Genomic DNA, 144,179 nt, shown 5'->3' on the forward strand with positions numbered 1-144,179 from the left:
AGGCGGCCAGGCGTGGTGCTGGCCACCCACCCCTTCGTGTGCCATGCCAGCCTTCAAAGGTGCTCCTCGCTAACGGCACTTGCCCCAACAGTCTCTTAAGGCTACACGGGGGGGGGGGGGGGGGGGTTCTTTGCCATCTCTCGCTGTGGCTGTGCGTGCACACAAAGACACGTGGCCCGTTGCGGTCTGCGCGCTCGTCACTTGGTATAAGCAAGCGCTGCTGTGCTGCAGCCGTGCTATTTGATAGGATTTGCATAAAAGCACTCGCTCTCTCTGCAAGGCGGGGCTTTCTGAGATCACAACCCTGGCGCGCGTGTGACCTTGTTTAAACGGGAGCGGCGGCGGGGTGCACGACGGTCAATGTTAAATGTCAAAAAAATGTTGAATGGGGAAAAAAAAGATTGCTTACGCCCGGGGAAACTCTGTGGTGCCCATTGCTTAAATGTGCCCATTTTTTGCACCGACGTTTTTGTTGACGACTATAAGGAGTTCTGCAGCAGGGAGCAGTCGGCCCTTCTTTGGCCTCCCCGATGCCGCTCGGTTGTGTTTTCGTCGCCATCGTCGCCATCGGTCGCCATCGTTGCCGTCGTCATTTGGAATGAGTCCTGTGCGTCTCCCGGGGAAGGTTGCCGTGCGCCGTCCACCGATGGTACCGAACCGCCGCTGCGGTGTCGTAACTGGCGCCGTCATCGTGAAAAGCGATCAGCCGAACACGTAGGGCGCTTCCTGAGTGGGTGCGCGACATTCGGTGCTGTGGATTATGTCAATGCCGCGCCGAGTGCTGGACCCAGTCGATGAACGTTACGGGAGCAGTATTTTGTTCTTGGAAAGTAAAGGTGAAGCCTTGCAATGCCCGATCGTGCCACCACGGTGACCGATCGCACCACTGCCGGCAGGGAAGGTCCTGTACGAGAGGGAGCTCGAGTGAGCCCCTGCAGCGGTGCATGTGGCCTACTCTTACAAACTGGCCACACACCTTGACCCCCACCACACGAGACCTGCCGTTGGATAAACTGCCGTGTGCCCATTTACACCGCTGGCTGGTCAGAGGTGGTGGAGAGTTCAGAAACGTTGCCGTCGTTTCGACTGCCGCACCAGAAGAACAAAGCGACGACCTTTTGATTGTCCAGTGTGCCAACCGTGGCATTAAAAAAAAATCATAATCTTACGCCTTGGGGCTTTGTCCACCAAAGTTTAGTGTTGTCCTTCCGCCGCACCTCCGATTAGCACAGTTGGCTACGTACGGTGCTAAGGAAGTTCAACATTCCTCTATACAGAATCCGGATATTTATTTATACTGGAGGAATTCGATGAGCTAAAAAGCTAGATTTTAAGCTTTCGTGACTGCTCTTTTTCACAAATGTCCAGTAGGGACGGATAAGAACGTTACAACGACAAACAATACAGAAACACGATAGGCGTGCAAAGTACAATAAAATTAAACAAATCACATAAACACACATACAAATACAAAACTACACCATCCACACCCTTCCAGGCAAAGCTCACCGAGGTGTTAACTTATTTTTCTAAAGCGACCTGGCTACAAATGATAGCTCAACAAAGTGTCTTTTAATTGGGACATTTATAGCAGCAAAATAATCTCAATAGTCGAAGGCCATCAGCATAATTCTCAGTTTGTCTCCGTGGCACACATTTTGCACAGGGGCGTGGGAGGGGGGGGAGGGGCTTGCACCTCGTGACCGTCAGACGAGTCGACGTCACACAGAGGTCGCCTTGCGCGTGACGCTGGGTGCGCAGCCAATGGAAGGCCACGAGCGAGCCGGCGTGGAGGGCCCGAGGTTGAAGGCAGCGGGGAGAGAAGCGGGTGTGGCCGGAGCTGCGCCCGTGTCGGCAGAATCGCACGCACAATGTGGACCGCTACATGGACTGCTTGCTTGCCAGTAACCCCCCCCCCCCCCCCCCAAGGCGTTTGCGAGCGGTGCCCGCACGGCGTTCGAAGCGACGTCTCGCGTTCAGCTCGTTGCGGCCTGCGTACATTGAACTTCTTTCGCACTGCCGTACGTAGCCGACCGTGCTAATCAGAAGTGCGTTGGACGGACAACAACCTAAATGCACGAAAGGCAGTTCTAAAGCAGCAGTGAGTTATCAATCTTGATGATTTCAAAGTGCACAGCTCCCAGTGGCCGCAGAAGTGCACCTGGAAGGGCTGCGATGCGGTGACCCTCTTTTTGCATACACCTGGAGCGAAGTGTCCGACGTGAGAGTGAAACCTAAAAAACTGTACAGCACAACCTGGAACACCGTCGCCGACACACCACTTATGTCCTTGCGGTGAAGCTCGCCGATGGGAAACTTGGTCGACGTGAATGGGAACCCACAGAGGTGTTTTGAGAAAAGTGCATGGAGTTTAGAAAACTTAAATAAGCTTTTATTAACCGGTGCTTTGGCGTTTGTTCACGTGTTTTTTTGCCCTTACTAATTTAACAAGGTTACAGGATGAGCTTAGCTGTGTGTCGTCGCGTATAAAATACAACGATAACTGTACATTTTAACTTTTTGAAAATGCGTTGGTTTTTGCCGGCATTCTGAATGCATTGTAAACCATACGAAATTATATTGTACATAGAACAACAAAGATTTACTATCCTATGAATAACAGTTTGCTTTCGAACACATTGCACACACACACGCAACATCCTACCCTTTATGATAGTACGTTTCAAATGGAGTTTTTGTAATTGTAAAAGTTTATCAATTCTGCACGAACTAACACATTGAAAAGTACAAACGGTGATTGAAAGTGTGTAAAACAACCCCTAAAAAAATATTATAAATATGTTGGATCGCTGGAGCTGGTCGAACGATCTTGTTCATGAGGCAATCGGCGTGACACGGAGTGGAAGTCGATTTATTTACCATTCTTGCTGATGATAACAGAGCATTTACATTGTGATATTTATCATAGATTTTGTATTATTAATATAATATTGCTCTGTTTTTTTTTTCAAATACAGTATGTGTCTGACTTAAGTTGAAATGTTGATAATATAAATGAGATAGTTGTTTTTTTCCTGAGGATCCTTCTGGGTACATTTGAGCCCAGGGTTAAACATAATGCGAGACTTTTGGTGTCCGCAGTGTCAATGTCGGTTAAACTCGTGACATTTACTATTGGTCGTGTTGCTCAGACAATTGGAGTGGCTTTCCTGACGAGTCGTTACGTTTTAAAACTCATTTTTTTAAGGCCAGACAATTAAACTGGCTCAAGTTATTAAATTTTAATGGTTTTATTTTGCCGACATTTTTTTCTCTCCCATTTTATACATTTTATTAATTGCATTTTGTGTCTAAGAAAGCGTGCGTGTCAAAATAGTGGTGTAAATTGACATGTGGATTTTCTCTAATTGTTAATGTGAATTTCGTTGTTTCTACCAATTAAAGAAAGAAATATATATCGTAATGGAGCCATAAGTTTTGCCTCAGGTGAGAGTTGTAAAGATTAATCACAGATGGTTTGTTGTTGGTGGTGTATCCAGTGATGGTGATGTGTTTTTTTTGGTGGACCTCCCCATTCGCTGTTATTGACTGGCAGTACAATTTTGCCCATTTTCCACTGACATATTCGAGCCAAGCCAGCCCGGAGCACCTCACAGTTCGGGTGATTTCTCAACTGTTTGCTGAGCCGAACCGAACCAGGACCAAACCACGAGGCTCTGGTCTCACGAGACATCTGAATATGACTTGGGGCCAAGCAGTGCCAGGGGCAACCTGGTTTCATCATCTTTGTCGTTACGTTGCGCCGGTCACATAGTCGACGCGCGTTCGACGTATCAGCGGCACGGCTCGGGTTGTGGAGTGGAAAAGAGCTATTTTGATAAGCAATACGAGCATAATACAGATCGGAGATTCTTAATTATCCCCCCACCACACTTTTCATTTTCAAACACGTGGGACCGACCTGTGATCAACTTAATGGCCAAAGTGAGCAAATCGCGTTGAATGTGTTGTTGACTTTCCGCACATTCATGGCTCCAGCAAGTTGCATCTGGTGCCAAGAGCACCACCATAACATAGGGCACTCGGCATTCACCGATGCGTGTTACGGTTTACGACGTACCATCAAATATGACTGTCAAAACAAGCGCGGTGTGCATGCAGTGCATTCGTCCACTTCCTTTCCAAGGCGGTGATGCATCTCGTATGTCACCTGCGAAATCGTATATGGGTGGACACCTGCAAGGAATTTAGTCGTGCCGAGTGCTATGGATCGGCACCAGGGATACATAGTATTTTTGTAACCGTTAAATTGTAATGAGCAAAATATTTAAACAGTCATATGATGAATGTCTATCATGACTGAAAGCTTTTTGACTGCAGGAGTTCATACTCTTTGGGTCTTTCGGTAAAGTCACGTAGATAGAAACAAAAATCACGACGTTTCAATCGCAACACAAGCAATCATCTTCAGGTGAAAAAATACAGCTGTTTTTTATTGTTCTATCTACGTGACTTTACCGAAAGACCCAAAGAGAATGTCTATCATGTCAGCCACGAGAGGTTAGTGGATTGGCGTAGCAGCTATTCGAACGCTGGGGAGGCTTCCCATGGGGGGCGAATGTGTATTTGCGTTAACTGTGGCAATGAAGATTATGTAATATTTGTGTTCTCGGTTTGTTGAAAAGCTGTTTCAAGATGGCCGCTCGGTTGTGTTTTGACTGTCGATAAAGGCTTAAGTTGCATTGTGTATCTTTAAGGGGTTAAGGTTTTTTTTTAAGCTTTTACGTAGTTATTCATAATCTACCACATATGCATTGCCCGTTGTGTAATACTGTTGTTGTTGGTTTTGTGGGGGAAAAAACGACGGTTTCCGTTTTTAAAGCGTTTGCGCCGGGTGATTTTTTTGTTGTTGCTGTAAAAATGCAAAGTATTTAATTAATAAATAGCTCAAAACTATGTCAACTCCGCGTGTATATTTCTTATTCACCTGCCCACCATGCATCGTTTTTTATTTGTTTTACCCGACACCCCAAGGACATGTTTAGTCAATTAATTGATTTTGTTGGCATTTAATTGACTAGGCAGTGCAATTAGCTCTGACTTTTGACCATGAGTTAGTCAAAGCTCCTCCAAAAAAAGGAATACAAAAATATATGTGCATATATTCTGTTGTGTCTCTATCCAGCATGTTTGTCCTTGGAAAGTATTTCAATAGCAACGATAGCAAGACACGTGACATCACATGGCACATTTCGAGAATTACCTGCTAAACTACTTAATTGGCATTACACACGGCAATCATCGCCCCCCCTTCCGGCAGGCTAATGCCCCCAGGACACTTTTGTAAAATTAAGACGAACCTGGTCTCTCGAGTTCTCACCTGGTTAAACAAAATAAACTTGAAACGTGATCATCGATCGAGGGGAAAAGAAGTGGCACACTTGCTATAAACTTTTTTTTTGTGCGAATTATTTTAGTGCTAGGTTTTGTCTCCCAAGTTTTGGGCAACTCTTCGAACGATTTGACCGGTTTTCTTTCCGCTAAGTCGCTAAGAGCAATACTTTCTCGATAGTAAAGTTGAATTCATATTGGACCATCTTTACAAGAGAGTTGCCATTCCCCCCCGCCCCCTATTGCAGACAGATGGATAGAGCTTATGCGTTAATTGAACTTCTGCAGCGCAGTAGTACCAATTCTATTACTATTGTGATCCATAAGGAAGTCGTCCAACATTGCTTCGAATAACAAGCAATACATATCTGACCTCTCCTCTCAAAAGCATCTACCAGCATCGCCCATTATTGTCGTTATGCATGTGTAATGGCAGGGTGCCACCTGTCGGCCTGGAGGGGTGATCGCGGTTATGGGAAACATCTTCTTGGTTCTTTCGGTAAAGTCACGTAGAAGGGAAGTAATAAAATAATAAAAATAAAACATAATAAAACAATTCTCACGACGTTTCGGCCACAACGCAAGCAGCCGTCCTCAGGTGAAAACCAGGTCCGTCGAGGCGACAGAGTCTGAATGAAACAGCACACGAGCTTGGAGCATATATATAAGCTGGGCGCATTGACAAAGGAATTTGCATATCAAAATGAATTTAGCATATTTATGGGAAATGCAGGAATGTGATTAGTACTGCATATGCATGTGCATTATGCAGGATTAACAGCATCAAAGGGAGCTGCAGTTACTGCTGCTGCAGCAGTTGCTGCTGCTGCTGCAGTTTCTGCTGCTGCTGCAGTTGCTACTGCTGCTGCAGTTGCTGCTGCTGCTGCACTTGCTGCTGCTGCACTTGCTGCTGCTGCTGCACTTGCTGCTGCTGCTGCACTTGCTGCTGCTGCTGCAGTTGCTGCCTTATCCATTTTATGGGAAAGTTATGTAATTGTAGTGACATCACGGATGTCACTGTGTGGTGCTGGCCCTATAGAGGCACAGCGTGCTATGTACTCATATCACGGGCATCACGTATGTAGCAACATCGTGAATATCACTGAGTAATGCCGGCTCTAGCGAGGCACGGCGTGCGATGCATCGTCATCGCGGACACCCCATAGGTGGGTGTAGTACCAGCCCTAGAGGGGGCTCAGTGAGCGCTGGGATAGCGCTCAGTGGCACCACGCGTGGCGTGCAGTGCCGACTCCTACAGGAGGGAGTGTGAGAGTGTCAGCCATGGGATGAGGTTATCCCAGTCCATGGCACTCTGGTTGACCCTGGAAGGCACGTGACAAGTACGATCTACACAGGGGCCCCAGGTGGGGGCTAGGGGGTGGTCACGTGTCAGGGTGAGATCCTACGGGAAGGGTCGAGAAACGACGAGAGGTTTCTCGAAGGTGTCGTGGCCAAGGGCGGGGCCAGCCACGACCCGGGAGCATATAAACCACGTCCGCACAGGGACCGGGACTCAGCGTTGCTGTTGTCATCTGAAGATCTACGATCTACGTCCAAGAAGAAGTCACCAACACGTGGACGAAGACTGTCCGTTGTAGCTACTCCCAGTAACTAGCTTAGTTAGCCTGGTGGTCCTCCACCTTAGGTTATCTGGTAAAGGGGCAGTAACCCCTTTGTGTTAATGAGTTGGTGTTACTAAATATGTGTTGCCTGTAAGAAGTACGTCTGAGACTCAGTTGAATCCACTACATAATGACCAATTATAAGGGGGCGTATCTGGGGTAAGGGTGAAAGGCGGAGTCAGTTGGGAAGCTCTGGGAACCTGCTCGAAGGTTCTGGAAGGGGGTGTGGCCGTAGGCGGGGCTTGTCCGGAGGTATATAAGGGGGACCAAACCAGAGGTCCTGGCTGCGTCGCTCATCGCCGGCATCTCTCTTCATGATCCGGCCACGTGGCCAATCTTCTGCAAGGTTCTCATCGTCGTCGTCGCTGCGCTAGTCAGACAGCTGTGCAGTTGGACGCCGACGATGGGGTTGTGTAGAAGGGTCGGCTATGTGTAGATATTTAGAGACATTTACATATATGTATCGCCCAGTGTTGTGCTCAGTGTGAGAATAAATAAGGCCTCTACACGACGTGTCTCGGAAGTCGCTCACTGCACATGTAACAAGTTGATGGCGCATCGATTACACTTGATTATGGCAATAAGGTGATGATGTAGGTGCAGCCTTTGTCAATACACTGTTGGGTGAGGGCATTCTCACACCGTTTGGGACACGGGGCTTATGCGACTTGCTGGTCACTACGGGTTGAAGGCGAGGAGACCGTGGGAGTATAGTCAGTGCCGGATTAAACTAGTGCGGGGCCTGTAGCCTTTGTTATGAAGGGGCACTAAATAAAAAAAACTTAAATATGAAAACACAATTGTTTAACTTGCATAGTAAAGTAATTGTATTTTTTATTTGCTATACAGCCAGATAATATGACAAATCGCTCACACAAAGGCACAAAGACAAAGGCTCCCCCCGTGTAGCCTTTAACAGACTGTTGGTGCAAGTGTTGTTAGCGAGCACATATGAAGGCCGGCACGGCACACACGTGGGTAGCGTGGCCAGCACCACGCTCGGCCGCCTTTATCTCCCCAGCGGCGACGTTTACACACCGCTCCCAGGTACTCATTGAGGCGAGGAGAAGCCCGGGACCAGTTCAGACCACCGTCACTGATGTTGGCCGTGAGCGGTAAATTGTACTCGGGTCGCCGGATTCGTGAACGCAATGTAATGCTAATCACTGCACCACTGCTCCCCATGGTATAAATACACATCCTGCTCACGGTTACTTCATTCATGACTTTCCGACAGGATGCAGCACTCTCACGGCACCCCTTTTCGATGCAGAGATGAATAATCTTTAGCAGCGTCCAACCGCGAACTAGCCGAAACATCACTCCCTTGTCACTGGAAAAAAAATACCTCATTTTGGTAAAACCGCATAGAGCCAAAGACGCGTTCGGTAAAGTCGCCGCGTTGATCAAGGTTCCCCTGTACAATGTCACTGCAAATGTTGTGAATGAAATGGGCGATACAAGGACAAAGAACGTAAGCGACAATACAAATGAGACAGATTGTTTTTGTTTATTAAATCAGGACCCCAATGTACCAACAAAGTGCCTGCTTTAATGCTAGTGTTAATGTATTTCACGTGTGTGTAAAATTACACACCTTATTCACCATATTTTCTGCAACTGCTGATTGCCAATAAGGGACTACTGGTATGATGGGTATTGTTGCTGAGCAATGTAGTAGTGGTCCGGTGCAGTCTACGGTGAATGTGGGGGCCGATGTCCACCCCACCAGTCCTCGCTAGGCAGGTGGGGCAGGACGTCCGCCCCTTCCGCTCCCTCCTGCTGGGCCCCCGCCGACCGAGTGATCAGGCCCCCCTCGCTAGCGCCCTCTCTGAGGGACATACTCGTGCTGCTGGCTCACAGCAGCAAGGAGTTAACCCACACACCCGCGGACGCCACAGCTAACGCTAACACGGCGAACAGCGGTATGCCCACACCTGCGAGTGATTACCTCACTGACCGCCCGTGCCGTGGCTCCCGCGTCCACTCTCGCAGTGCGTTTTCCCACGCAGTTGCTCCACACACAAATCACAGACACCACACCGATGCTCTGTGCTAACTTTTATTCGCGGCGCAAATATTTTGCGAGAAGAGCCTAGCCTACTGCTGCCTAAGTGCCCAGCCACTCAAACGTCCTACCACATACCTCGAAGCTGTACTCACAGCATCGCACGGATGCTGTGAAGGTCAGAGGGAGGACGAGAGAAAACTTTACCTATCACTGCCTCGTAGCAGCACTCGCTGGCATCACATGGATGCTGCGAGCAGCTCGAGGAGGCAGGACGACAGGTCTTGGCGGTCCAGAGGTTGAAGACAACAGTCGGTGAATTGTCCCAGGCTCCCCTTTTTATCCCCCTAACTTCAAAATCCCGGGGCCGCGCCGCACCGCGCGGGCCAATTGTGTGCCTACAAGCGACCACCGCCCGCTTCCATTCCCTTACATGGAGTGCTGCACTGGCGGCCCCTGCTACCCTTTGTCCATCCAGCCATATTCCTTCTTGTGTGATGCACCCTGGGTAATCGGGACAGCCGCCCGGCTGGCGAATCACACACCTCATTATCGTCGATTTGTGTTGGGACCGCGTCGATTGCACCCCTAATTGGGCCACTCTCTAGGGGACCTTGGCGTTTAACCCCGATGCTTGTCTAGCACAGGCAATCTGGGGACAGTCTCTTACGAGATGCCCCCATCGGTTGCATAGATAGCACGCCCCAGGGAAGGGTGGTGGCTCGTTAGGAGGCCCCTTGCCCACTCCCCCTTCCCCTCCCGAGGCGCATTTGTCCGAACTCTGCTTCTAATTGAGACACCCGCCCGGTTAGCCCCCCTACCGTAGAACATCGCCCTCCCACCTCGGCCTAGACTACCTCCACTGTGGATTGCAGTTTGTTCACATTGTCGTGTACTTGGGTCACCTCCCCCGCGTAAATAGGTCACATGGCCCGCGATATCTCCTATGCCAGTCTGTATCCCTGCCACTCATCCTGGGGTTGTCTCACTGGGTCCCGGAGGCTCCCTCGTCCTCCCCCCCCCCCCCTTACCGTCCTGGTGAGCTCCTCCTCCTCCTCTGGAAGAAGGCTTGCAATGGTGCACTCCCGTCCCAGCCCTCGAAACTGCACGCGCTCATGAGCAATTCTCTGACACACGCGCGTGTGCTCGACAAGGGTGTTAAATGGGGGACGCGGGTAATTCGCATCTGGCTGCCACCACGATGTGCAAGTCTGATATCGCTGGACTTTCTTGGTGGCGAGGTCATCAATGATCTCGGCATCGTACCCCGGGCGTGCGCTCTGTGTGATCGAGCGCACGTCCTCGGCGTAGCTGCAAAGGTCCTCGCTGAGGTGGCGGCGACGCATGTTTAACGCTGCCTTTGCCTCCTCCTGGTCGCATGCACCAAAGCGTTGGCCGAGTCGGTGCATTAGCTTCCCCAATGCGCTTGCGCACTTATGGGTAGTGTTTACACAAAATCAGCTGCCCATTCCATCCAAATGCATGTTTAGCTGCTGCAGCAGTTTGCGTGTCCGTCCAGCCATTAATATCTCTCACGTACGTGAGGTTCCGGGCAAACGATTTCCATGACTGGTATCCCTTGCCCGATGAACACATACCTTAATGCTGCTTGGGGTGGGGCGCCTCTCTTCCTTGGAGGCGTGGGGAGTCGTACCACGTCTGACACCATTCTATGGGGGCCGACGTCCACCCTACGGCCCTCGCTAGGCAGGTGGGGCGCGACGTCCGCCCCTTCCGCTCCCTCCTCCACGGCGTCGGTCGGCTCCTGCCGGGCCCCCGCCGACCGAGTGATCGGCCCCCCGCGCTAGTGCCCTCTCTGAGGGACATACTCATGCTGCTGGCTCACAGCCGCACGGTGTTAACCAAAACACCGGCGGATGCCACAGCTAATGCCGATGCAGCAGACAGTGGCACGCTAGCGCCCACACCTGCGAGCGATTACCTCAACAAGCGTCCATGGACACTGCAGCTATCGTTAACACAGGGGCGCAAATGCTTTCACACCTGCGGGCAATTATTTCCTAACACGCTCGCACACCACAGCCAACGCTAACGCGGCGCACAGCGGTACGCCCACACCTGCGAGCAATTACCTCACCTGCATTGGTATAAACATGGGCATTTTCGTTCTTTTCTACCATGTGTATCAGGCCTCCCCCCCCCCTCTCTGTCCAATGCGTTGGCGTGTGCAGCAGTTAGTCGCTTGCGCACAATCGCTTCCACGCCGTCGCCCACCCTTTTGGCCCCGCCCCCCTCCCTCCCTCCCGATACGTTCCATTCATTGGCTACCACATTCTGATGAGCTCCCCCCCCTCTCCTCCCCCCTCAACTCGCTTTTAAGGGATTACATCTTGAATCATTGCCTCACTTGATGCAGCTAATCTGGCTGTGACGGTCCCACCTGATGACGGAGACTTGTGTTGCCTACGAAACGTCGTGATCTTTATTTTATTTTATTTTTTATTAATTTTGATGTTTTACCTACGTGACTTTACCGAAAAAACCTAAGAATATGAATCCTTGCAGTCACGAAAGCTTCAAATCTAGAATTAATTACCTCACCGTGCGCTCGTGCTACGGCTCCACGTCCACTCTCGCAGCGCGTTTTCCCACGCAGTCGTTGCACACACAAATCACGGACACCACACCGATGCTCTGTGCTAACTTTTTTTCGCGGCGCAAATATATTCTACCTGGGGGAATATTTCGCGAGAAGAGCCTAGCCGACTGCTACCTAAGTGCCCAGTCACTCAAACGTCCTACCACGTACCTCGAAGCTGTACTCACAGCGTAATCGGGATGGCCGCCCGGCTGGCAAATCACACACCTGCGAGTGTGCATTCGGTATGGGGGTCGTGGGCGGGTCGTGGCGCTGCGATCCCCCGATTTTGTTGTCTGTGCTTCTCGCTTTCTATTCCCCCCAGCCCCTCCCGATGTCGTGTATGCAGCTGGCCCGGTGAACCTTTTTGCACCCATACAATTTGAAGCCAACTCAGGGGCACCGCAATGTGATCTGTCCTGCGAGGGTCGGCCAATCTCCTGGCACCGGGAAACCGTGGGACTTTCCTCCTAGGGACCCTTCGGATGAAAACCCATTGCGCCAGGCGATCCCCCGCCAGGACACTACGTGTGTGCGCTGCGTGTGTGTGCTCAGGGTGGGCACCAGGGGGGAGTCGCGGCGCTTGCAGAGTTGCTCCGAGGCCGTGGCACCACATGAACATCAGTGCTGATGAGCCTCAGAAAATTTAAACCTGTCCATTATTTTTCATTTCATGCTTGAAAACTGCTGGCGGGAGAGAATGAATATGAAGGAAGAAGCAACAACCGAGAGAAGAAAATGTTACTTGACATTACTTTTTATTTATCTGAATCGATTCAGAACTCCTCTGATCGATGGCGATGTGGGGCGGATGAACATTGCCATATCCTGTTATTGAGGATTTTCTTTTTACGGATAATAGGATTACTTTTTCACGCAATATACCTGTATCCACTGTAAAAACTATGTAAGGACAACAGAAATCCGGTTATATAATGCGGGGCAGAGGGGAAATGCGTTTTAATCGGAGGTGCAGGACAGTAAGAATGGGGGTGCGGAAAAGTAGTTATAATAATTATTCAGAGTTCTAAGAATATATCTCTCTCAAAGTTGTCAACCCATACGGTTTACCCGTATTCTTGTACAGTGAAATTGAGTTTTCAGGTCCATACGGCGTACAACTGTTTCAATACGGGCAAAAAAAATGTATATTTGTTTGTGTTTCTCCCTTGTGATGAGATTTTGTTTGATGAATGTTGAGATTTATAAGGGCACGGGGTGACCAATAAGGTCTGAATTGGTCTGTAATAAGATAGGGCTCTGATAAGGGGTTGACAGATACGTTAATCGGGGCTTGAGGTACAAATATAATGAGGTTGCGGATAATGGGAGTTATCCTCTTATCTCCAAAGTATAATTCTAATAATTATTCGAAGTTCTCCGACTGTATCACTCTTATCCGAACCCGTACCTGTCAGCCCCTTATCAGTGCCTACCTTATTCTTTACCGAAAGAACCAAAGAATATGAATTCCTGCAGTCATGAAAGTTTGAAGTCAGACCAATTCAGACCTTATTGGTCACCCCGTGCCCTTACAAATCTCAATTTCAATTTACAAAATTCCATCACAAGGAGAGAAACACAAACAAAGCGACATTTTATAAATGTGCCCGTAACGAAACAGCAGTACGTCGCATGGACATGAACACTCAGACCTAAACACTCAATTTCCCTGTACAAAGAATACGGGGTTAAAGCTTTCGTGACTGCAGGGATTCATCTTCTTGGTTCTTTCGGTAAAGTCACGTAGAAGGGAAGTAATTAAAATAATCCCTCCCCGTAGAGGTGGTTAAATTTCGATTTAAAGCTTTCGTGACTGCAGGGATTCATCTTCTTGGTTCTTTCTACGGGGAGGGATTATATTTATTATTTTATTATTTCCCTTCTGCGTGATTTGCAATTCAGTGGCCTAAAATACAATGTTTCGCTCCGGATGATCACTGCAAAGTATGATCTGTGTTTTGATTTAGTGTGCTGATCTTAAAGGTGCATTGAAAAATGTTGATATTCTGACTGATGCTCATGCTGTTGTGGAGTGACTCATGCAGCCAGCTATGGCTGCAGAGTTTGGTAGTACATGTTGTCTATGTCGTTTATTGTGAAAATTCGGTCACAGTTCCTATGATCACTGTTTCATTGCTTTTATGGCTTTATTTTGGTGATTTTCGAAAAGTTTTTTGATTTGGCCATGTTTGTTTGTTGTAGTACAGAGTTAAACTGATGGCCTTAATCAAAGTTGTCTTGTGGTTGTTGTTGTTTGACTTGCATCCCAATGGGATTTTTGCACACAGTGTTGGTGTACGGTGCTTTTTCTGCAATATTTTGCTGTCTTTTCTTGGATTTTCTGTTTGCACAGGGTCACTTTAAGATGTTTTCTTGTTCATGTTTTTGTTTTTTGTTTGTTGCGGTTGCACCCGATTCAAGAGCCGAATTGCTCACAGGGCTATACCTAATAAATGAACTTGACTTCACCGAAAGAACCAAGAAGAAGAAGAAAAAGAATACGGGGTTAAACCGTGTGTGTGAACACAGTTATGTTAATCGGAATGGACGGGACAATAATAACGGGGATGCGGATAATCGGAGTTATCCTCTTATCTCCCAAGTACTTCTAAGAATTATTCAGACATATAAACAACAACAAAATAAATTTATCTCTCTTCCTGTTATCCCCAATTGTCCACGACGAGAAACGAATTGGTTGCGTTTCTTAGGCTTCAAACCCCTTGAGCTCCCACGTGGACTTAAAGGGCCGCGGCCGCGTACAAAAGACGGTCTCCGTCTATGATCATTCCGCTCGCAAACCCCTCGTTACAAACCCCCCAATATCCCTGACGACGCGAACAAAGAGGCGAACGCGCAGTCATCGATTCTATCGCGGTGCAAAGCGACGAGAGCCGGGATTGGAAGAGAAATCGGGAAGAGGCACGGGACCGAGGAGATCGCCGGTGGCTTGGGGGGTGCCTCCCCGGGCCGAGGTGCGCCGCGCCCGGTAGGGAATCTAGGAAAGTGGCGTGGTGGTTTTAATGGTAGGCCCTGGCGAGTGTCATTACATTTTTTTGGTTTTTTTAATTTGTGGTTGTTTTGTAGCGTAGTTGCGTTGTGCCATTGCCGTCGTGCAAGCTCAGTGGTGTCGAGGGATCTTTTAAATGTTGGAACATGGGCAGTGTTCTCGTTAGAGGGATGACAGTGGAGTGAGTGGTTGGGCCAGGTGAGTGTTTTTGTGTTGAAATTCACGTGGGAAACGATATTCGACGATTGCTCATGGGTGCAAGCAAAAGGCACCATTCCAACAGTTGTTTGTTATGGTTATGCCATGTCAGCGTTGTCGGTAGTAGGATCAGTGGGGCTTGGTTTTGTTATACTCAGTAATGGTAATTAAAATCAAATCTCAAAGTTGTCACTTGCGTAATTCTCGTCCTGCACGTGCTAATATGTTCAGGAGCTGCATGCCAATGTTGATGTCTGCTGGCCACGAGATCGTCGTTTTGACATTCCTCGTTGAAGAGGAGGAGACTGCAGCGATTTGCAATCTAGTTCCGTTTTGGTTGCATGGACACAATCGCACCGTGGCTTGGCTTTAATATACCTCTGTGTATCTCAATGAGTCTCCATGTATCTCTTTGCGTCACCGTATCTCTGTGGGTTTAGTATATGAGCCATAGTTTGGGTTGTATGGCAACAATCGTACTCCTGTAGGGGGCCACGGTGGCGACATATCAACCACCTCGCCTGATATACAGGAGGTGGTGGGTTCGATCTTGATCCTGTTGTATATTTGGAGTTTGCATTGCTATTCCCCGTGGTCGAGTGGATTTTTTGTTCTCTCAATATTTAGAATGAACATGCGTTTAGAGTATTTGGCTGCTATACATTGCCACATGATTAAGCCACTTCGTTGTTGAGCTATCAGCCGTTGTGAGGTTTACTTCTAAAGATAGAGCTACGTAACTCAGTGGGTCTTACCTGGTAAAATTATTAAACAGATTTTTATAGTTTAGTTTCAAACAGTTCGGTTTGTCTTGAATTTTCCCATTCATGGAGGAGATCTTAATGTTCTGATTGTGATGTATGGTTCCACCAGGGTCTGTGATGCATTCACACTTCACGTCTTCCCTGCCGCACTGGCATCGTTGCAGCTGAGTTCATTCTAATTCTTTCATTCAAATATTTAACCGGGTTATTCCTTGGGATGGGACTGTTTTGCCAGGGGGGGGGGGGGGGGGTGTAGGGAATGATTGATTGCACGCACATTGAAAATGAGGATGTGTAAAGGAGTCGGCTGAGTTTCTCCAAGTTACGCACCTAGATTGCATTGCGGGCCTGTTTCCTGGATGCATTCTGTCACGAAAGGAATCGCACCACTTAAAAATGTGTTTTGCACAAGTAAATACCGGTGTAGAGAATGGTCACTGGTGTGCACGCTTATAAGAATAGATTTACCGTAAACCAGTGTGTAGAGTAACACGATACAATAAGTGCATTCTGAACTCGGTTTTACAGCTTGCGAAAATTTTTCCAATTTGGTGGCTTTTCTCGTCATTTGCATATTGGATTTTTTTTCTGAACTGCTGTACTATTTGCCAACTACAAACATTTCCCAGTGAGGTTGTGTTTTCTTGTTTTTATGCTTCTTAATAATTTGAAAACATCATGCAAACAGCACTTATGTAGATACTGCAGTAAACTCACCAGTAATGTTGTTTGCTTTGTTATATTTGTATCTATTAATGCTAATTAGTCTTTTGGTAGGTGAAGGTTCAGCCCTGCCTATACTTGTTCATGCCACTGCTGGTAGAATGGGCTCCACTAGATAAGGAGCTCAATAGATCCCCTCAATTGAATATTTGGCCTCCTCTTCAACGCTGGCCACATGTCTCTGAAGAGATGGGGGAGTACCCACACTTTACCACACCACACATTACCTTCTGATTGGCCAACTGTGGTGTAGACATTTACTTTGCTGGGTAGATATAGGCCGCATGGATGAAATAAGTGTCTGTTTTGATTTGAAGCTTTCGTGACTGCAGGAATCCATACTCTTTGGTTCTTTCGGTAAAGTCACATAGGTAGAAAATAAAACAAATCACGACGTTTCGGGCGCAACACATGATGGACGCTTGTGTTGCGCTCGAAACGTCGTGATTTATTTTATTTTATACCTACGTGACTTTACCGAAAGAACCAAAGAGTAAGTGTCTGTTGTTTAAACTCCTTGTCGGGAGATCGAACCGACTACCCCTGATTTGCAAGTCCATTGTGCTAACCATTAACATCCCCTTTGCTACAGGAGAAGCTGATATGTCTGGTGTGAAGAGGTTATTTGAGGGGAAGGACCCCGACTATGAAGATGTGTCCACGGTTGTTCAGAATAAACGGCAGCGTGTCATGGAGCAGTCAGGTATGATTGCCTCGCGTACACCAATTGTTCCATCTGCCAAACGCAGGGCTCATTTCAAATGCTGCATGTAAATACGGTGCAGTACAAACTTGCATATCTGACTCGTTGAGAACTGAGGTATAGGCAGATGTGTGAAGCAGTTGGATTTATGATCATCTGTAGGAAATTACAGTTACACCATGCATAGATACTGCACTGGGTGGGGCAGTTAATTGGTCAGGGTGGATATGTGATGGTCATTTATGTAATGTACTGCACTGCACAATAATCATGCTATCACAAAAGTAATGTAGCTTTACAGCAGGACCTGTGGAAGTGGTGCGAATGTGATTGGGGCCTTTCTCCAGAAAAAGAGTGCTGATGATGTTGATGACATTGGTACTGGTGACACGCCTGACTTAAAAACTAAGTGCCCACATTTCATCAACAGACTGTTGGCCCAAAACTTAGATTTGGTATTGTCTATCATGCATTCCACTTAATATGTTCATTGCCTCATTGGCCGTCTAGCAGCAGAGTTTAGGAATGCACAAAAACTGAAAATGAGGAAGTTGTGCAGCATAATGAGTCAACGGAGTTCCTCTGGGTTACTAACCCATCCGTTTCGTTGTAGTTTTGGTTTTACCTTGCTGTCAATGTTATGTATGTTGAACTTCTTCTGCACCATGTCTAGCCAACCATGCCAACCGGAGGTGCGGGTGAAGGACGACGGAGGAAAGACATCTTGGGGCTGTTTTCGAGAAAGACATTTAATATTTCCTCTCTGTGCATTCGTGCATTTCTATAATGTAGTGTTTGCATCACTTTTCGCTGTCGACCTAAGTAAACATTTGTATTGTCACGTTCCACTGAGTTTCGGGAAATGTAGTCTTAATTCTGTAATGCGTACTGGGGTTGTGTGCATGAATGGTCTTGTTCCGTGCCTTTGCAGCACGTGACGCCACTGTCCAGCGCATTGAAGCCATCATCCGAGAACAGTTTGCCCAGGAGGTGAAGAATAAGGAGCATGAGATTGAGATAATAGACTTGGTATGTGAACCTGTGACTGTCAACCCATTTTATGAGCACTGCGTGTCTTTTTAGTGGTTGTGCTGTATTGGATATTTCCCAAGCCAAACCAGGACCAAACCGTGATACGCTGACCACACAAGGCACCTGAATCTGGCTTATGACCAAACAGTGCAATGAGATAATAGACTTGGTATGTGAACCTGCGACTTTCAATGAATTCGATTTTATTAACACTGCGTGACTTTTAGCGGTTGTGCTGGATTGGCTATTTGCCAAGCCAAACCAGAACCAAATCGTGATACGCTGGCCTCACAAGGCACCTGAATTTGGCTCATGACCAAACAGGGCCAGGGGCCTATGTTGCATCAGTCACTACACTTGAACATTTGATGCTGACGTTACATGTCAATTGCGTGTGACATCAGTGGCACGACTCGTGTTCTTGCAGTGAAAAAACAACCTCGCACCTCCTCAGCCACGCTGAGGTGGTTCGTTATTGCCCCAACGGCATCTTGGTTTTTTAGTGGGAAAGAAATAATTGAATGGAATGGATGTGGATCCCCGCCGCTCCCCTCCCCTCCCCCCGTAAAGGCTTTAACAGACTTGCGTAAAGTGCTGTTAGCGAGCACCTATTAAGACCGGCATGGCACATGAAGCGGTGGGTGGCCTGCACCATGCCTGGTGGCCTTAGTGAGAAATAATACATACCTATACACACATTTATAAATAAACTTTCATTTCCAGCATAGGCTCAATGTCATTGTGCATTCTCCCACCACATCCTGCTGCCCACCCCGTGCTGATGCAGCGGCTGGCCGAAGCGCGGAGAATGATGGACAAGCTTCGTGCCTGCATCGTGGCGAGCTACTATGCTTCAGCTGCACAGCCCAGAGCTTCAGAGGTCAGAACTGTTTAGTTTTTTCAATGAATTTTTCTCGGTTCCCCAAAGGCGTTTGATGTTACACACCGCGTTTGTTTGTATAAGCTTTAGCACGTGCACTGGTAGGTGCCGCATTGGTGACATTTGTAAACAGGGTGATCCATTTACATGTACTTCACTGATTTTAATTGGCTTTGGCAAGACGTGTTCTAAGAAGGAGATGATGAATAATGATCAAGAATAGTGACAGAATGGCAGCCAAGGAGTAGAACGCATCTGGCACATCCATCATGCGGCGATGAAATCAGCTCCTGTGCAGGTGCTAGGTGAATTGTTACTTTGCAGAAACCATCTGACATGGCGGTGGCTTGGGAACACCTTCGTTCTGCAGTGGATTCATCATGGCTGATGATGATTATCGTTTGTGTACCCGATGCACATGTCACACTGATTGGTGGCACAGCTGTTAGCGCACTGCGCTACAAACCCGGAGACTCGAGTTCGATTCTCACTGATGGCCAACACGAGTGGCGATTATCTAAACCGGTCCGGGGCCTCCTCTAGGTCGACTCAGCCTCACATGAGTACCTGGTGCAATGTGTAAATCTCGCCACTAGTGAAATAAAGGCAGCCGGATGTGGTTCGGGCCACCCACCCCCTCGTGTGCCAAGCTGGCCTTCATAGGTGCTCGCTAACAGCACTTTGCCCCAACAGTCATTTAAGACTATACAGGGGATCTTTGTCTTTCTACTTCACCACGAGATGTACCTGTCTTTAGACGCTATGTACATCCACACTGTAAATTACTGTTATTGTATTCGGTTCTCTCCAGGGTGGCGAGCGCAAAAAGTCCGTGGAATCGACGGCGTTCAACCACCCGGCCATCCGCAAGTTCATGGACCCTCCCTCCAGGTCGTCCTCGCCTGCCAACCAGAGGTCGGACTGCTCGTCCCAGGGCCAGTCGGAGACAGAGTCGATTTTCCAGCCAAGTGATGAGCGCGATGGGTACCGGGACGAGAGGGAGAGGGCAACAGAAGAGGATCCAGACTTGGCCAGGGAGGAGAGACGCCCCTGTAGGAACACTCCCAAGGTGTGGCTTTGTTACTCGTTTTGAATGTGCTTTGTTCGTCCCTTAGGCTCACGAGGGCACACATCGACTTCGGTCAGTTAAGTAGCAAGAGAGATTTATTATGACATGACCGAGTGGTAGTGGGAAGCAACCATCTAGCATTGTATTGATTAATGGCTATAGATAATCACATGCCTCCCACCACATTAAGCTGCCTAGTTAAAATAATCCTTTACCATTATAATAGCAATGAAAAATAGCATTGAAACCTAACATTCACACCTACATTTCACTGTGGTTGCTCTTCACGTTCAATTCTCGATTGTGTTCGGCCATACAGGACACGTTTGGAGTTCCGAGTGTTGCAGAGGTGGAAAAGAGAAGGACCTACCTCCAATCGGGGGATGATCCATCCCGTCTATATTTCAAGAAAACGATCGTCGTTGGAAATGTTTCAAAGTAAGTCACTAGTTTTGCGCGCTGTGAACTTGTCCCGTTTGCATCGCGCACTTTCAGATGCACTTTTGCGGCCGTCTGGAATGCTCTTTCTTATTAGGAAGTCACTGGAGTAATGCATTTTTTATTTCTAGACTTGAAGCTTTCGTGACTGCAAGGAATCATATTTTTAGGTGTTTTCGGTAAAGTCACGTAGGTAAAACATCAAAATTAATAAAAATAATAAAATAAAAATAAAGATCACGACGTTTCGGAGGCAACACAAGTCTCCGTCATCAGGTGGGACAGTCACAGCCAGATCAGCTGCATCAAGTGAGGCAATGATTCAAGATGTAATCCCTTAAAAGCGAGTTGAGGGGGGGAGGAGAGGGGGGGGGGCTCATCAGAATGTGGTAGCCAATGAATGGAAAGTATCGGGAGAGAAGGGCCAACAAAAAGGTGGGCGACGGCGTGGAAGCTATTGTGCGCAAGCGACACACTGCTGCCCACGCCAACGCATTGGGCAGAGAGGGGGGAGGGGGGAGGTCTGATACACATGATGGAAAAGAAAAGAAAATGCGTATGTTTATACCAATGCTGGCTAAACAATGAAGAGATTACTGTTGAACACTGGGGATGTTAACACTCGGTAAAGTAAAGTAAACTAGTGCCTGTCAGATAAGATGGTCAAAAAAGTGTAATTAAGTCTTTTTTGCGTGGTTAATAACATCTTTCCAATGATTACTAAGTTTGTACCCATCATCACGGTTGAAATTATGTCTGTGTTTGTATATTTGTATGGCTTCGTGTACAAACCTTTGATGGTAGCCAGGAGGTTTGCAGAGAACCTTGGTCTTGGAAAAGACAATTTCATGAGAGCCCACTGAGTTGTAGCAATGATCGGCAACGGCCGAAGAATCAGTTCTGCCGTGTTTCAGATCTGACTTGTGCTCGCGGACACGATCAGCAACATGGCGTTTCGTTTCTCCAATGTAGCAATCACCACAAATGCAACTCAATTTGTAGACTCCAGGATACTGTAAGTCAGGAACAGCATCTTTCACAGATGGAATCAGATCACGGATTTTATGCACTGTACTGAATCGGAGATCCAAGTCCGATTCAGTACAGTGCATAAAATCCGTGATCTGATTCCATCTGTGAAAGATGCTGTTCCTGACTTACAGTATCCTGGAGTCTACAAATTGAGTTGCATTTGTGGTGATTGCTACATTGGAGAAACGAAACGCCATGTTGCTGATCGTGTCCGCGAGCACAAGTCAGATCTGAAACACGGCAGAACTGATTCTTCGGCCGTTGCCGATCATTGCTACAACTCAGTGGGCTCTCATGAAATTGTCTTTTCCAAGACCAAGGTTCTCTGCAAACCTCCTGGCTACCATCAAAGGTTTGTACACGAAGCCATACAAATATACAAACACAGACATAATTTCAACCGTGATGATGGGTACAAACTTAGTAATCATTGGAAAGATGTTATTAACCACGCAAAAAAGACTTAATTACACTTTTTTGACCATCTTATCTGACAGGCACTAGTTTACTTTACTTTACCGAGTGTTAACATCCCCAGTGTTCAACAGTAATCTCTTCATTGTTTAGCCAGCATTGGTATAAACATACGCATTTTCTTTTCTTTTCCATCATGTGTATCAGACCTCCCCCCTCCCCCCTCTCTGCCCAATGCGTTGGCGTGGGCAGCAGTGTGTCGCTTGCGCACAATAGCTTCCACGCCGTCGCCCACCTTTTTGTTGGCCCTTCTCTCCCGATACTTTCCATTCATTGGCTACCACATTCTGATGAGCCCCCCCCCCTCTCCTCCCCCCCTCAACTCGCTTTTAAGGGATTACATCTTGAATCATTGCCTCACTTGATGCAGCTGATCTGGCTGTGACTGTCCCACCTGATGACGGAGACTTGTGTTGCCTCCGAAACGTCGTGATCTTTATTTTTATTTTATTATTTTTATTAATTTTGATGTTTTACCTACGTGACTTTACCGAAAACACCTAAGAATATCATTTTTTATTTATCTAGATTGAAAAGTAATTTGTGTTTAGTTTGTTGTCCTTCCCCCACACCTCCGATTAGCACGGTTGGCTACGTACGGTGGAAAAGAAGTGCAGCATACTTACATACATAGTGACTGAATGTCACTGTGTGGTGCCCGGCTTGCGAAGCCACGGCGGATAATGTGTTGTCATTATGTGCAGCCCGGTTACTGAGCGTAGTACCAGCACTAGCGGGTGAGTGCTGGTCAGCGTGGAGGCATCACGTACAGTGTGCGGTGCGGGCTCCCGGTGAGGGAGCGAGAGGAAGCGTCAACCAGCCAGGGTTACGTTGGGGCATGATACGCCGGTTGACCTGCCGACACGTGATTGGATGATATTGTAGGGGGGCCACCGGTGGACGGGGGCCGCTGGGCGGTCACATGGTATAAAGGAGCAATCGGGAGCCTTCGGGAAAGAGCTCGAGAGATCTAGAAGGTGGGCGGGGCAGGGGGCGGAGCCAGCCCCAGCCCAGGCCGATATAACAGGGAACCCGTGAGGGGCTCGGGGTTTTTTGGGTTGTTGGTGAAGAAGATCCACGTCGGGTTGAAGAAGCCTCTAGCCACGTGGTCCGGAACCCAGCTCGTGGTCCGGGCCAGGATAGCGAACCGTGTCTAGTTCTGCCGTAGCGTGGTTAGATGGGCGTTCATCACCCAAGTGTAGGTTCCGTTATGTTGTGTTGAGTTGGTGAAATAAATAGTGTTGCTCCCAAGATGGCGTCTGCGACTCGGTTGGACTCACTACACATACATTATCCCAGAAAAGACCAAGGCAGTAAGTACAACAATGAAGCGATTAGAAATATGAACAAAAATCGAGAAATACAAATTAAAGCCAAAACAACTACGTAACAGAAGAAATTGAAAATGGTGCACAAACATACATTTATATTAAATACATTAAATAATCTTCTCGTTATGAAAATTGTCTCCGAGTATTTTACTTTTAAAAACCATTCTGAGGAAACTAAAGTTACAGAAATCTACAAATGGATTTTCGGGTGTGATCATTGCACTAGCATGTCAAAAGATGAAGGATATCTGGCAATGTCACCCTCTCCCGCGCAGATACATTGCGCCGGAGAAGCGCGAAGAGAACGACCAGTCGACACACAAGTGGATGATTTATGTGCGCGGGTCGCGACGGGAGCCACGCATCGACTACTTCGTCAAGAAGGTCTGGTTCTTCCTGCACCCGAGCTACAAGCCCAACGACCTGGTGGAAGTCAGGTACGAAATGACTAAAAACGTCTCTCTCTCAATTAAACCTTGCCATCGTGCTTGAATTCGGGCATGGGGAACAGTTCCTTAATGAGGGCTAGCTTCCAAATAGCTTTGGCGGGCCGCACATTATCACAAATCTCAGTCGCTTGTGTTGTTAACACGGAAAGGCTCTCGCAGCGACAGAAGTGGCTGCGATTGCGTTGACGGGTTGGAAATGTTCCCCCGCCAATACATGACGAGCGCTGCTCCGATGCTTATAAGTGACGGTTTGCGGCATCGGTAAATCTCACGTGGCTGCGGGCCGTATGAAATCAAGCCTGGTCATCGTCATCATCATCACGCTCCATGGGCAGATCGCCTGTAGGTGTCCACTGCACATTTTGTCACTTGTTTCCAGTTTCCTCTGTCTTGTGGCAATATGTTGAAGTCGTGCTGCATCTTTCTGTCACCAAACTCTTATGTCGTCGTCAAGCTGGTCACTGTTAAGTCTTTCTCTCTTTCCGGTTCCTTCCATTTTATACGCTTTTATTTAACTCTATCTGTTGCCGTATCCTCAAAAAATCTTGTAACTCATTTTTTACCCACTTCCCAAGGTGCTATCAACTGCAAACTTGGTATACTTATGTCATACTGATGACAAGACTATATTCTATCATATAAAAAAATTAAAAACATATGTTAAAACATTCTTTTACACGCTTTTGATAAACTCACTCAGTCATCATATCCTCCACTCTGTCTGTTCTCGTATCCTCAAATCTTGTAACTAAATTTTTACCCACTTCGCAAGGTGCTATCGACTGCAAACTTGGTATACTTATGTCATACTGATGACAATACTATATTCTATCATTAAAAAAATTATATATATTTTTAAACAATTTTTTTTACATGTTATGTCTTGGGTCTAATTGTCCACGCTCAACTCACGTTGGCTGTAAATCACCACGGTCCCTTACGTTATGGCAAGCCTCGGGGCCACTTCCTGGAGTCGTGGAGTTCTGCCATTACTCGTACATTTACCTGTTGTCTATCCTACTTATGTGTCCAAATAGTGCCAGTTTCTTCCTCATCACTGCGTGCATCATCAGATCTTCTTCTATGTGCAATCTTTTTCTTCTACGTTGGTCATTCTTTGGGACCAGTCTAGATGCAGTATCCTTCTATAGCAATACATTTTTAATACCAATATTTTATCTCTGTCAGTCATGTAGATTCTTAAACTCTGCTGAAACATCTTACTTGTTTTGTAACTGCACACAGTGTACACCAGGGCCATCGTTGACATCCGTAGCACTGGAGCCGATGCTCCCCAGCACGTTTTTCGGCCCTGGAAAGTGCCGTTGGCGTGGCTTGTGTTGTTGCTCTGGAGATCAGGGAGATTGATGATCGATGTTCGGTCGCCGGATTGGTGGCATTCATCGTGATTTCTTACCTAACAGTGGGCCGCATGAAGGCTGCCATCTTACGCTCCGTTTTGTAACTTTTACGTTGCGTCACTAATCCACGATCTTTTCTCCTGGGTTCGTCACCGCCTTGTCGCATGTTGCGCGCTTACCGACGCCGAACAAATGTTTTGCAGCGAGCCCCCGTTTCACCTGACGCGACGCGGCTGGGGCGAGTTTCCCGTGCGAGTTCAACTCCACTTCAAGGACCTGCGCAACAAGCGTGTCGACATCATCCACCAGCTGAAGGTGCAGCCATGGGGCCCGATGGTGGCGAGATGTTAACTACCTCGCCTGGTATACAGCAGTTCGTGGGTTCGATCCCGACCCTGATGCCTGTATGTTTGGAGTTTGCATCTTCTCCCCCTGGTTGTGTGGATTTTTCTTCACATTTAGAAACATGCCTTTAGAGTGTTTGGCTGCTTTAAATGTCCACATGATAATCCACTTAGTTGAGATGTCATCTGTGGGCAGATCGCTTCTGAAAAATAGCTATACAGGCAGTCCCTGGGTTACGGAAAGCTTAGGTTCCCGAGAATGATCCGTAACCCGAATTTTCCGTATTTCGGAAACTGAACAATTTTCCCCCAAAAATCAACGATAAAATCCCATAAATGTTGTTCCTTCTTGACCGTTTTCTCTCGGTAGCGTATCGCGCTGTCCATCTTATATCGTTATCTGTATGGTATCACTGTACATACGCTGTGCACCTTCATATCATTCTTTCATTCATCGAATATCTACCCTAACACTACCCATAATTAATCTGATGGAACATATACTGTATCCAGAAAACAAACAATTACGTTACGAACAAATCCATTTACCTAGTGAAGCTCGGGCTCGGTGAAGGCGGCGTTTTGACGGAGCGAGGCGTAAGGCGGGGCTTACGCCTCGCTCCGCGGTTTTCATCCGCAGACCTCACCGCGCCGCACTATTTGCGATTACGTAACAAACGCAAAGTTTCGCATATTGAAATTATTAACGTGATTTATGGGAGCATTTCCATAAAGTCGGATTTCCGTAAGTTGGGACTTCCGCAACCCGGGGACTTATTGGATAGCTCAGTGGCCCTTAAAATAAAAAGTCTAGTATAAAATAAAAAATAGTTTAGTTAAAACGGTAGGTGATGTAACTTTCAAGATAAAAGGTAAAAGTGCAGCCCTGCAATTGCTTGCTCTACACCAATGCTCCCACGAGGCCCTCCACTAGGGGGATCTCTAGAGAGCCCCTCTGGAGTGCATTTGACCAATTCTTACACACTGGCCAAGATGCCTCAAATGTCGTGAAAGAGGTGGTACTACTCTCATTTTACCCCACCACACACGACCTTCCAATTGCATAACTGCGGGATACCCATTTGTACCGCTGCGTGGATCGAGGCGGCGAGCGGGATTTAAGAAACGTTCCAATTGTTTCTCAGCTGCCTCGCCGAGAGATTCAACAGGAGACCTCTACATTGGCGCCGTTCATTAAACCGCGGCGGCAGATTCCCAACGCTTCTTTACATGGTGTTTTATAACAATTGTGCGTTTTGCCGTGTTGCCATGTAATTTACGTGGGTTTGTACATTGCGTTTGCAGTTGGATCGCACCTACACAGGACTGCAGACCCTCGGGGCCGAAACTGTGAGTACATCAAGTTCTGTTTGCATAGCCCGTTTGTGGCAGAAGTCACGTTTCCTTTACGTAATTCTCATTGCACGTGTAATTGTAATGTGAATAAAAGATACAAATTTAATATTATAATTTCACTTAATTTTTATAACCCTTTGTCAATTTACTGATTGATGTAGGCCGACACCGTGATGGTCATGGGGGTAATTTGACCATATTCCACCACACTGTTCAGTAAAGGTTGGTAAATGGGTGACCCCGGACTGATTCATATATCACTCACCACTGATATTTAGCCATAACCAGGAATCTAACTCAGGTCGCTGGGCTCCTAGTGTGATGTGTGAACCACTGCAGCATGTCGTAAAGGCTGCCACGATAACAATGAAAGCCTTGCCTAGCCACCGCCAGCTCGGTCCTCTAATTCAGAAATCTACCCAGCACCTGCTCACGCGTTGATTTCATTGCTCCATCGCCACGGTTGAAGTGTTGTCACCCGCTCCTTGACTATCACTGTCATTAATCCAACCACAGGCCATCATTCCTGCAAGCCCTGACATGTCCTGCCCAAGCCCACTTACTTTTCTGAATGGTCTCGTGGATTTATGTAATCTCCTAAATATATACGTGTTCCACTTATTCCCAATGTCTTGCATCCTTTTCAGTTTTGTCCCACTTTCTTTTTAAATGTCTCATGTTTCTGATCCATTTCACAAAGCAGTAAGTACGCTTTTAATAATAATAAAAAATAATAAATGTAATTCCGCGTAAAACACTGGACAGTGGATTGTGTTGCTCTATTTCAGTGAGAGGGTGAGTTGTTTGCATGTCAGAGGAGTGCCGTACTGCATGACACAACACATATCCATGACCATAGATGCTGCAGTCTTGTTATATCCGCTTTGCAGCAAAGCTGTATGCCCCCTAACTGCCCTTCACGTGATAATTATGAATGCCTCACTGAATAAAATGGCATTTGGTAATCCTAACAATACAGCTGACACTTAACTCCGACGGGTTTTATATAATGGGTTTGTTTTGTCTGCAGATTAATTTGCCTTGAGAGAATGACAGTATTCTGTGTGCTTATGCTTAATGTGCAGTGTGTACTTTGCTAAAAATGTGACCAGACGCATTGTAGAATGGCATGTTGATTTGAAAGAACACGCCACAGGCCAGTCTTCAGGTATCTACTTGCTGTAATCCTCAAGCAAACCGAATTAACAACAAGTCTAAAGTCAAGTCATAGCACATCTATTAAAAAAAACAATGTGATGGTGATCGTCCTGAGCCAGAGACACACGGAGTCTCAAGGCATTCTAAGGATTGTCTCGCATTTTGTTATTGGGCCAATGGAAGTATTTGTCAATTTGGAAAAAAGGAAGCAGGAGTACACAGGGAAGACCCATGAATGTGATGGGATCCTCATCAGCACTGCTGTTTCCAGGCTACCTCACAAGCCCAGAACGACATCAACTGGAAAGCCGTAGTAGTCACCTATCCAAGTACAAACCAGGCCTTATCGCTTTGAATTTGCGATAAGGCCTGGTAGATGTCTCTCCATGGAACCTACCATGAATCATGAAGCATGGAGAAATGCATGCTTGGCTAACATACTCTTAGTGCAGGGGTGGGGAACGTCCGGCCCACGGGCCGTATAAGGCCCGCGAAATTATTTGATCTGGCCCTGCCAAGGCAACCGCAGGCTGGACTCGAAATTCAATAAATCTAGGAGCAAACCTGGAAAAGCAGTTGCGAGTAGCAACGTCATCAATACCAGCTAACATCACACGCCTCACCAAAGAGAAGCAGTTCCAGCCATCGCATTAGGGGCGAGTTAATAAAATGTTTGACCAAATATCACAGACAAATTTTTAAGTTGATAATTTTGTATGGCCCGCGAATGATGTTATAAATATCCAAATGGCCGTTGGCAGAAAAAAGGTTCCCCACCCCTGCCTTAGATTCGAGAACAATTAAAGTTCAAGACATTGTATTTACTGTTCAGAAAAGTAAGTATTAAATCTAGATTAAAAGTAAGTAGGCTTGGGCAGGACATGCAGTACAGTACTAAACTGGGACTGGCATGTGTTCGTTTCTGCTTAGCGTTGGGAAGCAGTTAACAACGAGTTGGCAATGCTACACGTTCAGTTTTTGAGCTTCAGAAGTGGAATTAAAAAAAAAATCTTTTTTTTTACTCTTTAGGTAGTCTCCCCCAAAACAACCCCATTATATGGAGAACTCGGTATGTCCTTCCACGTTTTTTCGAGGACACGCTGTGTTTCATACGCAGACAAAAAAATCGAGGCTATTAAAGTCAGGTCAAGCACAGAAAACTGTGGTATGTCAGACATGTGGGCAAAAAGAATGGTGACCGGCTGCCGAGGATTGTGATGGAGGAAACATTGGAAGGTGCTCGGGGAAGACCACTATCTGACTGGATGTCAAACACCGAACGGGATGGTAGCTCTCTCAGGTGAAAGATGCAGCGACAGACAGAGAGAGAGAGAGACTCTGCAAGGCGATATCAGCGAAGGGCGTGGGTTGGCACTGAATCGCACGTGTGGCCTACGGCAACAGGTGGTGGACGTGGAGTTGGACCGGCGCTCGCTGAGCGACGAGCCCGTTTCTGCGTCGCTGCCGCCTCCCGCTCCGGTGCTGCGCCAGCACCTCACGGCGTGTGTGTCGGCGCTCGCCTCTCCTTTCCCGTCGTCTCCGCCTCCCGCCGTCACAACCATTGCCGTGGCCGTCGCCGGAACGGGCGGCCGAAACTTGCCGAGCGGTGGCGCTTTCTCCTCCTCTTCCTCGTCGTCGCTAGACACGACGCCGGCGCTGTCCCCCTCGCCCAGGGCCCAGGCCGTTGCCGCCACCACCACCATCGCCGGCAGTTCGGGTGAGCCGGATTTAAAGGCAAACTTGCTGATTTTATCCCATGACGTGAAGGTAATATTGCTTTGCTGATTGGATATATGGGGGTGGTGGAGTGGCGGTGCAGTGATTGATACACTACGCTATGAACTTGCCGACCGGAGTTCGATTCCCAGCTAACAGCAGTGGCAAGTGACATCTGAACCAGGTTTGAATTCTGCCATTTCATCAACCCGCATTGACCAGCGTGGTAACAACCTAAGTGGCTGACAGGGTGTGGAGAGGCCTTATTTTTGTGATCACCTGACAAAAGGATATGTATAATCATTACATGTTCTCCAATCTGGCCAGATGATGCTTTGGTAATTAGTGCTGTACTCATAATCTGAAAAATAAATAGACAAAATAAGTACCACTTAAAAAAAAACATGGGAATGTTTAATTTCCGCCACCATTGGAGGTGAGTACCACCCCAATCTCGCTTGGACATTGAGACATTTTTACCTTTGAATGGGCTATTACACAGGATATCACTCAACTGATGACGCACACGCGTGATATCGCCCCACGGGTATCTCTGGTAACGAGGCGCCGTGTGTGCAGGGAGCAGAGGCGGCACCACGAGTAGCAGCGGTGGCAGTGCTGATCACTCGGTGTCGCCCGTGCCGCACATGGCCAGCTCTAGCGCATCGCTCACGCCGTCCACCCCACCTCACTCGCTCTCCTCCTCCTCCCTCGCGTCCTCGCCTGCCGTCACCCCCGGGGCGCCACCCGCACCCGACACTCCCGACGCCGCCAGCTCAGGCATGGCCCCACGCACTCGCTGGTTCTGGGGCGGGTCATGGCACGGGTCAGGTGTCGGGGGATGCTGCCGTGGTGTGACGGTTCGTGCGATGGACTTGCCGTCCAGAAGCTTCCTCTTAATTCTCCCAGAGCAGCAGTTGAATTAATGGCGCAAGTCTTTTTGAAATCCCTCTGTTCACCCAGCAATTTAAATATTAAACTAAACTGCTATTTGACCAGGTAAGGCCCACTGAGCTATGTAGCTCTTTTTCAGAAGTGACTTGTCTGTCACAAGTGATAGCTCAACGAAGTGGCTTATCATGTGGACATTTATAGCAGCCAATACTCTCATATGCATGTTTCTAAATGTGGAGGGAAAACCCGGAGGAGTTGGAGAAAAATGCATGCGACCACGGGGAGGGGTCGACAATTTTCGGAAACCTTTTAGATCAACTATTTACCCCCCACTTTGGACTTCTGCAAGCCTCTTATAATTTTGTTGACGGACAAATGGACAGACAAACGGCACGCCGGGCTTTCATAATAGCTTAGTATTTGTGTATGTATTGGTGATGTTTTTAAGGGAAGTTTTGAAATATAATTTTCCGCCGGGCAACGCCGGGTACTTTCCGCTAGTAGGAACTACACGTTAAAGGGTTAATTCGTTCTGATAGCATCGAACGTTACCTTTTTTCTGCCAAAAAAAGTACTTTATAATTTTGAAGCAATTGATATTAACACAAAGTTACTGACAGCATTACACACACTTCATTAAAATAAACGTTATTTATTAATCACGTTTCATTTATTATAATCAATGCATTAATTAACATTTACTGTACCTACAACATCCCGTCATTAACAAGGAAATGGTCGGTAAGCGAACACTTTGGGCTCTGTGGAGGACCTACACTACTATACACTACATTATACACTACACTACTATACACTACACATTGGGCTCTATGGAGGCCCGTCGTTAAGCGATTAGTCGTTAACAGGGGTGGTCGTTAAGAGGGGTTCTATTGTTCCTTATTTCATCGGGCCCATGGCCACACGGGGCCTACCACTTCGAAATGGCCTGCAAGTAATATTTATCCATCGCTGCAAACATTTTAACCGTACTGATCAGATATTGTCGCTGAATCTTTTTTATACTTAACATTGCTGTTCCTAACTTTAGCGCACTCGGTCACTGCTGTCACTGCAAGGGCCTCTTACAGTGACAGAAGTGCTTTGAGCCGCGAGTGTCAATGTGTGGGTTGCCCACCAAAGGATATATTTGAAGGGTTCCCAAAGCCCTGCTTTACATTTTGACGAAACCACTCGATGCCGGTTGTCTCCCTGAGCAGGTGCGAAGCTCGTGGAGGTGAAGAAGGAGTGCGTGGACAGGTTCTCGACCGTCTTGGGTGGCGGGTCCCGGGTGGAGGGGCCCAACGGCGAGCCGGGCACCACAAAGGAACCCGCGGGACAGCGTCCCACCTTCAGCCCCCACTGCAACTCGGCCTTCCAGCCCATCACCGCGAGCTGCAAGATCGTGCCGCAGGGAAAGCTGTCGACGCTTGGAGAGTCGCCCGGGCGCTCCTTCCAGCCGCTCACCGTCAGCTGCAAAATCGTCTCAGGTTGTTCGCGCTCACTCACTCTCTCGCCCACACGTGCATGTGTTTGTGTAGTGTACCGGTTAGCGCCCTGCGCTATGAACAAGGACCCGAGTTTGATTCCCGCTCACGACCACCAACACCAGTGACGATTACACTGTGTAACAATTTTATTTTTTTATTCCTGGGTAGTAAGTATTATTTCCTCATTGTTTATGCCTCAAAAGTACAGAAAATGGATATTATTCCCCACAAACTTTGTTTTTGTGATCAAGATAATTATCTTAACCGGTCCTGGGCATCCCCTAGGTCGACGCCGCCTCAAATGATTACCTGGTGCGGTGTGTAAACATCGCCACTTGGGCGACAAAGGCGGCCGGGCGTGGTGCTGGCCACCCACCCCCTCGTGTGCTGTGCCGGCCTTCATAGGTGCTCGCTAACAGCACTTGCCCCAACAGTCTGTTAAGGCTATATTGCGGACCTTTGTCTTGTGTTTACGGGAGAAGCGGCGCTACACGACTTGGTGTGTTGCGCTACGAACCCAGCAACTAGAGTTTGATTCCCAGCCACGGCTGAGATCGGTGACCTGGGGAGTTGAACTCGGCTTTAAAGGAGTACCAAGAGCCAATCTCTAAACATTGGCACTCTGTGGTCAGATGAGACAGGTGCCGGCCACACTGGCCAGGAAAACGAATCTTCTAACAGATGTTTGGACAGTGTCAACATAGCCTTAGGCATAAGTCTGTGAAATAAAGAGCTATTCAATATGTTGGGCTGCACCATTAATGTGTTCCTTGCCACTTATCTCACCGCTTCTGCTCCAGGTTCTCCCGTGTCGACTCCGAGTGCGTCCCCGCTGTCTCGCACGTCCTCGCTCTCCCCCGTGTCTGGCAAGCAGAGCCCGGCCGTGCTCTCAGTGGGGACCCCGTACATCATTGGCAGTCCCTGTGCGTCAACCCTACTACCTCCTCCCCAACCCCCCCCCCCCCAAACCTGCCAACACCATCGTTCAATTCCCTTCCATTGTCATGCATAATGTTTAAGCTATTGGGGGGAACCGACGGCCTGACATTTCATATCATATGGGCCGCAGCCACATGATGCTTGCCACTGGTGTGAAACGGCCCGCAAAGCAACGTTTATCCGTTCCTGCAAGCGTGTTAGCTGCACTGAGTAATTTTGGCAAGCTCAGTCTCCTGTTGTCTTTGACGTCATGCACCTCGGGGGGGGGGGGGGTCAGACATTTGTGACGATGTGTGACGAGGGGGGGGGGTTGAGAAATGTGACGTCACATCAAATGCGCAACTTTAAATAAATATACACAACAGGTTCTACTTAGTTAAATAGACTTTTTAATCAATGTTTTCTCCTACAACATCAGAGTGCAGCGCCACATTAAATACGCACTACAATGACAATAGTTTAAAGCGATTTTAAACATGTTTTATCTTTTTTTTGGGGGGGGGGGGGGCAGAGCTTTGTGACGTCATATTTGAGGGGGGGGTTTGACTTTTTGTGACGCCGTGTGACGAAGGGGGGGGGGGGGGGTCAAAAATCGTCCAAAATCACGTGACGTCATTTATGGACGGCCCCTAAGTGTCAACTAATGTGTGGCTCGCCCAAAGATATATTGGAAAATACTATTCGCCTCTCAGTAAGGAAATGGTTCCCTGCTCCTGGCTTAAGCCAATCGTGTTATATCCTTGTGTAAGTGTGTAGTCCTACAGTTTAAGCATTTATCCTGAGTTTCGTGAGTTTGTAATCTGGAATAGGTATATTTGAGCACACACATGTGTTGTCTGTCTCTGTGAGAGAATGTTTGTCTTTTTTGAAAATTGAGGAGCAGTGACGTAGTGGTGAGCACTAAGCACTCGCAACGAACCCGGCGACCTGCGCTTAATTCCTGCTCATGGCCAACATCCTTGGCGATTATCTGAATCATCTGTTTGGGGTCTCCTTTAGGTTGACCCGGCCTTAAAAAATAAAGTACTTGGTGTGATACGAACACATCACTATTGGAAAGACAAAGGCGTGATGCTGGCCGCGCTACTACCCCATTGCGTGCCGTGCCTGCCTTCCCAGGTGCTCGTTTTTCAGCATTTGCCCCCAACGGCCCGTGTCGACTACACTGGCCATCTTCGTCTTTGTCGTCCACTGCCATTCATTTGTGCCGTGTGTGTGTTTGTTTTTTTTTTGCATTCGTTGGCACAGCTCCGAGCCCGGTGCCGAAGGTGGGCACGGCCGTGGGTGTGGACGCTCGCTCGCCAGTCTCCAAACTGCACATTCATGGCGGCAGCTTCGTCAGCATGTCCGCCGTCAAGGTACAGCCCACACAGACATGGCTGTCGTTGGGCGTCTGTGAAAAATGGGCTTTATAGCTCATCGGATTACTCCGGTATCAATAAATATTCTGATTTTGACTAAAGATGCGGTGGTTAGCACAGCGAATAGCGAATTACGCTGCTGATCTGAGTTTGGTTCCCAGCCAGGGCTGACATCGGTGGAAAGTGATCCGATCCTATACCCCACTCCTCCACTTCACCAATGCCCACTAACCAACTTGGTGAAGTGTGGATAAACAACCCTCATGGCTGCACAACGTGAAGAGGCCTCCATCCAGAATTGTGTTGACATTGACAGATTACACGGACACCCTCGCTGAGCGTGCAAACAGCAAGAACACAGTCACGCTATTTCACCTAAAATAAAAATATGTCTGACCTGGTGGTCTTAGTCCTAGGCATCTGGGAATCTGTTAAATGTTTTATCTGTGTGTGTATGCGTATGTATGGGGAGCGGTGGTGTAGTGGTTAGCGTGCTTAGCTTTGAACCCGGCGACCCGAGTTCGATTTCCACTCACGGCCAACGCCAGTGACGATTATCTGAACCGGTCGTGGCCTCCCCTAGGTCGACTGAGCCTCAAATGAGTACCTGGTGAGGTGTATATACATCGCCACTGGGGAGACAAAGGCGGCCAGGCGTGGTGCTGACCACCCACCCCCTCGTGTGCCATACTGGCTTCCATAGGTACTACTCGCTAACAGCACTTGCCCCGACAGTCTCTCAAGGCCGTACGGGGATCTTTGTTTTTTGTCTGTGGAGCGGTGGTCATTCTACTGAGTGTTGAAAGGCAACCGACTACAATTTCTGGCCGTGGATTACTCTACAGTGGTTACTCAGAACCTGTCCTGGGCTTTCTTTTGCTTGACTCGCTCTTAAATGATTACCCGGTGCGTTGTACAAATGTAAAGGAAGGTCTTTGGAGGCATCCATCTCAACAGGGGTAAGTCTTTATTTTCACTTGGAGAATCGGTTACAGCTCCGTTGAACCTGGCCCAGTTGCACTCCACCTTGGTCGTCTTCTATCACCCTCTTAAATACCCTCCTAAAGGCCCTGAGCTCAGTCAGCCAGTGTCCCCACGTGGACCTGCCCTTAATTCACTCAACGTGTGCATTCCCGAATATTCTCCCTAACAGTTTCCCATGCCTACGCGTCCACTCTTACTCAACGTGTACCCCAACCATAACTCTGATGTGCAGTCCCCTACATAAATATCAGCACTGGGGAGACAATGGGGGCTGAAAGTATTGCCCGCCAAGCGGACTTTAGCTTGTGTTATGCCAGACTGAATGTGAGTGTTTACTGACGTCACTTGACACAGTTATAATTATTACTTATTTACCCAAGAAGCCAATACTCTTTTTATACACTTTTATTTAACTCACTCCGTCTGTTGTATCCTTAAAAAATATTGTAACTCAATTTTTACCCACTTCCCAATGTGCTATCGACTGCAAAATTGGTATACTTGTGTCATACTGATAACAAGACTATATTCTATCATAAAAAATAAAAATATATATATATTTTTAAACATTTTGCACGCTTTTATTTTTAACTCACTCTGTCTGTTGTATCCTCAAATCTTCTTACTCTATTTCAACCGTCTTCCCAATGTCGTATCGACTGCAAACTTGGTACAGGTATATCATAATGATGACAATACATTAGAACTATATATTTTTAAACAATCTTTTTTTACGGGTCTAATTATCCATGCTCCACTCACGTTGCCTGTAAATCACTACGGTCCCTTACGTTATGGCAAGTTGCGGCGCCACTTCCTGAAGTCGTGGAGTTCTGCCATTACGAGTACGGTACATTTCATTAAAGCGTGTTTTTTAAAAAAGTATTTTAAAATATTTTTTTGAGGATGGTCCTGCATTGTATGTATGTACGTATATTGAACGTCTTTCGCATCTTACGTCGCCAACTGTGCTAACCAGAGGTATGGGGGGGGGGGGGCAAGAAACTAAATACAAAAAGCAGTTTTAAAGAAATGAGTTTTCAGTCTGGATTTTAAAGTGCAAAGCTCCGGTGGCTTCCTAATATCGAAAGGATGAACCTTCCAGATGGCCACAGAAGCGCATCTGAAAGCGCGCGATGCAGTCACCGTCTTTGTTCGATGGTTAGCCAAAAGGCCGCTGCGAGGATGAACGGAGTATATCGAGGTGTTTTCGGCCAATTAATGGGTGTGTAAGCATGTGGGAGGACACGGGAGCACATGGAGGAAACCCACGCGTGTCAGGGGGTATCATTATCCCATACAGATGGAGCGGACGACACGAGTCCACGCTTGTTGCGCTACATTCTCCTGGCAAGCCAGATTATGGTTACCTCAACACCCAATGGGAAGGAGTTCCGGAACATTTGTCTGATCCACCAACCCTCACCTCCACAGTGCTGGTTCACCGGAGTGCGACGCCAGTGCCCGGCTGAATACTATCCCGTACAGCTAACCGGAGGATTTGTCTTTTTGTGTGCCTGGCGACTTAGGAGGAGGCTCTCTTTGCAACCATGCCACCTCTGGGCCCCATTGGCAGCCAGGCAAAGCTGCAGACCCCCAAGGCTATCCCAGCTACCATGGCTACACAGACCACCCTGCCCAAGGTACATAACGCAACGTCTCCAGTCTGTGCTCTGTCGCATGCTTTGCCAACATTTTGACGTCACCTTACAAGTCCACTAAGAACCGCGGGACAGGTGTTATTGCACAACATCTCCCAGATGGTGATCAAGCAGGAGCCGATGGACGTCCAGTCGTCGCCCTCCGCCGGGCCTTCCCAGCAGCCACTGCAGCAGTTTGTGACGATGAAAGGAGGCCCGGTGATCACGGTGCCCTCCCAGAAGACAGCCTCGCTCTCCACTACGACGCACACGCCCAGCAAGGTGCTCAGGTTTTCTGCGGCCCGCACGTCGCGTGTTTGTTGAATGCCGCCCCGTTTGCCTCACAATTCGAACGAGAAATGCAGGACAAGCGCTGGTGCACGAATTCAACCTGTTGTGTTTTTTTCACGATTTAGGTCATGAGTGTGGAGGGCCAAACTGGACTTTTGGAATATATCTCTCATTTTTAAATGCCTTTTGGGCGGGCCACACATTAACGTGCATCAGAGCGTTATCCGCAATAAGTCTTGTGCATATTATCCAATACCAATGAACGTTTAGTACAGAGTTGAGTTTCTATTCCCCACTAACCCTGTGGAAAACCAGTCCATTTTATGCTGGTTGCTTCACAGTTGGCAGCAAAACCTAGAGTTAAATAAATAAATAAATCCCGAGTTAAAATACATGCTTAAAAGCATAGAATAAATGCATGTGCATGATTTTTCTTCCTTGTGTTTTTTTCCCTCTTTCTAAACAATTTTTTTAATTCTACCAGGTAAGGCCAACTGAGCTATGTAGTTCTTTTTCAGAAGCGACCTGGCCATAAATGACAGCTCAACGAAAGTGGCTTTTCACGTGGAAATGTATAGCAGCCAAATACTCTAAATGTATGTTGATTCTAAATGTGGAGGGAAAAACCAGATCACCCGGAGAAAAATCCACACGACCACGGGGAGAACACACAATCTCCATATATACAGCAGGCGTCGGGGTCTGGATCGAACACACGACGTCCTGCGTACCAGGCGAGGTCGTTAACATCGCTCCACGCGGTGCTCTCCTTCCACCGCAGGTGCTGGGGATCCAGGCGGGCTGCTCCGTGTCGCCCGCCAAGCAGACCCTGACGCTCTCCAGCGGTCAGATCCTGCTCGCAAAGCCGCTACCTCAGACGGCCAAGCTCCTCCCGCAGAAGGCAGCCGCTGCATCGACCTCGGGGCCGGCCGGCCAAAAGGGCATCACCGTGGTTACAACCTCGGCTGGCGGTGTTCAGAAACCCATGTTAATGGGGACAGGTAAGACCCGCCCATCGTCGTGGAGGTTACCATAGTCCATGATGTATGTTTGTGGATAATAATTACACTGGTCAACAACAAAAAACACACGTTTTTCTGGCCTGGACTTTTGCAGCTGTTTTAGACTAATTTCAGGGTGCTGATTCCAAATCTGATCTCAGATTTGCTCTATCACATCTCATTTTTATGCTATCGGCATACCCCATTTTCATTGATTTTACCCGAAATTAACTCCGTCACTTATGATTGCAAGTTGTTGCGAGTCAGTGACTGCTTTAGTGTTATAATATGGTGCTGTATTTTTAGGATAGTGTGTTTATAATAAAATTTTATGTAGATATCCACATTTATTTAATATTTTTCTTTTCTTTTATTGAAAATGCAATATTTGATATCTTAAAAACCTGATGTGATAGACAAAAACTGATGCCAGATTTGGAATCAGCACCCCAAAATTACCTTAAAACCGTTGGAATACCTTATGCCAGAAAAAGTGTGTTGACCAGTGTTATTTACATGGCATTAGCGCAAGGCTATCATGAAGGCGCTATCTATCACAGATGGGTATGGCTTGCTCATAGTTGGCAATATTGCCATGTGGTTGTATCCAGTTTCGTAATGAAGTAATATGCGGGTAATATTAAAATTATAACAACATCACAGGATCTTTCAAGTCCACTGTGAAGCAGATGCTGAAGTATTTTTGTTTTCTGCACCTGCAGTCTTAACCAGGGTGGCCGCTTGTGTTCAACCACGAACCTCTGCAAATAAGCGGGAAACGCACTGCAGCTCGGCTACGTCCATCGTGCCTTGCAATGAACCTGGAGACCTTAAATTGATTTCCGGTTATGGCTAACATCATTGGCGAGTGGTATCAGAACTGATCCTTTTAGGGAACCAAAAAACATTTTATCCAACAATTTTAAAGTTTTCAACCACACAGAGCAATGTTAAGCCATATTACGGGATCATGATTTTTCAGCCAATATGTCATAAATGTATTGTTAACTCTCGATTATCCTTTGGATGGATTATCCAGATTGCGGGTTAAACGTTCCCATTCACACATTTTGGCCTGCGCGCTGATTTAATCATCCACTGCCCGTCACTGTCAAGGGCCAGTGATCGACTGGCTGCCCATGTGACCACAAATATTTTGACACGTAATGGGATCACTTTAAGAAATACTAAAAACGGGTGACGCTTTTCAAATCCTCACCCACATTCTCTATAAGTAAACAACAAATATGCTTTCTTACCCTAAATGTAGACGTTTTTGCATTTCTCTCCGATGTGCCTTTGGGGTCTACCGCGTGTCGTTAAGTGTCATTTTAGACGTTTCTCTCCACATTCTCGGAGCTTCTTCAGAAATTAATCCGAGCTATACTAAACTATTAAACTAAACTTTTTTTATTTTACCAGGTAAGGCCCACGGAGCTGTATACCCCTTTTTTGAAGTGACCTGGCCACAGTTGATAGCTCAACATAGTGGCATGTCACGTGGACCTTTCTAGCAGCCAAATACTCGAAACACGTGTTTCTAAATGTGGAGAGAAAAACCGGAGAAACTGGAGAAAAATCGACGCGACCACGTGGAGAACATGCAAACTCCAAATATACAAGCGTCAGGGTCAGGATCGAGCGCACGACCTCCTGTCTACCAAGCGAGGTAGTTAACATCTCACCACCGCTGCAGCCAAACCTACGCAAGTCGGGTTTTTTGTTGTTTATCTGGGTCATCTGTTTTTTTCTTTTTATCCCGGCCATCTCCTTCACCCCATGACCCAAGATAATCGAGAGCTGATTGCGAATCTATGATTTGTACTTGAAGGAACGATTGTAGACGGACTGGGCTTGCACAAACCGCCGCACTAACGTTTGCCCGGCGCGTCAGCGACAGTGGCGGCTGGCAAGGCGGTCATGGTGAGCAGCGTCGGGGCATCCATCCTCTCCCAGTCTTCGGCGACGACCGGAGGGGTCAAACATCCCCCGGGAGTGGCCACGGCATCGTCGGGCACGACCAAACCCACCCAGGGCCAAGGTAAGAAAGGTGTCATTGGGCGGTGCGGCTGCCGATGATGATTATGTTGACGTAGTATGGAGGAACAGTAACATTTTACAGTTTGATCTTAGGCTTTAACATCCAGTCAACAGCTTTGGGAGATGCGGAGTACCATTACAGAGTGAGTAACAGTGAACAGTTGGGCACGACATGTCCAGTTGTTTGAGCATGTCTTACTTGGACATCTTTGAAAAAGAGCTTCGCAGTTCATCGGATTCCTCCAGTCTAAATAAAGATTCTGATTGTGAAGTTATGCCCCACGCTCGCACTGCAGTGGCCTGGAGTGCATTTGTGCATATGGTCTCTACGTAGCGTCCGTGTGATATACTCATACGAGTTGGCATTGTGCCACCGCTTCACCCCAGCTATTCTTGAGAAATGTGATTACATTGATGTTATATCCACTTGCTTTTCCATGGTCTTATGATGATACGGATTTGCTCGAGCAAGCTTTGAAGTCTGAAACCGGAGCTTGTGCCAGAAAGAAAATATGCGAAATTTTAAATACAGTTTATATCTTTGTATACATCATCACTGAAGAACATAGGGAGATGCTAGATTATAGATATGGAGGTTATATCAAATATGGGGAGGAGCATTGTTTTCCGTTTGGAATAACTGTGCGGAGAAGAGATTACATTTGAAGTAAACAGATTAGAGGTGGAGAGGTATTTATATCCGACTTCTTTTTTCTCTCTAGTGGTACTTACATTGCACAGTTGTATTGAGCGTCATTGTTTTGCATTCATGAGCATGGTTGGCTACGTACGGTGAGAAATAAGTTATACATACATACATACAAGGAAGGGGAGGGCTTCCTGAGATTCACTCTGGGACTGCTGGTGAATCCGGGCCCATTATTCGTTATTGTGCTAGATTGTGGGCAATAAATAAAAAATAAACAAACTCGAGTTTGGTTTATCACATGAAACATAACGTAAAGTAACAGTTCAGCCGCCTATTGGAGTTCAGAACCAATGTTGCTTTCGGTTCATTTGTTTAGGGAGAGACATTCTGGACCATTTTTCACAGTCTCGTCAGCAGAGTCAAGCTTATATTAAATCAACGCTACTGGAAAACAATGGTCAAGATTTCCCATAGGGCTGAAAGAGGTTAAGGTGCAGCCCTGCAATGGTTTGCTCACACCACTGCTGGCAGAAGGGCCTCCACCAGAGCAGTGTTTAGAGAGTCCCCTCTCTGAAGTATTTTGCCAGCTCTTCCACGCTGGCGAGACGTCTTGGAAGCGGTGGCGGTTACCCGCACTTTACTTCACCACGTGTGACCTGCCGATCGACTAAAATGTAAATTTGCATTCTACTTTTACGTGTCGAGGCAGGCGAACGTGTTGCTATTCGCAAATCCACATCGAGCAGCAGTGATCCCAAACCGCATCCCAGCGGAGGTTTCAAATATGGATTTTTCCTCTGGCAGAACCGAATTGGGATTATGGGAAGTGCAAGTGAGCTGCCAATGTTGACAACACAGCTTATGTGGATGGTTGGTGAACTCTGGTGACCGTACCACTGATAAACACGCACGTGGCCTTGGGAAGCACAGGGGAGAGGGGGGGAGCCAGAGTTTATGGTGTTCCTAGGGTTTTTTTCTCTCTCTCTCTCCCTCGCCAAATAAATAGCACAGGGGCCACGCGAAATCCTCCCCCCCCCCCCCCCGCGTTTTTTGGGTGCCAGGGAGGCAGTGCCTTATTGTAAGCGCCGGCAAATGATGGCGGCAGCGGCTGGCGAGATGGCAGCTGCCAGAGATGGGCATTGCTAGGAGTGGCTGTGTCATTTCTCACAAAGTTGTGGAAAAACAATGGGCAAAATGGGAAGGGAGTTGAACGCGGGGCCACGGCCCTTTGCGATCGAATACACAGAGGTGCAATGTGTGCCCGTGCGTCTGCCAAGGACAAACGGAAACTACGTTTTTATAAACAGTTTCCATTCTGCCTCCCTGCCCCAAGAGTTGGGTGTACAGTGTAAAACAACACACGCCACAACCATACGTGTTTTTTTGCGTATTAAATATCGCATGCCCCAACATGTGCGGGGTGATGTATTATGCAACTTGACTTTTAACTACATTTTCTATCTGGCTGCAAAAGTATTAATGTTTTTTTTACCAAAGTAAAACCCTCGTGTTATATCGCCGCATGTGCTTTCAATGAAATAAGTAAATACTCTGGATAAGTAAACAAACCACAGGATACAGTGGTGTTTTATTTGGGAACGAGATGTTGTCTTATGCATTGCTTGTATCATTGAAGTATTTTTTGAACTTAGAATGTTTTGGTAAAAGACAGTTAATCTGTGGGCATTCAGCGGGATATTTTAATGGTTTTGACTGTTAATATTCATAAGAACAGATCTAGCTCCACTGATTAGCCCTACAGACTGCTATTGTAAGTGCTGCAAGGGAGGGATTTCTTTCAGAGGAGGATTTCTCCACAACTCTGGCTGTCGCCTCATGAGGCTCATTGTCATTACTGGCGACACGTCACGGTACTCGAATTAAATCAGCCAAACGAAAGAAGCCTGCCAGCCCTCACCGTCTCCCCTCTGTATGAAAAGAACCTCAAATCACAACAACCATACCATTTATGTTGTCGTCTATGTCCATCTCTTTGTACATTCCGAGATGCGATGATATGGCCCAATAGTGGCGCATTCGCCGCGTATTTCACCTGGTTCGCAGTTTGCATCCAGCAGGCCACCCTGGTTATTACTGCAGGTGTATTGACCATAAAATACACTCTGATCCAAAGTGGACAGTTAAAGATCCCCCCATGTCATTCGAAATGAGGCCATTATTGGGAATCAAAGCAAAATCGCCCCCTACTGTGAAACTACCGCAGACTGTGTGAAACGTAGCACCCATCTTCGTGAGAGCCTGGTACTATAACAATGTTGTTTTGTGGGTTTACTCTCCAACACACAACCGGTGTGCTTTACTCGTAACAAATGGGCACGTTTTGTTTACGTGACAAACCTTACTAATTGGCCGTGTCGGGTGGTGGTGGGTTTAACGGCACGTTTATATTTACGCGATCTAACCAAAAACTTCTTATGGATAATATTGGTTACGAAAGCCTACGTGTTAATACTGATAGGGAGTGCCCTATTATGGCTATTCAGTCTTAATGTAATATGGCACAGACAGGGATGGTGAGACCAGTATCATGCAAACCTGACCGCCTTTGTCTCCCCTCTGGTGATGTCTACTACTCTGCACAAGGAGTAATCATCATCATCATAATCGGCGTGAATCTATCCTTTGTTGGGTGAAGGCCTATAACATTACATTTGTAACACTGGTAATAATGATTACTAGGAAACATATAATTCAACCATTTAGTACATTTGGTATTTACAACATTGTGATAGTGCCAGGCTCTCACGAAGATGGGTGCTACGTTTCACACAGTCTGCGGTAGTTTCATAGTAGGGGGCGATTTTGCCTTGATTCCCAATAATGGCCTCATTTCGAATGCCATGGGGGGATCTTTAACTGTCCACTTTGGATCAGAGTGCATTTTATGGTCAATACACCTGCAGTAATAACCAGGGTGGCCTGCTGGATGCAAACTTCGAACCAGGTGCAATACACGGCGAATGCGCCACTGCTGGGCCATATCATAGCATCTCAGAATGTACAAAGAGTCGGACATAGACGACAACATAATGGTATGGTTGATGTGATTTGAGGTTATTTTCATACAGAGGGGAGACGGTGAGGGCTGGCAGGCTTCTTTCGTTTGGCTGATTTAGATGCAGAGCAACAGCTACAATTTCACATTAACGTGGTCAAGCTAGAAAAGTGCATCAGGAGTGTTTGTCTGCGATATATTCTTCGTATTTTTGTGGATCGGGCATTGCGTCGTTATACATTGTGTATGGCCTGTTCTGGATGACCACAGTTGCACACTGGCGAGTTTTTAATTTTCCATTTGTTCATCAGGCTAAAGGGCATAGAGGTAAAGGGGGTGAGTCAGTCCACATGATGCACACCTCCGATTAGCAAGGTTGGCTACGTGCGGGGTGAAACAAGTTCATACACACACACATAAATGTGCGAATGAAGACGCTTCACAATCGTAGGCGCAGCACGTTAAGAAAGTCTCGAGCGCTTTAGCAGTAGAATCGGTGCCACGCGCGCGGGCGGTGATGTTGTGCGTGCCCGTGCAGTGCTGGCAACTCTGCAGCTCCCCGCCACAAATCTGGCGAACTTGGCGTCACTGCCGCCCGGGACCAAGCTGTACCTGAGCACGCACGGCAAGCACGCGTCTGGCCGCGGCAAGCTGCTGCTCATCCCGCAGGGAGCAGTGCTGCGCACCAGCGGTAATGTACCCCGTCATGCAAAACGCCTTCGTTGGCGCCCCTCCGGACGGGCTGGCGCACGGCCGGTCCCTTCCGCGTCCGGCTCGCGGAGTCTCGATCATCCTCTCGAAAGCCTGTGTCCGGGCTCGCGAATGTGTCCGTCATGCGCCCACTGGAAGCATGGATGGACATGTCTGCGTTGTGTCAATTTATTATGTTTTTTTTCCCAGAGTAGTCTGCAACACTACCGGAGGGTTTACCCCCACAACACCTCCGAGATTTTCCCCTATGAAATCTTTCCGGCTGTCTGGCTTTTCTCTCTCACGATCATCAACATGACTAAAGGGGGGAGGGGCTACACTCAGCCAGATCACGTGACGAGGAGGTGTCTCCAATCCACGCCCACTGGGCGTGGCCAAACGCACGTATTAACAACCATGACATAAACCCGCAGTTTAAGTTTTTAACTCCTATCTACCCTCAGTCAATTGTCAACCCTTAAACCGCAGTAAATTGATGGAATTCACCTACTCTTTATAGCGCTGGGTGGCCCAGTCGGCCTCACAGGGTGTCCCCTCATATTGCAATGCGGGCACATGACACTACCTGCTTGTCACATACAGCTCTCTCTGCCCACTACAGTAAATAAACATTTTTGCTGTGGTTGACGGAAGCTTGTGTTGCCTCCGAAACTTCGTGATTTAGTTATTATTATTTTTCACCTACGTGACTTTACCGAAAGTTACAGAACTGCTTTTTGTGTTTAGTTTTTTGTCTTTCCCCTGCACCTCCGGTTAGCACTGTTGGCTGCAATTTGATGCGAAAGAAATTCAAAATATATACATACGTGTTTTATTTAACGCCACTTGATTTCGACGCTACTTTATACCGCGCCTATAAATCAATCAAAATCAATGATATTAGTTGAAAAACGAACCATGCGCTTAAACAACCGAGCACGTTGAGAGGCCGACGTTAATGAATGCCGGTGTGCGTTCCGAGTGTGAGCGTTGATGCCACGTGTCTCGTGCAGCTGGCCAGACGCTGCAGGGCTCAGCTGGAGGTGCCGGCAGCGGCGTCACCTTCCTCCTCCAGCGCCGTCTTGGGCTCCCTGCAGCAGCACGGGAAGCAGCCGCCCTCCCTGCCCTACACCTCCTACATCCTGAAACAGACCCCGCAGGTAACCCCGCTCACACGCTGACGCCACAGCTGCCTGCTGCGGCTGTCCTCAGGCTGCAGCGTGTATGAAATTGTTTGGCGCGTATCATGATGGTACTGCAAGATGCCCGTCCGGTGCTCGCCGAGCCGCATTGGAATCCGATTGCCGAAGGAACACATTATAAGGCCGCGCTCATTGCACACAAAGTGCTTGCCGCAAATGAACCCACAATACCTTGTTGATCTCGTCAAGGACCATAAACCATCACGTAAACTCTGGTCGTCCTCGCAGCGGCTTTTGGCGAGTCATCGAACAAGGATGGGCACCATATCTCCTACTTCCACATGCGCTTCTGCACCCATCTGGAATGCTCTTCCTACTGATATTAGGAAGCCATTGGAACTATGCACTTTTAAATCATCCATATTCATTTCTTTCGAACTGCTTTTTAGTGTTTAGTTTGTTGTCCTTCCCTGGCACCTCCGATTAGCACGGTTGGCTACGTACAGTGCGAAAGAAGTTAAACATACGTACATACGTTTTAATCGAGTCGGCATTTTTTGTTATATTTACAGTCTTAGTCTCCTATTCTTAATCACGGCTCGGCTCAGGCTTTGGCCCTGACTCAAGCGAGCTATGGCTCACAGCAACGGTTGTGGCAGCACTGGCCTAGTTTGGAAATATATACGTTTGGCTAGCGTTCCTCAGAAGCCCCAGGCAACAGCATCGAAAGAGGAACTAGGCATCCCCGACAGCCTAAACGGGTGACATTTTACTCGCCCCAACGCTCGGATATTTCAGCGGTCATCGGCGGCATTCGGTGATGAAACAGTTGTGACACGTTCCGGGTTGGATATCTTCACTTGGATCTTCCCCGAGTTGAATGTATGTTTGTTAATGTTTTGTATTTCTATTATCTGACGGTGTTTTTTGTTTAACTGTTTCCCTGTCAAGTGTGTTTGGTCATGTTACAGGAAACCAGCACACCAGATTTGACACGATAAGCAAATGACCGCCATACTCCCCCTCATTTCTGGTAACCCCTACTCTGCTATCCGTAGGCATGCTTTCATTACGTATTTGGTTTGGCGTACACATTAACACGAGCTCAAAATAACTTCATAGGCAAAATAACGGAGCCAAGATACTCGTCTAAATACCAGCCAAGTGCGGTAAGACGAATCGTGTCATAACATTTCATCAATTGAAATGTATCTCACGCTCGGCAATCATGTGTTGTTTTGTACACTCTATGCAAATAAATGCACATTATATGCAAATGTTGGTATTCCAGTGCGAATTGTGGGAATGCATCGAGCCGGGGGGGGGGTGTGGGCGCATTTTCAGATGCCCTTTCGTGCGGCCGTCTGGAAACGCTCTTCCCTACAATATTAGGAAGCTACTGGGAGCTATGTACTGTTAAATCTAGGAACCCAATTCTTTAGGACTGCTATTTGTGTGTTAGTGTGTCCTCTTCCCCACACCTCCAATTAGCAGGGTTCACTACGTACGTTGCGAAAGACGTTAAGCATACATACTATTCTCGTTCCTAGGTTGTACATGAGTAACATGACCAAAGCAGAGTTGAAGCGATAAAACCAGATTGCAAGTTCTGATTTCATCGCTTCTACAAATTTTCCATGGGCACATCTGAGCCGAGCCACCACAAGGCCCTCACGGTGTGGGTGTTTTTTGTTGGATACTTTCCATGCCGAGCTGTAACCAAACCACTATATACTGACCTCACAAGACATTTGAATGAGACTCGGGGGTTAGGCAAGGCCAGGGGTGTTGATAATGATGCATTTGTTGCGTGCGATGTCAGTTAGTACACTGTGAGAACACAGCCTCGCCGCTTAAATCTACAAAATTGTTCAGAATCGGCATCTTAATTTCGACTGAAGGAATCTAATGAGCTAAGAAGCTCTTTTTCACAGATTTCCAGTAGGTTAGGACATCTGTCCACCTCATTGCGTTTGACATCAGTCAGTATCCAATGAAAACACAGCATGACCGCATGCACATGTTTATTGTCCTTCCCCCGCATCTTCGATTAGCACAGTTGGTTATGTGTCCACTCGTTCATGGCATAGTGACATCAGCGGCACGGTTAGGCTTCGGCGAATGCGCCGCTGCTGGGCCATGTCATCGCATCTCAAGATGTACAAAGAGGTGGACACAGATTGTAAGATAATAGTATGGTTCATTATATTTGTTCAGGTTTCTGCAGTGGAAAAACAAGCTGGAGCCTCCTGAGCCGCGCCGGGCTGACTCGGCATGGCCCCGGCACGGCTCGGTATTACAGTGGGGAAAAAAATAAGATTCGCGGATGGGTGTCTTGCGGCAGCCTCGCCTGGTGTCGTGTTCAACGTGTTGACCTACGTCTCCCTCTCCCCCCCCCACCCACTCTCTGCCGTAGGGAACATTCCTTGTGGGGCAACCGGCATCGTCGTCATCGTCATCGCAGCCATCCCCAGTGAAGGCAGCCGGCTCCCCCGTGCAGCCCCACCCCCCCGGGAGCCCCTCCCCTGGCCCCGCCCGTGTGCCCACCCCAAGCCAGCAGGCGGCTGTCATCACACAGGTATCGCCCATTCCTAACGGTATCGCATGGTATGCAGGAGGCTGTAGCTTCGATCCCAACCCTGACGCCTGTATATTGGGAGTTTGCGTGTCTCTCTCTCTCTCTCTCCTCGTGGTTGCGTGGTTTTTCTCCGGGTCCTCCGGTGTTTCCCTCCACATTTAGAATCATGTGTATCGAGTATTTGGCTGCAATAAATTTGCACGTGATAATCCACTTGGCTGGGCTATCATTTGTGGCCAGGTCGCTGCTGAAAATAGCTGTATAGCTCAGTGGACCTTACCTGGAAAATAAAACAAATTCTAGTCAGTAATCTCAACTGTAATTAAAATTACGTATCATTTTACTGCTTGTTAAAGGACTCCGCAAGCCGTCACCAATACTGCGACGCAAGAATTCACCAAGCACACGAGCAGATTTCATCGCTCCCCCCTACGGGGAGGACACGATCTGGGGCGCGTTCCCTCCCTCGGCTGCCACTCTGTCGAGGTGTAGAGGGTGGGCACCAACAAAATTGGAAGACTGCGCCAAAGAAGACATGGGAATTAATGTAATGGCAGTTGGAAAAGTGGCACAGGCCGAAGGAAATGTAAGCTGCTGATCGTGAACGACACAGACTCTCATAGGGCTTCGCTAAATAAAGAACGGTACGGTATGTATGCCTGTCATGTGTGCAGTAGCAGTCCACTTCCAGACCAAGTTAGGAAGTAAGCAAAGGGAGGTACTTCACTCGTACTTGTATGCTGACGGAGATAACGGGAGACGCACAAACACAGAGGCAGACCCGTACAGAGTGCAGACACAAGTGCTGTTTGCGAGCACCTATTGCGGCCGGCATGGCAAGCGTGGGTGATGTGGCCACCATCACACACGTGGCTACCTTTGTATTCACAGTGCTAAAACGAAACTTACCACCACTCTCCCAGCAAGTGTGGAAATTTCAGTTTGTCTGTGTACGTCCGTCACCACATTATTATTATTTGCGCATTCCTCCGTTGTTGAGAAAGCTGTACAAATGATTTATAACTGATTTACAGAAATCCTAATTGCTTTACGAAACTATGGCTCAGTAAATAGCCACTTGGTGATCATACAAATGTGTCCGATGTTATACGTCTGCGTCTGAAAAGTGTCTGTAACGTACGTCGAGAAATGTCGGGGATGGCCATGTATTGGCGCTGTTGCGGGCGTGCTTACGTTAGGAATTTATTTTCTTTAACACCCTTAGACAAGGCCTGAGTGGTTATGACTCATTGTTGGGGGATGGGGTGCGGGAGGAAACCTTCTGCCACGTAATTGATCTGAGCTTGAATTTAGCTCGAGGCTCGGGAAGCCTTCTGCTCGGGTCTGGGCTGACGGGCAATGTCCGAGCACAACAGTCGTAATAATAATGCCCCAATATTTACCTGGGTATGCCTCACTGGGTCTCGAAGACTTATTTTCAGGAGGGTTCTGCGTGGGATAGATGGCCACTGCAATGACCCCTTTCCCATTCCGAGGACGTATGTGTACATAATTTTATTCTACACGATCCCATTCTGATGACGTACACGTATGAATTGAGTAAAAGGCCTTACGGGAGAACCTGTGGCACAGTTTGGCGCCGGCTATTGTAGAGTGCGGTCGTGTTTTTGCAGTTCTGTGCGGTGATTACAATGTCTTTAACAACAAGGGCGCTATGCCTCTCTAAAAAAATGATGCTGAACCATTTGCGCTTTCCAAGATTCAGCAGTAAACGGGACCCACCCTGCAACTTACAGGCGACTCGGAACTGGAAAGGATTAAACTTTAAGTCAAGATTAATGAGTGTTTCATATGTGGCAAGAAACAGCATTTAGATTCCTTTCGAGGCCAGATTTTCACCGTTTGATTCTGGCTCGGCAAATAGCCAGCGGATAACCACCCAGACCACGCTGAGAGCATTGACCTGGCTCAGCTCAGGTGTACCAATGTAAAAGGGGTATACATTGCCATCCTTGCGTAGGTCGTGACAGCATTCTCACCAGCCCATCTGTGTGTCTAGAGTGTTCTCTTCCGTGCGCGGTGTGCCTGTGGTGCCAGACGGTGTCTTTAGTTGCTGGCTCCAGCGGTTGATTGATTGGAGGTGTCTGTGACTGCACGCCACAGATCATGCAGCCCCCGGGAAGCCCGTCGGTGCACCCCACGCCCTCCTCCAGCCCCGCGGGCCCCGAGGCAAGCCCGGCCAGGACCACCACGCCAGCTGCTCTGCCCAGCATGCCAGTGCCGGCCGCTGTGAGCATCTTGCACCTTGGCGTTTTCACCTCGCACCGCTTCCTATCCCTTCCGTGTGTCTCTAAGCGCTTGTAAAGCCAGCTCTTAGTTATCCATCGGTAGTGGAGAGAGTGGGTGCATTTCCCGGGCGATTTGTACGCATGTATGTATGGTGAACGTCGTTCGCAACGTACGTAGCCAACCCCGCTAATCGGAGGCGTGGGAGAAGGACAACAATCTAAACACAAAAAGCAGTTCTAAAAAAACTACGTTTTCAATCTAGATTTAAAAGTGCATAGCTTCAGTGGCTTCCTAATATCGGAAGGAAGAGCCGGTGACCGTCTTTGTTCGATGGTCAGCCAAAAGCCGCTTCTGCGAGGAATGGACCGGAGTTCGTGTAAGCATGTGTTTGAATTACACCTCGTTAATAGTACAAGTGAAGCTCGTTAAATATTTATACATTATGTTGATTTACAGTAACAGCACCCCTAGTGATGTGGTGTCATTGATCTCAACTCTTGGTGTGTTTTTTATTTTTTCACCAATCCGTGTATTTTTTTTTACCTCCAGTGTAAAGCTTTTGCCTTTGGACAAAAATCACCCAGAGTGTGCCCCATCTCAACATATCTCGGAAACCAAGCAGGACTGAGCCTAGATATATTTTGGATGAGTTACCACTATGCACAGCAGGTTCATCTTCTTCTTCAGGTTGTTATACATAATAGAGGTTTGTTGGGTTAGATAATGTAAATATATAAATGTGTCGTTAAACCAGCTACCACCCGACACTGATTGTAAATGTTGTGGCTTTGCTCTCCAACACACCGGTGTGCTGCACTAATGACGAATTGGCACGTTCTGTTTACGTGACAACCCTTACTAGTCGGCTGTGTCGGGTGGTGGCGGGTTTAACGACACATTTATATATTTACGCGATCTCACCTCTTACGTATGATAAAGCCTATGTGTTAAACAGGTTGTTATAGGCTGCGGGGATGAATGGCGGGCAACCGAGGGAGGTGCAGAAACATTTATTGTTTTACTCTTACGCTCCCCATTGCCTTCACCAACCCATGCCGAGTAGCGTGGTGAAGTATGATCTAATAACCCCCACGACGCGCACAGCAGTGGACAGACCAAAGAGCGCTGTACATGTACGCGTGTGGCTCAGCTAGTAAAATGGTCGCGCTCGTTACACACAAAGTGATTGCCACAAATGGACCACAATACCTGGCGGATCTTGTTTAGGCAGCATAAACGATCACGCGAACTCCGGTCATCCTCGCCCTGGCAGCTTTTGGCTGCTGGCCATGGAACAAAGACGGTCACCGCATCGCGCGCTTTCAGATGCGCTTCTGCGGCCATCTGGAACGTTCTTCCTTCCGATATTAGGACGCCACTGGAGCAATGCACTTTAAAATCTAGATTTAAAACTAATTTCTCTAGAATGGCTTTTTTTGTTTAGTTTGTTGTCCTTCCCCCTCGCCTCCGATTAGCTCTGTTGGCTACGTACGGTGCAAAAGAAGTTCAACGTACATTCACAAACAAAAGAGCAGCAGTGTTGCCTGCCCTCCTGCCAGTCCCTGTTACGATGTTTAGCTTCCTCTGCGTTGTTGAAGGGAGCAGATGGCTCTTCCTTCCTGACCCCCGTTGGTTGAAGCGATCTCACCAGCCATGAGCGTCTACACAGAGAAAGCACACCTTTGTCATTAAAAATGCTTCACAGCAGATAATTTATATTTTGTTAACCTCCCTTTTCCTCCCTTTCCTAATATTGTTCAACTAAACACGTCCAACCGTAGAGACGCAGCAATACAGTCGGCCCAGGAGCTATGTGGGTTAGATTCGCATGGCTGGTCGTTACATCGTAGGAACGTAGAGGTGGCCATGGGTTTGGGGAAGTCTTCATCCAGCAGATGATTGATCATGCCTGATGATGATGATGAGACAAACATTTGTCTAACTGAAGACGGTGTGTTTTTGAAATTGTCTATGTGCATCACATGTTCATTTGTTTCAGTTTTTGTCCAGACTGTCCTGATTTTAAAGCTCAGATTGTGGGGGTTTATCATGTCAGTGTGTTTATATTAATGTGTCTACTATATGCATAGCGCTGCTGAAATATTCATTCACGTGCTACGACTATTTTTAAGAGGACTCGGTCTACAGTTATTTTTTGGTGGTGTCAGATTTATCACCAGGCAGAGGTGAGTAATTTTGCCGCACAGCAAGCACACGATGACCCGTCTAATTAAATTCTGACGTCTTGACGTTGCAACGACTTCCAGCCATTATCAAAGAGATTTTCTTTTTGCGTTTACATGCTTATTAAGCGGCATATTTCACAGGCAGAAGCGGATAGTCGTAAATCGCAGCCGTCTAATATAATGTGGACGGCAGTTGGCGTTTCTGAGCGACAATTGTCGGTTGAGAATGTCCACCGCCGACGGGGGGCCATCCATAAATGACGTCACGCACATGGGGGGGGTCAGACATTTGTGACGATGTGTGACGAAGGGGGGGGGGGGGGTTTGAGAAATGTGACGTCACATCAAATGCGCGACTTTAAATGAATATAGACAACACGTTCTACTTAATTAAATATGCTTTTTAATCAATGTTTTCTCCTACAACATCAGAGTGCAGCGCCACATTGAATACGCACTACAATGACAATAGTTTAAAGGGATTTGAAGCATGTTTTAATTATTTTGGGGGGGGGGGGGCAGAGCTTTGTGACGTCATTTGAGGGGGGGGGTCTGACTTTTTGTGACGTCGTGTGACGAAGAGGAGGGGGTAGGGGTCAAAAATCGTCCAAAATCGCGTGACGTCATTTATGGACGGCCCCTAAGGTCACCAGTGTCTCCGTTTCATTCTCACGGCGCGGCAGTCGAAACGAGAAACGGCAAAATCCCCCGCTCCACCGCCGCTGTCCCACCCAGCAATGTAAAGGACGTCCACTACAATGAGTTGCTCGGCAGCTGAGTCGCGTAGTGCTGGGGTAAAGTGTGGGGGTACTGCCATCTCTTCGAACGTGTCTGACCAGTGTGGACGTGGAGGCTACATATCCTCTTAGAGTGGGGGGGGGGGCGGGGTGGCGGCTCTTCCGTCATCGGTGGTGTGAACAAGTAATTACAAGGCCGCACCAATTGTATATTTCTAGGTATATTTGTCTCTGTGGATATCCATAATCAATATCGGTTGGCTGCTAAAATGCATTCTAGACTGCATTCTGAGTTGGCAAGCGCTCGGTAGAAATATATCCGCCTCTGCATCGCACCTTTTACCTGTCCGTTCGCGTAGCGTGCACCGCGATGACCTGCAACACGACAGTCTCACGACATGCCACGCACCGCAAAAACACGGAACGGTAACTTCCACGTATCCCGAACGCCATCCGTGAAAAAGAGCTTGATAGCTCGTCGGATTCCTCCAGTCTAAATAAAGAACGTGATTGCTACGATCTTCAAACTCCACTGTCACGAAGTAGGGCAGCCAAGGAAATTAAGTGAGCCGTGTGCTCACTATTCCAGCTATACAGCAGCAGCGGTTAATTTAACGTATAATTTACACTTTTCACGCCCATCGAGTTGGTGTTGGCACAGTCACACGCGCACACTCCCCCCCCCCCCCCGCCAGTGTAGCAGCCTCGCTAATGCGACAACGTTTTCAGTTTTCCTTTACAGTGTCAGCTGGAAAGTGCCCGGGGCGGGGGGGCACAACAGCACCTCTTATGCAGCTAAGACTTTTATAAATAGCCCCGGGGTGTGTGTGTTTTAAAGCAAAGTCTGGCCCCGTCAAGTCGCTTTGGGCTGGCAACTGGGGTCACCACAACGCCACCCTGCTACTTCACACACGTGTGACCACGTGGGGCTTTCTCCGGGCCGCTTGGGCCATGTGCGGCAGCGGTGTGAGAATGCGCTGGTGTTTGTGAGCCTTGCAGATACCACGACTGCTGCCGATACTAACTACTACTACTCACCCCCTTAGTGACGTTTTAATACAAGTTTGGGTGGCTCTGAATAATTGGTCAGCTCTCTCGATTGTCCAGGGTTATGGAAGGGAGTGATGGCAAGGATAAAACAAAAAACCGAGATAATGCCAACACCTATCTCAACTGGGAAATAATAACATTTTGTATTGCATAGCTGCAGAGAGCGAAGGTGAAATATTGCGTCATTCGTTTTTTAACGTTTACCAAAGTATGCGGACAAGAGTTGGGAGCAGATAACAATAGAAGCAGCCGCGTCTAAAAGAAACACATCAGCAAATAAAGCAAAACGTGCATTCTATTTTTTTAAACTGCACGGTGGTGAGATGTTAACCACATCGCCCGATATACAGGAGGTGGTGGGTTCAATTCCAACCCAAACGCCTGTATATTTGGAGTTTGCATGTTCTCCCCGTGGTCGCATGGATTTTTCTCCGGGTCCTCTGGTTTTCCCTCCGCATTTAGAATCAACATCACGCGTTTAGAGTATTTGACTGCTGTAAAAGTTCCACTCGATAAGCCGCTTTGTTGAGCTATCAATTGTGGCCAGGTCGCTTCTGAAAAAGAGCTAAATAGTTCAGTGGGCCTTACCTGGTAAAATAAAAAAAAATTGTTTAGTTTGATATGATTTGCTTTCAAATCAACATGCAGTACAAGGATTTAAATATTGGCAGCCTTCCGCTTGGGTCTGTAGGCTCCGCAAGTAGGATTGTGATGTGCCTTCCTTGTAATTAGGGGCGCCTTCAGATGGCAATACTACAGTCATGATAATCATCTCGTCAATTTTGGCTAAATATCATTGTCACATTGAACGTTTGAACTGAATTAAATTTTTTATAAATATTTATTTTCTGACAAAATATTTTTGAAACAAGCACAACCATTAAATTAGCACTTTGCAAAAAAAATGTTTTGAAACTGGCGGCATGGTTGTTAAATTGCGTCATTGTTGCCGTGCATTTCATTGCCTAATCATTACAGTCATGTGCGTTATAAGCGTTACGGTTTGTAACGTTGCATTGATTACACTGGTGGCAAGCTGAAGTTCAGCGAATTGCAGATGATGAACGATTTAGTAATCCTCATTCCAACCGGAGGTACGCAAGAGCTCACAAACGATACCATCGAAAAAAAATGTGCGCAATCGCAAAGGTACGGGTAACGATTCGCGATAATCATCACATCGAAGGATTGCATACCGTATCTTATTGTGGGAAACCATTTTGCGACAGCGCTTACCTACCACACATCTATTGCTGTCCTCGCTATTACGGCCGAAGCACGGGTGGCGTTTTGGTGAAGCAATTGGGGTGGTTTTTTTCCCTCCGAGGCAGATTGTGGCCAGACAGGTCGAGCACAGACGTGACTGTGCCCGGGTAAACAAACGTAAAGCCCAGTCTTTCCTAGAAAGGGCTTGGGTTTCTATAATAAGCCGTGCCAACATCTGTTACCTAACCCCCTGTCCGTGTTGCACGCTGCCTTCTGCCTTGACCAATGTGCTGTTTACGGTTTGATGTAATCCTTTTTAGCGATGTTCTGCCGTGTGTGTGTGTGATGTACGTAAAACTTATTTTTTTTAGAACAATTGAGAGTCTGGTGTGACACGTTTCAGTTCCACCGTGTGTGTTTAATTGAGATGGTTTGGCAAGGCGCGTGTTTAATGTCGAATTGACGTTCCTGTTTGCTGGTGTTCGCTGAACCAAACAGCTCGCTCAGCTGTGAGTTGATTTTTTTTTTATCGAGTTACAAAAATAAACTAAATGTACTCGACACGGACAAATTGGTAAACAAGTCTGCGTGTAACCTGGATAGATGGCTGTGATCATTTAAGGCCCTTTGTCATTCCACTGCTAGATGAAAGACTGCTCTACGCTGTGTCGGTAATGAGGGCTGTGCTACCATTCTGCACCACGCTGGTCAGTGCGTGGGTCGGTGAAGGTGGGATGCCCCAGGACTGATTCCGATATCACTTGCCACTGATGTTAGCCACGGTCGGGAATTGAACTTAGCTTGCCGGGTTCGTATCGCAGTGTGCTAACCTCTGCGCCACCGCTCCAACCATTATTTGCGATCCAATGACCTACCTATTCATTGGCAGGATATCAAAAAATAACCACTCGTACAAAAATGTACACTATTTTTAAACAAAAATATTTTTTACGTAAACAAATCCAGGAAATACTCGGAAAGCTTAAAACAGACGAACAGAAGTGAACGAATCTGGAGACCTCCATATCCTCTAGAAACAATCACGACAGCTCACCCTGTCACCACTGTGGGGGGGGGGGGGGGGTGATGGTTATGACGCTAGCGGCCAGCCAGCGGTGACGCACGCAGACGTAGGGCCGTGCTTCTGCGGGACGCCATGTGCCCCCACCTTCCTCTCTGCCGCCATCAAGTCAGCCGGGCACACCGCGTGCTCCGTCTACGGCACAGCCGCCATCACCGTCGCCCCAGGGCCCCGATCTCCGCTTCACAAACAAATCGGGACGGGGGGGGGGCCCTCTCTCTCTCTCTCTCCGCCTGCTGCTGTCGTTACAGCGGTAGCCTGGCAGATGCTGCCTGGCAGATGCTGCCACCCAGTGGCCGTGAGGCTGCAAAGCAACGTTGTGTTCTATAAACTAATGCGCCTTCACACGAGAGCACTTTCTGACGTGTCGGTTGTAAATAGCACTGATGACTGAGGTTATAGGCTATTGGCCATGACCTGGGCTTTGTGACCAGGTTACTGCGAGGAGTCTCATCATGTGGGCTATGTCGTGGGTGGCTTGACACCTCCACGTGTTTTTAGACATGCCTAGGAGACACCCGCAACATTTTGGACAACTAAATAAAGGTGCCCTAAATGCCGATAATGCCGATAACTTAACCTGTAAATACACATGATTTTCCGTAGAACTTATTTCGCATCGTACTTGGCCAACCGTGCTAATCGGAGGTGCGGTGGAAGGACAACATACGAAACAAACTACACGGTAGCGCACAAAGCAGTAGCCTCCGTACCGAGTTAGCAGCCAGCAGTCGAGTCCATTTAACATAATGAGAGCGTGGTGTATCTCCGCCTTTTCTCCGACGACAGAGTGGGTTGGCGAACTTGCGAGCGCCACCTTTCATCTCGCCGATAACCACCGGGAACAGCCCTCGCTCGCAGGGACGGTCCCCCCCCCCCCCCCGCAGCTTCCAGCAACACGTGGCTGTGTGCGCGTGCTCCGCAGGGCGCGACGATGTCGGGTCTGGGCGCCGGCACGATGACGCTGCCCCTCAGCAGGCCGCCCTCAGCGCACATCCTCCTCTCTCCTGGGCAGCAGCTCGTGGCCACGCCAGAGAGCGGCTGCTCCCCGGCGCATCAGGTGAGAGGGCAAAGAGCAGTTGAACACGTTCGTAGGCTTTCGCGAACAAATATTAACCATAATCAAGGATTTTTTGGGGGGGATTCGATCGCGTGAATATAAATGTGTCGTTAAAACCCGCAACCACCCGACACAGACAATTAGTATGGTTTGTGACGTCAACAAAATGTTCCAATTACTTCAGCACAACGGTGTGTTGGAGAGTAAACCCCAAACGTCGTACTCACATTGTAAATGCTGAGTTTACTTTCCAACACTCCGGTGTGCTGAAGTAGTAACTAATTGGCACATTTTCTTGTGGGTCCTTTGAAATACTGTAGGTGCATGCTAAACTGAATTATTCCACAAAACTGAAATTCAGTTGTCAGCACAAAAAGGGAAAATTGGGCAACAAAACGACTGTCCGCTGTCCCAGGTCGTCCTCCCCCCCGGCGTCTCCCTCGGCAACAAGCCGGTGTCCACGACAACGGCTGGGATGGCTTCCCTCCATGCGGCCGGATTCCCCGGAAAGGCCGTCGCCACCAAGTCAGGTAGCAGCCCTTCCACGTGGCTTTGGACGGCCTTGCCGCCGCGCCTGGAGCCTCCTCCACGCGCCTTGCACTCACGCACGTACACAAGTGTGCCCGCGCGGCAGGGCAGCTCGTGGTTTGTACGCCAGAGCAATGCATACTTATCATCTTCATTTACTCATTCAGCGAGAGCGTAATTGCCTAAGGCGTGCGATAGCATCCTCGGTGACCATGGGCAGTTCTCGTAGCACTCCGCCGAACTTGGCGGACAGTCATCAACAACACGCGATGTGGTGGTTTTGTACGGTGCCACAGCGGCAGGTTGTGGGTTTTCATGAAGGGGGACCCCCCCCCCCCCAACGGTGGAGATTGGCTTCACAGATATCTTGCCCTCTCCAGAACCTGTTCAGCAAGGCCCACTGATGGATGTGTATTTAAGCAATCAATAATCAAACATGGTCCTGCAATATATCAATCTGCCTAGCACAGGCAACCAAAATAATCAAGAAGAGGCATTTTTTCGAATTCGGTAAAAAATACGAAATATCTCAAGGTCCACGATGCACGTGAATTCGAGACGGTGGTGGTCCTTGATAAATAACGTCATGCAGCAGTCCTCCTCCTAGAGCCGCGTGCAGCTTCGGAGCCACGGGTTGCCGGCCCCTGGCCTAGCCCGTACACAGGAGCTGATGCCATTGCTCAGTGGGTGCTTCTCGCGTGCGTTCCATTCCTTGGCTGCCACTCCATCGTGAGTCTTGACCAACCGGCCGCCAATCTTTCCAGCGACGTGTCCTGCTGCAGTCCGCTTAAACACTCGACCTGGAACAATCTACCGCGTCCACCCACCGTTGGACGATTTTTGTTTCACGATTGGGTGGCGCGACTCGGTACACACACGAGGGGGGCTGCTGGAGTTGCAGACCGTGGGGGCAGGCAGTGTAGAGTGAGCAACATCCCACTGAGCCAAGGGTGACTGGGGTCTTCAACAGAAGGCCTTGGTTGCTCGGGCGAAAAGTGTGTGGAGAGGAGCAGAGTGAGCTGAGAGGGGAGAGGTACACAGGGACGACTTCGTGAAAGATCTTGTGGACGATGAGCGCAATCGTGAAATTGATTCGAGATTCAAATTGGGGAGCCAGCTGAGCGAACGGAGGGTTGCGCTGATGTGGTCTCATTTGCAGATGCGGGCGAGGACTCTGGCAGCCACGTTTTGTAAACTAATCGACAGTCACGCGCACGGTTTGATGCCGTATGGTGAACGTACCTCCGATTAGCACGGTTGGCTACATACGGTGCAAAATAAATTCTAAATGCGTACGTACATAATCGCTGAATCGCTGCACGGTGCACACGCCTAACGCGTACGCTCCCCTCGCGTCGCTTCCGCGCGCGGTCTGCGCCAGCAGGCACCCTGAAGCTCCAGGCGAGCGGCTCCCCGGCGGGGCCTCAACAGACGGTGCTCACCATCCCCGCCAGCCAGCTCAAGCAGCTGGCCGTTCCCAGCGCCAGCTCTGGGGTTCACACCGTGCTGCTGCCGCTGCAGACGCTTGCCAAAGGTGCCAGGCTACACGGGGGCGTGCGTGCGAGCGTGTGTATGGGAGCGGTAGTGTAGCGGTTTGTGCACTGCGCTCTGAACCCAGCCACCCGAGTTTGATTCCCGCTCAAGACCAACATCAGTGACGGTTATCTGAACCAGTACTGGGCTTCCCCGAGGTCAACTCGGCCTCACGTAACTACCTGGTGTGGTGTGTACTAAACATCGTCACTGGGGAGACAAAGGCGGTCGGGCGTGGTGCTGGCCGCCCACCCCCTCATGTGCCGTCCCGGCCTTCATAGGTAATCCCTAACTACACTTGCCCCAACAGTCTGTGAAGGCTATACAGGGAATCTTTGTCTTTGTATGTATATACATTGAACGTCTTTTGCACCGTATGTAGCCAACTGTACTAATCGGAGGTGCGGGGGAAGGACAACCAACTTAACACAAAAACAAGACGAGTCTGAGAGCGTGAGTGCATGCGTCCGGTGAGTTCGGTTCGTTGAGGTGTGACCGACGTTTGTGTGGACATTGCGTTGGCTCGCACCTTAACCGAGCTTCAGGTTAAACGTGAAGGGGTCATGTCTCAGAGGGCTCCAGTGATGGCGTGAGTGTGCCATCTCCCACTCGCTCTACCCACCGCATGGCTCCACCTTTTGAGTTTATTGTTTATTTTTGTGGTTTTCAACTGAGCGCTGCAATCCCTTTGCTCTAACACCCTGAACCACACGCACGCTGCCTCCCGTTGCTGAACATTTTCCTGCAAAATTACCCAGTTGGGATTAAGCAGAGTAGCAACATCGCTCCCTGCTACTGCGAACACTTGGGCAGGACCCGCCTGAAAAAAAGAGTCGTGAGGCTTTCCTGGATTAACAAGCGTCAACAATAATTATAATAATTTGTTCAGAATGGATCTTGGCCCCCTTACCCCTTCATCGACATACTTACACCAGCGTGGTGAAATATGGTCAAACAAACCCCCACGGTTAACACGGCCGGTGGATTGACAATGGCCTGTAAACTATTGTAAATACAGTACAACAACAACTGCCATTCGCTATTTAGTGGCGGTGACGTCACCACGGCGCTTGTGCCAGGCTATGTGCACGTTAAGGCCACGTGAAAGTGTCGAACGCCCGCTGACAGGAGGTCACGGGGCAGACCCAGGTGCCATGGGTCGACTGTCTGAGATGACTGGCCGATGCACCACTTGTACCCCTTACTGTGCCAACTTAATTACAGTATAGGCACTCTTTGATGTGTGCGATAGATGCGCTCCTGGAAAAGCGCGCATATCTCAAAATCGTGTTACGTCAAAAGCAATTTTCCCCTAAGAAATAATGGTAAAGGAGGGGGTTATGGGATTTCATTCACAGACATAATCGCCTATATTATCCTAACCTATATCAGTCCAATACATCCATAATACAAGTACATGCAATAACATACTTTCAATTAAAAAAAAAATCACATCAACTCTAATTTACTTCCTATAAATTAAAATAAAATAGTAAATAAATCCAGCATTACTTACCTGTAACTACGCCGGAGTTGCGTAGTGGATGGATGGAGACGGTGCACACGCGGCGAGATGCTGTACGGCGTAGCACGCTCGTCATCCTGCCGCACTGGCTGCTGGCAACGCCATTGGGTCAAGGTGCCAGGCTAGGGTGGCGTATGTCGCGTTGCAGACGACGTTATTCCGAAAATGGCCTCGCGTGTGTCGATTTGAAGTTCTAAATACAAAGCGCGCGTTATTCCAAAATGGCGTACCGCAAACGCACGTAAACCTAGGATCGCCTGCCTTATTATCATGACAGTCGACGATGCATTACAGGACTCGGCTACTCAAAGGAGTGCGTAAATGTATCATACGTGTCGAGTCCCTGTTTGTTCATTGGCTGCTGAATGAGGGCCTCTTCACACGCCTCGCGGGCCGTGAGGGATTTTTTGACCATACTTCCCCACAGTGCATGTCGGTGAAGGAAGCAAAGTGCAGAACAACCATTTTAATAAAAAAACATACCTTCGTTGTTTAAATAAATAACTCTGCTGAGTCTATATATGATGGACACCATTTTAGGAGCTTTACGTTTCTGATATTACATTGCGTTTTTTTCCCTTTTGTTTTAATTTTCAAAAGTGATTTATTTATTCTCATTTTCTGTTTACGTTTTTATAATTTCACCACACGTGCTTGTGTGTCCTTTATTAATTTCCCGTGTGTGTCTGTTGCGTCCGGTAGCTCAGGCCCAGTCTAGTTCGGTGCCTGTCATGAGCCCGAGCACCGAGGCTTTGCCTCCCAACTCCCCCGGCCCCACTTCTCTGCAAGGTAAATGTCCTCATCCTGCCCACCACGTAGGGTTCACAGCCTCAGTCGTCCAGAGCTGGGCCCTACCCGTTGTTAAAGTCATCTCTTGCTCTACCGATTATCGGCTTCAATATCAGAGACCTGCTGAAACCTTATGCCCCTGTCCGGCAACTTGGATCTGCCGATTCCCGGCACATTGAGTGTACCAAGGACAAATCGGCGTTCGATGGGGGATCGAGCTTTCAGTAGTCACCAGAGGTCGCAAACGGGTTTTGATTCCTTACCCGTACCCGGCCGCACCAGGGTCGCAAACGGGTACCTGTACCCATACCCGGCCGGGTACGGGTAGCCGGGTATCGGGTAGGGTACGGGTATCGGGTACCCGGTTGCGACCTCTGGTAGTCAGGCACCTCGTTTGTGGAACGTCTTGCCCCAGACTGTTAGGAACTCTCCGTGAGTCGAGGTTTTGGGGCTCGTTTGAAAAGACATTTAATTTCTCTCGTGTATCCGTCTGTGTGGGGTTGTTTTCCTCTCAGTTTTAATGTTCAGGATTTTTACTGGGATTGTGTTGTAAAGCGCTGCGGAGGCCTTGCGTGAAGGGCACTATAATAAAACTTTTTTCTTGCTAATTTTACTCGACACCCGTCGGATAACACAGAAATATATGGGTGGGGGGAAAAAGTAGCACGTCCGTTCTCACGTGTGCTGCTGTATGGGAGGTGTTGTGCGCGGCTTGGTGATGCAATCGGCATCAGCCGCGTCACGCTGGGCGTGGCGGAGGTTTCCTGCCTTCAGGAGGCAGGATGTTGGGGCGGCTGCCGTTTTTAAGGGGGGCCCGAGTATTTGACTTCAGATAAAATCGAATCAAATTGAGTCAATTAATCGACTAAGTTGACTCATCATCTCAGCTCTGCTTTCGTCTTGGGAGTCTCAAGACATGATCTTCATACCACTATCGGTTCTATAAATGTATACTCCTGCAGGTTTTCTTTTCTTACCACGATAGATCCTTTATGCGCCGAAAAGTATCAACAAGGAATAGATATGTATGTTGAACTTCTTTCACGCCATACCTTAGCCAAGCATGCTAATCTGAGGTTTAGGAGAAAGGACAGCAAACTAAATACAAAAAGCAGTTTTAAAGAAACGAGTTTTCAATTAAAGTGCATAGCTCGAGTAGCTTCCGAATATCAGACGGAAGAGCGTTCCAGATGGCTGCAGAAGCGCATGTGAAAGCGCGCAATGCAGTGACCATCTTTGAAGCCTAGCGAAAAGCCACTGCGACGATGACCGTAGTTCTCCTGCAAATCATATCGTGACCCAGAATCTTGCTATTTCATTAAATCGTGGATGGGATGCATCGTCGCCTTCCGCATTATGCACCTTTTGTATTGGTACGTGTGCATGCTGTATGTGTGTGTGCGAATGCATGAACGCACGTGCAGTGAAAACGGAGCCTGGCACTGCCCCTCTGCCCGTGGAGCTGCCCGGAGCCTCGGGGCCTCTGCTCGAGGTCAAGCCGGAGCTGCCCTCCCCCGGCGTGCAGGAGAGCACCTCCGCGAGCATCCTCGTTGAGTGAGCTTCTCTCGCGCCGCCAGACGGCGCCGACTTTGACGATGACCGTGCCTCGGTCATCAGCCGTGGTCTGTATACAACGAGATGCTGGGGTGGGGAACTTAAGGCCCACGGACCAGATACGACCCCACGACTTAAATTTGTATACGGCACGCAACCCTGTTATTTACAGCCCACAACTTTATTTCACACGGCTCTACCACTTTGCAACGGCCCACAAAAGACATTTATCTGTCGGTGCAAGCATCTCAGACCCGCTAAGGGGGAATATTTTTTACTTGGTAATTTTAGCGCTGTGTGTGGTGATGTGTGGCTGGCAAGAGGTATTTGACAGTGCCACTTGGCCCTCGGTAAAGAAAAGTTTCTCCCACCTTTGTGGTTGCCTAGTTAATTATGTATAAGATTCGATGGACATTTTAACTAAAGTGCATCGCCCCTTGCATCAAACCAAGCTTATGAGATATTTTTTTGTAGTTTTCTCAGTTACACTCCGATACTGTGTAAGTTCACATGGGCACGTGTCCACTTTGTCAGAATTCGCTGTTCCATCACCCATGTTCGAGGAGGGCCTCTTAACTGAGATTATCACAGAGCTACCGCTCAGTCTCCCTAATTTGCCTCTTCTCCGCACTTGGAAGTGCTGCGCTTTCCCATTTGCTTTGCTGTAGGGATGCTCATCCCATGCCAGTCATATGGAAATGTACCTCTGTATGTATGTTGAACTTTTTTCGCAGCTTACATAGCCAACCGTGCTAATCGGAGGTGCGGGAAATGTTTAATTTTCTGCGCTGGTATTTGCCAAATTAAGTGAAAAATAAAAACCTTTTAATAGCAGCACGCGGGAATCCTTTTAATCGCTGTTGGTTGCGAGGATTCGTACCCAGGGTCACGGCGGAGGTGCCGGCCGATTGCTGCGACCTCTGGGCCGATGTGCCACCTCCTTTGCAACCTTTTTTAGTTGACAGCCATTAGACCACAGTTCCCCTTTGGCCGGCTGTGAAAACGTCGATTCAGCGGTGCAGTCAATGTACACAGACACCCTTGACCTTTGAGCTTGCTGTTCTGCTCTGTGATTTTGCTCCCAGCGTTTATTCTACGCTCCGTTGTTATTTCAGTTATATGTTCATTGTAAACCTCTTCTGACCTTGCCCGTCCCATCACATCCAAGTCTGCAACGTTTAACTCATTTTCTAATGCTGTCAACATTTTTTTTTCCAAGCGATCTTCCAGTGAATGCTTTTCATTTCATTGGGGTGCCCTGGTGGCGAGACGTTAACTACCTCGCCCGGTATGCAGGAGGTCGTGGGTTCGATCCCGATCCTGACGCCTGCTGTATATTTAGAGTTTGCGTGTCTCTCCCTGTGGCCACGTGGATTTTTTTCCGGGCCCTCCGGTTTTTCCCTCCACAGTTAGAATCAACGTCACGCGTTTAAAGTGTTTGTTTGCTGTAAATTTACCCATGATAAGCCACCTCTTGATGGCACGGTCGCTTCTGAAAAAGAGCTATATAGCTCAGTGAGCCTTACCTGCTAAAATAAAAAGTTTATACTCTTTGGTTCTTTCGGTAAAGTCACGTAAGTATAAAATAAAATAAATTTAATAGCGACGTTTCGGGCGCAACACAAGCGTCCGTCATCAGGTGGGACAACCACAGCAAGAAACAATTGGGCTGCTGTAACAACTTCAAATCTAGATAAAAACTTGAGTTTAGCTTTTATATAGCGTGATAATTTATTTAGGAATAGTGTTGCCCGGGGCATCGTCACTCCGTACACCAGATGTGCTCAGGTCTCCTGGCATTTTTAGCCGATTCGATGCAGGATACTGCAGACGCAACAACAACTGCTGTTATTGTTTCTGTTTCTCTCAGTGTTGATCACATTGAGAACATAGACCAGCTTCTGACCGCCATCGTGAAGAAGGTCCCACTGCTGGTGAGCGAGAAAGGTACGTAACACCATCCGCGTATGGGGGTTTTCCCCCCACCTTCGCTTGAATTTTCCTGGATTAACAAGGTCAACAAATTGGATTAAAAGACATTCCCAAAAGCGCATGCAAGCATTAGTGCGTACATGCATGTGCACTAACACGTATGCCAATCCACTGCTGGATGAAGGCCTTCCCATGCCGTGCGAGTCATGGAAGGATATTTGACCGTACTTCGCGCTGGTCAGGGTGGGTTAGGTGTAATGTGGAGAACATAGATGTAGGAGCATAGAAGTATAGTACAACAATAGCTTTTGCCGTGCTGCCCTCTGCTTCCCACCACGTAGCCGCAAAATCCGCCTGTTACAATCTGTTGCAAAATAACTTTGTAGCTCATCAGATTTGTCCAGTATTCGTAAAGATTCTGATTCTTATGGGGGTCTGTGATGAACGCTGCATTTTACGTCATTTTCATGCAGGGGGCAGTGCAAACCTCCAGCGCCCCCTGCATGAACGACAGAGGCACAGGGACAGACGCTCGATTACGTTGGAATCGATCTGCAGACGGCAGTCTTCTCGCACGGCCAGCTCTATGTCGCCTTATCTCGATCCTGCGATCTCCAAACGGGTGAAAGTCCGCATCGAACCGAACCCCCCAGCAAGGCCGTCTACTTAACGACGAGAGAAAATTCACACGAAATGTCCTTTTCAATGAAGTCTTCCCGATGCAAAATTACATAAGCTTTTAATGAAGATTTTTTAAAATCTAATTCAAAACATAATACAATTCAACGAAGTTTCATTTTAAAACTTTAAAACGGAGCATCAGGTGCTTGTGTGAATGCGTCGTTTGTGTGCAATTTTTTTGTGACTTTCCTGACCGAAGGCTGTAAATGGTTGTGTGGGGGCTCCGCTGGCGCTCCCCGAACAACCCCTAGTCCAACATAACAACTTAAGATTGTCTGTGATGTGTCTCCGAGTTGTACCGCGTGTCGTTGTGAAAGACGTCCGACGCTTCTCTCCATGCACTTCGGAGCCTCTTCGAGAACAATTCCTAAACGACGCGCAAAAAATGCTGCAATGTGAAAATGCAATCGCGGAGGCCTTGCAGCTTAGCCTGCCAAAAACTTACACAGTGTGTACTTATCGTTGCCTTTGCAATGGTATGATCGTCATGTTTCTTGATTGATATTGATTATGGTAATGGCGATTTTTAAAGAGCGTTTGGGGATAGCCAGCTAATTGTGTGTGTGGGTGCCAACAGGAGAATCGACGCACCCGTTCTGCGCCACGTCGCTGGAGCAGTACTACAGCTGGAATATCGGCAAACGGAGAGCCGCAGAGGTACAGCCTCCCCACTGATACCCAACAAACCTGTGGCCCCGTGTCGGCTTTGTCAAAGTAAAAACGTAAACTTTTATTTTATTCAAAAACAAAGGTGCAGCCGAGCAACTTGCTCATTCACGCCACTGCTGGCAGAAGGATCTCTCCCCCCCCCCCCGCACCACTAGAGGGAGCTCTAGAGGGGGGGAGAGACCCTCTTGAGCAGGGATCGGCAAGCGTGCTAATCGGAGGTGCGGGGGAAGGACAACAAATTAAACACAAAAAGCAGCTTTAAAGAAATTAATTGAGTCAAGTGAAATGAGTCGTCGTCATCGTTGTCAGCCAGCCTGTGTCTCCTGGGCCGCATGCGGCTCTTTAAGGGCTGCAGTGCAGCTCTTGAAACATTGAGGGTTTTTTTCTAAACCAAATTCGAAAAAATATGGCTCTCGTTATTTTGGTTGCCAACCCATATCTATGGGAGTCCAGTTGACCATGGAAGTCCAGTTCACCCTGAAAGTCCAGTTGACCATGGGAGTCCAGTTTACCATGGGAGTCCAGTTTCCCATGGGAGTCCAGTTTACCATGGTAGTCCAGTTTACCACGGGAGTCCAGTTTACCATGGTAGTGCAGTTTACCACGGGCAGGAGTTGGCGACCTGTGGCTCCGGAGCCACATGCAGCTCTTAGCGGACTGCTTCGCGGCAGTTATTTACTAAAGACCTCCTATTCACGTGCATTACGGCTCTGGAAATATCGTGAGTTTTTATTTTATCGAATTCGAAAAAAACACGGCTGTAATTTTGGTTTGCCGGCCCCCTCCCTCTAGTGGGTCACTTAGTCGACTCTTGCATGCTTGGAAGAGGTGGGGCCGCCCACACTTTACCCCACCACGTGCCACCTGCCCATCGACTGTGCAGTGCCCATTCGTACCTCTGGTTGGGTGGACAGGGGCGGAGGATATTCAAGAGACTTTCCTCAATGTTGCCACGCCACGAGATGGAATCAAACCGGCGACCTCAGGATATGAAACCCATTGTGCTCACCGTTGGACCGCCGTGGCAGCATTGCTGTCTAAATAAATCGGATATAACGGTGCAGCCCGTCAGCTTCGGGGCGCCACGGTGGCGAGATGTCAATGACCTCGCTTAGTATACAGGGAGTCGTGAATTCGTGAATTCCTGACCCAGCCAGCATTTTGAGTTTGTATGTTCTCCCCGTGGTCGCATGTCTTTTTCTCCGAGTCCTCCGGTTTTTCCCTCCACATTTATAAACATGCATTGAGAGTATTTGGCTTGATAAATTTCCACATGATAAGCCACTTCGTTGAGCTATCATTTGTGGCCAGGTTGCTTCTGAAATAGAGCTATGTAGCTCAGTGGACTTTTCCAAGTGACATGAAAAATAGTTTTAGTTTAGTATTTTGAGAAGACACTAAAATGTTGTACTAATGCTGCAGTCAGTGCTAATGGAGGTGTGTCTGTGTGTGTGTGTGTCTATTGAGCGGTAGTGTAGCGGTTAGCACGCTGCGCTACCAACCCGGTGACCCGAGTTCAATTCCCCTTCACGGCCAACACCAGTGACGATTATCTGAACCTGTTAATGGGCCTCCTCTAGGTCGATTCAGCCTCAAATGAGTACCCGGTACGGTGTGTAAACATCGCCACTGGGTGGTGCCAGACCAACCGTCGTAGGTGCTTGCTTAACAGTTGTGCATTTGCTCCTACAGCTGTCTGCTAAAGGCTATACAGGGGATCATTGTGTGTGTGCGTGCGTGCCCGTGTGTAAACATCGCTACTATGGAGTCAAAGGCGGTCGGGCTTGGTGCTAGCCACCCCACCCTCTCATGTGCCGGGGTGTTCCGGCCTTCATAGGTGTTACTCGCGCAACAGCACTTGCCCCAAACAGTCTTTGTGTTTGTGTGTTGCGCCACGCTTGCGCCGGGCGGCTGGCGAACCGCGCAGTGGCAGCGCGCAGCGTGCGTGCGTAGGCTGGCGGCCGAGATCCTGGACAGCTGCCACCCGCGACTCGCAGCGCCTACCCACCCCACGGAGCCGCTCGGCACGCGGCGCGTCATGGCGTGGTGCCGCCAACGCGGTTACACGCCGCCCGACCCGGCCACGGCCGGAGAGAGCCAAGGAGAGCCTGCTCGAGGAGATCCTCACTCAGATCGACTCCGAGCCAGGTTAGTGGCTGTCACATCGTCAACCGTCGTACATGTCCGTTGAACTTCTTTTGCACCGTACGTACGTGGCCAACCGTGCTAACCGGAGGTGCGGGGGAAGGACAACAAACTAAACACAAATGGCAGTTTTAAAGAAATGAGTTGGGAGTGAAATGAAATGAGTCGTCGTCGTCGTCAGCCGTGGTCAGCGGTCGTCAAACCTGCAGTTCCGGAGCCGCATGCAGCTCTTTGAGGACTGCATTGCGGCTCTTGAAATATTGAGGGTTTTTTTTATACGAATTCGACAAAAATGGCTCCTTATTTTGGTTGCCGACGCTCTAACCATGGGAGTCCAGTTGACCAACGAAGACCATTTTACCATGGGAGTCCAGTTTACCATAGACAGGAGTCCGAAACCTGTGGCTTTTTAAGGACTGCTTCTTGACGTTATTTATTAAGGACCATTGAGGGGTTTTTCTTACAGAATTTGGAAAAAAAATGCCTTATTATTTTGGTTGCCAACCAGTGGCCATAATCAATCCACTGCTGGTTGAAGGCGTCTCCTCCCAAGTCCCTGTCGTCTCTCACGGTGCTGCGATGCAGCAAATTGACCCGAGCACCCACACGCCAGCTGATTTCATCGCTCCATCTCCCTGGTGGACGCTCTTTCAGACACGTTACATTCCTTGGCCACCACTGCCACTATTCTAGACCACCGGCTATCATCGTTTCTCACCATGACAAGCCCACTTTTTATTTTGAACCGCATCTTGAATCTTCTCAAACCTACGCGTTCCCTGTCATGCAGGTGAATTTTGTGGTTTTGTCTTAGAAAACGCATAACGTGATTCTCGAGGGAATCGGCAGTATGGATGGCTGGAGGAAGGGAGTTACGGCATGCTCCGCCGGCATGTTCCGTCGATGGAACCTAACCCCCCCCCCCCCTCCCTCCGTATATCGTTTGTAATCTCACTGCCGCTGCATGTGTTTTTCCGCCGTCAATTGGCGTCGCTCAGAGGTGCCGAGCTCCCTGTCGTGCGCCTCGGACCTGCACCACCGCCTGGAGGAGCTGGAGGCTCAGCTAAGCGGCGCAGAGGCACTGGCGGAAGACGATGAGGAAGACACAGAGGTGCAGAGTTCGTCACGGGCGAAAGAGCAACGCGTCCGTGCGTGCGAGGGGCCAACGCTCTCTCCGCCATACAGAAGGGACAGATAAACTATTAAACTAAAAATGTTTTGTTTGAACAGAAACGACCTGGCCACAAACGATAGCTCAACGCAGTGGCTTATCGTGTGGAAAGCTATCGCAGCCAAGTACTCTAAACGCACGATTCTGAATGTGGAGGGAAATACCGGAAGACCCGGAGATTAATCCACACGACCACGGGAGGAGAGAGACACACAAACTCTAAATATACAGCAGGCGTCAGGGATCTGCATCAAACCCACGACCTCCTGCATACCAGGCGAGGTCGTTAACATTTCGCCACCGCGGCGGCGCCAGCATATCAATCCTCACTTTGCTGTTACTGCCTTTTGACGAAACGCTCTCCTGCGCCGGTGCGGCGGCGTGTGGGCAGGTGGATGTGGTGGAGGTGACGGGCGACGAGTCGCGGGCGGCGGTGCGGGTCAAGCGAGAGGTGAAGCAGGAACCGGGGGCGCCCGCCGGCCACCCTCACGACGGTGACGCGAGGATATTTCTGGGCTCCGGGCCAGCCGAGGAGTTTGTCCGGGAGAGTGCGCGAGAGGTGAGCGTAGGCATTCTTCCACCCCTAAGGCCATCTGGCGCTCTTCCTCCTCGTTTCGTCCGACGCGGCTTTTTGAGTAGCCAATCGTTGCTTGGCCCTGGCGATGTGTAATTGTTGGCGCGCTGGGCTCTGATGGCACTGCCAATGGACTGGCAAATCAGAGTTCGCCAGTTTGATCTCCCGGCGTTGCAGCTGAAACAATGGGTAGATTTTTTTTTATATTCTCCCGCCTCTGTCCACCCAGCTATTGGTGGGTCGTGTGCGGTGGGCTAAAGTGTGGGTAGCTCTTCCAAGACGTCTCGGTAGCACAGAATCGGACAAAATATTCCCGAAAGGAGCTCTCTAGGGCTCCCTCCAGTGGAGGCCCTTCCAGCCGTGTCATGGGCGAGACATCGCAGGGCTGTGCACTATCACCCTGACCCTTGACCCATTTGACAGATGTACATCCTGTTCACGTGGGCGATTCTTGCGTTCCACGTTACCCCCGTGTGATCTGCAGATCGGGATCAACTTGGCTCCAACGGAGGTGGACAAAAACGTGTTCGCCCCTCTGGTGGAGACGATGATCATGAAGGTGCGGTGCCAACACGCTGCCCGCGGCACCCACCACCGCCGCTTACGATCACACGCGCACACACCGCCGTGCAACATGCGCGTGTGTGCTTGGCTGGTGGCTAACCGGGCCCCGTGTCTTCGCTAGGCTACGGAGCAGTTCATGAGTGACGTCATGAGAGAAGCTCTGCGCTGCGCGTACGACAGCTCTCCTCGCAACAGGTAAAAACAAAGACAACGATTCCCCGTATAGCCTTAACGGACTGTTGAGGCAAGTGCTGTTAGCGAGCACCTATGAAGGCCGGAGCGGCACACAAGGGGGCTGGGTGTCCAACACCAAGCCCGGCCGCCTTTGTTACCCCCGGTGGCGATGTTTACGACGCACCACACCAGGTACTCACTTAAGGCTGAGTCGACCTAGGGGAGGCCCAGGACCAGTTCAGATAATCGTCACTGGTGTTGACCGTGAGCGGGAATTGAACTCGTGCCGCTGGGTTCGTAGCACAGCACGCTAACCGCTCCCAACAAACACACACACTCGTGTTTCGTACCACACTGCCCTCTTTTATATGGGTTCGTTACAGGGCTGTTATATTTATGCGTACACGTTCCTTCGGAGTGGGCAGGTAGGAACTTGGTTGGACAGCGCATTCGTGCACGACAGACAGACAAATAATCCCTGGTGGGCAGTGTGGAACCTGTTGTTCCTACCTGTATGTATACAAGATAACTTGACTTTAGGTAGCCAGGCAGACAGCCCCCTGAACTATCACCCCCTCCCTCCCTTAGGCCCCTCCCCCCTTAGGCCCCTCCCCCCTTAGGCCCCTCCCCTGACCCCCTTTCCCTTAGGCCCCTCCCCTGACCACCCCCCCCCCCCCATATCCTCAGGCCCCTCCCCTGACCCCCCTTCCCTTAGGCCCCTCCCCTAACCCCCCTTCTGTTAGGCCCCTCCCCTGAGCACCCCCCCCCCATATCCTTATGCCCCTCCCCTGACCCCCCCTCCCTCAGGCCCCTCTGCTGACCCCCCCCCTCAGGCCCCTCCCCTGACCCCCCCTCCCCCTCAGGCCCCTCCCCTGACTCCCCCCTTCCTGAGGCCCCTCCCCTGACCCTCCTCCCTTAGGCACCTCCCCTCTCCGTACCCGGCAGTAGGTCTCCACCAATCAAAGAGCTGTTTGTAAGGTCTCCACCAATCAAAAAGCTGTGTGTATTATATATTATGTACGACAGACAAACAGACAGTCAGACAGACAGACAGCTAAATAATCCCTGGTGGGCAGTGTGGAACATTGTTCCTCCCTGTATTAGGTACAATATATAGGGTGGAACGAGAGCACAGTGGTTTGTACATTCCCGTGTGAATTGGCTGACCTGAGTTTGATTCCCGGCCTCGGCAACGTCGGTGGCGAGTGATATCTGAGCTTTTGTTTAACGTCAACACGAGAAAGACAAAGGTGGCCAGGCATGGTGCTGACCCCTCCACCCGCTCGAGTGCCGTACCAATCTTCTTAGGTGCTCGCTAATGGTGCACTTGCCCCTACAGCTGCCTGTTAAAGGTTATACGGGGGATCCGTGTTGTGTGTGTGTGTGTGCGTGCGTGCGCGTGTATAGACGGTGTGTAAACATCGCCACTAGGGAGACAAAGGTGGTCGCGCGTCGTGCTGGCCCACCCGACCCCTCGTTTTTCCGTGCCGGCCTTGACCTTGACCCTACTGGACATGTGTGAAAAAGAGCTTGACAGCTCATCGGATTCCTCCAGTATTAATACCATATTCTGATTCCGATAGACGCTCGCCAACGGCACTCGTTCCTACGGGGGACCTCTGTCTTTGCTGTGCCCGTGTGTGTGCAGGCCTCCGAGAGAGATGTGTGTTCAGCACCTACAGCAAGCACTCTGCTCGCTTCCCACTTGCGACTTCGTCACCAACAAGAACCTGGGCGTCATGCTGCAGCCCAAGCAGCAGGAGCCGTAGGTGCAAACAATCGGCACCGGTGTGAGGAGGCCTTCGTCCAGCAGTGGATGTATCTTAACTGGTGACGGTGATGCGCAGTCTCGGCTTGTGCACGTTCGCTTCCTTCTCGACCTCACAACCGACTGCTGTTAGCAGTTGAATGCAGACTCTGGGCACTGAACACTCTCCATATGTCTCCATGTGTCTTTGTACGTTGAACTTCACTCGCACCGTCCGTAGCCAACCGTGCTAATCGGAGGTGCGGGTGTAATCGGCGGTGCATCACCCAGTCCCCTCCTTTCATTTGTAAAGAAAGTAATTAGCATTACACATGTGCGTGTGTCGATTGAAGGATGTAGACTGTGCAGTCGTGTTCCCAACCACGGATAAACATGATGTGGAATTTCAGAAGCATTTCAAAATTTGCATCCTTGGCAGCAAACGCTTGGCCCGGTCAGTCAAGCCGTCGCCAGGCAGTCATTTCAGGGCCAGTTGACCTCAGCAGGGCTGGCAATAAAGGATTGCAACAACACCAGTGCAGTCAAACCAGTGAGCTTCCTGCCCATCTCTGCGCAGCGTCATCGGGGTTAGAGAAAGCCACGTGTCCACGACATCACGAGATCGGTGCCAGAACGGTGTGACTCGAGCATATTGGCACAAGACAGCAAAGCGGAAAACAAAAGACGAAATATGCAGTGGGGACACCTACGTAGACCGTGACGATGACGTGTCCGTGATGCTCAGCGAGATGATGGTTTCCATACAACGAGGGAGTCTACAGCCCGCGTCCTTGCCACGCGGCGTACTTCGGAAGCATTCTAGAGTCGCCAGCCTTCGTCGTCACCTTTGGGATGATCGCCGCTGAACGCAGCATTCCCAAGGATGGCGACGATAACAACGCCGGCCGTGTTACACGATGCAACCATCGGGGGGTTTTTCTCGTTCTTGTTTGTATCGGATGTGTTTAGCAGTTCGTTTAAAAGAAGGTTGAGAAAGTACGTTATAAGTCTGTTTAACACGTAGGCTTTCGCGACCAATATCATCCATAATACATGTTTTTGTGGAGAAATTCCAAATTAAACCGATCTAACTTAAAATAAACTTGTATGATGGACGTTATAGGTCGTCGTGGTCACCGCCACCGTGGCGAAAGCGTCGGTTGAAGCGCCCACCCTTCTTCGGTGGCGTTTGATGACCCCCCCCCCCCCCCCCAGCTACCATTTGATGTGGCCCCTTGGAGCATGCGTGCTGACGTTCGCGATTTCAGTAGAGAGGAACACATTGCCACCCTCCGGGGTCAGTGGTGAGTTGTGCTGGTTAGGCTTTCCCATAGCCGTCATGGCAACCTCACATTTTTGTATAATTTTGTATGAAAATAAAGTTATTCGGAAGCAAACGTTCATGATCATGAGTTTAATGTGTTTCTGGTGTAATGTTTTTTGTTTGTTGCATTCAAACGTTTTCGCTTTGTATAAAAACTCGAGAGAGTCCAGTTTTTATGGGTTAGCGCGTTGCGCCACGAACCCAGTGACCCGAGTTCGATTCCTGCTCACGGCCAACACCGGTGACGTATCTCCACTGGTCCTGGGCCTCCCCTAGGTCGAACCGGCCTCAATTGAGTACCTACTGCGATGTGGTGCTGACCACCTACCCCCTCGTGTGCCATGCCGGCCTTCATAGATGCTCGCTAACAGCACTTGCCCCAACAGTCTGTGAAGGCTCTGCTGGGAGGGTCTTTGTGTGTGTGTGTGGAGCGGTAGTGTAGTGGTCAACGGGATACGCTATGAACCCGGCCACCCAAATTCAATTCCTGCTCACGGTCAACACCAGTGACGATTATGTGAACCGGTCATGGGCCTCCTCTAGGTCGATTCGGCCTTAAATGAGTACCTGGTCCGGTGTGTTAACATTGGCACTGAGGAATGCCATACCAACCTAAATCAATTGCGCACGTGGTTTCGTGCAGTTTTTTTTCTTCTAATGTGGCATAAACAACATGCGAGCCCTACATTCCGACACACATCTCGTCAAACTGATGTGAACACATTTGTCACAATCACACTGCGGACTTAAAAGTAAAAAATACACAACGAGGCGACGCTTCTGGCAATGGCTCTGTATCGTCATTTGTGCTTGTACACCACTGTCAACACCGCAGCAGCAGCATCCCAGAATGATGAGGTTTCATGAGACGTAATAGACGCATGACCATGCCCCAAAAGTCCCATGTTATGATATATATATATTTTTTATTCTCGTTAAAATGCCGCAAATGTGTACACTTCGAAACAATGCAGGCACGGTCGATGCAGAAACGCCGCGTCTCGACGATTCCCAAGTGCTCCAGACATCGTTGGACTTTGCGATTGATTCCTTGAGCGCAGCAACGTCAAATGCACCCATCGAGCCCAGCGTTCTGCGTTGAAATGCCACCACGGGGCCGCTGGGGGGGGGGGGGGCGCCTGGGAGACCTATAACACGGCCCCCCGACAATACACAATGAGTGAAAAGACCACCCACCCCCCATCATCATCGTGCTGCTGTCAAACCCACGGTGGTTTCAAATCTTTGGTGGCGGCGGCGGCTCGCGCACCGATGATGTCTCGTCGGGGAACGCCGCTATAATGCGCATTACTTCGCTGTTTCTTTGAAAATTAGTAAAGAACACAGAAACTACTTCTCACCTACATGGGCATTTGCCAGGCACTCTTTGGCATTTCGATTAGTTTCTAAACACACCACGTCACTCGGCTCTCGCCAAATCACCCGGGGGGGTGCGCCCGGTTATCGCCAGGATCTCGCAAGCTAAGCGGGGGGTGGTGGTAGAGCCTGGCTAGCGCTCGGGGATTGCTGGCCGACACGCGCCGTTGTCAAGAGTGCAGCCGCGGTGGGCTACGTGGCGAGCAGCCGTTGTATGCTACCTCTATGCTCCCGCGTCTATGCACAATAGCTTAGCCAAGCCGCACGGACCAGCGAGGCGAAGTGTGGCCAAACGACCGCCACAGCCTGCACGGTTGTGCGGGGGAGGTCCGTCGGTCAGCAGTGGACAAACAGAACGGGCTCCACGTGGACAGTGCCGGATTATCCTGGTAGCAAAAGTAGCTGCACATGCTACGGGCCCCGCACTTCCAAGGGCCCCGCGCTAAATGCTTTCAAGCTAAAAAACCAAAGAGTATGAATCCTTGCAGTCACGAAAACTTCAAATCGAGAACTAGCAATTCCGGTTCAGCGATTCTGCACTTGCTCTATTACTATAGTACTATACCGCCTTCGACTTTTATGAACGACTGGGTGTTTAAGGTTAGTGATTTGTCGTATTATTTGGCTGTATAGCAAATGAAAAAATACAATTACTTTATTATGCAAGTACAAATTTTGCGTCTTTTAATACTTACGTGTTTTTAAAATTTATTTTAGGGCCCCTTCATAACATATGCTACAGGCCCCGCACGAGCTTCATCCGGCACTGGGCGCACCGTTCAAAACGTGCATCACGTCGCCGTGTCTCTGAGGATTCCACTGCCGGTTGCCGCACGCCGGAGGGAGAAGCTCGACGAATGAAGGCAATTCTGGAAAGGGGTTTGGGGGATGTTTTGGAAAGAGGCCAAGAATTCGCTGTGAAACCTTCCACTTGACAACTTAATCATCAAGGCGGTGGGGTGGTGGGGGCGGGAGGGGGGCGCACGAATGAAAGAAAGAAGAAAGCTGAAGCTCGAACACGGCAGCTTGCGAGCTTGAGTCTGGCCGCACTGACATTGTGCCGAGGAGGACCAAACGGAGATGGCGAGCGACGGGGCCGACAGCGGCGAAACATTCCCCATACCGCCCTCCACTCCCCCCCCTCTCAAATCCCCAGCAGCTGTCTGAGAGCCGCGAGGGCGCGAGTGGACAGGGCGCCGAGCCGCTCGGCCGCGGCGCCCAGGAGCGCGCCGAGCGCGGCGCAGCCTCCGCCGAGGGGCAGCGACCTCCCCGCGAGCTCCGCGACGTGCGACAGGAGGACGCACGCCTCCTCCCACAGGTAGCAGGTCGAGTTGCGCGCCTCCTCCCACAGGTAGAGGCACGCGCCGTTCAGCGGCTCGCAGACGCAGCGGCGGGCCTGTGCCAGCGCCGACGCCGACGCCGACACCGGAGGGTCGGGAGCGCAACCGCACAGGAGCACCGAGGCGGCGAGCGCCAGCAGCAGGGGCGCCAGCAGCAGCAGCGGAGCGGCGAAGGGGGACGGCGGAAGGGCGAACCGCGGCCGCTCGGCGGCGCGCCAGATCTTCGGGATCCCGCCGGGGAGGTCGAGCGCGAAATCCCTCGTCGCGTTGCCAGCCCCGGCCAGGGCTGCCCCGCAGCGCGAAACGACGGCGGCAGCGGCGACGGCGAATCCCGCGGGGCGGCTCGGGGCCGCTTCCTCCGGCGCTGCCGGCAGCCGCGGCACGGGGGCGTCCGCCAGGCCGCGCAGGGCCACGTCGGCCCAGTCCCTGAGCAGGTAGTCCTGGGCCCTGGGCAGCTCGGGAAGGTCCAGCGTCGCCGACGGGAGGGCCTCGCCCTGCAGGGAGGCCACCTTCTCGCGGAAGCTGCCCATCTGCTGGACGAACGTCAGCGGGTCCGTCACCTCCACGAGAGCCGCCGCCAGAGCCAGGGCCTCCTGGCGGTCCAGGATCATCTGCCGGAGGCGGCGGATCCGCGGCGCCGTCTCGTTGTCCAGCGACGCGCCGAGCTCCCCGAGGTAATCGAGCACGGAGATCCGCTTCTCGCTCAGCGTCCGCTGCAGGCCGTCGAAGTAGGCGGACACAAGGAGCGCGTCGCACGCGATGGCCTCCTGCACCGTGGCCTGCACCTTCTCCAACCTCTCGAGGCGAGAGCGAGCCAGCTGCCACCGGTCCTCCTCCTGCACGGACGGCGAGGACACGCGGACATCGCGTCAACGTCGTTACCCCCCCCCACCTACCCGATCGCTGTCCAGGCTCCAAAGCTGCTTGGCTTGCCAAATCGGGCACATCTCTGGGCCGGTCGGTCGTTGGCGTGCGTCTGGATTGCTCCTCGTTGTTTGGCCGGGCAGCGCTCGTCAGGGTTCGAAAAATCTCACGCAGAAGCACCCGAGATGTGCTTCTGTGTTTTTGACAGTTCGGTAGGGCCACGTGGGTCGTGTCGCAAACACTGCGTCACTGCAGCTCACAAATCTTCCTTGGCGTGTGCCTGGCCCCCAGTTCGAATGTGAGTGCGCGTTTACTTGGAAGGGAGTGGAGGAGGGAGGGGGGTGCGAGGATGGCAAATTGTGTCTCGCCACGGCTCTGCAATTGAACCCCAACCACCCGAGTTCAATTCCCCGTCGTGGCTGACATCAGCGGCTCAGCCCCACGCGTCCCGGCTCGAGCCTCCACAGAAGCACGCCGAGGCTCTCACCCTCAAAGACGTTTGTGGCGAGCAACCTCTGCCCCCCACCACCTGCCCCTCCACCTGCTCCCCCCACCTGTCCCCCCACCTGCCCCCCCCACCTGCCCCCCACCTGCCCCCCTCACCTGCCCCCCCACCTTCCCCCCCCACCTTCCCCCCCCACCTGCCCCACCTTCCCCCCCACCTTCCCCCCCCACCTGCCCCCCCCACCTGCCCCCCCACCTGCCCCCCCCACCTGCCCCCCCACCTGCCCCCCCACCACCTGCCCCCCCACCTTTCCCCCCCACCTTCCCCCCAACCTTCCCCCCCCACCTGCCCCCCCCACCTTCCCCCCCCACCTGTCCCCCCCACCTATCCCCCCACCTGCCCCACACCTGCCCCCCCACCTGCCCCCCCCACCTGCAGGGCAAGCTGCAGGTTGTGCAGCAGCCCCCGCTGGCGCTCGGCCTCCGAGTCGAGGGCGTCGATGCGGTGGCCGCGGTGGGATCCCCGCGTGAGGCAGCGGCCGCACGCGAGGGCGCAGCAGTCGACGCACAGCACGTTGAGCGGCTCGCCCGCGTGCTCCGGGCACGGCGGCGCGGCGCCGTCTCGCTCCGTCTGGCCAACGCACGGGGGCACCCGGGGGGGGGCGGGGGGCGAAGATAGGGGGCATAACATTTTTTTTGGGGGGGAGGGCAGCGCTTTGTCCCTCACATTAGTAATCGTGGGTGCTTATAATTAAAAAATAAAATTAATAGAAACTAAATAAAATAATAAATCAATGTTTCTATTAATTTTATTTTTTACCAACGTGACTTTACCGAATCCTTGCAGTCACCAAAGCTTCAAATCCAGAATGCTTATGATTAATTTATTTTTAAGCTTCATCGTCCCGTTTGGGTTGGGGCGTTGCTCCCCCACCCCGTACCCCGCCCCCCCCCCAAAGTCCGCCCATGGGGGGCCCCCTGTTGCCCCCCCCCCCCCCCGAGTTCCTAAACAACCCTGGGACTCCGTGGACGGCACTGGCTCGTGAATGTCTCCACCGTTGTGCGCAGGACGGTGGCGACATCGCCGGCCCGGATCGTCGCCATTCTGGAACCCGCGAATTCTGCTCGCCGCGAATTGAGCCGCGGATGCCGCTCTCACCTCGTCGAGGAGCGCGAACCATCAGGCGGGCTACGGTCATCCTCGCAGCGACGGCTTGTGGCTGGCCGTCGAACGAAGACGGTCACCGCACCGCGCGCTTTCAGACGCGCTTTCGCGGCCGTCTGGAACGCTCCTCCTTCCGATATTAGGAAGCCACTGGAGCTATGCACTTTTAAGTTATATCGATTCAAAATTCATTACTTTAGAAGTTATTTTTGTCTTCAGTTGGTGGTCCTTCCTCCGCACCGAGGATTAGCACGGTTGGCTACGTACGGTGCGAAAAAAGTTCAACACATACATAGATATACATGGTAAATCGCCTGACGAAGCTGGTTGTAATCACCAGCAGAACGTCGCACTCAAATTTTAAATGTTGTGACGGGTTTGCTCTCCAGTACACCGGTGTGCTGAGAGCGGTAGCTAATCGTCACGTTTTGTTTACGTGACAAACCTTTACTCATTGCCCTTTGGTTCTTTCGGTAAAGTCACGTAGGTATAAAATAAAATAAATCACGACGTTTCGGGCGCAACACAAGCGTCCGTCATCAGGTGGGAAAGCCCCTTTTATTTTCTACCTACGTGACTTTACCGAAAGAACCAAATAGTATGGATTCATGCATTCATGAAAGTTTCCAATCAAGATTAAACCTTTACTCATTGCCCTGTGTCGCGTGGTGACGGGTTACGCGATCTAACCGCCCACCTAACAACAAAAAAACTAAACGTTTTATTCTGAGTACATGTGACGGACGTGCGGCCACGTCTCTCACGGAGCCCGCCCGCCCGCTCGCTCGCTCCGAGTGTGTCTGCGGTCATCCGGGGAGACCGAACGGATCTCTCCGGCGATCGTCGCGAGCGCGTCGTGCTCGGGGCACACCGAGGTACGGTACTTGTCGACGATGTTGCGCAGGGAGAAGTTGACGGGCAGCGAGGTGAAGCCCGTCAGGGGCAGCTCGCACACGTGCCGGCACGACGGGCACTTGAAGGGAGTCCGCAGTGGACGCCACGGGGACAGGTGCAAGGACCCCTGCCAAGGTGGCAAATGTTCCAGTGAGCGGCGACAATTATGATTAAACCTCAATGATAAAAAAAAATGTTTATTAAACTATTTATTATTATTTTACCAGGTACAGTAAGTTCCATTGAGCTACATGGTAGACAACAAATTAAATTGTTGTGCTGCACTTCTATGCTCCCACGTCTAAGCTCCCCGCACTGAGCAACGTAGTGAAACATTTTACCCTTTCTATTGTTATTTTACCAGGTAAGGGGCACTGGACTACATGGTGGACAGCAAATTAAATTGTTGTGCTGCACTTCTATGCTCCCACGTCGAAGCTCCCCGCACTGAGCAACGTGGTGAAACATTTTACCCTTACTATTGTTATTTTACCAGGTAATGGCCACTGGGCTCTGCAGCTCTTGTTCAGAAACAGCCTGGCCAGAAGTGATGGCTCAACGAAGTGGCTTATCACGTGGAGAATTAATCGCAGCCAAATATTTAAATATCCCAGACGCGTGTTTCTAAATGTGAAAGGTCAGCCCCTGGGAGGCGGTGAGTAGGGGGAGGGGGTCAGGCAGCAAGCGGCTTCTCGAATCGCCAATCGGATCCCGGCACCTGCAGGATGTCCTCCAGGCAGCCGCGGCAGAACGTGTGCGAACATGGCAACACCCGCGGGTCTTCGAACAGCGAGTAGCACACAGGGCACGTCAGCTCCTCCTCCAAGAAGTTCATGTCCGTCTGCCGCAGGGCGTGGGGGGGGGGTCGAGCAAAGGTCGAGGGTGCGCGAGCACGCCTGCTGAGGACCAATCCACACGAAGACAAACGACACGATGGGGTGACCCCCCTCCCTCGTACGGCCTTCACAAGACCGGAGTTGTAGTTGGGGCCACGTGGCGGTGTTGTCCGTGCCACCGCAGCACGCACGGGGACCGGGAGTTCAAGGGTCGGCTGCTTCGAAGGGCAATCGTGGAAATACAAACCAAGGCTATGATCCACATTAAAGATTCACGAATTCCGCGACTGGTGAAGCCCAAACCGTCAAGGTATCGCCGACGAGTGCGCCATCCACGCACACCCTGGAGATATCGCTGCCATCCGTACAGCATCTACTGCCGCCTTGGATTGGTTGAAGGGCCTTATCATTCAACTATGACATCATCAATACAATCCGTACAGCATCTACTGTCGCCTTGGATTGGTTGAAGAGCCTTATCATTCACCTATGACATTATCTATACAAACTGTTGCTTACATGCCATACGAAAAAATTAGAAGACGACTACAATCGACGGATGATGCCGATGGTGTCCCCAAGCTCGGCCCATCACCTCCCGTCCAGCGGCACACGTGGAAACAGAGCCGGCAATTTCCCCTATTCATACGATCAGTCGCGTAATCCAACTGATGAATTAATCAATTCAATAACCGGATGGTGGGTTGGTGACTATGAACTTTTTTTATTTGACCAGGTAAGGCGTACTGAGCTATGTAACTTGTTTTAAAGAAGCGACCTGGCTATGACAAACGATAGCTCAACGGAGTTGGCTCATCATCTTGTGGAAATTCATAGCGGGCCCAATTCTCCGGACGCGTGTTTTTAAATGTGGAGGGGAAAACTCCAGAGGACGTGGAGAAAAATCCACCCGTACCACGGGGGAGGGAAAGAGAGAGAGAGAGCGAGACGCCGCAAACTCCAAATATACAGCAGGCGCGGCCAAATATAACGAGGAGAGGGAAGGGAGGCTGGGACGTATGTCCCCGAGACGGAGAAAGAGGAGGGCAAGGGCCCAGGATGAGCAGCAGGGAGAGAGGAGGAGGAGGAGGCGGAGGACTGAGCGCCGGACAGGAAAGGGGAGAAGGGATGACCGGGTCAAGATGTCAGGGATGAGAGGGGGATGATGATGATGATGGAGGGAGACGAGAGAAGGGCGGGAGCGAACTGCACGCAGCAGTGGCGTCTGTTTTCACAGGGAGCGGCGGGGGAGAGGGGAGGGGGTTCACGGTGGGGGTGGCGACATCGAAGTCACGTCATTTACGGAATACTTTAGCTGATTTAGATTCTGTTTAGAGCAGTGGTTCTTAACATTTACTGCAGAATGCACCCACCCCTTTGGTTCTCAATCGTAATTGTTTTTTTTACAATGTTAACAAATACATAGGGTTTGATGAAACTATGTAATGCCCGTGCTTAATTTGTGTTTTCGATTATTTACCTCCTAAAAAGCGTTGGCACGTCTCGCACCCACAGAAATGGCATCTCGCACCCCCAGGTTAAGAGCCACTGGTCTAGAGAGATATCGGTGAGAGGGATTCAGAGTTGGGGGTGGAAACACAGAAGTCACGTGATGTACTGGAGGCTTGCCCAGATGTGCCGAGAAGTTACGCTGAAGTGTTCATGTTGGCAGCATTGAAATGCACGTACGCTGGACTTCTTTCGCACCGTGCGTAGCCAACCGTGCTGACCGGAGGTGCGATTATCACGGTAGCTTCACAATAAACTCAACTCCCAACGTCACCATCATCGTCATCTTCATTGCGACACGACAAGCAGCTGGTACCGCAGGGCAGCCGCTTGGAATCTGCGGCCGCGCCGCCTGCGCGCACATCACCCGTTGCGCAATTCTCTCTCGCGATCTGACCAACCGCAGCCCTCGCTGTTCCTCAAGAGCGCAGCAGCTGCAGTGATGATGATGATGATGGAGATGCGTGTGTGTTGAACTTCTTCCGCACCGTACGTAGCCAACCGTGCTAATCGGAGGTGCTGGGGGAAGGACAAGCTAAACACAACAAACGCAGTTCTAAAGAAATTAGTTTTCAACCTAGATTATTTAATAGTGCAGAGCTCCCAGTGACTTCCTAACTTCGGAAGGGAAGAGCGTTCCAGACGGCCGCAGAAGCTCATCTGAAAGCGTGCGATGCGGTGACCGCTGCGAGGATGACCCAAGTTCGGGTGATGGTTTCTACTCCTGGACGAGATCATCGAGGCATCGTGGTTCAATTGTGGCAATCACTTTGTGTGCGACCTTATAACGCTGCATTCGTTCGGCAACCGGGAGTCAAACCGAGTGGAGCGAGAAAGCAGAATGGGACGGAACCTGTGGCCGACGAACCTGGGCACACATCGATCGCCACACCGCCCGGTAAAGCCAGACTCACACCACCGCCAAGCCAGCACAGCAGCGCCTTGCGTCCCACCAAGACACCGAGACGGAGTCACTGTGGGCCGCATTCTCTCTCTCTCTCTGATATTGGGAAGCCACTGGCAGCTATGCGCTTTGAGATCTCGATTGAAAACTCATTCCTTTAGAGCTGCTTTTGGTGTGTTTAGATTGTTCTCCTTCCCCCGCAACTCCGATTAGCGCCGTTGGCAACGTACGGCGCGAAATAAGTTCAACATACTGTACATACATTAGCTCTCTGATCTGTTTTCTGGCTGCACCGCGTGTCGTTCGGAGTTATGTCCGACGTTTTGCTCCGCGGAGTGGAAGCTTGTTCAGCAACGGGACGTGGAAGCTCATAAGCACAAATTGTAACGTCACCATGATCTGGAGCTCTCACAGTATCGATAGCTGAATCGGGTTCCTGACGAAGGCTCCCACCCAGCACGTGCAGCGAAACGTCGGACACCACGCCGAAGCACACGCGGTAGCAACCCGAGAGAGATAAAACGTCGGTCGGTGGACCTATACAGAATCGGAATATTTATTTGTACTCGAGAAACCCGATGAGCTATGAAGCTCTTTGTTCACAGACGTCCAGGAGGGGCAGGTCGTCACGTTTCAACAACAAGCAACACGAACACCAGACATGAGTGCAAAGTATGGGACAGGTAATTAAATCACGTACCAAAAAATATACAAATAAAACTAAGCGCCTTTTGGCGTCCTCTGGTCTAACGCCGTTTTGAGATGAGGCTCAAAAGAAAGCTGTCTCTGGTGTGGAGCAATCAGTTTCAAAGACAATGCATATGCTATCAGAGCATTTTTAGTTTGCATTCTAACCACAAGTATTGTGGTTAATGCAGACATGATTCCTTGTAAAAGGTTTCAGTTTGCTGTTTTAACATCTTAACACCTGTTTTGTTGCCAGAAAAAAGGGGAAAATCTATTCTCAAAACGAAGTGATGTATTTTTTTTACTTATCAGATAAAGTCCACTTGAGCGATTTGCTTATTTTTCAGAAGCGTTCCTGCCCACAAACGATAGCTCAACAAAGGTGGCTGGTCATCATCACGCGGACATTTGTAGCGGGGAAAAACCCCAATCCAAAACGCGCAACCCCGCGATCCGCGAGCCGACGTGGCCAAAAACCAAACAAAACTGACGATTGTTTAATTCTTCACGACTGAAATTCGGTGACAAATTTGTATTTTCACACCATCACAGCCCGCAACGGCAAATCACCACCCCCAGAGGGGGCCAGGTTAGGGGATCTCGGCAAGACCACAGCCCTGTCGCTCTGCGCTGCTGCATCCAAGTCACCGTCCGTGCAGGCCCCATCACTGAACTCACCCTGCCGATGTGTCCTCCTCTCTGGCAGTCGCAGCAGAGCAGCCGGCCCGGGTACTGCGAGACGGGGAATGTAATCGGCGCAGCTGTCTCATGAATCTCATAACAGACAGCGCGCAAAAGGCAAAGATGCCCCGTATAGCTTTGAACAGACTGTTGGGGCAAGTGCTGTTAGCGAGCGCCTATGAAGGCCGGCACGTGGCACACGAGGGGGTGGGTGGCCAACACCGCGCACATGCACACACACGCACGCGTGCGTGAGTTCGTCCAGCGAAGAAGTAGAGGGGGTGGCTCCTAGCTGGACCGCGGCACGTCGGTGGGACATGTCACAGCAAGTGACGCTTTCGCGACACGCTATAAATTATGGGCCGCGGTATTTTATTAAGTCTTCAGCACTCGCGGCGCGCTGCGAGAAGCACGTGGATTTGCCTCGGCCCCTTTGACTGACACACGGCGACGCGAGATCGCGGAGGCTCTTGCACGACGCGCGTGCACTACCGACAAAGACAAAGACTCCCCGTGTAGCCTCAAACAGACTGTTGGGGCAAGTGGTGTCAGCGAGCAACCGTGAAGGCTGGCACGGTGCACACATAAAAGGGTGGGTGGCCAGCACCGCGCCTGGCCGCCTTTGTCTCCCCAGTGGCGATGTTCACACGCCGCACCGGGTACTCATTTGAGGCCGAGTCGACCTAGAGTGAGGCCCAGGACCGCTTCAGATTTTCGTCACCGGTTTTGGCCGTGAACGAATCGAACCCGGGTCGCCAGGTTTGTAACGCAGCGTGCGCGCCATTCGTCGACGCCATTCGTCGACGACACCGCGGGCCCCAAGAGGAACAAATATTGGGGGACGGTTCGGGCAACGGTCCTGCTGCACAGCAGCGAGATCGAGGGAGGTCGCGTTCTATCCAGGGCACCGCGCGCCGCCTGCTTGGTACGACGATGCCTCCATCCAGCAGTGGACTGAGCAACCCAGCTGTGCACGTGCGATGCTCGGAGTTCTACGCGTGTAGTGACATCGCGGGATGTCAACGTGCAGTACCGGCCCTAGAGGGGCCCGGTGAGCGCTGATTGATAGCGCTGGATGGCACCATGCTTGGCGTGCAGTGCCAGCCCCTACAGGACAGGGTGTGTGGGTGCCGGCCGTATGATGAGATTACTAAAGGCCATGGCACTCTGGTTGACCCGAGAGGACACGTGACCAGTTAAGTCTACAAAGGGGCCCCAAGTCGGGGCTAGGGGTGGTCACGTGGTTGGGATCGAGATCCTTCCCGAGGATTTTGGAAGGTGGTCGTGGCGGAGCCGGCCACGCCGCAGAGAAGATAAGCCGGGTCCCGAGAGGGACCAGGGTGGTTGTTCATCCTGGAAGAAACCTTCATCTACGCTCTACGTTCAACGAGTCTCCAACACGTGGACCTGTAATTAGTGTAGCTAGCCTGGTAGTCACCACCATAGGTTGTTATTCTGTTAAGGGGACGTTACCCTGTGTGTTGCAGTTGAATAAATGGGTTGCCTCCAAGTATACGTCTGCGACTCAGTTAAACTCACTACACGCGTGTCGGTAAATTTCACCTTCTCGGCGGCACGGCGAATCGGGGACGATTGCCCCGGTCCCCGTGCTTTGGGGGGGGGGGGTGACCGGGGGATTTGCTCAGGGTCCCGCACCCCCTCCTATGGATGGCCCTGCCTCGAAGTCACATTGTCGACGCAAAGAAGGCCCCCGCCCTGCTGCTATGCGCCTACTCATGTCCATGCACACCATGGGCCATGCTCCTATTATTGACACATTCGGTGGTAGCGGCGGTGTGGCTATCGAGTGTGCAGGCGGTGCAACTGCGCCAGGGCCCACGGGCCGGAGGGACTCAGGTGCCGGCCTATGAAGATTTCGTGCAGAGAGTGTGGGGGATGGGGGGGGGGGATTTGGACAGGGGGGTGGGGGAGAGGGGGATTTCTCTCCTTGCACCAGGGCCCATGCCAACAAGGCTGCATCTCTCTGGCTTCGGAGTGTGTTGGTCCCAAGTCCAATTGTAGGTATGTATGTTGAACTTCTTTCGCACCGTACGTAGCCGACCGTGCTCGTCAGAGGTGCGGGGGGAAGGACAACAGATACTAAACACAAAACACGCAGTACTAAAGAAATGAGTTTTCAATCGAGATGATTATTTAAAAGTGCGTAAGCTTCAGTGGCTTCCTCATATCGGAGGAGCGTTCCAGACGGCCAGCAGCAGCGCCTCTGAAAGCGCCGCGCGATACCGGTGAGCAATTGCGACGCGAGAAGGATTGGCACCAGGCAAAACATGGATATGCAGGCGGTCGTGAAACTTTCGCCAGACTGATTTATACTGCGCCTGCAGAACGTTTGATTGATGCAGGCACAACAAGAGGCAAATATTTTTGCGTGTAACGATTTCGACCTTACAATGGGAGGCAAATCAACCACCCAGATTTAGAAGATGCTCACATACCATCGACCACACCAACAACAACAACACACATGCACGCATGCACGCCATCCATCAGATTCTATTCGACGCAAACGAATACAATGCACCCAACGTTATAATAGCAATGCATTATGCCCTATATGTAACGTTTCATATATATGAACACAATGCACATGTAATACTGAGAACAATCGCGTCTGTTGCCGGGTGCGAACCACCACAGATCTTACCACGTTCACGGTGCCCCTCGGGTAATTGGTCGCCTGCTCGAGTACAGTGTTGGAATTCAGCACCGACCATACGCATGCCAGAGCTAAATATAACATTCGAGCAAAGCAAGGCAGCTGTCAAGCTTGTGGGATAGTCTCCGTGGCCGGACGCGTGATAAACGTTTCGGAGTGTTCAGCGTTCACGCGAGCTTCTCGGCAAACTTGACGGTGCCTTCCTGCGTCCCATCGGACTCGGGCACACGAGTGCGCGCACATAGTTACGTTAAGAAGCTCGGTGTCAAAAGCGACGATTATTCACTATGTTAACACAATTTTTGGTCCTGGGTAGTAAGTGTGATTTCGTAATTGCTAATGCCTGAAAAGTATAGAAAATGGCAATTATTCTCCATAAACTTTGCTTTTGTGACCAGGATAGTGATATTTTGAAATTGACCTGATTTTCAATGGGAAAAAACTGGCCAATTTGTGTCTTTTCGTTCACATAGTCAGAAAAAAAACACATGCATCAAAATGAACATGTATTTATACTAAAGTAATACAAAAATGACTACAAAAGATTTAGAAGTTAGTAGTTTTACAAGATTTAAGATTATACTGTAAATCACTTTTACGAATCAGCCCCAAAAATGTAGTCTCCCATCATGTTCTCGTTATACCGTCCTTGGTAGCAGCGTTCAAAGTCCAGTATATCCTGGTGGAAGCGCTCACCTTGCTCCTCCGAGTACGCTCCCATGTTCTCCTTGAATTTATCAAGATGAGCATCAAGGATATGGACTTTGAGGGACATTCTACAGCCCATTGTGCCGTAGTTCTTCACCAGCCTCAACCAGCTCCACGTAGTTTTCGACCTTGTGATTGCCCAGGAAGCCACGAACCACTGCGACAAAGCTGTTCCAAACCACTTTCTCCGTACTAGTGAGCTTCTTGGGGAATTCATTGCACTCCAGGATCTTCTTTATCTGTGGTTCGACGAAGACACCGGCTTTGACCTTTGCCTCAGACAGCTTAGGGAAGTAGTCTTGAAGGTACTTGAAGGCTGCTGACTCCTTATCTACAGCTCTGACAAATTGTTTCACGAGGCCCAATGTGATGTGCAGTGGTGGCATCAGCACCTTCCGGGGGTCCACCAGTGGCTCCCACTTGACGTTGTTCCTCCCCACAGAGAACTCGGTCCGCTGTGGCCAGTCACGCCTGTGGTAGTGCGCCTTGGTGTCTAAATCTTTTGTAGTCATTTTTGTATTACTTCAGTATAAATACATGTTAATTTTGATTCATATGTTGTTTTTTTCTGACTTTGCGAACGAAAAGACACATTGCAAACAGGTACAACATTTCAAAATATCACTGTCCTGGTCACAAAAGCAAAGTTTGTGGGGAATAATAGCCATTTTCTGTACTTTTGAGGCATAAGCAATTAGGAAATAACACTTACTATCCAGGAACATAAAAAAACGTGTTACACAGTGTTCTGCGCACTCAATCTGAAACCCGGCTCAGCACGGGAGACGCGAGTAACGCTGCGGTGGTGAGATGTTAGCTACCTCGTCTGGTACACAGAAGGTCGTGGGTTCGATCCCGACCCTTACGCCTGCTGTATATGTGGAGTTTGCGTGTCTCTCTCTCTCTCTCCCCTTGGTCGCGTGGAGTATTTTCCTGCTGCTATGTCTACATGATAAGCCACTTCGTTGAGCTATCATTTGTGATAGCCAGGTCGCTTTTGAAAAATAATTACACAGCTCAGTGGGCCTTACGTGTATAATATAAACATTATGAGCTTAATGATCAGTACGTAAGGTCAAAAAGGGTTTGCATACTTGAAAAAAGTGATGTAGGCTCTGGTTTAACGCCATACTCTGGCAGAGGATTTGGCCGGTGTTCAAGAGTCTAAGTGCAACTCTACGCACTAAACTTGCATTCTATATTTGATCATCTTTTAGGGAGCTGCAGTTGCACCCCCCCCCCCACTCTCAGCCTTAATTGGAAAGCGTCAAAAGCAAGGGGCACGTGTCTGCCAGCGTGTGTGTGCCTGTGTGTGCCAGCATGTGCCTCTGTGTGTGCCAGCGTGTCTGTGTGTGCATGTGTGTGCCAGCGTGTGCGTGTGTGTGCCAGCGTGTCTGTGTGCCTGTGTGTGTGTCAGTGTGTACATGTGTGTGCATGTGTGTGCGTGTGTGTGCGTGTGTGTGCCAGCGTGTGCCTGTGTGTGCCTGTGTGTGTGCCAGCGTGTCTGTGTGTGCCTGTGTGTGTGCCAGCGTGTGTCTGTGTGCCTGTGTGTGCCAGCGTGTGCCTGTGTGTGTGCCAGCGTGTCTGTGTGTGCCTGTGTGTGTGCCAGCGTGTGTCTGTGTGCCTGTGTGTGCCAGCGTGTCTGTGTGTGCCTGTGTGTGTGCCAGCGTGTCTGTGTGCCTGTGTGTGTGCCAGCGTGTGCCTGTGTGTGCATGTGTGTGCATGTGTGTGCGTGTGTGTGCCAGCGTGTGCCTGTGTGTGCCTGTGTGTGTGCCAGCGTGTCTGTGTGTGCCTGTGTGTGTGCCAGCGTGTGTCTGTGTGCCTGTGTGTGCCAGCGTGTGTCTGTGTGTGCCTGTGTGTGCCAGCGTGTCTGTGTGTGCATGTGTGTGCCTGTGTGTGCCAGCGTGTGCCTGTGTGTGTGCCAGCGTGTCTGTGTGTGCCTGTGTGTGTGCCAGCGTGTGTCTGTGTGCCTGTGTGTGCCAGCGTGTCTGTGTGTGCCTGTGTGTGCCCGCGTGTGTCGGTGTGTACATGTGTGTACATGTGTGTGCCTGTGTGTGCCAGCGTGTGCCTGTGTGTGCTTGTGTGTGTGCCAGCGTGTGTCTGTGTGTGCCTGCCACGTGTCTGTGTGTGCATGTGTGTGCCTGTGTGTGCCAGCGTGTGCCTGTGTGTGCGTTTTCAAAAGCTTCAGAAAATAGTATCACCTACCAATGGCAAAAAAAAACATTTGCTATACGGTTACACTTTCTAAGCAGCACTGCTCATAATAACACCGTGCAGTATACAATACAACGTCTACCATGTCGCGGGCGCGGGGGAGACCTGCACTGTGCCATGAACCCAGCTAGCTGAGCTGGCTTGCTCGGCCACGGCTAACATCAGTGCCGGATGAAGCTCGTGCGGGCCCTGTAGCATGATGTTATAAAGGGGCCCTAAATAAAATAAAAACATTAAAACACGTACATTTTTTACTTGCATAGTAAAGTAATTGTATTTTTTCATTTGCTATACAGCCAGATAATACGACTAATCGCGAACCTTAACCACCCAGTCGTTCATAAAGTCGAAGGCGGTATAAGTACTATAGTAATAGAGCAAGTGCAGAATCACTGAATTTATAGCTTGAAAGCGTTTAGCGCGGGGCCCTTGAAAGTGTGGGCCCCGTGGCATATGTAGCTCCCTTTGCTTTTAGGATAATCCGGCACTGGCTAACATTAGTGACAAGTGGTATCTGAATCGGTGCTGGGCAGAGCAGGGCAGAGCACCCCCCCCCCCCTCTTCACCTCCCTGCCACCCATTTCAAGCCGCACTTGGTGAGATAGGGTCAAACACACCCCACGACCCATATGCCGGTGGGGGAGGGGGGGGAGTCCATCAATCAGTTGACTGACAGGATCGGTAAGTTAAACCACGAGATCCTACAATCTACGAATAATGCCGATGGCATCACCAAGCCCGGCCCATCACCTCCCGTCCGTCCAGCGGCACACGTGGGAACAGAGGCGAGACTTTCCCCGATTTATACTATCGGTCGCGTAATCAAACCGATAAGCGAAGTAATCAATGACATAACTGGATGGCGCAGTGGTGACTATCAACTCTTTTGTATTTCAGCAGGTGAGGCCCACTGGGATATAAAGCCCTTTTACTGGTAGGAACGAAGTGGACCAGACCACCAATAGATTAATGTGTCCGTCCGTCCGTCCGTCCGTCCGTGGGAGGGGTGGTGTTGAGGGTGGTGTTGGAAATGAAAGACTACGAGTCTTTAAATCTCACAGCGTTTCTTGTCAAAACAAACACTTTTAATTAACGTTACACTAGAATACAGTATTTTTTTCTTTAACTCCTCTATACCCGGTCGATATCTCTGTACCGGTACTAAGTATTATTCCTACCAGCCCACCCCGCAGGGTCCTGTTTTTAGAAGCGACCTGGTTATTACAAATGATAGCGCAACGAAGTGGCTTATCGCGTGGGAATTTACAGCCGACAAATACTCTAAACGCGTCATGTTTGTGAATGGAGGGAAAACGGGGAGGACTCTGGGAAAAATCCACGCGACCACGTGGAGAGAGACACCGCAAACTCCAAATATACAGCAGGCGTCAGGGTCGAAAATCACTTGTGCATCACAGTAGCAAGTTGCTGGCTTCGATTTACAACTCGGGCACTCTTGCGTGTGGAGTTTGTATGTTCTCCCTGCACGTTTCCTCTGGGATCTCTGGTTTCCCCCAGTAGCTAAAACAAAAAAACCATACACTGTAACTGCCATTGGTTGGCCAAAAACATCCCAATTACTCAACATTGACTTTAAGCTTTTGTGACTGCAGGAATTCATATTCTTGGGTCTTTCGGAAAAGTCACGTAGACAGGTTCAAAGAAAATAACAAAAAACTACGACGTTTTGATCGCAACACAAGCAATCGTCATCAGGAGAAAAAATAGCGGTAAAGCTGAGGTAGGTTGTTTTAAAGGTTTAAAAAGGATGGAAAAACCTTTCAAACATCCTGCCTCAGCAGATTTCCCGCTATTTTTTCTTCCTGATGAGGATTGCTTGTGTTGCGATCAAAACGCCGTAGTTTTTTTGTTATTTTCTTTGACCTTTCCGAAAGACCCAAGAATACTCAATATTGCTCTCTTAACTGCAAAAAAAAGATTTGGAAAGGACCATTTGTCAAGACGTGTCTCGAGACTCATGTGAGGCTTTCCTGGGTAGACAAGCGTATAAAAAAAACCACGAACGGACGTCCCAACTCTACCGTTGTGAATGCATGGGGAGAGCGGGCAGGAAGCAAACACATATGAGCGTGTAAACCTCAAGTGCACCTTTATTGAAAACAACAAAACGCGGCACACTTCAGCACACGACGAACACGGCCGCTGCCCGTGTACGTCGCCGTAAATCGAAGGTTGCACGGCACAAAATACGGGGAGGGGGGAGGACACACACACACGAGGCCCCCTTCCAAAAAAAACAATCATCCTCAACACCACTTGCAGATTTCCTGCCAAAACACAGCACTGGAACTCCGCTGCGACGTCGTACAGCGGAGCTACGGGACGACACCATTTCGACGAGTTTAGAAAAGCGAGCCGGCCCGGGCAGGACGACGTCCTCGTCGTCGTCGCGAGATGGGGACGGTGGTGGCCGGCGGTCGACAACGAACCGCGGAGCGGCAGCCGAAGAGGGACCGTCTGTCACGGAGATGGAGCGGTGAAAACGGCCGGGTGGATCGTTACATCGTGGAAGATCGAAGGGAGGGCGACGGCCTGGGCAGGCCTCCACCCACAAGTGGCTTGAGCATGGCCGACGATAAGAATTAGCACTTAAAAAGTCGCTCGCACGCCACGGCAACTTCAATGTCCCTTGCAGCTCAGCCGTTCCCCCCCCACCTTCCACCGCGCAATGGCGGCTGTCCCTGTGCGGCACAAGGAGTACACAGCAGCAGCCTGCAGATGAGCATCCGTGTGCCAGTTGGGGGGCGACGACGAGGACGATTGCAGTGGTCCGGCACCGCTTCCTGTCGTTGCCGCCACAGTTTAAACGCACAAATGTGTAGATGCACAACCGTTCGTATAAACCGCACAGCGCAGCGGCGATTCACAAATACGGACACCACCGGCGTTCTTCTGTGATGCAATGACGCAGGCAGGTGGGGGCTCTTCCAGCGGCCGCGCTTTTCAAGTCACTTCCGCGCGAGGATCCTACCGCACGAGCCGCAAAGAATTTCACGCGGAAAAAAATCCTACATTTTTTTGTTCTACTTCACTCAGCCACTGCATTGGCTACGCACCTAACAGTATACGCTGCAGCGCAAGGCACTTGTAACTTGGGCGACAATTTAAACGTTTCGACGAAGGGGCCCACCCCTGGCGCCAACGTTTGTTGTTGTTGTTGCTGAGAAATTAAAATACTGTAAGAAATTTCGGAAATAAATGTATTCGACGGTCGCGTACGAGAATATAATAAGTAGAAGACGGCTCGAGCCAGCGCTACACATTGCGGGCAAGATGCCTTTGTACAACCATCAAACACTTTAAATACAGTCACTTTAACTATAGACACGCAAATCAATATCAATAACTGAGTGCACCCTGCGCACAGCTGGGTATCCACACACGTTTAGAGCAAACAAATGTTGCGTTGTAAAAAAAACAGCATTCGTTTGTATCTCTCGCAGAGGCGTGATACCACGGCCCACGGAAGTAGATGTCACAGAGCTACTTCCGAGATTCCTTTGTCACCTCTGGTCCACAGAGTAGGAGGCGGGAGGTGGGGGCAGCACTTTCACACCCGCTACACGTATGAGAGCAGTGTTTGTCGAGTGGCAGTCGAGCAGATACTTACTCTGCTAGAATTGAGCCAGGTTAAGTGCACAAATTTGATTCGATCAGATTTTTTTTTGTGGGTGCAGTCATTGGTCGATCGGTCCAACGACCTCGAAACTCACGACACTCGAGACATCGGTTTGATCACATGGCGCAGCGGCTCGCAACTGGGATTTGAACCCAAGATCTCGACGTTTGTACCCCGTGTGCGTGCGCCAGGAGGCCGTTTCTCTCATCAGGCGGTGAACATTTCTTTAAAGTGCAATTTCTTAATTAAAAGCCCATCTCCACGTAAGGGCGCGTTTCTAAATCTCCCCGTGAAGGCGTTTGGCCAAATGTTTTCGGTGTTGATCATTCGCAGGGGACTTGACGTGGAAAATTATCGCCAAACTGCCCATGGACGATCCTGTGCAACGCCAGCAATAATTTGATCGTCGTGAAATGTTTTACGTCAAGAAGTTAACCGTTTAGGCATTGCACATGTACACAACAACAATAACAACCGCCATCCGCCATTAAGTGGCGGTGACATCACGACAGCGCTTGTGCCAGGCTATGTGCACGTTGGCCTCAACATGAACAAACACACAGACTTACAAAGCAATAAATAGGTTAAATACGAAGTAAACATTTCCGCTCACCACGTCACACACTGGACATCTGACAACAGACTGTAAACACGTTACCGGCAGTTGGACTCGAAGACCCCCGCCAAAAAAACCCACCACAAACACAAGTGTCTTTGCACAATGCATCAGACAAATGTTTCAAGTGCACATATTAGGGCGTCCATTGGACGCGGCCGACTGCGAGCGACTTGCGGCATCGAGCAGAGAACGCCAAGCCCGCACGTCCCTTTCCAGTAGACGCACGCATGTTCGGCTGTGACCACGTGCCCGCACAGATTCGCAATAAGGAATGTGCAGTCCTGCAGTCTGCAATGCAGTGTTTGCGACACTAATGTGTGCCCGACCAGCTAAACGAGAAACTAAACTATTTTCTATTTGAGCAGGTAAGGCCCCACTGAGCTACACAGCTCTTTTTTTCAGCAGCGACCTGGCTATCACAAATGATAGCTCAACGAAGTGGTTTATCGCGTGGACATTTACAGCAGCCAATACTCTAAACTCATGTTTCTAACTGTGGAGGGGAAAAACCGGAGGACCCGGAGAAAAATACACACGACCACGGGGAGAGAAACACGCAAACTCCAAAGATACAGCAGGCGTCAGGGTCGGGATCGGAACTACGACCTCCTGTATACCAGGCGAGGGAGTTAACATGTGTTGGATTCCCTGCACACACTGAAATCGTCGTCTTCAGCAGCAGCAGCAGTAACTGCTGCATTTGCTGATCAGAAACCCGCGTCACGTGCCGTGCCCTTGCCTTCACTCCGTGCCACGTGACTTGGGGGCGCTTGAGAGACCGCCACCCGTAGTCACGGCTCCGTCTGGCTGCAATAAATGTCCACGTGATAAAGCCACTTCGTGGACAGGTCGCTTCTATAAAAGAAGCTAATAGCTCAGTGGGCTTTACCCGATGAAATAAAAGTTATATTTTTAGTGATCAGCTTACCTTTCCTATTCTTTGAACTCCTATCTTACTTTAGGAGTGTTTGTTGTAGTAACTTTCTGACCCGCCCCCTACTGGACACCTGTGAAAAAGAGGCTTATTGCTCATGGCATTCCTCCGGTATAAAGATTCTGACTGGTGAGCTACAATCACGTCACAGACGGCGCGTGAATGTTTATTCCGGTTCCGATACGAACGAGGGCGTGCGACCGCGCCAAGGGGCTGTGCAGCAACAAACGACAAGCGCTGCACGACTTTCACCGCGGTCCATTCAAACTCCGACGTCAAATCCTAGCCCCGGTGGTGCTGGCAAATTCCGCCATCGACAAAATCTGTGCCGGAGTGGCTGTCGAGCGCGCGCGGTGACCGCATCGGGGCCCCGCGGGTCGGAGGGGCCCAGGTTCCCGGGATGACGGCACGGGAACGCCACGAGCGAGAGCGCACCGGGGGAATGCGCCCCCCCCCCCCGTCACTGCTCGCCGTGCTGAGTGGGCGCGCGGGCCCCGTACGGCCCGGGCTGCAGCCCGTACGGCCCCTCGTGAAGTCCGTACGGCCCGTCCTGCAGCCCGTACGGCGGCGGGGCCGGCTCGCCGCCACCGCCGCCGCCTCCGTGCCACCGCTGCTGCTGCTGTTTCTGCTGCAGCTGCGGTGGCAGCAGCTGATGCAGCAGCGGGAGGTGAGGGCGGTACAGCTCCTGGAAGGGGTACAGCCCCAACGCCGGGTAGCCGTGCTGCTGCTGCGGGCTGGCCGTGTGCCGGGCAAGGTGCCCAGAGCCCACCGGCTGCCCGGCCAGACTCTCAATGGGGCCCAGAAGTTGGTGCGGGTGCTGGCTTGGCAGCGCTGGCGGCGGCGGCAAGGGAGGGCAGAGACGGGGAAACCCGCGATGGGGCTCTCGGCCCTGCGGCGGCTCGACGTGGCGCCTGCGCGCCGCTCTCTCAGCGTCGCACCCCGCGCGGAGAGGCGAGGCTCGAGGTGGGAACTCGTACGGCGGGATCGGCGGGCACTGTCGCCCAGCGCTCTGCGCGAGCGCCGCGGACGCTGGGGGGCGCGGCTCCTCCGTGGTCGCACCGAACTGCCGGCTCGGGACTTCGCGAGCGTCCGCGTCGACGCCGGCAGCCCGGCCCGACTCCGGCACGGCGGCTACCGCCTGCGGGGCGGCCTGGACGCGAGTGAACAGGGAGCACGGCATTCCTCGCAGCGCGTCGACGGGCGGACCTCGTGGTAAGCCACTCGACGCGTCAGATGCGCACGCGTCGCCGTGAAGGTTCCCGGCCGATGCCTCTCGGGCGTACGCCTGCACTGGCTCCTGCTTCAAATCCTGAATGCGATCCCGAGCGGGAACAGCCTCGCGCGCCCGAGCGAGGTGCTTGGCGTCACCCTGGCCGCTCTCCGTCGTCGCCGGCACCTGCGCTTCCTCCCCCGACAGATCTCCCTCCTTGCCGTCAACAGCCGGGGCCTCGCTCCCGGTCGTGCGAACGCGGCCAGACGTTCGAAACTCGGCGTCGCCCGCCGGTGTCTCGGCGTCGCCCCGACCGCTCCGGGCTGGGTCTTCGGTAAATCCCTCCGGAGCGCAACAATCGCTTCTCGCGCCTCTTCCCTCCGCGCCAGCCCCCAAGTCGGGGAGCTTGCGGGAGTCGGAAGCGTCGTCAGGCGTCGTGCGTCGCCCGCCCTCCGCCCCCTCTTCCTGGCGCTGCCGCCCGGCACGGCCGCCGCTGGCGGCATCGCCCCCGGGCGAATCCCTCACGGGCTCCGCGCGTGCGCCGCGACGGGGCTCATCCGCCGGCTCGCGCGCGGAGCGGCAGGCCGAGTCGTCGGCGTCTGCGGGAGCGAGCGTTCGTCCGGGGAAGCCGCGATCCGCGCCCACCGAGGCTCCGCCGCCGTCGCCTCCGCCAGCGGATCCCGAGAGCTCCTCCTCATCCTCCTTCTCGGACACCTGCGTGCACTGGTCGACTTCTTCCACGAACTCGTCCTCCGGTTCGCTCTCCAGTTTCACCCGCTTGGGCAAATACTCGTCCACCACGACGCAATCCGACTCGTCCCCGGGGCTCTCCTCCACCGCGACGGCTCGCGCACCACTCCGCCGCGGACGACGACGAGGAGGCGGGCGACGCCGAGGTGGAGGCGGAGGAGGCGGCGGGGCCGGCCCCCGCGTGGATTTGGAAGCGGCCTTCCCGCCCGGCTTCCTGGCGGCCCTGCTACGGGCCGAGCCCCGGGCGGCGGCGCCTCTCCGCGGCTTCCTCGCCGCCTCCGGCGCGGGGCAGTGGACGATCTGAACGGCGGGGTCCACCACGAAGTCGGTGGGCAGGTGCGCCATCTCGTGGTACTGCAGAAAGCAGCCGACGCGGCACAGGTGCACGTTGCAGATGACGCAGCCGTAGCTGCTCTGCACGCCGCGCCCCTTCGCCGTGCGGCATCCGCGGCGGCTGCACAGCACGCACACGCGCTTGCGCCCCGTGAACTTGACGCACACGTGCCTACTCAGGTGCTCGGTCGAGATCACCTTCTCGATGTCGCGCTTGCGCCGCGGCCGCTTCGCCGCGCGCCCCTCGGCGTAGCCGGCCACCAGCTGCTTGGCGAGCAGCAAGCGGAACTGCAGGTGGCTCGCGGGCAGCTTTGGGGGCGGCACGTTGCTCAGCCGGTGTACGGTGTAGGCGTTCGCCACGGCCGTGTTGACGAGCACGAAGACGAGGTGGCGCCACCACTTCTTGCCCTCGCGGCCCAGCGAGTAGCAGGTGCGCAGGTGCACGGCGGCGTCGGCGCCATCCTTGGACGCGTTGAAGTTGCCGACGGGCTGCGGCCGCTCGGGACACCCGCCGTCGGAGCAAAAGCCGGGCCTCTTCTGCGCCGGCTCCATGATCGGCCGGCAGTTGGTGGAGAGCGTGGTGATGCGCTTCTTCTCGCCCCACGCGCACGCCACCAGCTGCCCGCTCTGGCGGAAGTGCACGTCGCCCCTCCGGAGGCGCGCGTCGCGCAGGTCCAGCGGGAAGCCGCGGTGGTACGCGCGCACGGCGCCGCACGCGTACACCCCCCGGCGGAGCAGGTCGCGCAGCAGGCGGGCGCTCGTGAAGAACCTGCCGAAGTAGACGTGGTGGCGGTGGCCGCGCAGGCGGCGCGTCAGCTGCATCATCGTGTGGTGGCCCATGCCGTGCCGCATGATGTACTCGTCGGCGCCCGTGTGCACGAAGAAGGAGTGCACGTAGCCCGACGTGGCGCAGGCCGACATGAACACCTTGATGCCGTACTTGGTGGGCTTCGCCTCGGCGTACGGCGAGAACTCCATGGTGCCCTTGAAGCGGCACGTCGCCTCGTCCACGGTGATGTCGCGGAACGGCACGAAGTGCCGGTGGAACGCCGAGAGGAGGTGGTCGATCAAGGGCCGCACGCGGTACAGGGGGTCATAGCCCGCCTCGCCCTTCTTGGGCATCTTCTCGTCGTCGGTGAGGCGGAGGTACCTGCGCCCATCGCGCAACAATCGGAAGCGGAATGTTTATTTATGCTGGAGGAGTCCGATGAGCTATGAAGCTCTTTGCAAAGCGCGGCCAAAAGTCGCAACGCAAGTTTCCATTTTGCCTCAAAGGCCGGCCGAGCGAGCGGCAGCGCATTTGTCACCTGTCGCAGGAGTTTGTGCATCGAACGAGTAAACATCTTGGTGGACATTGCCGGTAACATCTGGCGGTCTGACTCTGTACATCGAGACTTTTGGGTGACAACCGGTTTGATTGTTTTGAATAAATACTGTTAAAATGATGCACTCACAGAAAGCTGTTGGCCCTATTGGCTGTGTAAATAATATTTTTTACGTAGAGACGGATTTCTGAAGGAGACGTAGTGTCCGATTATTTTGTCACGTACATTCTCCAAAACGGCACCGATGATTATTGTGCTATCCCGTGCGCTGGTGTCACGGTCAGGTATGGCCCACTGAGCTATGTAGCTCTTTTTCAGAAGCGACCTGGTCATCACAAATGATAGCTCTACTTAGTGGCTTATCATTGCGTGGAAATTTACAGCAGACAAACACTTTAAACGCGTGACGTTGATTCTAACGGTGGAGGGAAAAACCGGAGGTCCCGGAGAAAAATCCACGTGGCCACAGGGAGAGAGACACACAAACTCTAAATATATCAGCAGGCGTCAGGATCGGGATCGAACCCACGACTTCCTGCATACCGGGCGAGGTAGTCAACATCTCGCCACCACGACGCCCCAATGAAATGAAAAGCATTCATTGGAAGATCACTTTGAATTTTCTTTTTTTTACAGCATTGGAAAATGATTTAAGCGTTGCAGACTTGGATTTATCGCATGCATATTTATAGCACCCAAATATTCTAAACGCATTTTTCTAAATGTGAAGGGGAAAAACCGGAGGACCCGGAGAAAAATCCACACGACTGCGGGGAGAACATACAAACTCCAAATATACAGCAGGTGTCAGGGCCGGGATTGAACCCACGACCTGCTGTATACCGGGCGAGGTAGTTAACATCTCTCCACCTTGGTGAGATGTTAACGCACCCCCCTCCCCGCCGCCCCCCCCCCCCCCAGCACTTCGCTGACGAACGCACCGCATGAGGTTCTTGAAGCGGTTGCGGGACATGGCGCGCTGTATGAACTGGTTTCCCAGGCAGTCGTCGGTGGCCCAGTACTGGTTGAGCTCGGGCAGGACGTTGATGCCCATGACGAGCAGGACGCCCAGGAAGGTGGACACGGTGGCGCGGGTCGCCGGCTTCCAGCCGACGGCGTGGCTCTGCACGGCGCAGCGGTTCGTCTCGGCGGCGATGCGCTCCATGAACGCGTCGTCCAGAAAGAGCTTCAGGAACTCCAGGGGCTCCGCGCCGGGCTTGAGCGAGTGCACTGGCCCGGAGCTGCGAGTGAACGCCTCCACCTTCACCTACACAGCGGCGGTAGTCACGTTAAACAAAGAAGAATAAACTTTTATTTTATTTGATCACTTAAGGCTCACCGACCTGTGTACAGTAACCCCTTCCCAACCGGGAATTTACCAAGTGCGAGATTAGAGTATATGCGGATTTACGTCTGTATAGCTGTTTACCGTGAGATTTGAGTATAAGCAATTTGACTCCCGTACACCTACTCTTTGGGCCTTTCGGTAAAGTCACGTAGATAGAAAGATAGATCACGATGTTTCGATCGCAACACAGGCAATCGTCTTTAGTGAAGACTTTAGTGAAGACGATTGCCTTTGTTGCGATCGAAACGTCGTGATCTATAATTTTTTCTATCTACGTGACTTTACCAAAAGACCCAAAGAGTATAATTTCCTGCAGTCACGAAACCTTTAAATCCCATCCACCTGTTAACCAACCACGAGCATCTCGGTTTGAGTGCTACGCGAAACGCGAGCCGTCGCGCCGAGTCGTCAAATCAAAATCGCCGCTACCGCCCCACCCACCCCCCCCTTGCTAGACATCCCCTCCTCGAAGCTCCCGACTGAACGTGATGGTGGGGCCCCCATAACCTACGGGCTATCTCCCCCACGCCTGTCGGACGGTACAGCTGCCATTGGGAGTATCGCGCGCAAATGTCTATGACGGGTCGTACAAGCTTCATAATGCGCCGTTAAGGGGCCTAGTGTTTTGATAAAACAAAATAAATTTTGCCGCGGCCGCCAAGCCTCCGCCGCGTTGTCTCAGACTCCCGTGAGATGTGAGAAGGTGCCTCTAGCTCTGGAGCTACCCCCAATCTTCTCTCCGTTCCACCACATTGCTACCTCCGCCCTATAGATGATAAGCCTGCTAAAGCCTCAAGCCACTTTCTGTTTCGGACCCAGACGACCCTGAGAGTGTGGAGATGGAGGAGAAAAAGGGTTCAGAGGACTCAATAACAATCCACCTGCCTGCCTCAACCATCACCCCATCATCACCATCATAATCATCAAAGGTAAATGCAATTTAATTTACTGCACTTTTACTCATTAAGCACGTCTTAAACGTCACTAAAATTATCTTTATTTAGTTGGCTGTGTTCATCGATTAATTTTAGTGAACGAAAAACAATATTTGTACGGGATTTCACTTGCGACCTTGGTCACCCTCACCCTATTTTCCCCTTAAGGTCCTCATGTTGTAGTACAGAGTTACAGAGTTAGACTGATGGCCTTAATCTACGTTGTCTTGTGGTTGTTGTTGTTTGGCCTTCATCCCACTGGGATTTTTGCGCAGTGTTGGTGTACGGTGCTTTTTCTGCAATATTTTGCTGTCTTTTCTTGGATTTTCTGTTTGCACAGTCACTTTAAGATGTTTTCTTATTCATGTTTTTGTTTTGTTTGTTGCGGTTGCACCCGATTCAAGAGCCGAATGGCTCACAGGGTTATACCTAATAAATTAACTTGAACATGATGTTTACCAACCGCGAATTTACTAACCGCGGGGGGTTTTCAGAAACCCAACCCTCGCAGATTGGCACGGGATTACTGGATAGCTCTTTTCGAAATACTCTCAATGCACGTTTCTAATGTGGAAGTGAAAACCGGAGGACCACAGGGAGAACATGCAAACTCCAAACATAAGGCAGGGTCACACACGACCTCCGGTTTTCCCCTCCACATTTAGAAACATGCGTTCAAAGTATTTGGCTGCTATAAATTCCACATAAGCCACTTCACTGAGCCATCATTTGTGATGGCCAGGTCATATAGCTCAGTGGGCCTTACCTGGTAAAATAAAAATAGTTTAGTCGTTTAGTTTGACTATAGTGCCACTATAGGGCGCCAATTGCTATGTATGGTCCCAATTAAGTCATTTTCCCACACTTGGATTATCAATGAAACCCGATTCAAGAGCTTCTTAGCTCACAGGGCAATTCTAAATAAATTGTCCTAACAGTTCTAATGAATGTACACACCTACAAACGTTTTATTTCTTGGGATGTTTGAAAAATGAATATCCGCAGCCTCTCCTCATACTTGTGAACTTCTTTCGCACCGTACGTAGCCAACCGTGCTAATCGGAGGTGGGAGAAAAGGACAAAAAACTAAACACAAAGCAGATCTAAATAAATTAGTTTTCAATCTAGATTATCTAAAATTGTATAGCGTCAGTGGCTTATTAATATCGGGAGAGCGTTCCAGACGGCCGCAGAAGCGCATCTGAAAGAGCGCGATGCGGTGATCGTCTTTGTTTGACGGTTAGCCAGAAGGATGACCGGAGTTCGTGTGATGATGGTTTATGCTCCTTGATGAGATCAGCAAGGTATTGTGGTTCATTTGTGGCAAGCACTTTGTGCGCAATGAGTGCGACCCTTCACCACCGTAGGTCGCTACCTCGTCCACGCTGAGCTCCTGCGTCCAGCGAATTTGCGAGCCGCCCTCTTCCGCCGCGGGCTTCCCCCTTGTCGCGTTGTCGGCCGCTTCCACGACGACCAACGAAACGTCATCATCGTCCTCCTCTTCCTCTTCCTCCGAGGAGGACCCTAGCACCTCGTCCAAGACCTCCACGCAGTCGTCGCCGCTGTCGGACGCCTCCAGCTTGAGGTCGGATTCCGCCATGGCTTCCTGGCGCGCCACTGCCGCCAAGGGTCGGTCGCCTCACCGCAGCAGTAAAACCACGGGAAGTGGAGACACCGTGACCCGCCTTCCTTCCTTCCGAGCCGACGGCCTTAGTGGCTGATCTACGAGCAAAATACACAGCAGCAGTCAGCGGCTGACACGTAGCAACAAAGCGGTCGAGACGGATGTGAAAGCCGGCACAATATTTGTACTTATTAACCGCTGGCGCGCTGGACTTACTAACAACCCAGAGGTCGGCGGTTGGAACTCCCAGCGTGGCAGTTGAAACGGTGCAAATTTCTTAAATTCCTCCAGCCTGTCCACTCAGTAGAATTAACTGGTCTAACAGAAGGTTGGGTATGGTGGGGGTAAAAGGTAGGCACTCCCACCTCTTTTCAAGACGTCTAACCAGCGTGGAAGAGTGGCTCAAATTCACCCACGAGACGTGGATCCCTGCGGTGTTGCACCTTGACCTTCTTAACCACCGGCAAAAACCACCAAGCCCTCTTCAAGACTGACGGCCGTCTGTTCACGTGGCCAAGGTTTGAATGAGCCGACGTGTGCTCAAATCCCTGAGCGAGCAATTCATTTTTTCTATCAAGCGATCGCTTGTATTGCTGATATTGTAACGGCGACCTTTGGCACGGCTAGTTGTCGTCTGACCGGATGTGACGCGAGCTCGTTTTGAAATCGAGACACCGTGCGCGTCTCTTGCAACATTGCCGCGCTTGTGACGTGCCCACGTCGGTCTTGACAACTTGACCGGTAGACTGGTACTCCGCTGAGCCATGAGGAGGGGTTGTGAAGCCCTTCATCCAGCAGGGTATTGATCATGGTTGATGATGATGAAGAAGGAAGTCCTTGCAAGTCTGTAGCCTGCATCTTAAGATACACCGCAGAAAGAAAAATAACGAGTATTAATCATCGAGGAATAAACATCACAATGAAAAACTTTGAACGAAATATTATACGTCATGCAGTGTAAACAGAATCAGCGATGATGGCTACTCTACTTTACAAGCCTTTTGCCCATCCTAGGACAGAAGCTGTAATATTTACGAAAAAGTTGAGCAGAGTATAATTGTATCTTGTGTAAATGTAATGGCAGTTAATCTTGCACGAAAGAATGTCATCAAACACGACACTGCATTTAACTGTAGTACTGTATTGATGGAATTGATGCTTGCACGAACGATGTCATAAAACACCTCACTACATGTCACTGTAGCACTGTGTTTAACTGACCTTCAATTAGCCTTTTGCCCGTCCTAGGACAGAAACTGTAATATTAAAGATGTACATTCACGTATTCTTGTGCGATTGTTAATTGTTTTAGGAATTGTTGCACGTAAAAAAAACATTCTTAACTTAAAAAATGAAACCTCGGTATACGATATTTTGTGTGAATCTCTTGTACTGTATTAATGGCAGTGATTCTTGCACAAAACTACGTTATAAAAAACCTCACTTCATGCCACTGTATCACTGCATTTAACTCACCTTCAATTAGTTCGAAATCACTGTTCTGATACTTTATTTTCAACTGATTTCGCTCGCTGGGGTTGTAATCAATTTGAATTCGATACAATGCCTGGAAAATCACGGAGAAATGTAAATATTTTATCATAATTTAGACGCAAAAACTTGACTTACCTTTTGTTTCAAGTGCTGAAGAAATATATCAAGACACCAAATCCACTTTGTTGCTGCATAGAATTATTTATTTGATTAACTTTCAATAAATAAACGTCAAATTTAAAGAGAATTTGCGTAATTTTATTTTATTTCCGCTCGATCTGCGGGAGTGTAAAAATCCACCCGCTCATGATTATTAATGAGGGGGGGGGGGGGCTCTTTTGCAGTGGCATCACGTACGGATGTCGCACTGTGCTGCGTATATTTAATTTTAACCGTCACTTTCTGTAAAGAAACGTGATATTTGAAGCGACTTTGCAAAAAATATCTTTCCACTCGACCTTCCGCGTGAGTGTAAAAATCCACCCGCTCATGAATATTTATTATTAATGACGGGGGGGGGGGGTTGCGGCATGTGGAGTGACGTCACGCGCATTACACACATTTCTGGGCTATTATATTAGTAATTGATACGCATAGGGAGTGGCAGTGTCGTGGTTAGCGCACACTAAAAACTCAGTGGCCCAAGTTCGATCCGCATTCACGACTAATAACAGTGGCGAATATTTGAACCAGTCCTGGGCCTTCCCTAGGTCGATTCAGCCTTAAATGAGTACCCAGTGTGATGTGTAAACATCGCCACTGGGGCATGGTTCTGGCCACCCATCCCCATCGTGTGCCGTGTCGACCTTCATCGTGCTCGTGAACAGCACTCGCCCCGAGTGTGTTAATGCTATATGGGGGATTTGCCTCATTGATATGTCAAAACACTGTGTGGACATCTCTAAACACAAACCACAGGACATTTGGTCCCGGGCATGACTTAATCTCATGCGCTCTAATGTTGCATTGCAATCAGTGAATGACGCAACTCACGGGCATGTTGATTGTATGCCCATGTACACACTCAAGATTGCTTTCAGTGAAAAGTCTAACATTTACTAAAATTTCCTTTCAAATTTTTTTGGATTCCAAAGAACACAGGATGAGATGTTACTATCCTTTGTGCAAGCACTTCCAAGAGTTCATGAACAGTGAGCCTGGTGAAATTTGGGGAGCGCATCGTCAGTAGTGACCCTTTGGTTCCTAGGGTGTTTCGGCCTTTCATACTATACACCCTCCCCAAAGGCGGCCAGCGACAGGGTGATCAATCCTACGCTTGCGTCCCATTCCCAATTAGTCATAGGAGTTGCCTTGTTGTTGGTAGCCAACATCCCATGGGACTATGCATGGCAGGGGCGTCCTCCTCCCTGAGTCAAGCATTGTTGACTGCATACCTCCTGGCCCTCTCACTTTGGGGCCCAGCTGGGGTCTTTCCTCTTCATCCAGAGCCACTGACTGCTGCCTTCTGCCGCCTCCGATACAGCTTTGATTGCCGAACGCACGTAAAACATAAATTGTAACACTTCCACATTAACAACTTGAACTGATCGCGCGTGGAAAGAAAAAAACACAATGAAAAAAGGTTCATATTACATAGGTATGCACGCTGAACAACTTTCGCACCGTACGGGGCCAAAGAAGTTCAACATGCATACACAAGTACAGGGATTCATCGACTTACGACTATTCGACTTACGAACTTTTAGAGATACAAACAAACCTGTCCGTATGTACAGTTGCCTGTTCGGATCGACAGTCATAAGTGCAACCGCCACGCAACAGATGGCGGTGGTGGCATCTAGTTCTGCACGTGAAGAACCAAAGCCATTCACCGTGTTTAGTGCACACACCGTACAACATGTTTGGAATCGACACGAGTAAAGTTGGACTTACGAACAAACCGACTTACGAACGAACAGACCTCTGGAACCTAACTCGTTCATAAGTAGAGGAATCCATGACATATGAACTGTCATGTGGAAATGGCTTCGATGTGGTCACGCTGAAAAATAAAGGCAACATTCCCACCACAAGCTATTTAGTTTGCTGTCCTTCCCCCGCACCTCCGATGAGTACGGTTGGCTACGTACGGTGCGAAAGAAGTTCAACACGGATACCACACTCAAGAGACGATGGGACAGCCTCGTTTGCAAGAGCGAACCGGGTCACTAGAACGGAGCAGTGCGGGATTTCGGACTGAGAGCGCGCTGCGTTGGATCAGCTCACAGGACGGCGGAGGTTCAGCTGGTGCACCAGAGATTCAGCTGGTGCACCAGAGGTTCACCGCCCTGGTGGAGAGTCCATTGGGAGAACACAAAACGGGGCAACTCGGGCGGGCGTGTGTGTTGTCATCACGAGCCGATCGCGCGGACTGGCTTCAGATGCACTCGGTCGTCTGCAGACCACCCTCCCCACTGCAGAGAGGGCTCTGTCAGACCCGCCCTGAGAAACTGCCCCCCCCCACCCCAACACGTTAATCAACTACAGCACAAAAAACCACGAGCACACTCACACACACTGCTGTACGAATGTGTAAAGGGGACTATGTGTATTGTTACTCGCGTGTGTGTGTGAAATTACATGGAGTGTATATTACACAAGGCAAGCATAACCAGGCAGTATATTTTTTTAATCAGTGGCCAATTAAACTGGCCTCTTTGCTCCTCGAAGGTCATCATTCGGATACGTCAGACCCGGTTAATTTTGCCATGTGGTTGGTGGTGGTGTACATCAAACATTGATACACACGCGCGCACACACACACAACAAAACACTCCCACTACTCTCCGTTTCATCATTTCCAACGAAAGCCGCTCTCAGTCTCCCGTGAATACAAATCTGCCGCCAATTTGCATGCACCGCACTGTTCAAAGCAAATCCGTTTAATTGGCACTCTGCATATTCCAAAAAACAATTGTGAAATCGTGACACGCGCACTCCGGCAAATCTTTCCAAAGCTCCTTGTGTCCGGTGCTAAATCTCGCTTACACATTGGTTCGCCGAAGAGTTCCACAGAATTAAAAACGAGTGTATAAAACCTCACGACGGCCAATTCGCTTCCTTTGGGTTGCAAGTTTGCGGTGTTTTGTGCACACCGTACGTGTGTGTGGTGTGTACGAATACCTGCTTGTGCATTCCCATTCCTATTGCTATTACGAACACCAACATTTTAGAAAATGGAGAGCTTAAAAGCTCACTGTCTCAAACTGTGATCTTTAAATTGACTTGGGACACTGCTTTTGTCAATCCACTGCTGTACAAGGGTCTTGCCCATGCCGTGAGGCTTGTGGGGGTCTATTTTACCCAAACTTCACCATGCCGGTCAGAGTCGGTGAGTGAAGGCCTGGAGCATATGCGTGAGTAAATAGCGGGCGGTAGTATATATATTTTTTAAATATATATTTTTTACCAAGGCCCCAGTGAGCTATGTAGCTCTTTTTCAGAAGTGACCTGGCCACAAATGATAGACCAACAAAGTGGCTGATCACGTGGACATTTATAGCAGCCAAATACTCCTCGAAACGGATGTCGATTCTAAATGTGGAGGGGAAAACCGGAGGACGCGGAGAAAAATCCACGCGACCAGGGGGAGAGAGGCGTGCAAACTCCGAATATACGGCCGTCAGGGTCGGGATCGAACCCACGACCTCCCGTATACCAGGCAAGGTAGCGAACATCTCGTCACCGTGAGAGCTTAACAACAATGGAGTTTCCTAAACCGTCCCTCTGCTGACCACCCCACTTAGCAACCGCGACCGCTAAGACAACCTGGACCGCCCATCCAAACTCAAACCAGCTTGACTTTTTTGTGTTTAGTTTGTTGTCCATTCCCCCGCACCTTTGATTCGCACAGTTGGTTACATGCGGTGCGAAAGACGTTCAACATACATACATACAGCCCTCCGAGATCTGATGGGATCGGTCAAAATCTGGCCGATTTGGTCATCGGCAAAAGTGTATTCATATTTGTTGATTAAAGTGATGTCCTCTGCATGGCTTTACCCATTCGAATTGGCTGTGTTGCTGTGCGTGTACATAAACCCGGGTCTCCTTTGATCAAAAGATTTTGATCTCGTTAAGCTCTCACCTGGTTACAAAGGCCATCTGCGACATTTGAATCTCGACGCTGTATAAAGCCAAACCGATGTAGTTCTCGCACCAGATTGCGATGCTCTTCGCATCGCAGACCTTTTCAACGTGTGCAGCGTGCTCCCTTCTTGCGGTCCCACCGATCTCCCGGCATCATGGGTCTGGTTGTGTTGCCCTAGACAAAGGGGACGGAAGAAGACCGCTCTTACATTATGGGAAAACGAAATGCATCGCGCAATACTGCACCGGTTACGTGACAAACCTTACTAATTGGCTGTGTCGGGTGGTGGCGGGTTTAACAACACATTAATCTTTACGCGATCGAACCCCAAAAACACCTCTAATATGGATTCTTAAAATATTTAAGAAAATCAAAGTGGCCTTAAGCAGGACACACTCATGGCAATAAGGGATGTGGATGCCTGGCACGCTTGGCTATGTACGGTGCGAAATAAGTTCAACATATATACAGCATACAAACAACATGCATACAACATGCATGCACCAGTGGTGGAGTAGCAGCCAAGGAGCGGAACTCAAGCGATAGAACAACCTCCACGGAGGGAGACGGAGCAATGGAATCAGCCTCGGCGAGGAGGGAGCGATTAAATCCGTGCAGGTCCCTAGGTGTGAACGGTGACATCGCACGAGATGGCTGGTGACTTGTGGGGTGGTGGAAGAATTCGTATCCAGCAGTGGATCGACCATGGCCGACGACGATTATTGTGAGCAAAACATTTAACAGCAGTAATTTTTATTTTTTGTTAATAAAAAAAATATCTTCTTTCCAAAAACCAACAAATCTTCAACGGATCCTCGCCTGGTTCACCGACGAACAATACGCCACTAGAAATAAGAGAATGTTTTATTATTTCATAAAGATTTTTTTCACGGCGACGGGGGGGGGGGGCGAAGGAGGCGGCGGGGGGCGAAGGAGGAGGGGGGGCGAAGGAGGAGGGGGGCGAAGGAGGGGGGGCGGAGGAGGAGGCGAAGGAGGGGGGGGGCGAAGTGGGGGGCGGAGGAGGAGGAGGGGGGGGGGCGAGGGAGGAGAGGGAGGAGGGGGGGCGAAGGAGTGGGGGGCGAAGGAGGAGGGGGGGGCGAAGGAGGGGGGGCGAAGGAGGAGGGGGGGCGAAGGAGTGGGGGGCGAAGGAGGAGGGGGAGGCGAAGAGGAGGGGGGGGCGAAGGAGGAGGAGGGGGGGCGAAGGAGGAGGGGGGGGCGAAGGAGGAGGGGGGGGGGGCGAAGGAGGAGGGGGGGGGCGAAGGAGGAGGGCGAAGGAGGAGGAGGGGGGGGCGAAGGAGGAGGAGGGGGGGCGAAGGAGGAGGGGGCGAAGGAGGAGGGGGCGAAGGAGGAGGGGGGGGGGCGGAGGAGGGGGTGGGGGGGCGAGGGAGGAGGAGGGGGCGAAGGAGGAGGGGGGGGGGGCGAAGGAGGAGGGGGGGGCGAAGAAGGAGGGGGGGGCGGAGGAGGGGGGGGCGAGGGAGGAGGGGGGGGCGAAGGAGGAGGGGGGGGGCGAAGGAGGAGGGGGGGGGGGCGAAGGAGGAGGGGGGGGGGCGAAGGAGGAGGAGGGGGGGTCCCAGTTCCAGTGTCTCAATGGGGTTCCCACCCCAACTGCAGCCACGGGTCTCGGCTCACGGCGCGGAACACTCATCCCGCCTGTTCGCGTCTCTCTCTCCGCGTGTGTCTCCGTGTGCGCGCGGGTTTCACCTGCAGCATTGCACCCGACTGTTCCCACGCGGCAGCAGCGAGGACGGAGGAGGGGGAGACCCGAGACGAGGACGACGACGACGAGGAGGAAGAAGGAGGAGGATGAGAAGGAGACCGCATGGCGGACGAGCTCCGACGTAGGGTCCGCGGCGATTTGACGACGTCTTCGCGCGCGTTGCTGCCGAACGAAGAGCGTTCGCCGCGATCCCTTACCCGCCGTTCGAAAGGGCCGTTGACCGAAACGTCGCCTGTTGTCCATTGTCATTGGCGGGCGTGTTGAGTCACGGTCCCAGGTGGAGTTGGATTCGAGAATGGAGTTTTGGCTTTGCACAGTGCTGGACTGTGTACTGCCTAAAGTGTACTGTGTGTCTACTGCCTAATTTGTACTGTGTCTACTGCCTAATGTGTACTGTGTCTACTGCCTGATATGTACTGTGTCTACTGCCTAATGTGTACTGTGTCTATTGCCTAAAGTGTACTGTGTCTACTGCTTAATGTGTTCTGTGTGTCTACTGCCTAATGTGTACTGTGTCTACTGCCTAATGCTTACTGTGTCTACTGCCTTAATGCTGGTGTACTGTGTCTACTGCCTGATATGTACTGTGTCTAGTGCCTAATGTGCTACTGTGTCTACTGCCTGATAGTGTACTGTGTTCTAATGCCTTAATGTGTTACTGTGTGTCTACTGCCATAATGTGTCCTGTGTTCTGCCTGATCTACTGTGTCTACTGCCTAGGTACTGGTCTACTGCCTAATGTTGTACTGTGTCCTACTGCCTAATGTGTACTGTGTCTACTGCCTAATGTGTACTGTGTGTCCTACTGCCTAATGTGACTGTGTCTACTGCCTAATGTGTACTGTGTCTACTGCCTAAAGTGTACTGTCTCTACTGCCTAAAGTGTACTGTGTCTACTGCCTAAAGTGTACTGTGTCTACTGCTTAATGTGTACTGTGTCTACTGCCTAATGTGTACTGTGTCTACTGCCTAATGTGTACTGTGTCTACTGCCTAAAGTGTACTGTCTCTACTGCCTAAAGTGTACTGTGTCTACTGCTTAATGTGTTCTGTGTGTCTACTGCCTAATGTGTACTGTCTACTGCCTAATGTGTACTGTGTCTACTGCCTAATGTGTACTGTGTCTACTGCCTAAAGTGTACTGTGTCTACTGCCTAAAGTGTACTGTGTCTACTGCTTAATGTGTTCTGTGTGTCTACTGCCTAATGTGTACTGTTCTACTGCCTAATGTGTACTGTGTCTACTGCCTAATGTGTACTGTGTCTACTGCCTAATGTGTACTGTTCTACTGCCTGATGTGTACTGTGTCTACTGCCTGATGTGTACTGTGTCTATTGCCTAATGTGTACTGTGTCTACTGCCTAGTGTGTACTGTGTCTACTGCCTAATGTGTACTGTGTCTATACTGCCTAATGTGTACTGTCTACTGCCTAATGTGTACTGTGTCTACTGCCTAATGTGTACTGTGTCTACTGCCTAATGTGTACCGTGTCTACTGCCTAGTGTGTACTGTGTCTCTACTGCCTAATGTGTACTGTGTCTATTGCCTAATGTGTACTGTGTCTACTGCCTAATGTGTACTGTGTCTCTACAGCCTAATGTGTACTGTGTCTACTGCCTAATGTGTACTGTGTGTCTACTGCCTAATGTGTACTGTGTCTACTGCCTAATGTGTACTGTGTCTACTGCCTAATGTGTACTGTGTGTCTACTGCCTAATGTGTACTGTGTCTCTACTGCCTAATGTACTTGTTACTGCTTAATGTGTTCTGTGTCTCTACTGCCTAATGTGTACTGTGTCTCTACTGCCTAATGTGTACTGTGTCTCTAACTGCCTAATGGTACTGGTCCTACTGCCTAAATGTGTACCTGTGTCTCTACAGCCTAGATTGTGTGACTGGTGTCTACATGCCTAATTGTTACTGTGTGTCTACTGCCTAATGGGTGTACTGTGTCCTACTGCCTAATGTGTGACTGTGTCCTACTGCCTAAAGTGTAACTTCTCTACTGCCTGAAGTGTACTGTGTCTACTGCCTAATGTGTACTGTGTTCTACTGCCTAATGTGTACTGTGTATTACTGGCCTAAATGTGTTCGGGTTTCTACTGCCTAGTGTGTAACGGTGTCTAACTGGCCTAATGGTACTGTCTACCTACTGCCTAAATGTAGCTGGCTGTCCTACTAACTGGCCTGATGTGTACTAGTGTCTGTACTGCCTAAAGTGTGTAACGGTGTCCTACTTGCCTAATGTGTACTGTGTCTCTACTACTGCCTGAATGTGTACTGTGTCTGTACTGCCTAATTGGTACGGTTACTGCCTAATGTGTACGTGTCCTACTGCCTAAGTGTACTGTGTCTACTGCCTAATGTGTACTGTGTGTCTACTGCCTAATGTGTACTGTGTCTACTGCTAATGTGTACTGTGTCGACTGCCTAATGTGTACTGTGTGTCTACTGCTAATGTGTACTGTGTCTCTACTGCCTAATGTGTACTGTGTCTACTGCTTAATGTGTTCTGTGTCTCTACCTGCCTAAGTGTGTACTGTGTCTCTACTGCCTAATGTGTACTGTGTCCTCTACTGCCTAATGTGTACTGTGTCTACTGCCTAATGTGTACTGTGTCTACTGCCTAATGTGTACTGTGTCTCTACTGCCTAATGTGTACTGTGTCTCTACTGCCTGATGTGTACTGTGTCTCTACTGCCTAATGTGTACTGGTCTAACTGCCTAATGTGTACTGTGCTCTACTGCCTAATGTGTACTGTGTCTACTGCCTAATGGGTTCTGTGTGCTACTGCCTAATGTGTACTGTGTCTACTGCCTAATGTGTACTGTGTTCTACTGCCTAATGTGTCTGTGTGTCTACTGCTAATGTGTACTGTGTCTACTGCCTAATGTGTACTGTGTCTACTGCCTAATGTGTACTGTGTGTCTACTGCCTAATGTTCTGTGGTCTACTGCCTAATGTGTACTGTCTACTGCCTAAAGTGTACTGTGTCTCTACTGCCTAATGTGTACTGTGTCTGTACTGCCTTATGTGTACTGTGTCTATGCCTAATGTGTACTGTGTCTACTGCCTAATGTGTACTGTCTCTACTGCCTAATGTGTACGTGTCTCTACTGCCTAAGTGTTCTGTGTCTACTGCCTAATGTGTACTGTGTCTACTGCCTAATGTGTACTGTGTCTCTACTGCTAATGTGCACTGTGTCTACTGCCTAATGTGTACTGGTCTCTACTGCCTAATGTGTACTGTGTCTACTGCCTAATGTGTACTGTGTCTACTGCTTAATGTGTACTGTGTCTATGCCTAATGTGTACTGGTCTGTACTGCCTAATGTGTACTGTGTCTACTGCCTATGTGTACTGTGTCTACTGCCTAATGTGTACTGTGTCTACTGCCTAATGTGTACTGTGTCTACTGCCTAATGTGTACTGTGTCTACTGCCTAATGTGTACTGTGTGTCTACTGCCTAATGTGTACTGTGCTCTACTGCCTAATGTGTACTGTGTCTACTGAATGTGTTCTGTGTCTTACTGCCTAATGTGTACTGTGTCTTACTGCCTAATGTGTACTGTCTACTGCCTAATGTGTACTGTGTCTACTGCCTAATGTGTACTGTGTCTACTGCCTAATGTGTACTGTGTCTCTACAGCCTAATGTGTACTGTGTCTACTGCCTAATGTGTACTGTGTGTCTACTGCCTAATGTGTACTGTCTACTGCCTAATGTGTACTGTGTCTACTGCCTAAAGTGTACTGTCTCTACTGCCTGAAGTGTACTGTGTCTACTGCCTAATGTGTACTGTGTCTACTGCTAATGTGTACTGTGTATACTGCCTAATGTTTCTGTGTCTACTGCCTAATGTGTACGGTGTCTACTGCCTAATGTGTACTGCTCTACTGCCTAAGTGTACTGTGTCTCTACTGCCTGATGTGTACTGTGTCTGTACTGCCTAAAGTGTACTGTGTCTACTGCCTAATGTGTACTGTGTCTACTGCCTGATGTGTACTGTGTCTGTACTGCCTAATGTGTACTGTGTCTACTGCCTAATGTGTACTGTGTCTACTGCCTAATGTGTACTGTGTCTACTGCCTAATGTGTACTGTGTGTCTACTGCCTAATGTGTACTGTGTCTACTGCCTAATGTGTACTGTGTGTCTACTGCCTAATGTGTACTGTGTCTCTACTGCCTAATGTGTACTGTGTCTACTGCTTAATGTGTTCTGTGTCTCTACTGCCTAATGTGTACTGTGTCTCTACTGCCTAATGTGTACTGTGTCTCTACTGCCTAATGTGTACTGTGTCTATTGCCTAATGTGTACTGTGTCTACTGCCTAATGTGTACTGTGTCTCTACTGCCTAATGTGTAACTGTGTCTCTACTGCCTGATGTGTACTGTGTCCTCTACTGCCTAATGTGTACTGTGTCTACTGCCATAATGGTGTACTGTGTCTACTGCCTAATGTGGTACTGTGTCTACTGCCTAATGTGTTTCTGTGTGTCTACTTGCCTAATGTGTACTGTGTCTACTGCCTAATGTGTACTGTGTCTACTGCCTAATGTGTTCTGTGTGTCTACTGCCTAATGTGTACTGTGTCTACTGCCTAATGTGTACTGTGTCTACTGGCCTAATGTGTACTGTGTGTCTACTGCCTAATGTGTACTGTGTCTACTGCCTAAAGTGTACTGTGTCTCTACTGCCTAATGTGTACTGTTGCTGTACTGCCTTATGTGTACTGTGTCTAACTGCCTAATGTGTACTGTGTCTACTGCCTAATGTGTACTGTGTCTCTATTGCCTAATGTGTACTGTGTCTCTACTGCCTAAAGTGTTCTGTGTCTACTGCCTAATGTGTACTGTGTCTACTGCCTAATGTGTACTGTGTCTCTACTGCCTAATGTGCACTGTGTCTACTGCCTAATGTGTACTGTGTCTCTACTGCCTAATGTGTACTGTGTCTACTGCCTAATGTGTACTGTGTCTACTGCTTAATGTGTACTGTGTCTATTGCCTAATGTGTACTGTGTCTGTACTGCCTAATGTGTACTGTGTCTACTGCCTAGTGTGTACTGTGTCTACTGCCTAATGTGTACTGTGTCTACTGCCTAATGTGTACTGTGTCTACTGCCTAATGTGTACTGTGTCTACTGCCTAATGTGTACTGTGTGTCTACTGCCTAATGTGTTCTGTGTCTCTACTGCCTGATGTGTACTGTGTCTGTACTGCCTAATGTATACTGTGTCTGTACTGCCTAATGTGTACTGTGTCTGTACTGCCTAATGTGTACTGTGTCTACTGCCTAATGTATACTGTGTCTACTGCCTAATGTGTACTGTGTCTCTACTGCCTAATGTGTACTGTGTCTACTGCCTAAAGTGTACTATGTCTACTGCCTAATGTGTACTGTGTCTACTGCCTAATGTGTACTGTGTCTACTGCCTAATGTGTACTGTCTACTGCCTAATGTGTACTGTGTCTACTGCCTAATGTGTACTGTGTCTACTGCCTAATGTGTACTGTGTCTACTGCCTAATGTGTACTGTGTCTACTGCCTAATGTGGACTGTCTCTACTGCCTAATGTGTACGGTCTCTACTGCCTAATGTGTACTGTCTCTAATGCCTAAAGTGTACTGTGGTCTCTACTGCCTGATGTGTACTGTGTCTGTACTGCCTAAAGTGTACTGTGTCTACTGCCTAATGTGTACTGTGTCTCTACTGCCTGATGTGTACTGTGTCTGTACTGCTAATGTGTACTGTGTCTACTGCCTAATGTGTACTGTGTCTACTGCCTAATGTGTACTGTGTCTACTGCCTAATGTGTACTTGTGTGTCTACTGCCTAATGTGTACTGTGTCTACTGCCTAATGTTTACCTGTGTCTACTGCCTAATGTGTACTGTGTCTACTGCCTAATGTGTACTGTGTCTACTGCCTAATGTTGTACTGTGTCTCTACTGCCTAATGTGTACTGTGTCTACTGCTTAATGTGTTCTGTGTCTCTACTGCCTAATGTGTACTGTGTCTCTACTGCCTAATGTGTACTGTGTCTACTGCCTAATGTGTACTGTGTCTCTACTGCCTAATGTGTACTGTGTCTACTGCCTAATGTGTACTGTGTCTCTACAGCCTAATGTGTACTGTGTCTACTGCCTAATGTGTACTGTGTGTCTACTGCCTAATGTGTACTGTGTCTACTGCCTAATGTGTACTGTGTCTACTGCCTAAAATGTACTGTCTCTACTGCCTGAAGTGTACTGTGTCTACTGCCTAATGTGTACCGTGTCTACTGCCTAATGTGTACTGTGTATACTGCCTAATGTGTTCTGTGTCTCTACTGCCTAATGTGTACGGTGTCTACTGCCTAATGTGTACTGTCTCTACTGCCTAATGTGTACTGTCTCTACTGCCTAATGTGTACTGTCTCTACTGCCTAAAGTGTACTGTGTCTCTACTGCCTGATGTGTACTGTGTCTGTCCTGCCTAAAGTGTACTGTGTCTACTGCCTAATGTGTACTGTGTCTCTACTGCCTGATGTGTACTGTGTCTGTACTGCCTAATGTGTACTGTGTCTACTGCCTAATGTGTACTGTGTCTACTGCCTAATGTGTAATGTGTCTACTGCCTAATGTGTACTGTGTGTCTACTGCCTAATGTGTACTGTGTCTACTGCCTAATGTGTACTGTGTCTACTGCCTAATGTGTACTGTGTGTCTACTGCCTAATGTGTACTGTGTCTCTACTGCCTAATGTGTACTGTGTCTACTGCTTAATGTGTTCTGTGTCTCTACTGCCTAATGTGTACTGTGTCTCTACTGCCTAATGTGTACTGTGTCTACTGCCTAATGTGTACTGTGTCTCTACTGCCTAATGTGTACTGTGTCTACTGCCTAATGTGTACTGTGTCTACTGCCTAATGTGTACTGTGTCTACTGCCTAATGTGTACTGTTGTCTCTACTGCCTGATGTGTACTGTGTCTCTACTGCCTAATGTGTACTGTGTCTACTGCCTAATGTGTACTGTGTCTACTGCCTAATGTGTACTGTGTCTACTGCCTAATGTGTTCTGTGTGTCTACTGCCTAATGTGTACTGTGTCTACTGCCTAATGTGTACTGTGTCTACTGCCTAATGTGTTCTGTGTGTCTACTGCCTAATGTGTACTGTGTCTACTGCCTAATGTGTACTGTGTCTACTGCCTAATGTGTACTGTGTGTCTACTGCCTAATGTGTTCTGTGTGTCTACTGCCTAATGTGTACTGTGTCTACTGCCTAAAGTGTACTGTGTCTCTACTGCCTAATGTGTACTGTGTCTGTACTGCCTTATGTGTACTGTGTCTACTGCCTAATGTGTACTGTGTCTACTGCCTAATGTGTACTGTGTCTCTACTGCCTAATGTGTACTGTGTCTCTACTGCCTAAAGTGTACTGTGTCTACTGCCTAAAGTGTACTGTGTCTCTACTGCCTAATGTGTACTGTGTCTCTACTGCCTAATGTGCACTGTGTCTCTACTGCCTAATGTGTACTGTGTCTACTGCCTAATGTGTACTGTGTCTACTGCTTAATGTGTACTGTGTCTATTGCCTAATGTGTACTGTGTCTGTCCTGCCTAATGTGTACTGTGTCTACTGCCTAGTGTGTACTGTGTCTACTGCCTAATGTCTACTGTGTCTACTGCCTAATGTGTACTGTGTCTACTGCCTAATGTGTACTGTGTCTACTGCCTAATGTGTACTGTGTGTCTACTGCCTAATGTGTTCTGTGTCTCTACTGCCTGATGTGTACTGTGTCTGTACTGCCTAATGTATACTGTGTCTGTACTGCCTAATGTGTACTGTGTCTGTACTGCCTAATGTGTACTGTGTCTACTGCCTAATGTATACTGTGTCTACTGCCTAATGTGTACTGTGTCTCTACTGCCTAATGTGTACTGTGTCTACTGCCTAAAGTGTACTATGTCTACTGCCTAATGTGTACTGTGTCTACTGCCTAATGTGTACTGTGTCTACTGCCTAATGTGTACTGTGTCTACTGCCTAATGTGTACTGTGGTCTACTGCCTAATGTGTACTGTGTCTACTGCCTAATGTGTACTGTGTCTACTGCCTAATGTGTACTGTCTCTACTGCCTAATGTGTACTGTCTCTACTGCCTAATGTGTACTGTCTCTACTGCCTAAAGTGTACTGTGTCTCTACTGCCTGATGTGTACTGTGTCTGTACTGCCTAAAGTGTACTGTGTCTACTGCCTAATGTGTACTGTGTCTCTACTGCCTGATGTGTACTGTGTCTGTACTGCCTAATGTGTACTGTGTCTACTGCCTAATGTGTACTGTGTCTACTGCCTAATGTGTACTGTGTCTACTGCCTAATGTGTACTGTGTGTCTACTGCCTAATGTGTACTGTGTCTACTGCCTAATGTGTACTGTGTCTACTGCCTAATGTGTACTGTGTGTCTACTGCCTAATGTGTACTGTGTCTCTACTGCCTAATGTGTACTGTGTCTACTGCTTAATGTGTTCTGTGTCTCTACTGCCTAATGTGTACTGTGTCTCTACTGCCTAATGTGTACTGTGTCTACTGCCTAATGTGTACTGTGTCTCTACTGCCTAATGTGTACTGTGTCTACTGCCTAATGTGTACTGTGTCTCTACAGCCTAATGTGTACTGTGTCTACTGCCTAATGTGTACTGTGTGTCTACTGCCTAATGTGTACTGTGTCTACTGCCTAATGTGTACTGTGTCTACTGCCTAAAGTGTACTGTCTCTACTGCCTGAAGTGTACTGTGTCTACTGCCTAATGTGTACTGTGTCTACTGCCTAATGTGTACTGTGTCTCTACTGCCTAATGTGTACTGTGTCTCTACTGCCTAAAGTGTACGGTGTCTACTGCCTAATGTGTACTGTCTCTACTGCCTAATGTGTACTGTCTCTACTGCCTAATGTGTACTGTCTCTACTGCCTAAAGTGTACTGTGTCTCTACTGCCTGATGTGTACTGTGTCTGTACTGCCTAAAGTGTACTGTGTCTACTGCCTAATGTGTACTGTGTCTCTACTGCCTGATGTGTACTGTGTCTGTACTGCCTAATGTGTACTGTGTCTACTGCCTAATGTGTACTGTGTCTACTGCCTAATGTGTAATGTGTCTACTGCCTAATGTGTACTGTGTGTCTACTGCCTAATGTGTACTGTGTCTACTGCCTAATGTGTACTGTGTCTACTGCCTAATGTGTACTGTGTGTCTACTGCCTAATGTGTACTGTGTCTCTACTGCCTAATGTGTACTGTGTCTACTGCTTAATGTGTTCTGTGTCTCTACTGCCTAATGTGTACTGTGTCTCTACTGCCTAATGTGTACTGTGTCTACTGCCTAATGTGTACTGTGTCTCTACTGCCTAATGTGTACTGTGTCTACTGCCTAATGTGTACTGTGTCTACTGCCTAATGTGTACTGTGTCTCTACTGCCTAATGTGTACTGTGTCTCTACTGCCTGATGTGTACTGTGTCTCTACTGCCTAATGTGTACTGTGTCTACTGCCTAATGTGTACTGTGTCTACTGCCTAATGTGTACTGTGTCTACTGCCTAATGTGTTCTGTGTGTCTACTGCCTAATGTGTACTGTGTCTACTGCCTAATCTGTACTGTGTCTACTGCCTAATGTGTTCTGTGTGTCTACTGCCTAATGTGTACTGTGTCTACTGCCTAATGTGTACTGTGTCTACTGCCTAATGTGTACTGTGTGTCTACTGCCTAATGTGTTCTGTGTGTCTACTGCCTAATGTGTACTGTGTCTACTGCCTAAAGTGTACTGTGTCTCTACTGCCTAATGTGTACTGTGTCTGTACTGCCTTATGTGTACTGTGTCTACTGCCTAATGTGTACTGTGTCTACTGCCTAATGTGTACTGTGTCTCTACTGCCTAATGTGTACTGTGTCTCTACTGCCTAAAGTGTACTGTGTCTACTGCCTAATGTGTACTGTGTCTCTACTGCCTAATGTGCACTGTGTCTACTGCCTAATGTGTACTGTGTCTCTACTGCCTAATGTGTACTGTGTCTACTGCCTAATGTGTACTGTGTCTACTGCTTAATGTGTACTGTGTCTATTGCCTAATGTGTACTGTGTCTGTCCTGCCTAATGTGTACTGTGTCTACTGCCTAGTGTGTACTGTGTCTACTGCCTAATGTGTACTGTGTCTACTGCCTAATGTGTACTGTGTCTACTGCCTAATGTGTACTGTGTCTACTGCCTAATGTGTACTGTGTGTCTACTGCCTAATGTGTTCTGTGTCTCTACTGCCTGATGTGTACTGTGTCTGTACTGCCTAATGTATACTGTGTCTGTACTGCCTAATGTGTACTGTGTCTGTACTGCCTAATGTGTACTGTGTCTACTGCCTAATGTATACTGTGTCTACTGCCTAATGTGTACTGTGTCTCTACTGCCTAATGTGTACTGTGTCTACTGCCTAAAGTGTACTATGTCTACTGCCTAATGTGTACTGTGTCTACTGCCTAATGTGTACTGTGTCTACTGCCTAATGTGTACTGTGTCTACTGCCTAATGTGTACTGTGTCTACTGCCTAATGTGTACTGTGTCTACTGCCTAATGTGTACTGTGTCTACTGCCTAATGTGTACTGTGTCTACTGCCTAATGTGTACTGTCTCTACTGCCTAATGTGTACTGTCTCTACTGCCTAATGTGTACTGTCTCTACTGCCTAAAGTGTACTGTGTCTCTACTGCCTGATGTGTACTGTGTCTGTACTGCCTAAAGTGTACTGTGTCTACTGCCTAATGTGTACTGTGTCTCTACTGCCTGATGTGTACTGTGTCTGTACTGCCTAATGTGTACTGTGTCTACTGCCTAATGTGTACTGTGTCTACTGCCTAATGTGTACTGTGTCTACTGCCTAATGTGTACTGTGTGTCTACTGCCTAATGTGTACTGTGTCTACTGCCTAATGTGTACTGTGTCTACTGCCTAATGTGTACTGTGTGTCTACTGCCTAATGTGTACTGTGTCTCTACTGCCTAATGTGTACTGTGTCTACTGCTTAATGTGTTCTGTGTCTCTACTGCCTAATGTGTACTGTGTCTCTACTGCCTAATGTGTACTGTGTCTACTGCCTAATGTGTACTGTGTCTCTACTGCCTAATGTGTACTGTGTCTACTGCCTAATGTGTACTGTGTCTCTACAGCCTAATGTGTACTGTGTCTACTGCCTAATGTGTACTGTGTGTCTACTGCCTAATGTGTACTGTGTCTACTGCCTAATGTGTACTGTGTCTACTGCCTAAAGTGTACTGTCTCTACTGCCTGAAGTGTACTGTGTCTACTGCCTAATGTGTACTGTGTCTACTGCCTAATGTGTACTGTGTATACTGCCTAATGTGTTCTGTGTCTCTACTGCCTAATGTGTACGGTGTCTACTGCCTAATGTGTACTGTCTCTACTGCCTAATGTGTACTGTCTCTACTGCCTAATGTGTACTGTCTCTACTGCCTAAAGTGTACTGTGTCTCTACTGCCTGATGTGTACTGTGTCTGTACTGCCTAAAGTGTACTGTGTCTACTGCCTAATGTGTACTGTGTCTCTAATGCCTGATGTGTACTGTGTCTGTACTGCCTAATGTGTACTGTGTCTACTGCCTAATGTGTACTGTGTCTACTGCCTAATGTGTACTGTGTCTACTGCCTAATGTGTACTGTGTGTCTACTGCCTAATGTGTACTGTGTCTACTGCTTAATGTGTACTGTGTCTACTGCCTAATGTGTACTGTGTGTCTACTGCCTAATGTGTACTGTGTCTCTACTGCCTAATGTGTACTGTGTCTACTGCTTAATGTGTTCTGTGTCTCTACTGCCTAATGTGTACTGTGTCTCTACTGCCTAATGTGTACTGTGTCTACTGCCTAATGTGTACTGTGTCTCTACTGCCTAATGTGTACTGTGTCTACTGCCTAATGTGTACTGTGTCTACTGCCTAATGTGTACTGTGTCTCTACTGCCTAATGTGTACTGTGTCTCTACTGCCTGATGTGTACTGTGTCTCTACTGCCTAATGTGTACTGTGTCTACTGCCTAATGTGTACTGTGTCTACTGCCTAATGTGTACTGTGTCTACTGCCTAATGTGTTCTGTGTGTCTACTGCCTAATGTGTACTGTGTCTACTGCCTAATGTGTACTGTGTCTACTGCCTAATGTGTTCTGTGTGTCTACTGCCTAATGTGTACTGTGTCTACTGCCTAATGTGTACTGTGTCTACTGCCTAATGTGTACTGTGTGTCTACTGCCTAATGTGTTCTGTGTGTCTACTGCCTAATGTGTACTGTGTCTACTGCCTAAAGTGTACTGTGTCTCTACTGCCTAATGTGTACTGTGTCTGTACTGCCTTATGTGTACTGTGTCTACTGCCTAATGTGTACTGTGTCTACTGCCTAATGTGTACTGTGTCTCTACTGCCTAATGTGTACTGTGTCTCTACTGCCTAAAGTGTACTGTGTCTACTGCCTAATGTGTACTGTGTCTCTACTGCCTAATGTGCACTGTGTCTACTGCCTAATGTGTACTGTGTCTCTACTGCCTAATGTGTACTGTGTCTACTGCCTAATGTGTACTGTGTCTACTGCTTAATGTGTACTGTGTCTATTGCCTAATGTGTACTGTGTCTGTACTGCCTAATGTGTACTGTGTCTACTGCCTAGTGTGTACTGTGTCTACTGCCTAATGTGTACTGTGTCTACTGCCTAATGTGTACTGTGTCTACTGCATAATGTGTACTGTGTCTACTGCCTAATGTGTGCTGTGTCTACTGCCTAATGTGTTCTGTGTGTCTACTGCCTAATGTGTAGTGTGTCTACTGCCTAATGTGTACTGTGTGTCTACTGCCTAATGTGTTCTGTGTGTCTACTGCCTAATGTGTACTGTGTCTACTGCCTAAAGTGTACTGTGTCTCTACTGCCTAATGTGTACTGTGTCTGTACTGCCTTATGTGTACTGTGTCTACTGCCTAATGTGTACTGTGTCTACTGCCTAATGTGTACTGTGTCTCTACTGCCTAATGTGTACTGTGTCTCTACTGCCTAAAGTGTACTGTGTCTACTGCCTAATGTGTACTGTGTCTCTACTGCCTAATGTGCACTGTGTCTACTGCCTAATGTGTACTGTGTCTCTACTGCCTAATGTGTACTGTGTCTACTGCCTAATGTGTACTGTGTCTACTGCTTAATGTGTACTGTGTCTATTGCCTAATGTGTACTGTGTCTGTCCTGCCTAATGTGTACTGTGTCTACTGCCTAGTGTGTACTGTGTCTACTGCCTAATGTGTACTGTGTCTACTGCCTAATGTGTACTGTGTCTACTGCCTAATGTGTACTGTGTCTACTGCCTAATGTGTACTGTGTGTCTACTGCCTAATGTGTTCTGTGTCTCTACTGCCTGATGTGTACTGTGTCTGTACTGCCTAATGTATACTGTGTCTGTACTGCCTAATGTGTACTGTGTCTGTACTGCCTAATGTGTACTGTGTCTACTGCCTAATGTATACTGTGTCTACTGCCTAATGTGTACTGTGTCTCTACTGCCTAATGTGTACTGTGTCTACTGCCTAAAGTGTACTATGTCTACTGCCTAATGTGTACTGTGTCTACTGCCTAATGTGTACTGTGTCTACTGCCTAATGTGTACTGTGTCTACTGCCTAATGTTTACTGTGTCTACTGCCTAATGTGTACTGTGTCTACTGCCTAATGTGTACTGTGTCTACTGCCTAATGTGTACTGTGTCTACTGCCTAATGTGTACTGTCTCTACTGCCTAATGTGTACTGTCTCTACTGCCTAATGTGTACTGTCTCTACTGCCTAAAGTGTACTGTGTCTCTACTGCCTGATGTGTACTGTGTCTGTACTGCCTAAAGTGTACTGTGTCTCTACTGCCTGATGTGTACTGTGTCTGTACTGCCTAAAGTGTACTGTGTCTACTGCCTAATGTGTACTGTGTCTGTACTGCCTAATGTGTACTGTGTCTACTGCCTAATGTGTACTGTGTCTACTGCCTAATGTGTACTGTGTCTACTGCCTAATGTGTACTGTGTGTCTACTGCCTAATGTGTACTGTGTCTACTGCCTAATGTGTACTGTGTCTACTGCCTAATGTGTACTGTGTGTCTACTGCCTAATGTGTACTGTGTCTCTACTGCCTAATGTGTACTGTGTCTACTGCTTAATGTGTTCTGTGTCTCTACTGCCTAATGTGTACTGTGTCTCTACTGCCTAATGTGTACTGTGTCTACTGCCTAATGTGTACTGTGTCTCTACTGCCTAATGTGTACTGTGTCTACTGCCTAATGTGTACTGTGTCTCTACAGCCTAATGTGTACTGTGTCTACTGCCTAATGTGTACTGTGTGTCTACTGCCTAATGTGTACTGTGTCTACTGCCTAATGTGTACTGTGTCTACTGCCTAAAGTGTACTGTCTCTACTGCCTGAAGTGTACTGTGTCTACTGCCTAATGTGTACTGTGTCTACTGCCTAATGTGTACTGTGTATACTGCCTAATGTGTTCTGTGTCTCTACTGCCTAATGTGTACGGTGTCTACTGCCTAATGTGTACTGTCTCTACTGCCTAATGTGTACTGTCTCTACTGCCTAATGTGTACTGTCTCTACTGCCTAAAGTGTACTGTGTCTCTACTGCCTGATGTGTACTGTGTCTGTACTGCCTAAAGTGTACTGTGTCTACTGCCTAATGTGTACTGTGTCTCTACTGCCTGATGTGTACTGTGTCTGTACTGCCTAATGTGTACTGTGTCTACTGCCTAATGTGTACTGTGTCTACTGCCTAATGTGTACTGTGTCTACTGCCTAATGTGTACTGTGTGTCTACTGTCTAATGTGTACTGTGTCTACTGCTTAATGTGTACTGTGTCTACTGCCTAATGTGTACTGTGTGTCTACTGCCTAATGTGTACTGTGTCTCTACTGCCTAATGTGTACTGTGTCTACTGCTTAATGTGTTCTGTGTCTCTACTACTGCCTAATGTGTACTGTGTCTCTACTGCCTAATGTGTACTGTGTCTACTGCCTAATGTGTACTGTGTCTCTACTGCCTAATGTGTACTGTGTCTACTGCCTAATGTGTACTGTGTCTACTGCCTAATGTGTACTGTGTCTACTGCCTAATGTGTACTGTGTCTCTACTGCCTAATGTGTACTGTGTCTCTACTGCCTGATGTGTACTGTGTCTCTACTGCCTAATGTGTACTGTGTCTACTGCCTAATGTGTACTGTGTCTACTGCCTAATGTGTACTGTGTCTACTGCCTAATGTGTTCTGTGTGTCTACTGCCTAATGTGTACTGTGTCTACTGCCTAATGTGTACTGTGTCTACTGCCTAATGTGTTCTGTGTGTCTACTGCCTAATGTGTACTGTGTCTACTGCCTAATGTGTACTGTGTCTACTGCCTAATGTGTACTGTGTGTCTACTGCCTAATGTGTTCTGTGTGTCTACTGCCTAATGTGTACTGTGTCTACTGCCTAAAGTGTACTGTGTCTCTACTGCCTAATGTGTACTGTGTCTGTACTGCCTTATGTGTACTGTGTCTACTGCCTAATGTGTACTGTGTCTACTGCCTAATGTGTACTGTGTCTCTACTGCCTAATGTGTACTGTGTCTCTACTGCCTAAAGTGTACTGTGTCTACTGCCTAATGTGTACTGTGTCTCTACTGCCTAATGTGCACTGTGTCTACTGCCTAATGTGTACTGTGTCTCTACTGCCTAATGTGTACTGTGTCTACTGCCTAATGTGTACTGTGTCTACTGCTTAATGTGTACTGTGTCTATTGCCTAATGTGTACTGTGTCTGTACTGCCTAATGTGTACTGTGTCTACTGCCTAGTGTGTACTGTGTCTACTGCCTAATGTGTACTGTGTCTACTGCCTAATGTGTACTGTGTCTACTGCCTAATGTGTACTGTGTCTACTGCCTAATGTGTACTGTGTGTCTACTGCCTAATGTGTTCTGTGTCTCTACTGCCTGATGTGTACTGTGTCTGTACTGCCTAATGTAATCTGTGTCTGTACTGCCTAATGTGTACTGTGTCTGTACTGCCTAATGTGTACTGTGTCTACTGCCTAATGTATACTGTGTCTACTGCCTAATGTGTACTGTGTCTCTACTGCCTAATGTGTACTGTGTCTACTGCCTAAAGTGTACTATGTCTACTGCCTAATGTGTACTGTGTCTACTGCCTAATGTGTACTGTGTCTACTGCCTAATGTGTACTGTGTCTACTGCCTAATGTGTACTGTGTCTACTGCCTAATGTGTACTGTGTCTACTGCCTAATGTGTACTGTGTCTACTGCCTAATGTGTACTGTGTCTACTGCCTAATGTGTACTGTGTCTACTGCCTAATGTGTACTGTGTCTACTGCCTAATGTGTACTGTGTCTCTACTGCCTAATGTGTACTGTGTCTACTGCCTAATGTGTACTGTGTCTACTGCCTAATGTGTACTGTGTCTACTGCCTAATGTGTACTGTGTGTCTACTGCCTAATGTGTACTGTGTGTCTACTGCCTAAAGTGTACTGTGTCTCTACTGCCTAATGTGTACTGTGTCTACTGCCTAATGTGTACTGTGTCTACTGCCTAATGTGTACTGTGTCTACTGCCTGATGTGTACTGTGTCTACTGCCTTTTGTGTACTGTGTCTCTACTGCCTAATGTGTACTGTGTCTACTGCCTAATGTGTACTGTGTCTACTGCCTAATGTGTACTGTCTCTACTGCCTAATGTGTACTGTGTCTACTGCCTAATGTGTACTGTGTCTACTGCCTAATGTGTACTGTCTCGACTGCCTCAAGTGTGTTTACTGCCTAGTGTATGCTGTGTACTGCCTAAAGTGTACTGTCTATACTACCCGCTGTGTTCTGTGTATACTGCCTAGTGTGTGCTTTGTCATTGCTATATCTTTTATTATTTTTCCATCTACTTGACTTTACCGAAATAACCAAAGAATATGAATTCCTGCAGTCACAAAAGTTTTTTGTAAAAAATGTACCGCCTCTACGGGGAGGGTTTCCACATAACCATTGGATCTGTTAACAAACTCCCAGACAAGAAAGCTCATCTGATCGAGTCACTCACATTTCTGAAGAGCCAGTGGGCCTTAGCTGGTTTAACAATAAAACATCACTTTTAAAAAATCTAAATGTTTTTTTTATTTCAAACAATGCAAATGTGTTTTTAACAATAGGATTTACCCCTTCTGGCAATGAAACAGTTGTGTCGAGATGTTAAAACACCAAACAGAATCCTTATTCAAGGAATCCTGTCTGCATTAACCACACACAATAGTTGTTGGTGAACATACAAACAAAAATATGCTCTGGTAGTAGATGGTGCATTGTCTTTGATACTGATTGCTCCACACCAGAGACAGCTTTCTTTAGAGCCTCGTCTCAAACAGTGTTAGACCAGAGGACGCCAAAGGGCGAACAGCAAAACGATAATGCCACTATCAGGGCATTTATAGCTCGGGGTGAGCAGCTACAATATGGGACCTTTATGGTGTGGACCAATCAGTATCAAAGACAATGCACCATCTACTACCAGAGCATATTTTTGTTTGTATGTTCACCAACAACTATTGTGTGTGGTTAATGTAGACAGGATTCCTTGAATAAGGATTCTGTTTGGTGTTTTAACATCTTGACACAACTGTTTAATTGCCTAAAAGGGTAAAACCAATCGTTATATTTTAATACTGGCACGAAAGGTCACGTACAAATGTGTTTATTTAAATAGTTAAGCTCCAAATTGTCAAGGCGCCGCCTGGCGGACCGAAGCGGTTATCGCACCGACCTCGCTGTGGCCAGGGGTGTAGAACACACAGCCCCACACTTCTACAAAACGGACTGCGATTACTACTAGAATGAGCCAATAATGTCTGTGTGTCCCGCGCGTGACGTCACTCCACAGGCCACACCTCCCCCGTCATTAATATTCATGAGCGGGTGGGTTTTTTCACTCCCGTAGAAGGTTGAGCGTAAACAAACATTCTCCCGCAAATTCGCTTTAAGTTAGACGTTTCTTTATTGAAAGTTAATCCAATGAATAATTCTACGCAGCAACAGTGAGTTTGGTGTATTTATTTCTTCAGCACTTGAGACAAAAGGTAAGTCAAATTTATGCTTCTACAGTATGGTAAAATATAAATTTCTCGGTGATTTTCCAGATATTGTATTGATTTCCAATTTATTTCAACCCCAGAAACCGAAAGCAAAAGAGAACAAAGTATCAGAGCAGTGAATTTGAACAAATTGAAGGTCAGTTATATACAGTGCTACAGTGAAATGCAGTGAAGTGTTTGATGACATACTTTCGTGCAAGATTCACTGCCATTACATTTACACAAGACACAATTCTACTCAAATCAATTTTTTCGTAAATATTACAGCTTCCGTCCAAGGACGGGCAAAGAAGCTAGTTTATATATAATAGAAAAAAAAACCTGCGAGGATCTTGGTACTAATTGGCTAGCGTATGGTTATATTTCTCACGTTATATAACCACATTATTTCGCCTCTAAACCCAGAAAAGCCTCACTGAGAGGGTGACTTTTTAAAGAGGTTTCTGTCAGGTTTATACAAGAGGGCGTGGTGGGGGGGCAATGATTGCTTTATAGGCTCCAATTGAATAATCTGCAGGTTACTTTTTCAAAACGTGGTAAATTTGGACCGTAACGATGTTTAAACGATGGCTCTACTCTTGCGAACGAAGTCACGGGATTTTTTTTTCTAACATCCACTACGATTCATACACGTGCAGTATGAACCAAGGTCACGGCTGAGATTAAGAGACCACGAAGCTCTGCAAGAAGAGGCGAACACGCTACCGCAAGGCCCCGCCACCATCACAACCGAATCGCCCGGGATCCACCGAGTCCCGTGAAATTTCTCAGAAGCTAGGCAGGATTTTTGAGCCTTTGGAGAGTCTATGAATGGGTGACCATTATGCACAACACAGGCGGCGGTGGGAGTTTCAACAGTGCCGGATTATCCGAGTAACATATGTAGTAGCTACGGGCCCCGCACTTTCAAGGGCCCCATGCTAAATTATTTCAAGCTATCAATTCCGGTTCAGTGATTCTGCACTTGCTCTCATTATAGTGCTATACTGCCTTCAACTTTTATGAACGACTGGGTGTTTAAGGTAAGCGATTTGTCGTATTTTTTGGCTGTATAGCAAATGAAAAAATACAATTACTTTACTATGCAAGGTAAAAATGTATGTGTTTTAATATTTACGTTTTTTTTTGTATTTAGGGCCCCTTTATAACATACGAGCGGGAAGTACCCGGCGTTGCCCGGGCGAAAAAGACACACATCGACTTAGACACACACACAGATATCAACCCACACACAGATATGGACTCGCACACAGACATCTACTTTAGATACACACACATGGAGTTACACAAATCGACGTACACACATACAGCAACTCTGTGTACACTCGTCCTAAGGCATCAGATTCACCGTCAGCAGCACGTTGCTTCCATTTTTTTTTGCAGTCCATGTATAGTAGGAGAGAACTTAATGTTAGAGCAGGTTGGCAACAAATGGGTCACTTGGGCACAAAACAAAGAACGCCATAAGGGTGGTATGTTGTGGAGCCAGGGCCTGTTGTTGGGCATTTCCTTTGGTGTCATAGATGTGTCGACCATTTTGGAGGTGAAGTGCCAAATGGACAACTGTGGGGGAACAGTCATGGATGGGGAAGCCAAGAATTCAGCAAATGGCCTCATTGTTGCTGATGTATGTTCCTTGGAAAAAAAGTTTGAGCTCATGCACACTTTGGCCCTCTGTTTTGTGAGGCAAAGACAGCAATGTCGGAGCCTTTGTTGATGTATTGGCAAACATTTTATGTAATTTTTTTAGAATAGCAGAATTTCACATTAAAGTAGGCCTGGAAGATCTTGCACAGAAGAGGAAAGTAGGGAGCGATCCACCGGTTGTGAACCTTAATTAGCAAGTTAGTGGCAGGTCTGAGCATTGTTTGAAATCCACCATGCTCAGTATTTCTGTGACGATATAGAGGATAGTCATCATGGCCCGACTGACTGTCAAGTAGTTCCATGGATACCTCTTGGTACACCTGTGGTCTTGCATTCATGGTGTATTTGGATAGAACTGGGCACATGGACCATGGACCATTTGGTTGCAGACCACATAGAAAAAGGGCAGGGTCTTGATGGGGGTGAGGTAGCTCAGCACTGATAAATGTGAATGTAACTTGCATTAATTGTTTCCCTCATCCATAGCGAAATGTGAGCATGAGGAAGACGACGTTTTTGCCACCCAATGGTGTGCAAGTCACTGCTTGTCTATGCAAAGGCGCCGCCTTCGTTGGTCGTAATAAGCATCACGAGGTCATAAACTTTGAGTTTTAAGACACTCGCTAATATGTCATGTCTGTCTGTGGCTTTTGGTGTGGATCAAGGTAAACCTGGATCTCCTTTAATTTGGTTTTGCAAGTGAAGGTGAAGAGATGGGGTGTGGCATATTGGCTGATGTACCTCATGGCATCCTGAGTCTTCTCATGCATGTATATTGGTGGAGCTGTGAAGGATGAAGGCAAAATAACTAATCAGCCCACATTGTGACCGTTTGCATTTCCTTCGGCATTGATGGCATCGCAGAGATGAGCATACCGTTCACACGCAGGTGGTTTTGATTCAGTTGAATGTAAACAAGGCGCTCACTCTCAATGTTGGCATACTCATCGACAACACACTGGTGAAAGAGGTTGACACGCCATAATATGCGGTTTCCTCTCTGTCCATGATCACGAAGGAATAGAAGTTTTTTTAGAGGAGACAGTTTCGTGAGGATGTCTTTGTCCTGCAGCTTTATAATTGGAGGAATCTTGACGTGGTATCCATCTTGGCCTTGTGACAGGAAAATGTGTTATTGTAAGGCATCGTATGCTATGTTAGTATCAGGAAATCGTGGGATGGTGTTTTCTTGGTATGAAAGAACAATCTCTCTCTCACAATGTCCCTCACCCACCGTAAGAAAGCAAGTTCAACAATATTTGGGGCATTGAACCTCCCTGCGTGCTCCCCGCTTTGGTGAAAAGTAAAGGTGAGGTATGGCAAAATATAAATGGGTGATGTTCCCACGAATGTAACAAAACGATAGACGAAATGCAATGGGCTGTAGCTAAGAAAGTCCAACGTATTTAGCAGTATAACATATTAATCAGCATCGCAGTACTACGTATCAGTAAAAATCGTGACGTGAGCAATAGAAACAATAGAAATGCATTGAAGAAATAAGCTGAAATAAGTCTACATTAAAGAGCAGCAGTACGCACAGGTAAGTTGAGAAGCAGGCTACAGTCTAGATTATAGACTGCCAGTACGCTGACTCAATGACATAAGCATTGCTACATTCGACATAAAAAGCTGGCAATACGGTCATCAGCTGAAAAAGCAGGATACAGTCAACATGAAAGGCTGGCAGTACATTCAGTGAGGTAAAGAAGCATGCAACAGATTATAGACTGGCATACACTCATAATGGCCAAAAGATAAATTAGCAGTGTAGATAATAGAGTACCAGTGCACTGACGTTAGTTACTCAGCAGTCAGCAGGTCACAGCACAGACCGGCAGTACACCGTCTCAGTGTCATAACAACACAGCTAAAAAAAGAAGTATTTAGCAACCTAATAATGAAAATTTAGTTTTGTGCACACAAACATTATCATTGTAATATCTGCCAACTTATTTGCTTCATAATAGTAAACAATGAACCTGAGTTCTTATCTGCACACAAACATTATTGTAATATTTGTCAACTGATTTGTTTAATAATATTAACAATGAACCTGAGTTCTTAGCGAAAGATTCAATACAATTGTAATAAAAGGACTCAGACACTTCTTTCTGTCTTCGTGTCCTTTATTGGGTTCTTGTCTTCTCCCACACGGCACTCTGTGATAACACTGTATTTGTAGCCCCCGGCTGTTGACTCTCTTTTATAGCTTCCTTTCTCTTCCCGCAGACTCTCTGCTTCATCTACCGTAACCTCCGTTCTCTCCCTGCAGACTCGCTGCTACCCCTTTATGCAGACCCTCTTGGCTGCTACTGTATGCAGACCCGCTGCTGACTCTGTATGCAGCCCCGCTGCTGACTCTCTATGCAGCCCCGCTGCTGACTGCAGCCTCCTCGCTGCTTCGGGTCGGTCACCGCTGGCCAACGGTGCCGATCCTCGCTCCCCCGTGTTCGTGGCGATCTCGCCACCCTCTGCTTCGCCCTTCGTGGCCTCTCCCTGTTCCTGGTTCCCCGTCACTCCCCCTCCTCTTCCGGTTCCCCTCCTTCTATAGCTTAACCCCTCTCCCCCCCACGTGACCTAACTCCTCCCCTCATGACGTCACCTCCGGAGGGCCGTTTACGCCCGCATTACATCACCCTCCCCCATAAAGAAAATCCAGCCGACCTCGGCTGAATTGCAACCTGACAAGCAATGCGGGTGTAAAGGACCAACACGTAAAAAGACACGAAGCATGCAACAACAATATAACAAGAACACAACACAACACAATTTTAACGAAACGTGAGGGATTTCGAGCGAGTACGGGTAGCCGGGCCGTCCCGGACGGTCGGCAGCCCACCCGCTGAGCGGGAACGTGGAAGGGTTTTAAGGGCGACGGGAGCGAGTTCATCCGTCGCCATTGGAGGCCCGCCACTGTCCCGGTCGCGTCCAGAGACATCCCGTAATCGCGTCCGCGGAGGGATATGAAGAGCTGCAGGTCCCGTAGGTTCTGCGGCTCCGGTCGGCATCCCACGAGCGGAACGTCCTCCTCCCTGCGGCGTCACGGCCGGCTTGTCTGTGAAGGGTACGACAGGCGCTCTCGCAAGGTCAGCAGACACAGGCAAGGGCGAGTCGGCAGCAACAGACCCCGGCAAGGCAACTTCGGGAGATGACGCATCCGGCCGCGGGGCAATGTATGGCTTCAACCGGGATGTATGCACGAACCAGCGCCGCGAACCAACCTGAACACGCGCCGACTGTGGGTTGGGAACCTCAATGAGGCGGACCGGACCTTGCCACGGTTTATGTAATTTAGGAGAGGTACCTGGCCGCACCTGCGGGCAATGAAGCCAGGCCAGGTCCCCCTTTTTCCAGGGGCACTCCCCCTTCGAACGTCGGGCACACCGCTCATTCCTGGCCTGGGCTTTGGCTGTAGCCATGCGGGCTCTTTCCCTCGCCTCAGTGACACGGCGAACGTTGTCCTGAATATACTCAGGAAGAGGCTTAACAGGTCCCCTCGCACCGGTTCCCAACTGCTCATTAATCGGCGGCACATTTTCACGGCCGTACATAAGAAAGAACGGCGAGTATCCAGTAGCCGCGTGCGGCGTCATGCGATACGCCGAAAGCACCCCAGGGATATGCAAATCCCAATCAGATTGATTTTCCCCGACTGTATGGCACAGCATGGCGGACAGAGTCCGATTCAACCGTTCCACCATACCATCCGTTTGTGGGTGGTAGGGGGATGTCCGTATCTTTTTAGTTCCAAGAGCCGCACACACCTCCCCCAACAATTTGGACGAAAAGTTACGCCCTTGATCTGTAAGGAGCCTCTCCGGCGCCCCCTTGTCCATTACATACCCAAATAGAAAGGCGTCAGTGATAGACGCCGCTGACTGGTCAGGCAAAGGCCAGGCCATCGGCCAGCGGGAGAGGTACTCCACCCCCACCAGTAAATACTTATTTCCCTTAGCGGATGGCGGAAAGGGTCCCAAAATATCTAACGTCACCAGCTCATTAACCCGAGATACTTGAATCGATTGTATCGGCGGAACATATGGATGTTTAGGCGGCTTACGGCGGGCACAATCGGGACACGCGCGAACGTGACCGACGACATCTGTCGTCATGCCGTGCCAATAATAGTCTCGTTGCAGCGTCAATAGGGTTTTCTGCACCCCCAGATGTAAAAGTGTGTCACAGTGCAAAGATCTGATCAACTCGTACCGCAATGACGCAGGTACAACGAGACGCCAGTGTTCCTGTATCCCTTCCCTCCACATCAGCAACCCATCTCGGAGAGCAGTTTCCGAAATACCACCCGCACCGAGTTCCTTACCCGCCTTCTCCGTTCGTTTTCGTAACGACACCAAAGACTCGTCCAACATTTGCTCCCGAATCCACACAGACCTCGGAAGACGCAAAATCCCGTCAGTCGGTCCCCCATCAACCGGTCCCGGTGTAAGCGGAGTTTCGAGAACATCCACCGCCAGCGCGACAGGCTGAGGGGGGAGCTGCATCGGTCCACACCTATGCGTCCCCGACGCACACGCACAAGGGGATTGTTGCGGCAACCTGGAAAGTGCGTCCGCGTTAGCGTGACGCACACCCTTCCGATGGTGAATTTGGAAGGAAAATTCTTGCAGCGTGTCCAGCCACCTCGCCAATTGTCCGGATGGCTGGTCCATCTTAAGAGCATACTGCAAGGCCGCATGGTCCGTGCGGACAATAAACGACCGACCGTACAGATACGGTCGAAATTGGCGGAGAAAAAAAACAATGGCCAAAAGTTCCCTGCGAGTGACGCAGTAACGGGTTTCCCGCGGGAGACAAAACTCGACTCCCATACGCCACCACACGCTCAACACCACCTTTTGACTGGGACAACACCGCCCCAATACCAGTGTCACTCACATCAGTATCCAGAATGAAGGGATGTTCAAAATCCGGATAATCCAACGTCGGTGCAGTAGCCAGTAAATCGCGCAGGCTCCGAAACGCCGCCTCCTCCGGCGGTCCCCACACAAATTTATGCCCCTTCCCAGTAAGGAGATGCAAAGGCCTGGCGATAGTAGCGAAATTCGGAACAAACCTCCGATAATATGAGGCGAACCCCAAAAACCGATGCACATCACCCACCGTGGCCGGGGTTGCCCAATCCCGGACACACGCAGTTTTCTCTGGATCCGTGGCCACCCCGTCCGCACTAACAATATGTTCCAAGTATCGAACGGAGCGTTGCAGTAGGTGACATTTCTTAGGCTTGAATTTCAAATTAGCAGAACGCATTCTGGCGAATACAGCCTCCAACCGCAGTAAATGCTCATCAAATGTGCGGCTGAAGACAATAATATCATCTAAATAAATGAGACATGTCTCCCATTGCAACCCCGTCAATACCAACTCCATCAACCTCTGAAAAGTGGCAGGGGCAGCATTCAACCCCATCGGAAGACAGTTAAATTGGAATAACCCCTGCGGCGTACGGAAAGCTGTCTTTTCTCGCGAGGGCTCGTCAAGGGGGAGCTGCCAGAAGCCCGAAGAGAGATTTAGCGTTGAAAAAAACTTAGCCCCTGACAAGGCGTCGAGAGAATCGTCCATACGCGGCAGGGGATACGCATCTGCCACCGACACTTTATTCAACTTCCGAAAATCCACACAAAATCGCAATTTACCATCCTTCTTTTTAACCAACACAACAGGCGCGCCCCACGGGCTATTAGACGGAGATATAATATCCGCTTTCAACATGTCTTCCACTGCCCCTCGAACATGCTCACGCTCAGCCGGACTCATCCGACGCGAGTTCAAACGGATAGGGGCAGCGTCCCCCGTGTCGATATGATGAGAGAGCAGCGAGGTGCGTCCCAAGTCCAAATCGTCCGAGCTAAACACATCGGAATAGCTCGATAATAATTTATGAATCGCACAACGCTGCTCGGTGGAAAGGGCCGAATTTTCACCACATAATTCGGCGATCCAACGATCATCAACCCCTCCATCGTGTGAAACACCACCCACCAGCCCCCCGTCCGGCAGGTCACTCTGAGCCGTAAACGCCGTAGTGGCATGTGCCACAACGGTACCAGCCGGCACACACACGCTTTCAGTACTCGCATTTAACACCTGCAAAAACGGGCGCTGATCTGGACGGACAATAGTTTGCGCCCCTACCAGCGCCAAGCCGCCCGTAACCGCGGCGGACGGCGAAAGCAAAATCCCAAAAGCACCCTGCCGACCCGGAACCGGCTTCCGGTATCGTAAGGGAATGAGCATCTGCGAGCCAGGTGGAATATCAACCGAAACTTCCGATAGCGCCTGCACCTGGGCGACAGGAGCCGGTCGCCCCCAGGCGGACTGTAAAAATGCCAATTTCCGGCCCCCCGGTAGTTCTATGCAATTCTCATTGATTCTAATTAGAATGGGCATCTTAGCCAAAAAATCCGTACCCAACACGCAAGGAACCGCCAGGGACCTCGAAATCAACACAACGCCCGAGGCCGAGACACCCCCGGTAGAAATGTTAGCGTCCACCTGTCCCACGATGCCCATACTACCCCCGTTCGCAGCGATGCAGGAAGCGTAAGCCGGCCTCACGGCCCCCGGTGGGATGTTCAAAAGATGGAATATCACATCCGAAATAATGGTCGCGGACGCACCGGAATCCACCAAAATACGTACGTCCACCCCTTGGATGGACCCAGGTACAGTGGACGAACCGGTAGCGGCCGCGACAACCCGCCGAGCCAGCTTACGCCACTGCGTTATCGAGCGACAAGGCTCAGATACTGGCCTCCCGCATTTAACAACATCCGAGTCGCATAACAACGGCGATGAGTGAGGTGTCAGGCCTTGCCGGGTGTCTGGTGCGCACCGACTTGCCTGTGCTGGAGGGTCTTTCTTTGGGGCGTCCGCTGTCGAGGCCTCCTGCTGGGGCGGCCCCGGAACCCGGGCCCAGCAGTCCCTGGCATAGTGGCCCCGACGGCCGCAACGGAAGCAGTCGACGTCAGGGCGGCGCGCAACGGGCACCCCGTCCCGACGCGGCCGCACTGGCGGCGGAGCCCGCGGCCCCGGCCCGCTCCGGCCCGGCCACGGAGCAGAGGCAGCCGACAACTCCTTCTGGCCGGTCGCATCCGGCACGTACACGGCCTTTGTAGGGTCCCACCCTACGGCCCCCCCATCGACAACAGGACCGCCCGTCCACGCCGTGACCTGTTTCCAGCGGCGGAGATTGAACTGGGCGTCAAGACACTTGGCTGCGGCCCGGGACGTGAGTTTTTCGTGACCGCACGCTGGCATAGGAATGCCAAGATCTCGGGACAACTCCAACATCTTCCCCAAGATGAGAGGTTCCAGCAGGTCAGGCTCCGTCTCCGGGTAAGCGGCCATAGCGAGTTCCAACACGGCGCCCCTGTACGCCACAGGTGACTCCTCAGGTGCGCGTTGCCGCTGCACGAATCGGCGATGGGCGTCATCCGGTGGCTCGTACGCGTCCGCCATTTCCTCGAACACCCCTCGCAGAGTTTTCTTCTTCGCAGCTTTTATAGAGCGAAAAAAAACGAACGGACTCATCATCAAGAAGAGTCGGGAGCACCTCCAGTGCCTCAGCGTCCGTCCACCTTGCCGTACGTACCGCCGCCAAAAATCTACAAGCGAACGCACTCCAATCGCCCCCGATGGAGAATTCTTTGACGGTTGTAAGGTGACGACTGCGACTCCTTGGCTTGCTTCCGTCCGTCGCTGACTCTTCCGGCGGTAAGTTCAGCAAGGCGTCGCAACGCGGTGTCGCCAAGATGGCGGACGATCCTCGCGGCGGCCCCAAAATGGCGGCTTCCCGCCTTCCGTGGTGCGCCACGCCCAAGATGGCGTCTTCACGCCGCGTGGCCGATGGCGGCGCCATCGAAGACACTCCGGGCTCCTACCGATCACCACCCTCACCTTCCAACGCCGCCCTTGGCGTGACAAGCTCACACAACTCAGTGATGACGTTTTTGAGAGTTGCCAGTTGCTCCGCCATCCGAGTCCATCTTAAATCCTCGTCCTTCAACGCAGATGGGTCGGACGAAGCGGCAACCTCCTCGACACCCGGGCCCTCACGGATCTCTCCCTCCGCCGAAGTGAAGCCGACCGCAGGAGGAAGATCGTCGTCGTCCGAAGATGAATCCGACGCCGGAGATGGAATATTCTTTTTCCTCAATTGTTTCGCCATGCCGTTTCACTTCTGACTCCAGTGTAATAAAAGGACTCAGACACTTCTTTCTGTCTTCGTGTCCTTTATTGGGTTCTTGTCTTCTCCCACACGGCACTCTGTGATAACACTGTATTTGTAGCCCCCGGCTGTTGACTCTCTTTTATAGCTTCCTTTCTCTTCCCGCAGACTCTCTGCTTCATCTACCGTAACCTCCGTTCTCTCCCTGCAGACTCGCTGCTACCCCTTTATGCAGACCCTCTTGGCTGCTACTGTATGCAGACCCGCTGCTGACTCTGTATGCAGCCCCGCTGCTGACTCTCTATGCAGCCCCGCTGCTGACTGCAGCCTCCTCGCTGCTTCGGGTCGGTCACCGCTGGCCAACGGTGCCGATCCTCGCTCCCCCGTGTTCGTGGCGATCTCGCCACCCTCTGCTTCGCCCTTCGTGGCCTCTCCCTGTTCCTGGTTCCCCGTCACTCCCCCTCCTCTTCCGGTTCCCCTTCTTCTATAGCTTAACCCCTCTCCCCCCCACGTGACCTAACTCCTCCCCTCATGACGTCACCTCCGGAGGGCAGTTTACGCCCGCATTACACAATTATACTTTCCATTGACGTGGTGAGGCCTAGTCCCGTGCAGAGCCCGCGGCCTCGTCTAGATTGCCCAGGTGACACATTGCCAGGCTTGGGGGCTGGGCTGCTACCCCCCCCCCCCCCAGCATCTCCTACAGTAATACTATCTAAGCGCTAGAATATTAGTATCTACCGACCCTATAGTAGTAAGTGCACACATTTGGGTGGGGGGGGGGAGAGAAGAGGACATGACACTTTGATGAATTTACCTCAGCGTTGCGTGTATTTTTATTACACGCTTTCATTTAACTCACTCTGTCTGTCGTTGTCGTTGTATCCTCAAATCTTATAACTCAATTTTAACCCACTTCCCAATGTGGTATCGACTGCAAACTTGGTATACTTATGTCATACTGATGACAAGCATTTACACTATGAGACCTCCTTTACCAGTGGCAAAATATAGTAGTAGGTTTTTACCCTTTAAACTGGTACAAAACTGACACCTTTATACAAGGCATCATGTTTGCAATAACCGCAACACAAGCAGTCAAAATGCAAACACAAATAAACAACTCTGATAATGGTAATGATATGCACTGTCCTTGAAGTTGATTGGTCCACACCCGAGACAGCTTTCCTTAGAGCCTAGTCTCCATTGGTGTTGGACCAGATGACGCCAAAAGGTGTACAACTCAGTTGTACAACTCAGTTGTACAACTTCAAGGACAGTGCATATCATTACCATTATCAGAGTTTCTTTTTGTTTGCATTTTGACTGCATGTGTTGCGGTTATTGCAAACATGATGCCTTGTATAAAGGTGTCAGTTTTGTACCAGTTTAAAGGGTAAAAACCTACTACTATATTTTGCCACTGGTAAAGGAGGTCTTCTAGTGTATATATATATTTTTAAACATTCTTTTTTAGATGTTATGTTTCGGCTTGGGTCTAATTGTCCACGCTCAACTGACGTTGGCTGGAATTGGCCATGGTCCCTTACGTTATGGCAAGCTTCGGGGCCACTTCCTGCAGTCGTGGAGTTCTTCTAGTACTAGTACATTTCATAAAAGCGTGTTTTTAAAAATATTACTTATTTTTAATGCACTGATTTACCGAGCCCCTCGTGGCCAGTGCTCGGCCACTCAACATGCCAGCGGCCAGGCGAGAAGAGGACATGTGCAGGGGATGGTGATGATGGTGGTGGAATTCGATGAGGGAGAGGTGGGGGGGGGGGTTCAGCATTTACTGCCAGGGAGGAAGCACAGCCTTTGCCTTCTGCACTAAAGCAGGGCCTCTACATCTGCATGCAGGTAGATATATATGTTGAATTTCTTTCGCACCAGATCCCATCGCTGTTTTTGTCGGATTTCATCGCTGTTTTTCAGAAGGTTCCGGTGACAGATATTTAGTGGAGCGGTCTCCTAAGCACACATCATAATTGCTGGTTCACCGGACCAATTACCTGTTAAGGGCACTTAACCACATTCGTGATCACATATCCATCGCAACCCTCATGGGACCGCAACCTAATTGGGGTATGTTAAAGCTCAGCAGATGGCCCCAATGATGCGGTGATGGCCACTGTGATAACGATGGCCACTGCTTGCTTGTGTCAGTCACAGGAGCTCTCTCCATCGCTGTAATGGAGGATTAAACTGGTGGCAAGTGGGGTGTCGCAGCAGCGCAGATGGGGCGAGTGGTAATGCAGGAAGATGATTAGTTAGAGGTCACATCCGTAGTGAATTAGTCTCGTGGCAAGGCGGCCGGTTGGCTCAGCAGCAGGACACACGGCGCACGATCGGAATACTGCGAGTAAAAAAAAAATCCTTGTTTGGTAGTTGACTCGGGCCCATCGTCTCTCTGGTGTCAACAAATCAAGTGTGGACTTTGTGGCGTTCGTCAACAGTGGTCGTCCTACGGAGAGACTCGCTCCCGCCACGGGCAATTTCCTGTACCGGTTTCAGCGTTGTAAGCGGGAAATGAGCACCGTCCCTCAATGCATGGCTTGAGCGGTTAGTGCCGGGGCGGTTTAGCGAGAGGTCGTTAGTCCTGGGGACGGTGACACGGCGCAGCTCCAGTGCCCTTTTTGCCACTTATTCCAGAGGTTTGTCATTCAAGACGAGTGGGCCATTGTGTGCCGCGATGACAGCACAAAATCTCCATATGAGAAAATAACTACATTTTGGATTGCACGTAGCAATCATCGCCCTCGCCCCCACCACCGAAACAACCACAGCCACCACCACCTCGCCCTGTTGGTTGGCAGACAATCCTCGCATGCAGGCCTGGTGCTGAGTCACCTTGTGCTGCACAGGGACAGCTGCCAGTTTGGTGGGGGGGGGGGGGGCCCTTTGAAATATGTTGAGATGAGAACTATGATGGAAAGCACCCCGAGACGCCCCGGCGTATAGGAGGGGCGCTGTACCGATAAACAAACGATCGTTATTATTATTACTTTTCTCGTGGCAGATCATTATCAACATGAAGATGATCAACGTAGTATACACACGGCACCGTCGTTTTCTCACCTAATACGTCACGAGCAAGTCATCACGGATGAAGCAAAAAGCTGATCTGCCCTGCCACGTTCGGTAGCAACGCCTGGAATATCAAAGACTGATCGGCGTCGCGAAGCAACTTACATGGCCACATAGCGAGTACAGATGCAGGGCTTTTAGTGGAAACGAACTTGATATGGAGTGAGAGATTTTGTTTTTACATTCATTTTACATTTATCAGTAGGTGTATTATGTCAGGATGTTGGTCAATTAAAAGCAATTTTGAAGAACCTTATCAACGCAATCGGGGGCCATTTGAGGTATCTCTTGAAGCATACGCGCGTGTCTGGATGACCATCGTTGTGCAAGGAAAGGCTCTGCTCTTTGTGTTTGTGAGAATTTATCTGCAGAAAATGTTCAACTTTGAGGTTTTCGTTATGTCACTGGCACATTGGCAAGCTCTTGCACATGATGTTAGTGGGTATCTAACAGCAATGTCACAGTTTTGGTGATTCCTGGTAGATGTAGTCACGTTACGTTTGGGTACCTTCTCTCCCAGAAAAATGCACAGATCATCACACATCCCTCCAGGTGTGTTGTTAACCCCGGAGAGAGTATTGGCGACTTTAGAGAAAGAAATTTAGTGTTTAGCATTTTTGTTTCGGGACAATCACCGATGCGTGGGCTGAGATTACCACCTTTGTGCCCACGGGATGCTGTTTTCCTGTGGTTGGTAACCACAGTAAGATCTCAAGAATTGCTGCCCCATGCGTCTAATCACCGCATAACCCTCCTGAGCCATCCGGTCATGCACGCAGGAATCCATTTAAAATGCATCACAAGTGCGTAGCCGTCACTTAGCACCAAAAAGCTTTGAGTTTCCCTCGTGGCATTTTTACTCAACGCGGTCTTAAATTGAGGGCTGCGGACATGCAGTGCTCACAGCGGCGCCTCACAAGCAGACGGGCCTCAATTCGAATTCTTAACTCTGCCGCCTTTCCGTGAGGAGTCTGTATGTTCTCAACTCTGTACTGCATGGGTTTTCCTGCCTGTAGATAAAATTGTAACGGGCTCAATTAGGCGCACACACTTCTTGGGAGGCAACACTATTTATTTTTTTAACACAACATCTATTACATAGGGTGGTAACCACCAGCCTATTCTTACTGACACACGCCACCACTCTCTATATACGGACTACAGATACATTAGCCTGACACAGCCAGCCGGGCTACAGGCTGGTCTGCTGACTGGAGGCTGGACTCTTCTCTCTCTCGATGTCTTCTCGATGCCTCTTCCAGTCTTGACACGAACAGCCCCGAACATAGAAATGAGGCCGCTTATATCGGCCTCGGCGTGTCCGGGCCCTCTCCCGGACACGCCCCCCTTCGAGAAGTTTCAGTTTTCAATTTCATTTATTTGGTAGAGCCCTGTGAGCCATTCGGCTCTTGAATCGAGTGTAACCGCAACAAACAAAAAACATGAACAAGAAAACATCTTAAAGTGACTATGCACAAACAGAAGAATCCAGGAAAAAACGGCAAAATCTTCCAGAAAAAGCACCGTACACCAACGCTGTGTAAAAATTCCAGTGGGATGCAAGTCAAGCAAGTCGTAAAAATAGCTTCCGATACACGTTTTAATATTGCATTGTACGAATCAAGTGGTTTACAAAAGCGAAGATGTCCATTGCATTTATTGAAAGTGTTAAGTTTTGAAACGGCCAAAGTTATCTGTTGCACAACTCGGTTGAGTTGAAGTAGTGTCCTGTTTACAGACAGTGGTCTGCGAGAAGATTTTCAAATTGTACGCATCCCACTGGCCAAACTGTAACGATACATTCGCCCACATCACCGACAACGAATAGTAAAAAGGAACACTTCATTGTCAGGTCACTTGGAAGACTTTTGGCTCGCTTATCCAATTGGATGCTCATTCCTTGTGGCTTGTCACAAAAAGTGCT

General features: G+C 49.5%; 3 protein-coding genes across 14 annotated transcripts; 1 reads left to right on the plus strand and 2 right to left on the minus strand.

Annotated features, from left to right (window-relative positions):
* Positions 1–14,318: 14,318 nt before the first annotated feature.
* YEATS2 (YEATS domain containing 2) lies at positions 14,319–74,880 on the plus strand. The gene is given in 36 exon segments (XM_061575295.1): positions 14,319–14,573; positions 16,872–16,982; positions 17,914–18,011; positions 18,802–18,894; positions 19,706–19,963; positions 20,283–20,401; positions 23,514–23,675; positions 25,252–25,363; positions 26,698–26,742; positions 29,311–29,623; positions 31,734–32,003; positions 32,804–32,926; positions 34,191–34,300; positions 36,817–36,930; positions 37,024–37,209; positions 38,000–38,219; positions 40,114–40,260; positions 44,463–44,615; positions 45,628–45,677; positions 45,679–45,774; positions 48,173–48,334; positions 50,459–50,584; positions 57,770–57,904; positions 58,320–58,434; positions 59,814–59,966; positions 62,193–62,279; positions 63,704–63,833; positions 65,704–65,780; positions 67,024–67,103; positions 69,043–69,213; positions 69,215–69,263; positions 70,259–70,371; positions 70,823–70,990; positions 71,490–71,564; positions 71,691–71,764; positions 73,392–74,880. Coding segments are annotated over 35 exon segments (4,605 nt in total). The 5' UTR covers positions 14,319–14,573; positions 16,872–16,882; the 3' UTR covers positions 73,513–74,880.
* Positions 74,881–77,335: 2,455 nt separating this feature from the next.
* On the minus strand, positions 77,336–88,213 carry TRIM59 (tripartite motif containing 59). Of its 3 annotated transcripts, XM_061575643.1 has the most exons (6): positions 88,181–88,213; positions 85,513–85,566; positions 81,617–81,739; positions 80,876–81,025; positions 79,273–79,470; positions 77,336–78,367 (listed from the first exon to the last, which is right to left on the minus strand). In XM_061575643.1, exons 3-6 carry the CDS (start codon positions 81,731–81,733, stop codon positions 77,336–77,338), a joined length of 1,497 nt encoding a protein of 498 aa, XP_061431627.1. In that variant the 5' UTR covers positions 81,734–81,739; positions 85,513–85,566; positions 88,181–88,213. The 3 variants fall into 3 exon arrangements, with proteins under 3 accessions (XP_061431627.1, XP_061431628.1, XP_061431629.1); XM_061575644.1 differs by lacking the exon at positions 85,513–85,566 and having other exon boundaries at positions 88,181–88,185; XM_061575645.1 differs by lacking the exons at positions 85,513–85,566; positions 88,181–88,213 and adding an exon at positions 83,215–83,228.
* Positions 88,214–93,207: 4,994 nt separating this feature from the next.
* Positions 93,208–111,250, minus strand: LOC133357611 (uncharacterized). Of its 10 annotated transcripts, none has more exons than XM_061575640.1 (7): positions 111,118–111,250; positions 109,486–109,590; positions 107,248–107,328; positions 104,049–104,690; positions 103,584–103,930; positions 100,867–101,192; positions 93,208–99,750 (listed from the first exon to the last, which is right to left on the minus strand). In XM_061575640.1, the coding sequence occupies exons 5-7, from the start codon at positions 103,806–103,808 to the stop codon at positions 96,768–96,770; spliced, it is 3,534 nt and encodes a 1,177-aa protein (XP_061431624.1). In that variant the 5' UTR covers positions 103,809–103,930; positions 104,049–104,690; positions 107,248–107,328; positions 109,486–109,590; positions 111,118–111,250; the 3' UTR covers positions 93,208–96,767. The 10 variants fall into 10 exon arrangements, with proteins under 10 accessions (XP_061431624.1, XP_061431622.1, XP_061431621.1 ...); XM_061575638.1 differs by lacking the exon at positions 107,248–107,328 and adding an exon at positions 105,309–105,399 and having other exon boundaries at positions 109,414–109,590; XM_061575637.1 differs by having other exon boundaries at positions 109,414–109,590.
* Between the last annotated feature and the right edge of the window lie 32,929 nt (positions 111,251–144,179).

Source organism: Lethenteron reissneri, chromosome 58, assembly GCF_015708825.2.
Source record: "Lethenteron reissneri isolate LAM-NWPU_2019-01 chromosome 58, ASM1570882v1, whole genome shotgun sequence".
NCBI classification, from domain to species: domain Eukaryota; kingdom Metazoa; phylum Chordata; class Hyperoartia; order Petromyzontiformes; family Petromyzontidae; genus Lethenteron; species Lethenteron reissneri.

Bases quoted from the DNA above. Each gene is read 5' to 3' on its own strand.
- TRIM59 (XM_061575643.1), bottom strand. From the start codon at position 81,733: ATGAACTTCTTGGAGGAGGAGCTGACGTGCCCTGTGTGCTACTCGCTG. The intron at 79,471-80,875 runs GTGTGCCCCGAG...TGCGTTGGCCAG, and splicing joins TCGACAAGTACCGTACCTCG to ACGGAGCGAGACGGCGCCGC. The intron at 78,368-79,272 runs GTGGGGGGGGCA...CCGTCCGTGCAG, and splicing joins ACCTGCAGCTTGCCCTGCAG to GAGGAGGACCGGTGGCAGCT.
- LOC133357611 (XM_061575641.1), bottom strand. From the start codon at position 103,808: ATGGCGGAATCCGACCTCAAGCTGGAGGCGTCCGACAGCGGCGACGAC. The intron at 101,193-103,583 runs GTAGCGACCTAC...GCCGCTGTGTAG, and splicing joins AGGAGCTCAGCGTGGACGAG to GTGAAGGTGGAGGCGTTCAC. The intron at 99,751-100,866 runs GTGCGTTCGTCA...CGATGGGCGCAG, and splicing joins CGCTTCAAGAACCTCATGCG to GTACCTCCGCCTCACCGACG.